Source organism: Lygodium microphyllum, chromosome 3 (assembly GCF_053477565.2).
Source record: "Lygodium microphyllum isolate KBCC chromosome 3, Lygodium_microphyllum_v1.1.10, whole genome shotgun sequence".
NCBI lineage: Eukaryota > Viridiplantae > Streptophyta > Polypodiopsida > Schizaeales > Lygodiaceae > Lygodium > Lygodium microphyllum.
The window spans coordinates 46,626,514-46,770,692 of record NC_141137.1 but is presented as its reverse complement, the minus strand read 5'-3'; the positions used below and the strand labels follow the sequence as shown (position 1 = coordinate 46,770,692).

The following is a 144,179-nucleotide window of genomic DNA, read 5'->3' as shown; positions in this document are numbered from 1 at the left end:
AAATAGAGAAAGGACCTTTCCATAACGGCTGGTCATGTAAAAAAGAGATGGGTGCCCATGGGATTTTAGGGCTTGTATATAAAGTTCAAAAAGTGAATGGAAGCTCATTCTTTGGTGTGTGACTAACAAGAGTTCTCTTCTTCTCTTCTCCTTGCTTGTATGTGCTCTTAAGAGAGAGAGTGTGACAGTGTGAGAGAGTGAGTGTGTGGGAGTGAGGGATCAAGAGGGTGAAGCTCTTCACCATCTCCTCTTTTCTTCTTCTCTTCTCTTCTCTTCTCTTTTCTCGCGTGCGCGGCTATCGTGGATGGAGCTTGGAGAAGGAGGAGGCTTGAGGATGCTTGAGCTAGCATCTAGGATCGTGGAGCTACCGGTGTGTGTGAGAGAGAAGGCAACTCATATCAGCATCAAGGTAAGCTCACTACACTTGTAGGATCAATGGCGCATCGGCTAGGTGAGAGATAGCCATTAGAGCTCGCTTAAAACGCTTGAAACAATAAGCGGTCCATGGGTCTTGGCGGTTAAGCATGAGCTCCCTCTACAGCGACCTAGATAATCAATACAGTGCTTCTAGGAAGATGGTAAAGCATTGGTTTGGTCCATATGTGGTAAAGGTCGTTCATGACAATGCCACATATTCATTGGCTAAATTGGATGGAACAAGCATGAAGATACCCATAGCTGGAAAAAGAATCAAGCTCTTCAAACGAAGAGAAAGTTCAACATATGAGCTAGAAGACTTGAATATAATTCAAGAGCATGAAGACATACAGGAAGAAGAAGAGGCAGAAGATGAAGACATTGACATGGCAGAAGATGGTAAAGCATTCATTTGGCCCATATGTGGTAAAGGTCATTCATCTCACAATGCCACATATTCATTGGCTGAATTGGATGGAACAAGCATGAAGATATCCATAGCTAAAAAAAGAATCAAGCTCTTCAAACGAAGAGAAAGTTCAACATATGAGCTAGAAGACTTGAATATAATTCAAGAGCATGAAGACATAGAGGAAGAAGAAGAGGCAAAAGATGAAGACATTGACATGGCAAAAGATACTTCTTCTAACATGAAAGGGTACTAGAGCCACTACAGTGTCTCTTCATTGTCAAGATTGTGGGAGAGAAGGAAGGAGTCTCACTTGAAGCTTTCTTGCTTGCACAATGGGGGAATACACACAGAGATGGAGGCTGAAAACAATTTTCCTCTTCTTAGTTGTGTAAGCCAAAAGAACTCAAATACAAAGAAATAAAAGAACCCTATATATGGGTCTCAAACCAAACTCAACAAACTAAGGTGGCATACTAACTGAGCCACGAACTAGAGTAGATAACGATAGCTATCATGTAGCTATTATTCATTGGCGGTGTACCAACCGCATCTGCAACTGACACGTCGGTGACATAAATGCACAATGGTCACCCTGGCATATCACGAGTGAAGCTCGATATCTAAACACTCCCCCTCGAGCTCAATCCCAATTCCTGCACACCAAGCAGGTCTCTAAACTTGCGCAGCTTCTCTGCACCCAATGCCTTTCTGAATATATCAGTGACCTGATCCTCTGTGTTGACATAAACTAGATCAATAAGACCTAGTAAAACCCTCTCTCACACATAGTGATAATGCACCTCAATGTGCTTTATTCTAGCATGATAGACTGGGTTATTTGCCAAGTGTATACTACTCATGTTGTCACAATAAATGACAACTAGTCCATCTGTAAGCTGATGCATATCATAAAGTAGCTTATGCAACCAAGCTACCTCACATGCAGCCATTGTTGCGCCCCTGTACTCAGCCTCTGTGCTAGATAAGGCAACTGTAGGCTGTTTCTTGCTGCTCCAAGTGACTGCAGCACTCCCAAAAGAGAACACATATCCACTGGTAGATCGTCTATCAGAAATGCTACCAGCCCAATCAGCATCAGTGTATCCATGCAACTATATTTGAATCCCAGTCTCATAAAATAGTCCATACTGCAATGTGGACTTCACATACCTGAGTATGCGTCTAGCCGCATCCAAATGCAGTTTCCTTGGAGCCTGCATAAACCGACTTACCAATCCAACAACATAACTCAAATCTGGCCTGGTAATAGTCATATAAATCAAGCTTCCTACTATGCATCTATACATAGTAGGGTCTTCCAGAAGCTCACCTGCATCTGCGCTCAGCTTTACATTCTGCTCCAAAGGAACTGAAATAGGCTTACAGCCTGTCATCCCATATTTGGACAACATGTCCAATCCATACTGTCTCTGCAAGACCTGTATCCACTTGAAGATCTAATCACCTCAATGCCCAAGAAATAACGCAGCTCTCCCAAATCCTTCATCTCAAAATTTTACTTCAATAGCATTTTCACATGAAGGATATCTTCATCACTGTCACCTGTCATAATCAAATCATCAACATAAATGACAAGTAGCATAATATCTTTCTCTGTTTTTCTCACATAAAGTGAGAAATCTGCCTTGGAAATCTGAAAGCCAATAGTGACAAGATACTGTCCTATCTTGTTAGACCATGCTCTAGGTGCTTGCTTCAAGCCATACAAGGCTTTCTTCAACCTGCAAACAAACTCAGGATGAACAGCATACACATAACATGGTGGCTGCTCCATATATACCTCTTCTTGCAAATCACCATGCAAGAAGGCATTCTTTACATCCATCTGATGTAAAGACCATTCCTTTGATGTAGCCATAGCAATGACTGCTCTTACGGTTGACATCCTTGCAACCGGACTAAATGTTTCTTCATAGTCAATGCCATATGTTTGTGCATATCCCTTGACTACTAATCTTGCCTTGTATCTGTTCACAGAACCATCTGCATTGTGCTTCACCTTATAAACCCACTTACAGCCAATTGCATTCTTACCTTTAGGCAAAGGTACCAATTCCCATGTATCATTTACTTCCAAGGCATCCATGGCTTTCTCCCATTTTTCTTTTCCCATGGCTTGCTCAAAAGAAGTGGGTTCTGGTTCCTGTATCACTTTGACCATATATGCATAGTGAATGGCTGTAAATCCATCATATTTCAGCCTATCCACAGGATACCTAACTCTGGTAGACCTGCGCAAAGTAGGTTCACTCCCAGGTGCTCTCAAAACATCCCTGGTCTTCCTTACTCCAGGTGTAACAATAGAAGGAATACCCAACTCATCATCAATGCTCTGTTCTGAGCCACTGGATTCACCATCCACATAAGAGTGACCTGCATTCACATCAAACATGGGCTGATCTACCTTCTCTTTTCCTCTTCGTGATACCTGCATACCACTATCTGCATTGCTTTGAGAAGATTCTCCTGATCTCAATCTGCCTGTCCATGGCGAAGAATGTGAACCACTGCTAGAGGACGCTCCAGGTCCACTAATATTTTGTGACTGCTGCTGTGAATTCTGTGCAGCATTACCATTTTATGCATCTACATCATCAATCACATTTACTGATTTATACCAGCTACTCATCTCATTAAAAAAAGCATCTCTGCTCACTATAAACTTACGAGTAGAAGGGTTATAGCATCTATATCCTTTTTGTTGCAGAGAGTAACCAATAAAGATGCACTTCTCAGCTTTTGGATCCAACTTGGATCTCAACTCATCTGGCACATGTACATAGGCAATGCAACCAAAAATTTTCAAATGAGAGATATCTGGTTTCCTACCAGTATACCTCTCCTCTGGAGTCATCCCATGTATTGCTGCAGTGGGAGTCCTATTCATTATATAGACTGCAGTAGCAACTGCTTCAACCCAGTAAAAATTTGGCAAGTCTTTTTCGTTAAGCATGGCACGAGATACCTCTCCAATATGCCTATTTTTTATTTCTGCAATTCCATTTTGCTGTGGGGTATGACTGCATGAATATTGCTGCTTTATGCCATGCTCCTGCAAGAACCTTGCAAACTCATTTGAGAGGTACTCTCCCCCTCCATCTGACCTTAGGTATTTTATTTGCAAGCCTGTTTCTTTTTCAACCATAGCTTTAAGAGTTTTGAAATGCCCAAAAACTTCACTTTTCTTTTTCATAAAATACACCCAAACTTTTCTGCTATAGTCCTCAATAAAAGTGACAAAATAATGACAGCCTCCAAGAGATGCAGCTTTAGTAGTCCACACATCAGAGTGGATTAATTCCAATGGCTTCTCACTCTCTTGAACATGTCTAGGAAATGGTTTCCTTGCCTGTTTTCCAAATTGGCAGGCTTCACATACCTTATGCATTTCTGCAACCTTGAATTTTGGCAATCCTGCAACAATATTTTGGGCATGCATTGATTTAAGTCGTTGTACATTAACATGACCAATGTGTTTATGCCAGATATCAATATCTGCAACTACATCGGTCCCATGTGCAAACATTGCTGCACTCAATTCAGACATGTCTGCATCCAACGTAAACATTCTGCCCTTCTTCTTTCCTTTTGCTATCAAGCGACCTTTATTTTTCATATCCTCAACAAAGCATCCATGAGGATTAAATCTGACCTGCAAGCCCTACTCAACCATTTGATCAACAAAAACCAGATTCTTGGTGATATTCGGGACATGAAATACATCAGACAGGTATTTCTTTTTCCCATCCTACATAGACAAAGGAATTTTTCCAATCTACACAATAGGATGTGCAGTATCATCACCAGTCTCCACAAATCCTGGTTTTTCCATTTTCCTTGCATCCTCCATCCATTCTGCATGACCTGTCATGTGATTTGATGCACGTGAGTCAACATACCATACATCATTGCTTTCTTCTACACTTGTCATAGAATTGTTCATGTGTTGCACCATATATAAATGCTCATTTCTGTCATCACCCTGTCTCCTAGAAGATGCATAATTCCATTGTTGCAGTTTTCCATTCATGATGTCATTCTGCTTTTTATAGCAGTCTTTAGCCATATGACCCATTTTACCACAGTAGTAGCATTCAACATTACTGTTTGCATTTTGGCCTCTTTGCCATCCACAACGACCTCTTTGGCTCCCTCTGCCTCTAGAGTTACCACGTCCTCCTCCATAGTACTGGTCTTCTTGAGTTTACTACATATTCTGATTTCTACCACGGCCTCCAGATCGGCCTCCTCTACCTCTGCCTCTACCTCTTCTAGCATTTGAGTAGAAGACAACTTCTTTTGAAGTTCCTCCTGAAGAAGATGCACCACCATTTCTCTACTCCTTAGAAATTAGAAGAGCAATCAACTCCTCAAAATCAGGAAATCTTTCACGGACGGAAATGGATGTTCGGAACTGTGCATAATCCTTTCCTAGACCATTCAAGGTCACGGAAACTAAATCATCATCTTCCACTGGCGACCCAATGGAAGCAAGTGCATCTGCAATCTTCTTCACCTTCATGTGGTAGTCATTGATGCTCATATTTTCTCTTTGCACATTATGCAACTCTTGCTTGAGCTGCATTTTCCTGGCTTGCGTATTTGTGCTATACATTTTTGACAAAGTGTCCCATGCCTCCTTTGGCGTACTTGCATCTTGAATATGCACAATCATAGAGTCTGAAATGCTGATAGACAGCCAATACATAACTTTCCTGGCTCTCTCATGCCATGCTTTAAATGCCTGCATTTGCTGTTGATTGGGAACATCAGGAAGAACTGGTTCTTCTTCATTTCCTGCAACAAATTTCCAATATCCTTTTCCCATAAGGAAATTCGTCATTCTAAACTTCCATGCTTGGAAGTTGTTCTTGTCAAGCTTTTCAGTGACAATCTGTGAAAGAGAATCAGACGCCATTACAGAACACTGCAAAAAATTCTGTCACTGCAAAAAACACAGCTTCACCCTCACAAGGGCAAATCTGCAAAACTGGCGAAAGTGGTATTTGACCACACAGTCACTTCTTAGTGACGATTTTGCATCAATTGGCAACAGGGATGATTCTGTAACTCCCAATGTCTCTGCGCACAGGCATACGATGCAATTTCTGCAATAACTTTTCATCGACCTGTAGAACAGTGGTCGCACAGCATAAAACTGGGCCTTTTCCTGAGTGCGTGCAGAAAAGTTCCGCCTCCAAAACAAGCCCCGAAATGGCCTCAAATCAAAAAAACAGGGTCACCAAGGGCTAAAGCCTTGTCTTGTAGCATGTACTGCCCTCTTGCTTCATCGCGAAGGGCGTCTGAACCTGAGACAATGCACTCTTGCAATTTCCGGCTGTGCTACCTGCAAAGATCTGCTCCCAAAACAGAAAATGAAAGTAACACTGCTCCTCTTACCAGAACACCGCGAGCTTGGCTGCTTTCTTGAGCTCCTTACCACGAACAAGGCTCTGATACCATGTCAAGATTGTGGGAGAGAAGGAAGGAGTCTCACTTGAAGCTTTCTTGCTTGCACAATGGGGGAATACACACAGAGATGGAGGCTGAAAACAGTTTTCCTCTTCTTAGTTGTGTAAGCCAAAAGAACTCAAATACAAAGAAATAGAAGAACCCTATATATGGGTCTCAAACCAAACTCAACAAACTAAGGTGGCATACTAACTGAGCCACGAACTAGAGTAGATAACGATAGCTATCATGTAGCTATTATTCATTGGCGGTGTACCAACCGCATCTGCAATTGACACGTCAGTGACATAAATGCACAACGGTCACCCTGGCATATCACGAGTGGAGCTCGATATCTCAACATTCATAGCTCACTACATATAGCTTTGTAGAGGAATTTGAGCAAGTCTACAAGGCCAACATCCTCACCGATCTTGCTTTGTGCTCACAAGCTTTCGGTCTGTGCTTAAGAGATAAGGGTAGGACTTGGTACATGAGTCTAGACATTGTTGAGTGAACTGACTTTAACAACCTCAAGAGTCTCTTCATTAAGAGATTCTCAAAGGCTGGGTACTTCGACAACTTGCTAGTGTGGCTGATGAATGTCAAGCAAAGGGATAAGGAAGATATCTAGGATTATGTGACCCGTGTGAGGATTCTCTTCAAGAGAATCCCAACTAGCAAGCGACCAATCGAGAGAGAAATGTCCACAATATTCATCAATGGAATACAAAGTGAAGAGCTCTATAAGGCCTTGGATGGCAACTCGAGCTTGTAATGAGACGTGCTAACAAGGGTCTCTGAAGAGGCCATTAGAGTGGATGACCAGCTCAAGGAGAGAAACTCCAAGAGCTCAAATCAAGAAGAGATTGCCTCTAGGAATTTTGAGAGAGCTTTGATGACAAGCAAAAAATCAGGCCCAAATACTCAAGGTAAAGGCAAGGGCACTGACTCGAGCCATGAGCTAGCAGAGATGAAGATGGAGCTAGCTAGACTACAAGAGTTGATGAGACGACCAATGCGCTCTCACATCCAATGCGTGTATTGTGGTGGGAACCACCCGCCATCTGAGTGTTAGGACCGTTGATCGTGACCTTATGCCAATTGTGGTAGGTTCGGCCACGATGCCATGCATTGCAGACTGTCGAGGAGAACGACTTGCAACCATATAATCCACCATACCTAGAGAGCAAGCCACCAAACTTCTTTGGAAGGGGAGCCCCACTACTCTTTTAGCACCCAATGATGCCAAGCCTGAAATGAAGGTTGCTACTTAAATGAAAATTAACACAAATTTAATAGGAAATGCTAAATTAATAAAAATGCTGGAAACCATAGCTTGCCATTTCTTAATTCAAGATGTCTCACAACCAAGAACTACAAGAAATGTTGAAGCCATGGAAGCTTGAGAATCAATTGATGAAGGCTGCTACAAGGAACTCACCCCTTACAATGGTGGGGAAGGAAATACCTTCAAGCTCCAAGAAGTGGAGATATGTAAAATGATTTAATGATGATTTACATTGGCACCCTCTTGCCTTTTATACTTCAGTCCGGAATAGACTAATTTTCTAATTAAAGCAACATGAAAATGGCTTTATTACAATCCATCCCTGCCCAAAAGTTTTGTCGTCAAAACTTTGAAGATTGAAAGGATATATGAATGATAAGTATAAAGAAATGAGAGGCCAATGCTGAATATCCTTGTTGAAATTGTCCATTGAAGAAGATAATCTTCCATTGAGAAGAATCTCCAAAGTAAGCTCAAAACAGTGGAAATCTGGAATGCTGTCCTGAACAAGGTAGTGATAGTAAATGACCCATAACTTTGGATAGAAATGTCATATTGTCGCATATGAGATATAGAACCAAATTATACTTCAAAAGGTATCCATCTATATCAACAATATCCAATTTTGATGTTGATAGGTCAATTATTTTCATGACAAAAAATGAATACAGCAAGCTGTCCACTGTACAATGAACTAACCATCTTCTTGAAGAAGCCATGGAAACTAATCCAAATAAGTAGCATGTTGCCAAGATGATTCTTCCATAGGCAATCCCTTCCACTTGACAAGGTATTCCATAACAATACGGTTCCTTAGAACCTTCTCTCTCTTGCTAACAATTCTTTCGAGTTCATAGATGATCAAACCATCTTCATCAAGAGGAGGTAATTCTTCAAGAAATTGTATGTTAGGCCCAATGTATTTCTTGAGTTGAGACACATGAAAAAAATTGTGAATGTGTGTGGTAGGAGGTAGATCAAGTTGCTAAGCAAGATCCCCAACTTTCTTTATGATTTGATATGGACCATAATAGCGATGAGCAAGCTTATTATGTCCACCCTTGAGAGAAGCATAACAAGACTTAGGTACTTTCAAAAATACCCATTCTCCTACTTCAAAATCCACATGCCTTCTTTGATCATCCGCACATGATTTCATTGTCTCTTGTGCCTTGCTGATATTTTCTTTGCACTACTTCATTAGGGCTTCCATCTTTTCTAACTCTTCTCGAGCAAGAGGATTCACTTCATCATGAAACAATGTTGAAGGTACTTGGACTTTATATCCATATAATGCCTCAAATGGTGACATACCAATACTCATGTGGTGAGTATTATTATAATAGAACTCTACCAGATGAATCCAATGATCCCATGCATTCTGTGTAGCATGACAAAAGTGTCTGAGGTGGATTTCTAACCATTTATTGACCCTTTCAATTTGGCCATCTGTTTGTGGATGATAGGCAATACTTGGAGTTAGTTTTGTACCCATGGAAGTAAAAAGACTTTTCCAAAAATTCCCCATGAACTTGGAATCCCTATCAGAAACAATCTTCATAGGTAATCCATGAAGTCTAAAAATCCCTTCCATGAATTGATCCGCCATCTATTTGGCTGAATATTGGACTTTGGTAGGTACGAAGTGGGCTGATTTTGTAAGACAATCAACCACAACAAAAATGCTACTCCAGCCTTGCTTAGTGGTAGGAAGTCCTGTAATAAAATCCATGCTGATATCAATCCATTTACCATGTGGAATAGGCAATGGTTGAAGTAAACCACTAGGCAATAGATTTGAATCTTTATTATGTTGGCATGGTAAGCAATGCATCACATATTCCTTGACATCTTTCCAAAGTCCCTTCCAATAGAAACATTTATGGATCTTGTCAAAGGTTTTAAACAATCCAATATGTCCTGCCAAAGGAGAAGAATGCATCTCCTGTAAGATTCAGGATCTAAATGATGACTAAGGGGTCAAATTTACTCTCCCTTTAAACCAAAGAAGTCCATTTTGCCATTTGAAATTGGGAAATTCAGATCCATCATCTTGCTGTAATTTCTTCATAACATTGGCAGTGTGCTCATCTAAAAGATATTCTTCTTGAATGTCCTAGATCCAACCCTTATGTAGGGTAGAAATGCTAGAAATAAAACATGCCCACATCCTGGATAAAGCATCAGCCACTAGATTATCCTTGCCCGCCATATAAGAAATCTCAAAATCGTATCCCTGAAGTGTACCTAACCATGGTCTTTGTTTGGGAGAAAGATTTGGCTGAGAGAGAAAATATTTCAGCAGACGATGGTCGCTCTTCACCTTAAAATGGCTACCATAAATGTAGTGATGCCACTTCTTGATCGCATGAAAAATGGCTAACATTTACTTCTCATAGACATGGAGCTCTCTTTCTTTATCATCCAAATTCTTGCTTTCATAGGCAATAACACCATGGTCTTGGCATAAAACAGCCCCAATACCTTTGCCACTAGCATTAGGAAATATAGTGGACTCCTTGGAAAAGTCTAGACACACTAAAATAGGTGCTAAAATGAGTAGAATTTTTAGCTCATTGAAACTCTTAGTGGTTGTAGCATCCCAAAAGGAAGCTTCTTTTTTTTATCTATCAGTAGTAAGAGGAGCTGCTACATGGGTATAATTCTTGTTGAATCTTCTATAGAAAGAAGATAGTCCAAGAAATCCTCGTAGTGAAGTAGAATTATGTGGTATGGGCCAATCCTTGATGCACTGAATCTTCTTTGGATCAACCATAATTCCTTTCTCACCAACTATATGACCCAAGTATTCTACTTCATTAGCCATAAAAGTACACTTGCTTTCCTTTGCAAAAATCTTATGTCTTCTCAAGGTAACAAGGACTTCTCTGACATGCTTCAGATGTTCATCTCTACTCTTGCTATAGATGAGAATGTCATCAAAGAATACTAAGACTGATTTATACAAGAATGGCTACAAAATCTTATTCATAAGAGCCTGGAAAGTTACAAGTGCATTTGAAAGTTCAAATGGCATAACTAAAAAGTGGTAGAGACCTCTTTCTGTTCTAAAATCTATCTTGTACTCATCCCCTGCTTTCATCCTGATTTGGTGATATCCTGACTTTAAGTCAATCTTTGTGAAAATTCTTGCATCTTTGAGTTCATCCAAAAAATCATCAATGTGGGGAATTGGGTATCTGTTCTTTATTGTGCTCTTGTTTAAGTCTCTATAGTCAACACACATCCTGAATGACCCATCTTTCTTTTTGACAAGTAGTACGGGAGAAGCAAAAGGTGACTGACTAGGCTAAATAAACCCCATTTCTAGAAAGTCTTTAACATGTTTCTCTACTTCTTCTCTCTCATACTTGGATAATCTGTAAGGAGGTTTGTTGATGGGTTTAGTGTCACACATTAAATCAATAGGGTGATCCACTTCACGATGAGGAGGTAATGATGTAGGTGGCTGAAATACATCCTTAAACTCTTCCAACAGTTTACATAGACATGGATCTTGCTCCTTAGGTGAAGTAGATTGCTGATTTTCATTTGCCTTTGATATAAGAAGTGTAAAAATGCAAGATATGGCATTAATTTCCTTCTTCATCTTCTTCTTACTGATTATTTCCACTTGCTTTCTCTCCGTGCCATTTAGTTTTACTTGCTGCCCATTCCAAGTAAACTCTATGAACATCTGATTTAGATCCAAAGAAATTTTTCCAAGCTATTTAAGCAAATCACAACCAATGATGATGTCAATGGGACCCATTTCTAGGACAATCAAGTTTGTCATAATAGTGCAAGTCTGTGATAATTCAATAGGAGTCTACCGGCATATCATCTCTTTACTCAACTCTTGAGCACCATTAGCTACTTGTACCTTCAGTGGAACTTCTATCTCTTGAGGTAATAACTTCAGGTCATATAATGATTTGGCATTGACAAAACTATGTGTGCTGCACGTATCAATGAGAATATGGGCAACCTTTGAATTTATAGTGCCCTTAAGCCGAAGTGTACTTTCACCTTTACAACCCAACCATGCATCCTGAGATATGGAACATGACATGGGCTAACAAGTAACCATAGAAGGATCATCAATCTTTGATCCACCAGGTACAAATGGACCATCTGGATCATAAGGAAAATTACTATTCGGCTCTAATTCCTCCTATGTGTCCTGATCATCATGCTCATGCATCTCATCACAAGTAGGAACTGTCTCTACTTGCAAAAGATGTCCTTCTTGTGTCTCCTCCTCATCACAGTCTTCAATCTTCAACATATTAGACTTTGCTATATATCCCTTGCACTTCTGCTTGTGCTCAGGAGACCATTTCTCCCCACATTTGTAGCATAAACCCCTGGATTAATCATTAGGAAATACCTTGTTACTATTATTATTGGGATATTGCCTATTTTCATGTTCAACCCTTTTGAAATCTCCTTTTGGATCAACATTATATCTGAAAATATCCCCTTCTTTTGAAGCATATGCTGTAGGATAGGTTGGCACCTTGTTGGAACTATTTTGAAACCTGTTTTCAGCTCTAAATCCTTCTTGTTGTTGGCTGAACTGCTGTCCAAATCTCATAGGCTGATTGGATTGATAATTCATTCTTGTTTTGGGCTGAAATGAAGTCAAATCTCTTCTATACTTTTGGCTATACCTCTCAGCATATTGAATGGTTGCATGAACATTTGTAGACTTGCATGCCCCTACTTCAACTGATAGGTTTGGATCAAGACCATGTTCAATTTGGCTATATCGGAAATGCCTTCCGCATACATGGAGAGGTTAAAATTTGACTGGAATAATCCCTCACGATAGAACCCCTTTGCCTAAGATCATACCATTTCCTTTCAAGCCTTTCCTTCTCCATTGATAACACGAATACTTGAGTCATGGCTGATTTGAAGTCCTCCCAAGACTGAAAATTCTCTCCAATCTTGCTCATGTATCTCCACTACGTATGCGCATAACCCTCTAGGTGTAGGGCTGCATAACAAATCTTTGCTTGATCATTGCATGGGTAGAGAGTGAAATACATTTCCAATTTTTTGAGCCATTCTTCAAGTTCGGTCGGTGAAGGGTTATCTCCTTTAAAATTGGATATATTGACCTTGTCCTTGTATTCCTTGTCATAATGATAGTGCTGCCCATTATGGTTGGTATATCCAAAAGATTGTTGTCTATTAGAATGATCACTAATTGCTTGATGTCCATGATTATGTGTAGATGAATGTTATCCATTTCCATTATTTCCAAAAGATTGACGACCAAACAACGAGTTTCCATGCAAATGTTGGTTTCTGAGTGGATATCCCATGTGACAATCTATCTTGTTGATCTTCAGCATGCTAGAAACTGTCTCCTTTCCTTGCTTTATCATGTGCACATTGCCCTTGATCATCTCTTGCATGAGGAACTTGGGTATGTTGAAAACCAAACTCTTTGTAAAAGGGATGACATCCATGTACAAACTCATTTATGTCATCATGCAGGGAACGATCTTGTTGTCCTTTATCTCTTGAACTAGTAAAGTTGAGCATGTTCCTATTCCATGAATTGGTATGAGGCTGAACTGTTTCATTCACCTTAGAAGGTCCTCCATGTTCAAAAGTATATGATATATTCTGTTGGGCTATTGTGAACCTCACATTGCCATGAACAATAGGTACATCTTCAGCATGGGAAGGTGAATTGTTTTGCAATTTGTTACCCAAGTTGCTAAATGTTGTGACTAACTGTTCAAATTTGGCATCAATTCTATGGTTTTGTTGCTCCATATGAGTGATCATCTTACCCAATTTGTCATCCATTGAATGCGTGAGTTGGATTAGACCTTCATTCAAGTTACCAATTTGCTTTGATAATTTTTGGAAGTCATTGGAATCATGGGTAACCTTTGCTTCAGTTCTAGGCTCATTGTCAAAAGGAATCCTTGGCCAATGGGCTTCTTCATTTGTTGTACTATTACCCATAAATTCTAATCCCTGATATGTGGCTCCAATGGTAGGATTAGCTTCAGCATGGTAATCTTCTAATCCTTCATTAATGGGCTCCTATACCTGATCTTTCTTCTTGTTCCTTGCCATCATGCAAACTGTGACAATTTCAAAACTGCTTGATAAAGAATGATCAATATCCAAAGTTATTCTCCTCCAATCTAAGTGCTTTTTGATAGCTCCACACGAAGCTAATAACACGTAGATATACTATATTTACTAAAATAACAACTTTGGAAGAGGTATGTGGTTGCTTTGGATCAAAATAGTGTACCCTGTCGACCAATCCCAGTGCTGTCTACAGTGACCACCTATCACTAAAATGGCCAAAACTTTTGATCCGTTGGTTCAAATGAAGTGTTCTATAGCTAGGGTTGAAGCTAAATTTCTCTTCTATGCATTGAGTATAAGAACAAATATTTCAAAGTGAAATATCCCATTTCTGTAATTGATTTTATATGACTGTCCAGGATTAGAGAGCAACCTATAATAGCCTGTAAATTCATTGTTTGGACCCTGTTTCAAACCCTCTTGTCTTTGATCATCAATAACCCCCTATGGGCACTAAATTATGACGTGGAAGCTCATTCATTCACCTAGATTCAACTTCAAAGTACATGTAGACTTGTATTTCTGATCAAAATGTCATTGACTGCCCTATTTCGCTCTGTTTGGTACCATGAGTCTTCCAATCTTCATCCACTCTTTCCCAAGTGGTCTTCCATGGTCCACCACCTATGGTGAGGGATTAAATGATAGGACGAGCACCTACATGGGCTCTAAAACTCTGGAAGGTGTGCAAAGCTCCTTCTGGGCCAGGTTGTGCACCCCTACGGAGTCTTAAATAGCAAGGGAGGGTCAGCTCTCTTTTGTCTCGCTATCTCGTCCGGCTTCGATCTTTTTCCTCAGTCGGAATATACATGGCAAAGCTAGCGTTCTAACAATCAAGGAATGAAATGCATGGCTAAATCACAATTTTGTCATTTCATGGTATGCAAGAATTGAAGGGTAAAATGTATGAAAACTAAGGATGAGAAAGGCTTACCAATAGTAATCAGTGATTCACTGATTTACTATGCTCACCTTTTACAATTTATTGGATATTCTTAATGGATTGAATCACAAAAATCCCAAAGCTAGAGGTTAAGCAATTCTTAAGCAATAATGAAAGGAAATTGCATGAGTTTGTATTATGGGTTGAAAGCAACAAAGCAAGGAGTAATGAATCAATCTCTGCAACAATTTGGGCATCAATTTATGAATGGACTAAGCTGGAAATCAATAAACAACATCAATCAATCCCTAGGTAAGGTACTATATGATCATGACATCAATTATTTACTCTTAATTTCTTCCCTTTCAACAATTGGAAAGCTTGAACAAGTGGATTAATAGGGAAATTAAGAGTAGAAAACAAGAATTACCTCTTGATCAATGTTGAAGAATGGTAGATGAATCACAATCAGTCAATACTCTATAAAATCCACTATCAAATTGATCCAAGGTGAAGGGTATAAGCTTAGCTTCAAGAGAAGATTAACCCCATGATGCTCGCTCCAACTCCAAGCAATCAAGAAGCTACAATTGATTATGGGAATGCCATCATTGATTGAATGTCTTCAAGAAAGGGTTGTAGATAATCCAAGAATCTTGAAGAAGCCTCAATTCTTGATTAGAATCAAGAATTTATGAGAATTCATGACCTTCTTGCCTTCTTGAAGAGAAAATGCCTTCAATTCTTGATAGATTGCTCCAATGTTGGCCCTCCTTTGATGTAGTAGATTTAATGAAACCTTCTTGAAGTTGAAGAATACAAAAGCCCCATGATTTGAGCCTTGTAAGACCAAAAATTTTGAAGAATTGAGTGGCTACCCTATTTTTCCCCAAATTTGAGAAGAAGAGTTGCTCCAATCTTGACAAAAGCCTTCAATGCCGAGTCCTTGATGTGTAGGGAAGCTTCAAGAAGCAAGAAAGTCAAAAGCCCCATGAATCAAGCTTCATTTGACCAAAAATTTCATGAAATGCATGGTTGCCCTATTTTCCCCTTTATAAAGAGAAGAAGAATGCTTCAAATCTCTTCAAAATGCTTCAATGTCAGTTCTATTTCAAGCATAGAAGCTTGCCTTCATCTCCAAGAATCCATACATCATGAAAGCCCTCTCTCCATACTTCAAGAAATTGCAAGAATCTTTATGTTTTCCAAAACAGTGAAGTGTTTCAAGAGAGAAGAGGAGTCCACAAATGCTTTGAAATCTTGCCAAACTGATGAAGGAGGATCATTGCCAAGCATTGTAGAGACCATAGCTTGCTTACTATGAGCTTCTATGGCTCATTTTTGAACACGTGAGGCAGGAGTATGTTGCTAAGAAAATGGCACAAACAGGCTAAAGACACACTCCTCTATCTCGTGAAGAAATGATAGGCAAACTATGCCATAGGAGTACTCAATAGAGAGCTCATGATCCATAGAAGAGTCCAATGTAAGCCTTTTGTCCATTGGAGTTCGTGGGAAGAAGATCTGAGAAGAAATCTCCATGGCAGTATGTAAGGAAGCTTGAGAGAAAGAGAAAAGAGAAGAAGAAACCCTTGCTTAGCAAAAAGTAACCCTGTTTAGTCTTCCATAATTCCTATTAAACTCCAGTTAGTCCAACCTCCCTCCAAAATGACCTATGGATTGGCCACGAGCTATTATTTTCACCATAGAACCTCAAAAATAGTGACGACTTAGTGCAGATAGCCATGGCTAGTCACATTTTGAACTGTAACTAGTCCTGTGACCAAATTTTGTCCTACCAGTTATCTTGTACCAAGCCTGTGACTAGATCCACCATGAAAATGACCCTCCCCATGGATCAAAGTCCATGCTCTGATACCAATGAAATAAAGGTTGCCACTTAAATGTAAATTAACACAGAACTAATAGAAAATGCTAAATTAACAAGAAATGCTGGAAACCATAGCTTGCCATTTCTTAATTCAAGATGTCTCACAACCAAGAACTACAAGAAATGTTGAAGCCATGGAATCTTGAGAATCAATTGATGAAGGTTGCTGCAAGGAACTCGCCCCTTACAATGGTGGGGAAGGAAATACCTTCAAGCTCCAAGAAGTGGAGATATGTAAAATGATTCAAAGATGATTTACATTGGCACCCTCTTGCCTTTTATACTCCAGTCCAAATAGCCTAATTTCCTAATTAAAGCAACATGAAAATTGCTTTATTACAAAGCCGGCCATTTCTAGGATGGAGATAAACCCCACGGGGATACCTAGACCACCTGAACCCTACATGACCCATCCCCCGAGTGACACTCCAGTCCACCACATGGAGGAGCCGAATGACGAAGAGCCTTATGTGCACCCTTATGTCTTGTATGACAAAGAGAGCAATGCAACCCTTATGGACTACCGACCAGTATCACTGATGGCATTAGGTAGAGGAAGAGGTAGAGGTCTATGAGGGCAAACCCAAGAACCAATCACATGTTGGACTTGTGGTTACCCAAGACATATCTCTTCATGCTACCCTGTACAGAAGCAAGCAAATAGAGACAAGGCTGACCAAAGATGCACTGAATGTGTTATCACACACCTCTTTGTTGATTGCCTTAGACGAAAGCCCTCCTCTAACTCAACAAACGATCCCTCGGTCCCATTGGGGTTATTTGGTGTCGACACACTCAATGGGGAGGCCACGCCTATCCCATTGCATGTCATGACCCACGCACAGACAAAGCAGGCTGGCATATCATTGCCATGGCCTAGCAACTTAGGCGCAGCCTCAATCGAAAAGAGAAGCCACAGGAGAAGGAGGAAGAAATCGAACGCAAGGGTCACACTAAAAATAGAGAGTGCCACAACACTACCTATGAGAAAGAAAGCGATAGACGTAGAAGTAGAACGTCAGCCCCAAGGACAGCTGAGAAGGGAAGTGTGAAGGTCAGGAGTACCCAACCCAAAGCGCCAACTCGAAGCCATCGAAAAGATGAAGGAATGGGTGAAAGAAGCCTAGAACATCTAAAAGACGCCGAGCTCATATTGGAGGACCAGATCGATGATCTCTCAAGCATAAGCACGCTGCTATCACCTCCACGACCAAAATCAAGAGATGTTATTGTACCACAAGCAGTGCTACATAAACAAAGCCTAAACGCTACGGGCCAGTGAATCAGCCAAGGCCATTGGCCAAGAAGCACACGGACAGGAGAGTGGCAACAACCAACAATCTCCTCACCTTGCTGATAACCACCCCTATGACATTAAGCCTAGGAGATCTACTTAGGTAGCGTCTACTACTGTGGCAAGAGCTGAAACAGTGGGTTGAAGGACCAATGGGGCAAGGGGCCACCGACTTGCACAAACACAACATAAAAACGTAGATATCAAGTCTAATGCTGCAATCAGTGCCAAAATCCTTACATGTCAATGCTTTCTGGAAGGGCATTGAAATGCATGATATCTTGTTGGTCTTAGCTCTAGGTGACACCACAAGGAAAGGAATTGTAGACACAGGAGTGGGAGTCAATGTGCTGAGCCATGCAGTGCTCCAAACCTGGGGTAACTCACTAGTCAAAATGGCTAGGTTTAACGTTATTCTAGCTAATGGAACAAAAGTGAAGCCATTCGGTGCGTTAAATAATTGACCACTAAAAATCATAGAATTCCAATTCTCGGTTGATTTTATAGTCATGAAGAGAGTGGACTATGATATCCTACTAGGCCGACCCTAGATGCACGATGCAAGAGTCATAGAAGATTGGGGCAACAGTTTAATCTTCCTAGGCAATTGAATAGAAGCCATAAGAGTAGAGATGGACACTTGGAAGACCACAACAGTCGGCCTAGACACCATCTCCTCTATGGTGAAGGGTGATTGCCAAAATGGAAAATATTACGAGACACTAACTAAGTATATCACTTGCCTTGAGGACGAGCAAGACTAGATGCATGTCCTTGCTACAATCGATCTATCGTTCTTGGACAATAAGGAATACGAGCAAGCTATTAAAGCAATTGACAAGACCCGAGAAGAGTCCTCAATGGCGATTCGCATGATGGCTAGGTGCGCATAGAGAGAACCCAATCTGGTCTTATTCTAAGTACCGAACAACAAGCGAGATCTCCATGAGATCTTAGAGCACCTAACTGACAAGTTAGCTGGTGACCCATCAGCGAACCTTAAAGCACTCGAAGATCTCTTGAACAAGCCTAAGTGGGGATGGACCAAAGTTCATGACTTGAACTTGATGTACAATTGGGCCTTAGTCACCACAACGAGAGGGACGAGGCTTGTCAAGACCTAGGAGATAATGAGTAGTCAGACAAAGATAGCTATGATGAACATGAGAATTGTTGTTCCTTCAGTGTGACGAGAGTGAAGGGAAAATCAACACAATAGAATATGACACTGAGGAATAGGTGATAGAGCAAATACAAGCAGACTCTAAACCACGCAAGGGAAATGCCTTTGGAGAATCGAAAGAGGAATCATGCACATGGATTGCGATCGCACCTGGTTAGAGCGCGTAGGTGCAATAGACTTTGAGCAAGTAGGCCTAGCCCAACCAAGTGCCGCGCCTTTGCTTAGGATGGATTCACCATCGTAGCTACGACAACCGAGAGAGACTCCCCCTTCGAGCAAAGACGGAGATTTTGTTTTTGAATCAAAAGTAATCTCAAATAGTGATCCTGAATTACCATTACCTCCTAAGACTAGACGCACCAAAGGAGACTTACCCATCCACCTCACGCACCGAAGATTAAAGGAGGAAAGAAGGAAACGGCCTAAGGTTGTGCAGGCAGAGGTGCAAAGAACACCACACAACCTACCAAGGAGATTCACCAAGTTCAAGAAAGGTGATAGGGTAGTGATCTTGATGGGAGCCAAACACCTAGGGCAAGCAAGAGAACCAATAGAAGGACCCACCAAGGTCAAGGAGGTCAATTTAGCTAGAGATGGGGAGACACCCCAACTTGTCTTCATAGCTGATGACCTGACCAAGGGAGAGGAAGAAAGTCTCATTGCTCTCTTGTAAGAGTATATAGACATCTTTTCTTGGTCCCTGGAGGAACTCAAGGGGATAGATCTAAGTGTAGTGACTCATAATATACCCATGACACCTGTCACAATGATGGTCAAGCAGTGACCATATCCCATAAATCCAAAGCACGCCCACGCTATCAAGGAAGAAATTGATAAGTTAATGAGAGTAGGATTCATCTACGAGATTGAGCACACAGACTAGGTCTCACCCATAGTCATTGTACTAAAGAAGAACTGGAAGATCAGAGTGTGTGTCAACTACAAGAAGGTAAACGCTGCTACAAAGAGAGATAATTATCCATTGCCATATACCGAGCACATGCTTGAAAGAGTGACTGGTAAAGAGGCCTATAGTTTTCTAAATGGCTTCTTGTGATACAACCAGGTGCAAGTGCACTCTGACGATAGGCACAAGACCGCCTTTGCCACTGAGTGGGGAATATTTGCCTACATAGTCATGCCCTTTGGTTTGACTAATGTGCCTGCTACCTTCCAGAGGCTCATGTGTGCTATATTCAAGGATATGCTTAGAAAGGAGCTAGAGGTCATCATCGACGATCTACGTGTTCACTCCACTTGGAAGGAGCACGTAGACAAACTCCGAGTTGTCTTTGAATAGTGTCAATTATATCATCTCTCATTGAATCCCTTAAAGTGCCAATTCTGGGTGAAGCACGGATGCATCCTAGGGCCCGATGTGTTGAAGAATGGCATTGCCACCAACTTCTCAAAATTCACGGTTATTGTCGATCTTCCACCACTAAACAATTGATTACAAGGGAGTTCAATGCTTCCTAGGTAACACAAGGTATTATCGACGGTTTGTGTTGATGAACTATGTATTGATTGCTTGATCTCTATACAAGCTGTTGATTATATTCGAGTGGACTAAGGAATGCTTAGCAGTTGAAAAAGCCTCTAACCATTGTGCTAATTCTATGAGCCCCAGACTAGACAATCACTTTTCATGTTCACATTAACGCTTCTAAGTTTGTTGTGGGAGTGGTGTTATGCTAGCATGGTGAACACAACTTAGACTATCATGTGAGCTTTGCTAGCATACAACTCTCATACATGGAAATGAATTATTTAACAACGAAGAGAGAAGGTTTAGCCATGGTTTTTGTTTTAAAGAAATTTTAGCATTATCTTTTGGCTATGGCGTTTACCTTTTTTGTTGACCATCAAGCCCTGCTCTACCTTGTTAATAAACCGTGCACTACAAGATGCATAGCTTGATGGTTACTTCTGCTTTTAGAATTCAACTTCTCCATGGTCATGTGTAAAGGAAAGTAGCATTATATTCAGTCTATCCAGCGCAAAAAGGTTTGTTTAGAGCTGATTTGATGCCTTATTGGGTAGATGACATAGTCCAAGTGCTTGAGCACGGACTCCCCGAATGACCAATAGAAAAATCTTGACTTAGGCATCTCATTCTCAAAATCCAACCATATCAATTGGTAGCAGGCCAACTCTATTGGTGGCTAGGGCAAGACGGATTGTTACGTAGTTGTGTGTGTGAGCATGAAATTCACGATGCGCTAGTGGCAAAGTCACATGGCAGAATAACAGGAGGGCATTTTAGGAGAGGCACAACAGCCCACAAGGTGCTACAATCTCAACTATGGTGGCCTACTCTTTTCCAAGATGTAACACAATTCGTAAAGCATTGTGATGAGTGCCAAAGGACCAAGGTACAAGAAAGAATGATGCTAGGATCACTGCCAAGTTCCTTTGGCAATAGGTAATCTCAAGATTTGGCTTTCCCATTGAACTCATTAGCGACTAAGGCACGCACTTCATCAATGAAGTGATCTCCTACCCACCTTTCTAATCATCCATCGGAAATCCTCACCATACTATCCTCAGCCTATTGGCCATGCTAAGTTTATGAATAAGATACTAGTAAATGTCTTGACCAAGGTAGTCTCTACTTTGCGTAGTGATTGGGATAACAAACTCATGGCAGCCTTGTGGGCCTACCGTACAGCCTATAAAATGGCTATGGGATAGACTCCCTTCAGGTTAATCTAAGGGATTGAAGCAATTCTACATGTACAGTTCTTCGTTCCTAGCATGAGAATGGCTCGTCAAGAGAGATGGGATGGAAAGGAGGCATGGATAGAGTGCCTAGTTGGGCTAGAACACCTATCAGAAACTCAACTTCTAGTCACCCATGCGCTAATATGCGAGAATTCAAGACACAAAAGTTGGTTTGACAAGCATGTCAAGTAGTGAGATTTCAAACACGGAGACTTAGGACTCTTGTACTTTGTCAAGGGTCATAAACAAAAGATGAAGTTTAGAGGGCTAGGGCCTTTCAGGGTCCGCGCCATTAGCAAAACCAATAATGTGGAACTCCAAACCCTAGAAGGAGAGGCCATAGGCTTCTTCAATGGCTGTCACATCAAGAAGTACTACCCTCCCATGTACCCACAGCATGAGCCTCCAATGTTGGAGTCCCCTGCCAACGTACAAGTGGCCACTATCACAGAGATTGACAATGCGGATGAGAAAGCAATAAAACCAACCTACCTAAGCATAATGATCACCGCCATGCAAACAAACACCTTAAATGCATTGATTGATGAGGGAACTGACTTTAATGTCTTAGCTCACAATCATTGGACTCACATTGGAAAATCGCAATTGCAACCTACCAATGCCAATCTCAGCCCATAAGGAGGCTGATCATATGCACTCTTGGAAAAGTGCAAGGTTGCAATCTCTTTCAAGTCTAAAGCTATACCAATGATCTTCTATGTGTTGCCAAACACCAAAGATGCACATACAGAATCGTTATTAGGACGCACATTCAAAAAGCAAGCTCATTGCAATGTCGACTATGAGTCGTAGTGTATCCACCTCACCGTGGGCAATGTACATATAGTCATCAGTTTTAGCAAGGGCTACGTGAATCCTTCAAAGTTCGTGAAGCCACTAGTAGAGAAACCCACCAACAAGTCTAAGGAGGGGGGTCGTGACTTGCCACCACCCAGCCAACCTAAAGACTTGCAAACAGCAGAAGCCAAAACTAAGACACCTGAACCAAGGCTTAAATGGATACTTAAACATCAAAGCCCACCCCCTAGGAGCGCACATCCCCATCCCCGCAAGGCTAAGAACCCACACTCAACACCTTGGAGGCCAATACAAAACTATAGAGATCGACGTACGATCAAGCCATGATGGGTTCCCAAAACCTTATTGCAAGTGCAAGGCTATTATGAGGGTAACACTTGGATCTGGGTACCTAAAGCCAAAACAGCCAAAGGACCTACTCAAACATCACCCTCAAGCTTGACCACACAAAATATCAATACAAATCAGGCACTCAGGCCCCAAGAGACTCAGGCTGCTAAATCCCTAGAACCTTTGAAGTCCAACCTCGTAGAATCTAAAACATTTATAGGCCTAAACCGTAGCAGGTAGTCCGATACTAACAAACTATCTCAACCTGGGACTGATGTCTCTACAGGATCCGATACTGATATTTTTAAAGACACTTCTACCACTTCTAAAGATTTTAAGGATGACACTATTCATCTTGAAAAGTTTGAACCAGTGAATGTGCACTCAGTTCATTTCCCTGGCAAAAATGATAAAATGGATAAATTGTTCATGGGTGCAACTACTTGACTCTTAAGATTCTAACACCGCTACAAGCTCTTCCTCCAAGAAACACAAAAACAAGGTAAGACAAGAGCTTTTTACAAATCCATATGATCTTCCCAAACCAGGAACTCTTGGTCCTAAAACTAAATGACAAGCAAACATGTTTGTCCCATACAACCTAGAAAAAGTACATCAACCCCACACTGCTTCACAACTTATGCAGTCATTATCCACAGTGACTACTCGCACTCAACAAGCAGGTGCTAATATGGTACAAGCTTTTCTTCTTATTCAGGGAGAGTTACATTCTCTTTGTAAAATTCACAGAAGAATTCTGACAGGTCAAAAAGAATTGGCCCAAGGAACTACTGCTATTTTACAAGACTTACCTTCTTCTTCTATTGATTTTCCTATTAAGCCAGTAAACCAAATCAAGCTATCTCAACCTCAAGTACATAAAGTCAAATCCTTGAATACTAGAGGCCCCATTCCTATGATTTCTATACAAGTAAATAATATGCCCTAATTCTCTCTATATGTTGATGCCTTATTGGATACAAGTTCTAGCTTAGCCATCGCTCCTTTTGAATTGTTTCCTTCAAAATGTATAAAATCCTCTACTCAATCATAGTTGAGCTTTCTAACAACAAGAAAGTCACACTAATACATGTGACACAAGCATTTCTTCAACTTGGTCACATAAAGATTCCTATTGAAATCCAGTTAATGAAGCAAATGAGATATGACTTGCTTCTTGGGACTGACATTCTACAGCACTTAGTCCCCTACACTTTTTGGTCGAGCACTTTACTATCTCTTACAACTGTAAAATGGCAAACATGCCTTTACTCCCCAAAATTGGCAAAACTATATATTCTATTATGGAATCAACCTCTTACTACTCGAGATCGGTGGATAAAAGGACAATTGGATTTGCATGCCCCAGAAATACAAAAGATAAAAGAACAACTTATGACTTTCATGCATGAAGACCCACTTATGTACAAAGAAAAATGGGTTTCCTATGCTATCTCTTTACCAACTCTTCTTGAAAAAGGGCTTATTGAGCCAGTTACCTCTCCATGGGCTTGTCAGGCTTTTTATGTCAACAAGCATTCAGAGCAGAAACAAGGAAAGAAAATAATGGCCATAAATTATAAACCTCTAAATAAGAATTTAATAGGCCATGGCCATCCCATTCCTCTAAAGGATCTATTACTCAAAAAACTTAAAAAATCTAATATTTTTAGTAAGTTTGATCTGAAGTCAGCTTTTTGGCAACTTCCACTCAAAGCTGAAGATAGATACAAAATTGGTTTCTATGTCGCACAAGGCCACTACCAATGGATAGTACTTGCCTTTGGAATTAAAACAACTCCCACCAAATTTCAAGAATGGACGGACACGATCTTTGCCAACTTTCCTTTTTGTTTGGATTATATAGATGGCATCATTGTCTTTTCAAAGAGTGCTTATACAAGTTCTATCAATCTGGAGTGCTTATACAAATGTTTCCATTTTGAAAACATGAGATGAAGAGAGAGAGAGAGAGAGAGAGAGAGAGAGAGAGAACTATTTGTTGAAACATCTTTCATAATACAATATAATATAGATTCTATCAATCTAGAGTGCTATCATAAATTATTTTTGGGCAAGAGAGAGAGAGACAGAGACAGAGATAGAGACAGAGACGACAAAGACAGAGGTGGTGGTGATGGTGAGATAGATAGCATAATTTTAGAGAGAGAGAGAGAGAGAGAGAGAGAGAGAATATGTAGTGTTTGAGAGGAAAGAGAGAGAGAGAGAATGTATTGTCTGAGAGGAGAGAAAGAGAGATAGAGATAGAGAGAATGAGCTACTTATATGTACAAAGAGAGAGAGAGAGAGAGAGAGAGAGAGAGAGAGAGAGAGAGAGAGAGTGTGTGTGTGTGTGTGTGTGTGTGTGCGTGTGTGTGAGTGAAGGTGGTGGTGAAAGTAATGATGGTGACGATGGTGGTAGAGCTAGCAATGGTGGCAACGGTGGTGGTGGAAGTGGAAGTGGAGGTGGGTACATCTAAGGCTGGAATAAGTGAACTATGTGGAATAAGAATAGAGGGGTTGCCAAAAAAAAACTCACTTAAAAGCTCACTCAAAAAACTTTCTTCTCGCCCTTCCCCATGGCTACCATGAAACCTTAAGTTGAAGCTTTGAATCTATGCTAAAGAAAAAGATAAAGAAGCTCCTCGAATGATTGGCTCTAATACCAGTTAAAAGGTAGATCCCAAATGGAAGCACACAATCAAAAGTAAGAGCAAAGTAAGAGCTATGGTGGATGGAGCAAGAATGTAAGAGAGAGAGGCACCATATGTGGGAACTCCAACAGTCACAATGTGTGACTGGCCTTCCCCTATTCAAATGTCACTAAAAGAATAAATAATGAAGTGGTAGTGATAGGCACCTACCACTTGCAGTGTATAGGTGTGTGAGTACTATCAGTGCAATGAATATATGGGCGGTTAGGTATAGATGCCTTTACCCCCAACACCTCCAGTGGATTTAATTTCTCTCTCTCTCTCTCTCTCTCTCTCTCTCTCTCTCTCTCTCTCTCTCTCTCTCTCTCTCTCTCTCTCTAGTAAGGACACCTCAATGTCATGTAGTTTTGAATCATCCATATTAGATGATGTTTTAACTAAATTCTGATAGCCATCAATATCACAACTTGCTAATAAAATAGCTTTGGCCTCATCTTCATCAAATGTTCTTTTTAGAATTTCCAATTTTTGTTTAATACCCTTATACTTATTTCTAAGATCTTCTTTTGGATTGAACTTCAAATTATAAAGTTGCAATAGAAGTTTCACCTTGGAGTTCTTGGATTCATTGCTAAAAACTTTGTTGAGCTCCTATCATGCTAACTTTGCACTTAGAATACCATAAATGTGGTGTATGCATTTATCACCTAAGCATGTTGCTATGTATCCCAATGCTTTCTTATTACTTTCTTCATATTCCTCTCTCGAGCTTGTTGTGCCTCTCCCAATGATAATGCCCCATAAGCTCTTCAGCATAAGCAAATATATCATTTTGGATTACCAAGTGTGGAATCTAAACCCCATGAATTTATCCATTAGATCTTGACTTGACATTTTTACTTAATGAAAAGGTCTTACCAAGTTATTATCCAAGGCAATGTCTAACTCAAATTTACAATAATGAATATTTTTTGGGATAACAAATACTTTTGAGTAATAAAGAATCCCACATGCAATGGCCTTTTACAAGGTTATGAATTGTTTTATATAAGCAATAATACAAATGACTTCCGAGAAAAAATGGTTCCAACTTCTTCAATGTAAACAAGCTTTTCAATTTTAACTAGTTCCAAGATATGTAATGTGAATCATGGCTTAAGAGAAACTAGTTCATCTACACCAATGTGAATGGGGATGTTAAAAAAGCTAGTTCAAATAGGCAATTCACCTGTTTAATATCATCATTATCGTGAAACATCACTACATCTTCCCCCAATAAGTGTATATGCAAATAAATGACATTAAGTTTTTCATTGTGCAACTAGTTATCATAGATCCTCTCACATGCCTCCAAAGCAGAAACCTATTGAGTATTGTTAACCCTCGGAAGACCAAGATGGGAACATCTAAAAAATCAAAAGTTGAAGACAGTTAAAAGGCAAGAGGAAAATGGAGGACAAAGGTGCACTCGGAAAAATCTAAAGATATGAAGCGTAGGAAAAATTCTAAATGTAAGAGGAAGCGCACACAAGAACAAGCACACCTTAATATTTTATCAAGAATAGCATCATGTGCATTATAATTTATTTTGTAAAAGAGTACCGGGCTCTCTCTCGTGCAAGTTGTAAAGAATAAGAGGCATGGGCTAAGGCCAATGCTAATAGAAAGGAGGAGGCAAAAGAGTGGAGGAATGGACACCAAAAAGGGGATGGCCACCCAAGGAGGAGATAGGGCATGTATAAATGTCAGAAAGTGAATGGAGAAGCTCATTCTTGGTGTGTGGCCAAACTTGCTCTCTTCTTACTTCTTGCTCTTGCTTCCTTCTTGTGTATGAGACAAGGAGAGATGGAGAGAGAGTGTGTGTGAGAGAGAGTGTGTGAGGGACCTTGGAGAAGCTCTTATTCTCCTCTCTTCATCTTCATCTCCTTCTCTTCTCCTTTCTCACACACATGGCTACAGAGGCCGAAGCTTGGAGCTTGGAGATGGAGTTTGCTTGAGAGTGCATCTTTGATCATGGAGCTACCATAAAATTTGGGGAAGGAGGCAACTCAATCAAATTCAAAGGTAAGCTCACTACATTTGTGTGTGGGAGAGTGTGTATGGCTATGTAAGAGGTAGCAATAGCTCTCATCTTGAAATGCTTAAAACAATAAGTGGTCCATGGGCCTTGGCGGTATGCTCGTGAGAGAGATGACATTTTGGTTCCATTGTTGAAACCAATGGATTCAAGCTTAAGTGATTGCGTGCTCCAAATCGAGTGATGAAGCAGGAGTTCCATCTCTGAAATGATGCTTGGTTTTAGGTAGGAAGTGAGGGAGTCAAAGGCCATTCAATCTCTCTTGTGAATTAGTTCAAGTTAAAGAAGCTTTGTTTGCATTGGTTGGAGTAGAAGAAGTGTATTTTGATCAAGTTTGAGATATTAAGGTTTGGGAAATAAGGAAAAAAAGGAAGGAAAAGATAAGTCTTTGTATAACTAGGAAATAGGGAAACAGAGAAAGAAAGAGAAAAAAAATTAATGTCTGGGAAGGAAAATAGACAGTAAAGGAAGAAAGAGAGAACACAGAGGTGAGAAAGGGGGAAGGGAGAGCTCATTTACACGCTAAGAGATTGAGAGAGAGAGATAGAGAGCTACATGTCAAGAGGTAGCAAGAGCAACAATCTATGGTATCCTTGCATTCAGTCATTCCAAGTATCCTTTGAGTCTCCTCTAATGGTTGTTGCATTAAGTCAAAACCCTAGGAGCAGTAATAAGTAGTGCATTGGATTGGTTGTGTCCATTTTGTGCCATTCGCTATTTTTCCTATGCTACTCGGGCAGCGACCACAAGCCTCAAATGGCCAAATTCCCATCACGCTTGGACATTTGAGTCACTTAATTCCACTCGAACATCTGACTTAACACTCAGACTCAGACCAATTTTTGGGCCTTAGACGGCCAACCCTCATGCCTCAAATAGTCGACTTGGACACTCAAACAAGTAGCTCTCATCTGAGTCCAAGTTTGACCACTAGGACGGTTATTTTTTTAAGAGCCCACTCAGATAGTTGAATTTGGGACTTGGATGAGTTATCCAAAACACCAATTTTGACTGTTTTTTATCATTCCAAGACCTGCTAGGGCTAGCAACTAGCTGTCCAACACTCCTAGTTGGAACATAGGTGTGCAGACAAGACCATAGAGCTAATTCTCAACCGAAACCTTAACCTAACAGTCTAAGAGTGACTAAAATAATTGACCATAGACTACTTATCCCCTAATAGAGACTTAATTTGACTGCTTGGGCAGTCGAACACCCAATAGGCTACCTATTGAAACCCATAAGGGACCCAAAACAAATCTTCAAAGTAATCATAATTAGCGCAAAAAAGTTGCAATGGTATGAAATTGATTGGATGTGACTGACTTCATCAAATATTACACTTTGCATTATAGACACTTAAGCACATGTGAAAACTGGAAAGCCTAATTTCACACAATTCATATCAAGTCACATTGCTCAAGCATATAAGTGTGTAGACTAATTGGATTAAGAAACACACTAAAGTGGATTAAGCTAAAGATGAACCCACTAGCAAGAGTGTAACCTCAAGAACCATACAAATGCCCCAAGACACCAGAAACAAAGATCTAGGAAAGACAACCATTAGACCACTAAGGGAAGGAAGGACTAACTAAGACTACAAATATCTTTAGTCTGCCTAGTTGACCTCATAAAAGTACTAGTGGGGCAAGACACAACCACCATGGTAGGTACCAACTCAAACGAGAATGACCTCCACCTTGATCTTGACCTTAACATGCCAGGATACTCCGACAACATTCAGCAACTTATCACTCAGTATAATCAGCAGACAAGGATAGCACATCATGGAAGACCTAGAAAGTTGATATCATAACTGACCTTGAGAAGGAGAGGAGACTAGGAAGGATAACACCGCAATGCATAGCGAGCTATAATGAGGAGCAAAGGGCCCAAAGGTTGTGCTAGGAGAGAGAGCTCAATGAGATTCATAGGATCCTAGCCATCTCAAGAAGAAACAGAACAGGAGGAAATGCCAATAGGGAGAGATCCTAAAAAACAGACGTTATAGTTAGCAAGCTACTCATAAAACAATTGCTAGACAATACCAACACTGAGCAAAGTGGGGCAACCTTGATAGCATCATTGCTAGTGGAATTAGGAGTCACCCCAAATGTCAGGAGCCAAACAAAGATACCCATAATTTCCAAGCAACTCGATAAATATCAAGCAAGCAATGACCCCTATAGCTTCGTCAAGCAGTTTGAGCAAGTATGCAAGGCTAACAACCCCATGGACCCTTTTCAATCTTAGCTTAGTACACAAGGGATGGACTTACTTTACTAGTATAGATAATGTCGAATGCAATAATTTCAACAATCTAAAGGATCTCTTCATCAAGAGATTTTCAAATGCGGGATACTCCGATAGCCTCATTGTCAAGCTGATGAATGTCAGCCAAAGAGACAAAGCAAACATAAGAGACTATGTCACACATGTGAGGAGTCTCTACAAGAGGATGTTGAGAAATGACAAATGATGTATGCTCCACGAAGAGATGTCCTAAATCCCATATGCACAATGGGGAGAGTGGAACAACCCAACTATTATAAAGCATTGTACTTGACTATCACTTTTTAGATTAGTAATACAATATCATGATGCTTTCCTCTTTCAATTAGTGTCATTGTCAGTCCATTACACAAGATTGTGTTTATAAGTCCAAGCTTCCATCTTAGAACCTAATTCACTTGTGTAACAGTTGTCTCTATAGTCTCTATGTCAACATGAATCTAGCCTTCATCTTCCATCCTCCATAGCTCCTTCCATGCTCTAGATATGTGCTTTTCACATGGTATCAGAGCTCAGCTGAGCATGGCTTAGCTCTTCTCTCTGCTCCTCTAGTCCCTCTCCACCTCTAGTCAGTTCATTGTTAGCTCATGGTTCCATTTCTCACCTCCATCTCCACTTGATCTACTTGGCAACCATAGCCAACAGGACTCTACTGTACTTGAAGCTTTCACAACTCTATCTACATGACATATATCAACTAGATTTCTTCTAGAAAGTAGTTATATAGATCAGGGAACTTTAATCCATCATGACAAATCCCAACATTACGCGTATCAGAAGGTAGCATTTTGGAAATTCAAACTTGCTAACAAATTTGTGCATGTCTTTGTTCGTACGCTCTCCTAGTATCTGCCACAGTTTACCCTGTGGCTATAGGGCTTTGGAAGCTCACTATACAAGCTTCATCTTCATCAAATATTTTGTCGTAAGATCATGTGTACGTGCCGCTGTCTACAGACAGAAATTCAGTTGGCCCAAAACCCTAATCTCAGGCCCACCATAGCCAACTCACTTGAAGCTTCATCTTTCCTTCATTTTCTCTCTCCTCCTGACACTCAAACCAAACCACTGTCACTTTGATCTATTTAGTGCTTCATTCAAATCAATAAGGGAAAGGATAAACCAAGCTACTCAAAGTCAAGAGCAAGCTCAACAAGAAGATCAGCATCAGTAAGACTCATCAAGGATAGTATCTCTTAATACTACATAGTGTGTTTTTCACACTACCTTCACTTGTGTCTTTTGACACATTGAAGATCAACTTGGTTGCTGATTATTCTCAGCTATTTGAAGCTGATCAACATGGCAGAACTTAAGCAAATAGCCAAGTTCAATGGAGAAGGTTTTCATGCCTAAAAGGAGAAGACCATGTACCACCTTATGCGGAAGGACTTGTGGGACCTGTTTGAGGATGATGCAGATAGCAAGAAGGAAGATGATGAAGATAGGTTTCATTGAAGAAGACCAAATCAAGACAAAGGAGTAGAAAAAGATGAACAACAAGGCTCTAGGTATCATTGCTTGGGGACTATCTAATGATGTATTCCACCATATCTCTGGCATCAGAGATGCTAAAAAGGCTTGGGATGAGCTTGATAGGATCTTTGGAAGTCAAGCCAAAAACTCTAAGGTCAAGTTGTTAATGCAATTCTATAAGTTTGACATAAGAAACAGCACTTCAATGACTATGCATATTAACAAATTCAGAAGTCTAAAAACTCAACTTGCCACTTTGAAAAAAACAATAGATGAAGATGAAACCATTGCTATACTCCTTACTAGTGTGAACCAGGATCCTTATGAAAATCTAGTATGTACTCTTAGCAATGTACCTAATTTGTCACATAAAGATATTGAGCACTCTCTTCTTGATGAAGAGAATAAAACAAGAATAAGAATGCAAAAGATGGTGTCCCATCATCTAGAGAAAATCTATTATACACCAAAGGAGCTGGTGGACCTAAAGAAAGAGGTCAAGGATTCAACTCTGACAACAAAGATCGGATGACATGTCATTATTGTGGTAAGACTGGCCTTATAGCTAGTGAATGTTTCCACCATAAAAGAGCACAATAGGTGTAGAATGGCAACCATAAAAATCAGTTCATGAATAAAAGAGAAGAAGAAGATACTTCTGTTGGGGGTAAAGGCGCATCTGCCTAGCTGCCCGTGTATTACTACACTGACAATACCTACCACTACACACTGCAAGTGGCAAGCACCCGTCACCATCACTTTATTCTTTATTCTGTTAGTTTTAGTTTGAATAAAGGAAGGCCCGATCACACATGTGACTGTTGGAGTTCCCATTTGATCTCTCTCTCTTTATTGCTCTTGCTTTCCTGCCATGGCACTTCCAAGCAAGCTTCAATCCTTCTCACCTTTCAACTGGTATCAGAGCATGGTTCCTTGACCATTTTGACTTGGTTCATGACTCCTTTAGCTTCCTATCGATTACCTATTCTCATTGAGTCTCCTTCCTAGCAGCCATAGCCAACTCTCCCGAGCTCTTGTCACTCCCCGGCTTCCTGAGCACCTATCAGGCCCATTTGGGCACCCTTAGGGCATTCCTTTAGAGGTATTGGAGCTCTCTTTTGTTATTTTACTTCAATCCACAGGTTTTGTGAAGCAGGGCAGCCATATCCTCTTGCTTCTTGCGATGCCTACTCTCTACCAGTGACTTTTCCCTTCAAGAGGGAGCTTCTACAGGTCCTTGACTACTCCCCCAACCTTGCCTTGACCTTGCCTAGCCCTTCCACAGGACCCAGATCAATTTGGGCTAACTTAAAGACCTGCAAAAAATTCATTTTTTACTTCATCCCTCCCTTGGCACTCATTGGCAGCTTGAAAACATTTCATTTGGCACTTGGGAACACCCACCTGATGCTCGACATTGGTGGTTATCATTGGCATTGATTTGTGGACTGATTAACCTTAGTCCAAGATTGTTTTCCATAGTCCACATATAGTCACAAATAGTATTACATCAGCACTTTATGTTTATGTTTGGTTGGCATTGACATTGGTTGCTCAGTCCCGAATGCACCCCGAATGCTAGGGGAATGTATGCCTATAATATGATATGCTTTTGGGGCTGAATTTACTCAGTCATTGATTGATTTACACAATCCACATGCAGCCCAAAATAGGGTAGCCCTCTGTCATTACACTTTATGCTCATGCTACATAGTCATTTGACGCCCAATTGTGCTTGGTTGGTGCCTATACATATGGGAAAGTGTGCCTATGGTTTGTCTATGGTTTTGAGCTTGGATTGAGCCACTGTTTGCTCAGTTTTAGACAATTTATTTGCTGCTGGAATATTCAGGGGCTGAAGCTCTTTTGCTTATGTTTAGATATGTCTATTGCATTCGGGCTATGTCTTGGACGTATACATTGATGTAGTGACTCTCGGGGATCAACATAGAGCTTGGATTTGCTCTCAAATCATTAGTTGAGCTTGAGCTCACTTTGCATAGCATTTGGAATTTCATCTTTGATGGACTTATGGCATGTACTTTACTTATGTCTGACTGATCTTGACATGCTTGGTCTATGCCACTACTACATGCCCGTTACATTGTTTGGAGTTGGATGCTACTGAGCCTTGCTTTGGCTTGACATTTGATTGCCCGAAGCTTACTTTGGCTATTTCTCAGCTTGTTAGAGTTACAATTTGGATGTACTTTATGTCCATGGATGCTATGTACAGATGCTACATGACCTATATGCTTATGAGGTCTTATTGATACTTGATCTTGGATCTTCTGGCACTAGTGCTATCATATGTCCTTGTTGAGCTTCTTTACTTGATATTTATGGCTTTTGTGCCAGTTGTTGGGGTAAAAGGCCCTTGGCCTTGCCCATGTACAAAGACCGACATATTCTTATATATATATATATATATATATATATATATATATATATATATATATATATATATATATATATATATATATATATATATATATGAAAGTGCAATAAGGCTGTCATAACATTGTTGACAACACCTACGTTGTGTGTGCTCTTCTCTCCCGCGTCTCCTGCATCCCTTTCAACTGGTATCAGAGCAGGTCCTTCGCGAGTGCTTCCCGGCCTTCCCCGGCATCTACACGATGTATGAGAGCTTGCTTCTCACTTAGTTCTCAGTCATTCTTTGACATGAACAACAGGGTTTCATAAAGAGGCAGCCATAGCTTCCATCATTGAAGCTTGTTCTCTTCACCTCTTGCTTGGACTTGTCCTAGGCTTGTGTAGGCCTATTGTAGGCCTTCATTGGGCTCTTGCTTATCCCCTACCCACCCTGATTTGGCCCCTCAAGTATAGCAGCATGCTCACGTTTTATTTGCGCATGTTTGCAAAAATGGCTCAAAAATCACTCTTTTTGTCATATCTTGGGCATTCGAAACCCGATTCAGGCAAGGTAAGAGTCTAAGTTGGGGTTTTGGCACGCTTCGAACATGATGGTGATGTCGGATTTGACAAATTTTGATGACAAAATACTCTGCAACAGATCTCAGGTCTGAGACAGCATGTATTTGTATGCCTATGGCTTATGTGATGCTTCTACTAATATCTATTGATACCGGATCACTTGTGGACGTTATGCCTCTTATGTGAGAAACATTTGGAGTTGATTTAGCTCAGATATTGACTATTTTGAACAGTCCCAGATCTGTCCAAAATAAGGTAGCCACCTGTTACTTCAATTTTATGCTTACATGTCTTGGCATTTGTTGTCCGATTATGCCCGGTTATTGGTGCATATACATACGGGAATGTATACCTATGGTTTGCCTATGGATTTGAGCTTAGATTGAGCACGGATTTGCTCAGTTTATAGAGGTTATATGCTGCTGGAAACTTCAAGGCTGAAGCTATTTAATGATATGCCAGGTTATGCCTATTACATACGGGGTGCTTCCAGCTACTTGGGTTGATGTATTCGCGCATTTGGATGATGCCACATGGTTTTTATATGCTCTAAAATTGTTTTGAGATGAGATTAGAGCTCGATTTTATGGTTCACTGTCACTTTCTTGCAACAAGCATTTCATTGTCATGACATGGTTTATGTCTAGGCTACGTACTGCGGGTTATGATGTCTTGGTGAATGCTTTTAGTTGGTTGTGGATGGCAGCTGTTTGAGCCTCATCTCGACACTCATTTGAGTATCCCCTTGAGCAGTTGGACATTGAATCATCTTTTTTCATTACAACCTTGGATGTTATATGGGATTTGATGCTCTGATTATGGATATTGGCTATTACTTGGATGCACTTACAGGTATTGAGCAGTGAACTACTCCCTTGTTTTGGCAGTTGCCTATTGAGTTGTGATTGCTCGTTTGCATTTGATATGCGGGATATTTACTAATCAATGGACTTGGATAGTGCTTGGGATTTATAGTTAGGGCCGTCCTGCTTCTTTGTTGTATGACATCTATGCTATTTGGGCTGCTATTGCCCATGTATCTCAAGGAGCAGTTGATCTTTATGGCCACCCGTGTATACACATGGTCTGCTGCTATGTATTTTACAAAGCCTCTTACCTGGATGCTTTTACACAGATATTTGGACTTTTATTGGAGCTTGATTCTTGTAGATTTATTTGCAAACTGATATTCTTGGCTGGACATGTATTTCAGTACATGGTATGAGACACTGCAAAGTTATATATACTCCTATGTTTCGAGGATGCTTATGCATTTATGGCTCCGAGGCATGCTTATGCTTTTATGGCTGTAAGCTACAGTGGTTGGATATGTCATGCTTTTGTCTGCTAGGCTTGTCCGTGTGGGAGCTTTTGGATCTGTGGTTGATGCCTTTGTGTTCTCCCCTTCTGGTTTGGATGAGTCCCCTTTACAGTATGCTATGACGACTTCCAACTCTTCTAGTCATGCAGATAGTCCTCTTGATGAGCATGTTCTCTCTGATGAGAGTTTCCTTAATTCTTTTGGCTCCTTGGATGTATTGGACAGCCCTACTCATGCTATTATAGAGCAGTTGTCCTCTTCTACAGGTTTTACAGGTTCTCTTTGCTTTCATTGGGGAAAGACGGGCATGTGAAGCATAAATGCTTCAAGTGGATTAGAGAGCAGAAAAGATTGCGCCGCACTAGACATGAGAGCAAAGTCAGTGATACATTAGGTGAGACCAATGTTAATAGTGGTATGGTTCATGCAGTTACCCATGATGATGCAGCTGAGCCTACCAAGCCCTCGCAAGGCAATGAAAAACTGCTCAAAGACTTTTTCTTTCTTTTCCATTTCTATTTTTATAAGGGTTAGAACCCCTTTTTGCACACCTCCGTATATTCATATATTGTCTTTCAGATATTTAGGATTTTGTCTCTTTCCATCATTATTTTAGTAGGCTTCTCTAACTGCCTCACAACTAACAGGAACTCCTAGAACGGCCGCCTAGCAAGTCAGCAGAACAGGGTCACTAGAACTCCCATCTAAAACAGGTCTTACAATGCCTAACAATCCCTTGCAGGAGGCAATGACTACTGAGACCTCCCCCAGACCTACAGAGCCTAATCCTGGGACTTCATGCCTTGATTCCTGGTCCCCAACAAACAAAAGGAAGTAACCCTTACACACACATATATCATTAATTGCTTAAGGGAAAAGACTCGGAAAGGGGACGAAACCACCTGGAATGGCCACAAGAAGCTCCTTTGCAGCAAAGGCTCCCTCCAGTGACTTCATCAACTTGTATGATGTAATCACTATAACAAAAACCATTAACCGTATCCACACCAAACAAACGAATGGCCCTCTTGGCCTAAAGAAATAGCACATTGCACTGCAAACTAGCTGGCCCTCCTGGCCTAAGGAAATCAAGCAAACCTGCTCATATAGATCCCTCCTTGGAAAAGGGCAGATACACAAACACACGCTCCACTCCAAGGGGAAAAACAGGGCGCTCAGCCCTAAACTAAATGCATCAAGTTATGACCCATACCTCCTGCCATATAACGCGTGGTCTAATAACATTTCCCACAAGCGATTAGGTCCCGTCTCATTATCAATAACAACATCGGGACTAGGATCACAGTTGAAAAAGAGGTCCTCCTCATAAACAAATTTGGCTAATGAATCTGCAAACTGATTCCAATAACACAAAATGAGCTGAAGAGATATGCTCTCAAACTCATCAAGTAGAGTTATAACAGTTCGATGATACATAAGAAGGATAGGATTCTGGACTGTATATGTCCCATTAAGTTAATTTAAGATTAGCTGGGAATCCCCTTTTACTAACAATAGCCTAATGCCACCTTTCTTGGCAATATTCAATTCCATAATCAGGGCTTTATACTCCGCCATATTTTTAGTGAATCCCACCCCGAGATAAGCAGCTAATTTCATTGTAACTCTACGTCGAGAATCTCGGATAACAACTCCAACACTCCCTTTTCTATGAGGCCCCCTGGATGCTCCATCAAAGTATAACGTGTACGTCCACAAGGGGTTTACACAGCTAGCCATCAAGAACTCCTCTATTTATAAGTATGATAATCAAAATTCAACATATTTAGAGGATGAACTGACGGCTCCATCCCACCTTCTTCATTAAACTCAACAGGGATGCTTGTCAAGATTTGTAAACAGTGATGGTAAAAAACTTTAATCTCCCACACAAAGGTACCATCTTCTTGGTCAAACACTTTGTATCCTTTGCTCCTCCAGATATACCTCCCCTGATGATATATTTTCTCTAGATATGGGTGCTCCAAATAAGGGATTAACCGCCCCATTGACTAGTTTAAGCACTCCTGCAAGTCTCAAATCAGCCCCAGTATGGACTTGCAATGCATTTAGCACATTAGCATATTTAGAAATAATAAAGTTTAATCTTATTAAGATTAACCTTATTCTTAAATTCCACTCCTTGTAGATCAGCTAATAAAACCGTGGACTTATTTTTACCTATCCAAACTATCTTGTAAGGGCCATCCCAGCGAAGTTCTAGCTTTCTTGGAATACGCGCATCGTAATACAGAACTAATTGCCCTTTTTTAAAGGTATACTTCTTCGCCTTTAGATCATACAATTGCTTCATCGAACGTTTAGCTACCTCCTGGTGCAACAAACTTTGCAATTTGAGCTCGTCCAAGTGGGCTATAGTCGTAAACCGCTCAAATAAGGCATCTTCATCACCCAAAGAATGATTGATTGTGAATCTTATGGTCGGTAACTCAATTTCTAAGGCTAATACACATTCCTCCCCGTAAACTAATTTGAATGGGGCATGGCCAGTGGCTCGTTTAAATGTCGTATTATGTGCCCAAACTGCCACATATAATTTTGTATCCCAATCGCATTTCTTTTCAGAGACTATCTTGGATAGGATACCCACAAGCTGCTTATTGATACTTTCAACCTATCCATTGGCTTGCGGATTATAGGGGGTTGTCTTGTTATGCTTAATGCTCCATGCTTTAGTTAGGCTTCTAATTACCTTATTCAAAAAGTGAGTTCCACGGTCTGATACTATTTCCTTTGGGGGACCAAAAGGACAGATGATCTGCTCAAGTAGGAAACTAGCAGTCTCTTTTGCATTGTCCTGCCTCATCGCCCGTGCTTCTGACCACTTTGTAAAGTAATCAGTTGCTACTATAATGTATCTTTTTTGAGTAGTAGACGACGGGGTAATAGGTCCCACAAAATCGATACCCCACTTCTCAAATGGAAGGATAGCCATAATAGTGTAAGTGGACGCTTCCTATTCTCTCAATTGTCATGTCTTTGACATGTATCACACCTCTTAACATAGACAAATGAATCTTGGAAGATGGACGACCATCAATAACCAGCTCGTAAAGCCTTCTGTGCCATCAACCGCCCAGCAAAGTGCCCTCCACAAGCAAAATCATGGCACTCTTCCAAAATGAAGGGAACCTCGTCAGGCATCACACATCAGCGATAGATATCATCAACACCTTGCCAATATAATGTCCCTGCAATCAAGGAAATTTTCAATGCCTGTTGTTTAATCTTCCTCTTCTCAAGTTTTGATAGAGTAGCTCCAGTCTCTCCCGTAGAAAGATAGTGCATTATAGTAGCATACTAGGAGGGAATAGACATCATATCAATCTTAAACAATGTTTCCATGTCACTTCCTTCAGCCACGACCTCTTTTGGCTCTTCGAAATCCACAAGACACTCGACAATGCCCTGAAGCTTCGGCGATTTGCTCTTAATCTCGTAATCAAACTCCTGTAAAGTGATTTACCACTTTGCTAAACGATCAGGCGGTTGTAACTTATTCAACAACAATTGAAGCCCTTCCACCTTTGTATAAAAAACCACCCTCTCATAAAGAATGTAGTGCCTGAACTTCTTGGTCGCAAATACCATCACAAGGCACAACTTCTCCATATAGGTGTAGTTAATTTCTGATATGCCCAACTTCCAACTAGCAAAAGCTATCGGATGGTATCACTTTTCCTCCCAAATTTGGGCCAAACAGTTAGCTGATACTATACATATAGGTGCTTTTAAAACATGTGCTTTGGCAAGCTCCTACTTTACATCGTCAAAAGATACTTTGCAAGCATCACTCCATGAAAACTGACACTCCATGAAAACTGACAATTAAAGGACAATAGGTTCGTCAATGGCAACGTTCTTTCTACCAAGGCATTAATAAACCTCTGATGATACACTACTGATGACAGAAAGCTATGCACTTTCTTTGGAGTATGCGGTGGGCTCATGGCGACTATGGCCTTGATCTTTTCAGGATCAGTCGCAATCCCTTCGGAATTGACCACATGGCCTAACAAGAGCCCATAAGGAACTCCGAAGACGCACTTCCATGGGTTGAGAGCTATGAAGAATTGTCTGCAACGCTCAAAACACTTCTGTAAGATAATCAATTGTCTATCCCTTACGGTGGCTGCCTCTAGATTGTCAATGAATACTTTCAATTCATCGAGGGAAATGTCACCAAAGGTTTTGTCGGCTGTTCTCTGCCACGAACCTAGTGCATTACATAACCCAAATGCCATCACATGGTACGCGAAGGTATCGAAGACAGTAATAAACGTCGTTTTTAGCTTGTCTTGCTCAACAATCGCCATTTGGTTATACCCTGCAAAGCAGTCCATAAACGAGTAGATTTCCCTACTTGCTAGTTGATCCAAAATTTGGTCAATAAACGGCAACGGGTAGTAATCTTTAACAGTTTGCTTGTTCAACTCTCTAAAATCTACGCAAAGCCGCATCTAATTATTATTCTTCTTCCTAATCACAACTGGTGAACACCATTCAGTATGCTGAACAAGGAAGATCAAACCCACTTTCTGCAACTTCTGTAGTTTCTCGAACAACCCATCCCTTAATTCAAAAGGCATACGTCTTACTTTCTGACATACAGGGTGGGTACCTTCCTTTATAGGAATAGTATGCACAGCTAGACTAGGAGGAATACCCCTAAGTTTGTCATAGCTCCAAGCAAAGATGTCACAGAACTCCTAAATCAGGGACACATAGTCCTCTCTCTCTTCCGAAATGAGCATAGAACCCAATTTGATTGGCTGCGAATCATTAGGCGTACCAAGGTCTAGCTCAATAACATCCGTGTCTCTTATTCGATCATGAGGCTCTATCGGCTCATTCAAGGTTATCTTATAAATATCCTCTGTAGTGGACCCTTCCTTAGATCCATCACTCAATGACATCTCACTATTAGATGGATCATCTATTGTTTCTAGTTCAGTGGAGGATAAAGGGACTCTCTCATTCTGAGGGGACTCAGGGTAAGCATCCACTATTACACGATGGGCACCTCGACCTAGAATCACTCGACCAGTGGGTATATTGACTTGACAGTCTGTTCTTAAAATCCAGGGCCTTCCTAGCAAAACTCAATAGCTAGGACGTCCTGCAAACCTTATCACCCTAAAGTCCAGATAGCATTCCACGCTTGCAACAGTAACGTGGACTTTAGTGATGCAACCTTCCGGTTGTCTTAGACTATCATCCACCATCCTAAGAAGTGTGGAGTCATCTTTTTGAATTTCGAGACCTAGCCACTCCATCAAGTCTGAACTTATGATATTGACGGAGGATCCAGTGTCCACGATAGCATGCTCCACTAATATTCCATCCACATACACTGGAACCCTAGGGCAATGCTTTTCAGCATGATCAAACCAATCTTCTTCCACTCTAGCTATGCCCAAAGGTTCTACTATATACCCGATATGCAAGATTTTCTTGAATTCCTTACATACTCCTGGAGAAAGTTTAATCAATTGCAGGAGATTCGCATCTGGTTTGCCTTCGCAAAGAGAACTTGCTAGGTCAAAGTCATGGTAGTTAACCAAAGTTCTCTTCTCGCACCAAACCATTCTTTCCTTTAGTCGTTAGACCGCTGGCTTTAGTGCCTCTTTTTTGACTTTTGTCTTCTTTCTTGGCACCTCTCTATCCTTCTCGGGATCCACTTTATCATCAGCAGGCCTTAGAGGTCCACCTTCCATATCCGGATTCAAGGCTCGCTTTTCCCTAGTATCCTGCTTAGGGTTTCCCTGGACGGGTTTTACAGTTCCTTTATCACCCTCTTTAATCTTTCGCCCTCTTGTTACGACTCGTAGATTAGAAGTTTCTGCATCATTGACACGTATAGCCTCAATAAGGCTGACTCCACTGCCATGAGGCAACTCCTCTACAATAGCCTTTCCTCGTTGCAGTATTTGCCTTGGTCCCTCATCTTGCTGGAGATTATTCCCTTATGAATCATCGCTATCAGAGGGTTCAACTGTGGTGTTGCAATTGTGCACCTTCATGTCTACTAGAAAAATATTCAAATCAAACACTTGAATAATAAACATTACAAGCAAATAAAAAAGTTAGAGTGCATAACACTTGTATCCATGCATGCTAAGCTAAACTTATGCAAAAGACATGCAAGACTAGTTTCAAGGTTCCACAAAGTGCACTCATTGCTCTCAACCAAGCAATTGATCTAACACAACTAATAAAAATGCTATTTTCCTAGTCAACAAAATAGAAAATTGAACCAATAGTTGGGGTTGATGATACGTAGCCATCTCACTCACAAAACACAAGAAACAATTATTCTATTTGTGTCATTGTCATTGCATAAAAAGAAATTAATTTTGTAGTAGGTGAGTTTATGATACACTTCCACTTACAAACCCTAAGATAGGCATCCCATAGGACCTAGCAAGGGTAAGTAAAGAAACTTGGGTTTGTGTGTGTGCACGCGTTGTCGTGCCGCTATGCGCACACCGTGTGAAAAACTCTAGAGTGCGGCTTTCTTATTGATCTAGAGAGCCAATGCCATTTTAGACATTAGTGTTAGTGTCTGTAGTATGGATGGTTTACAAATATTAGATTTTTGGACAAGTTTAGCCAATTTTTGATATTTTAGGTATTATCTCTGGTAAAAATCCATAAAACTGTAGACAACTTCTAGATTAGGATGACATGTAAAAGAAAGTAGGTAACTTTCAGTCATTTTGAGAGGATTTTATGTAAAAAGAGGGATTGGCAAAACCATGTGACGCACGATCACTATTTTCAGACAATGAACAACACTCCAAACTGGGAGATGAAGAAGGAGTGATCTGGCAAAATTCTAGTCAGGTGGATTGGTATTTTACCCCCCTTTTGGAGCCAATGGAAGCATTAGATCGGTGATCTGAGCAACATAGAGGAAAGTATTATTTTATGCACGTTTTTGTCTACAATAGATTTATCTTCTCATAATGCAAAGAGGGCAAATAAAACTATGAGACACACAAATATAGCTTGCTCTCTCTCTCTCTCTCTCTCTCTCTCTCTCTCTCTCTCTCTCTCTCTCTCTCTCTCTCTCTCTCTCTCTCTCTCTCTCATAGCTTTTGCCCAGCAATTGTGCCCTCTATCTTATCTGTTATTTGAAATATGACAATGCTATGGACTGTGGGAAAATCTGAGATGTGTAGGGCAAATCCGAGAACTACACCTCTGTTGTGCACAAAGGGGGCAGTACTGGTGTGGTGGGAGTTGGTGTTGAAAGAGGCCATGGCAATGGTTGCAATATTGATTATGTCTACACCATCTTCAATGAATCAAACCTGGTTGTCAACTATTGTACACTTGAGAACTTTGTTTATGATCTATTGAAGAGAGTAAAAGGTAAGGTAGACCTCAATATATCCAGTATGTTTTCTTCTTACCTATATGTTTTAAAACCTTTGTATCTTACCTTAGGTATGTGATTCTTGCATTCCAGAATTATCTATATTTAAAGAGATACAATAGTAGTGATATTATTCAAGAATTTGTTATATTAGGTCCAAAGGTAAAATCCCACATTTGATTCGCTTGGATATGGCATGCATTGGTATTGAGAATTTGTATGTTTTTTTTTTTTTTTGCTTTGATGTGAAAATCAATGATATTGCTTGAGATCTACTCTGACATGCAAGTGTCTCAAAAAATGCAGCATCAGCACCACCAACGGTGATAGTAGTCATGGTAAGATCTCTCTTTACCCCTCTCTCTCTCACTCTTCCCCCTTGCCCTATTTCAAATAAGGCTTTTGCCCAAAAGTAACAAAAACCCATTTTTGGACACAAAAAAATATAAATAATATTTAGGAAAATGTTGGGCACACAACTTACCCTATCATTTTCCATCACCTCCTTCCATGATGCTCCTTTATTGGCTATGCCCAATACGAGGCCATGGGTTTTCCATCTTCTTTTGTTTGTAAGCTCTCTCTCTCTCTCTCTCTCTCTCTCTCTCTCTCTCTCTCTCTCTCTCTCTCTCTCTCTCTCTCTCTCTCTCTCTCTCTCTCTCTCTCTCTCTCTCTCTCTCTCTCTCTCTCTCTCTCTCTCTCTCTCTCTCTCTCTCTCTCTCTCTCTCTCATTGACTATTATGTGATGCAAATTACTCTACGCATGCAAGTAATATCCTTAAGATCGAGTAAAATTGAGTCAATCAATGAGAGAGAGAGAGAGGTATACCTAGAATTAATTGGATTAGAGGCGATATTCCTCTTACAGTGATTGAACACATGCTCACTCCACACACTTGTATTGAACCTAGATGCAACTGAGACACTTGTATTGAACCTGAACACAATTATAAAGAGGCTATTGTGAGCAATAGAATTAACAATGAGAAGATAATGCTTACACATTGAGTTCAGAAGCATACATGATGGCAAATAATGAGTTCTTAAAGAAAGAACCTCCCATGTAATCTTCGTTTTGTAGGTATACTACTGCTAGCTTCACGTGTTAAGGAACTATCGTGTGCAAGGGTATTAAGAATCACCCACGGTGCTACTAGATATAATAGGTGGGTCAAAAATAATCATCTCATTTTTAGATTTTACAAAGAAACCCCTCAAAGATATAAAAAATGGCATTTGACATTATTTTTCCTTGTTTGACATCTTCTTACAAGAAAGATTAACTTGCCTCTTATTTTTGTGGTGGTTTTATGTACAATTTTTTTGTTAAGAAGAAATGCCCATATGTAAATTTACTTTTCGTTAGCACTTGAATTCTTGCCATGCAATCTAACATATTATAACTTTCATTTTTTGGAAAGCAATTGACTTTCTTCCTATTTTCAAGATCTTTTAAAGAGGAAATATGTATGTACGATATTGAACAAAAATACAATTTTACGTTATTGATCGAAAATGCAATTTCTAGCTTAGGGGCCTTTTTCCCTTGATCAATTACATGCCTTGAACTATTTTTTGTGAACATAAAATCATGTATGTATGATATTTAACAAAAATACAATTTTTGGTTAACTGAACAAAAATGTGGTTTTGGGCCTACATGCCTTTTTTACTTGATGGGTTACATGGTTTGAACTATTTTTGCTCAATATCTCATTACTTTGAGATTTTTGGTTTGGGATCTTCATCCATTTGCCACGTAGGATTGGTTTTATGTTTCGAATATCCGTGGATTATAATAGAGTATAGATTAGTCATTGTGCATATGCTAATTAAGGTTGCCCATATATTCTCAATAAAGAACACCTTTAAAGCTATAGCCATGCCATTTATCAAGGAATATTTCCAAGTTCATGGGCTACTTGAGAGGATAGCAATCTTCACCTTGAAGTTTTAGAGTTGTCTCTTCGTAGCTATTGGGACACAATTGTATTTCAACATAGGTAACCATCCTCAAACTAATGGCCAAACGAAAAGAGTAAATCAAGAAATAGGGGATATTCTCATTGCTTATTGTAGTTGTAAATCCAAGAGGTGGATCGAGTATCTTCATAGTTGGACTTTGCCTACACACTATCAAAGCATTGGAATGACTCCTTTCTAGGCTTTATATGGGCAAGATTGCATGTGTCCACTCAATTTCTTAGGCCCTACTCTTAAGGTGGAAGCATCCAAGAGAATGCTTAAGGAGATGGATGGATGAGTAGGCTAAGGCAATTCCACATGATATTAAGGCCACCTAGATCATCAAGACAAATCGAGCAAAGTTTCAAGGAGGACAACATGGTCTTCTTGCGAGCTGCCGTAAGAAGAGCTCAATATCATCAAGCAAGTTCAAGAAACTAAACCCAAGGTACTACTAACCCTATCAAATCATCAAAAGTTTGGGCAAGCATATATACAAATTAGAGCTTCCATCCCACCTAAAGTTTCATGACATATTCCATGTTAGCCTACTCAAATCGTGTGTACCAAACCTTGAATATATACTTGATGACAATCAATTTGTATTGACTACCCAGGATATTCTAGAAATGTAGCTTGAGGATCCTTGATACCAAAGAGAGAGATCTCTTAGGAGTAGATCACTTCGAGAGTAACTTATTCAATGAAAGGACTTTTCCAAAGAAGATGCATCTGGCATCGATGAGTATGTACCTCTTAAATATCACCCAAAATTTCTCTCATAGTGAGGATATTTTAAATCCTCTAAGAGTGAGAGGATGTAATGTACCCAATTTTCAATAATAAGATTAATATCAAATAGCACATGTATAAGCTCATAAATATGATGCTCAATCCTTTAAGTTGATCCATGGAGTTATGTTTTCAAAGGCTCCCGCTTTAACCTTATCTAATGACTCTTTGGTCTAAGGATCAAGCAATTGAAACACTTGAATATTTTAAGTTTGAACACGAGTTTTATGCATTCTTTGGGATACTATGTAGAAACGTTATCTTAGGAAGAGGGATGACTATGAAAGCCTTGTAATAATGCATACAGCCTTACTAGTGATTGCCTAATTGGTGACATCTATTGACTAGATGAAAGGGCCACCGAGCTAGCTAGTAGCTTTAGAGATGGCCTCCAAAGAGCCAACCACATTGTACTTTGTGCTAATACACTAGGGGGGAAGGGGGGTTCAACATAATCACACATCATGCTCACTCTCTCTCACCATCCACAATTTCATCATCATATGGCACCAAAATGTTGCCTACATAGAATAATACGTAAGAGAAAAAACATCTAGTGATTCAAAAAATAAGAGGCTATTTAAAGCCTTAAGCAAAAGAAGGCCTCCTTAAATACAACCCCTTCCTCAAAGGCCTCAACTCCTTGGGTCATGCAAAACCACACATTAACCAAAGAGGCCCCTTTTCCTTCAAACATATATTTCTATCTCCTCATCGACAAAAAAAAGTATACTATTTAATATTAGGAATTGTGAAAATTAGTGTTCTACTCATACCTTGTGATCGTGAAAAATCCTCTCTCTCTTTTCCACAAACTCAAATGAAACGATAAGTAGAATGCACCCTTTTTGTCTTGAAATCAATAAAGTCAAAATAAGAGCTCACTTATGAGGAAGGAACTTTTGTGGCACATAAAAGTGTCTAAGCAAAGAGGAGCATTGGAGACCTAATCAAATCTTCAACATACAAGCGGCTTTACAATGTTCCATCAATACCACAACCTTGCCCTCTACCATGAATTTCACTTCTATGAGTCCTCGTGTAAGGAAGGACACGAGGTGACAATATTATCTTCCTTAATATAAATTATTCATGAAATTGCTATGCAAGGTATAACAAGGTTGACCCATGATGGGCTAAAGTAAAGTGGCATGCAAATATACTTACCAAGCTAGGAGGTTTGTTCAGGTTGGACTAATTAGAATCAATGTTGCCAAGATCTAATACATTAAATGTGACTTAAAGAAATCAATTAGGAAGCACAAAAAAACACTCTTGAAGAATCTTATCGATCGTGAAATATAAAGGTTTTAGAAAACTTGAACCAAAATTGCAATTTCATTAGGGAGTAATTTTAAGGAATAAACTAATCTAAACGAGATAGCTTAAAGTGAGTAACATGCATCTACAAATTCAGGAAATTACTATATGTTAATGGTTAATATGCCTAAGAACATTTGAATTGGGGCTAAAAACTTAGAATCTTTAACTACAAAAAATAAGATCATACTTACATAAGAACTCTTAGGATGCTTATCTAAGCAAGGTGTTCTACAAAGGGTTGTCAAAACTCTACAAATGTCTCATGGTAATAGAGCTAATAGGACCTTCATAAATACTCGACTATGGAATAATAAAACTTTATCAAATACAATAAATTCCAGCTAATAGGTTGACATTGTATACCAAATTTGAAATGTTGTGGACTTAAGTAGTGGATAGAAATTAAGGCCAAGAATAACGAACTAAAAAGTACCTAACCAAACCCTTGTAAATGATAGTATTTATTGACTAAATAGACTTTTAGCAAACAAGAACCAATGCTTCATAGAAACCTACTTTAAGTAGAAGAGTTATTGAAAATTACTAGACCAAGAAACTTTCTTTATGCCTAGAAGAGAACCCACAAAGACAAGATCTTAGCTTTAATTTCTAACAAGTAAATTGTTGACAAATTCATGTTTGAAATTTTTGCCTTATAGGGCATGAATTATTGATAAACACCTTTCTTGAAAGAACTTTCACTTACGATTAAGTTAGGCTAGTTGCCTTGATTTTATTATGAACATACATTGATTAAATGTATGTACAGTGGGATATGAAGCTAAAAGAAAAAGACAAAGAGAACACTACTCTATACTATCACACCCATGAGAACCTCAATCCATTGCAAAACACCCAACACATCACAATGAAAGAAACATAGAACAAGGCCAATGTATAGATATCAATATACATATAACAAAGTATTACACCCTTTGTAGCTAGTAGTAGGGTATATGGCCAACTCTTTATAGAACTTGGTGTATATAGGCATATCTACTTAAAACTATTCCTTGATAAACTTGACTCTACTAACACACCATAAGGATACATCAAAGGTATAAAAAACACATCAAGTACTGGAATTACAAAGACACTCTCCACATTGGACATAATTGCTGCTTCATATTTGTATTCCTCATCGAGAAAATAAGCAATTTAAGGTTCACAAATGAGAAGAGTCGGCATACCTTGCTCTCCAAAAATATCATGGAGCATAGGCATATACATTGCCAAAATGCACCCTCATCGAGATCTTTGGCTCCAACCCACATGTTCAACTCTACATACTGCCACAAGCATTGCCTTAGTCTTTGAACACCGTAAACCTAGCCACAACTCCAAACTCTAAAGCTCTCATAGTAAGGAGTCAACTCCTAACTTCAACTTGCACACATGAGCTTCAAGCACAACACTACCTACTCTACAAGCAAAGTGGTCTTTTGGACACAATCTTAGCCTTATCAATGGCAAACAATTGATGGGCAGCAACTACACCTCCTCTAGTATTCCATGAGCTCTCTTTAATAGCAGGGTGATGACTCTCCTCTTGTTTGCACCTTCTTCTTTGTGGCCACCCCCTTATATAGGAATGTAATATGTACTTTACCATACTCTCTCCCAAATTACAAGATCATTATCCAAGTTACTCATTTCCATGAATAGTGGCAATTATGGCGGTATACTACTTTCACTTTTGATAGTGTTGGTACAACAAAAGCACACACAATGTCGCATTTGATGTCATCTCCACAAATGTTATCATGGTGGCCTCTAGAATCCTTGGGGTGGCAGTCACATAATCATATTTATAGTTACAAACTCGATGAGAAGACCCTTTCTTTTTATTAGACAAAGTCTCACATTAAGATTTTTACATCCACAATCAGGGCATCCATAATCCTACTTAGGACTTCTAAAAACTCCTCATTTTGCAATTGAATATGGAATTGGTAACTTTGCAAGTTCCTTGTTGGGTCTCCCTCACTAGGAGCCACATTTGCCTCGTGCATTGACCAATGTCTAGTGTGAGAGGTCATCCATAAGGAGAACTAGTGGGGCTTTAATTAGGCTAGTAATTCCCATCACTACTCCTAGGATGGAGTAGAAGACCCTATGAGTCCAATGTGTGCACTCATGGAGGGTGTTTGATGCCTTGAAGAAGGCATATCTAATTATAATAACTTGACTTCAATAAAAGATAATTGCTTTCAAAGGACTATTTGACATTGTTTTCATGTCTGTGGCCTAAAATTACGTGAATGAACCTTGTGTAAAATGATTAATTTAAGAAGATGTTCGAGTATATCAACACAATGTATGAGGACTTAATTAGAAAACTCAAGTATATTGTGGATGTGCATGTGGAGAGAAAGAGAATGCTACCCCCAATGAGTGCTTTCTATAAAAGGGTGGACCCAATTAGTTGGATGGCTTTTTGATAGGATATTGTGAAAAGGACAAACACATTGACCACTTAGGGACAATCATAAAACCCTAAGTTTAGGGGGATGGTATGTGACTATGCTACAATAGAGGGATTGATGCTAAAATTCCCCTTGTTTTACACTCTCCTCGAAACGCGTGTATTGTTAGTTTGCTCTTATTTTTTATTGGTAGCAAAGTGACCTTTCTTAGATCGGTACTAGATGTTGTTAGTAAACCAAGAATTTTAGGAACATCAAGGTGATTCTATTTGGATTACGGCCTTATGCGCTATTGCAAGGTAGACTTGAAATTTACTCAACGAGCTAAGTCCATGCATTCCATGGGATTTGGATGGTGCTACTTGTGGAGCAACTACTAAATGTTACCTTCTCTAGCCTAGCTATGGTAGGTATGTCTCAAAGAGAAAGTAGAAGACAACACTTGACATAGTATGGTTACATATCATAGTTTGGGGAGAGAGAGAGAGAGAGAGAGAGAGAGAGAGAGAGAGAGAGAGAGAGAGAGAGAGAGAGAGAGAGAGAGAGAGAGAGAGAGAGAGAGAGAGAGAGAGAGAGAGAGAGAGAGAGAGAGAGAGAGAGAGAGAGAGAGAGAGAACACTATCGATGCTCTATACACCACACTTTGAATATTAAGATATTTAGCATTGGCCTTCTCACTAAATACCCTAAATTTGATTGCATTGTCTTCTCCATTTCCAACATATTGTGTTGCTCATTCCACACAACAATATTATACTCCAAGTCCATCCCATCAACCTTTTAAGCTTTGGAATCACCATTAAAAGGATGGATAAGATCTGAATATCTTTTCTGTTGCATGCCTAATTAGAGATGGACACATATTGCATCACTTTAGAATTTTTTTGTGTTGGTCACAACTCTTGTGCTATGTTGCGCTAAGTCTCCTATAGTTTTTTTTCTCATTTTTCCTTGAGAAATACCATCTAAGTTATGAGAGTTTAAGAAGTAAGAAGCAATTGCTATTTAATTTATGGGAGTTTAAGAAGTAAGAAGCAGTTGCTATTTAATTTATGCCATCTCCTTGAAGTGGACAAGTAGGCTACCATTACAATGGATGAGGATCAAGCTTCATATATTAGGCAAATATTAAAAATGATATTGTTAACTCCATTTGAAAATATGATCATAGACTCCCTTAGTGCATTGTTATCGAAGTCCTCATCTATGTTCTAAAATATGATCATAGATTCCCTTAATAGGCTATTATTGTTGTTCTCATTTAGATCATGAATGATATACCAAAGGATAGGTCAAACCACATAATAAAGTTATGTATATGCATGCTTGTAGATTTTAATTATGTATGTTTTTGTATATGCATGCATGTATGCATGTTAATTTATGAAATGCACATGTAAATGTGTGCAATTGTACTTAGATGCAAAATTTGAACATTTCTTTTTAGGCAATATCAGTAAATGCAATCACAACACACTCAACAACAAATAATATTTCTATTGTAAGCATGCTTTTTTATAATGCATTGGAGAAAAATATTAATAATGGAAGAAAATATTTACAAAAGGGGGGGGGGCCAAAGGCCAGTGACCCATGGTAAGGTCCAAACTAATAAGATTGATACAAAATTGGGGGGGGGCGCATATTTGCTTACATAGCAAGCTTCTTATAGGCCACTTTAAAGACATGGAATTGATTTCTATCCGTTCTAAAAGTAGCAAGCGCATCACTTCTAATTTGCTTGAAGACATTGTCAGCTAAGTCTTTATTCTCCTTCCTAAATAGCACCTTGTTCCTATTGGTCCATAGAGGCTTAATTTGTAAAGGCTCTCACCACATTCAATAGCTTGAGTGTCTCTTCATCTAGCCTTCCTTTATCTCAAAATATTTTTTTCCTCATGTTGATTAACTTGTTAAGGCAAGCTACCTTAAACCATCCTTACCCTACGCAAGACCTTTGAGGCTTCTCTACAAGTCCAAAAAAGATGCTCGATAGTCTTCCTTTGAGTTGGCAGAACACATAGTTTTCCCCTACTTTGGCCCACTTAGCCAGATAGGAAGCTTTCTTGCCACTACCCTCCATAAGAGCAGATTCAATTGTTTGCAAATAATCAAACATAAATATGTTGATTTTGTTGTTTGTGGCTTATGTCTATATTTTATGTGGCATTTGCCTAGTGAAGAAGGGTTTCCCAAATGGTTCATGCAAACCCATCATGGAAGGGCCATGCTCTAACCAATAAAAGTTTGCTAGGAGGGGCTTCTATTTTGTATTGTTAGCAAAAGAGAGATTGGATCCTTGCATCCGTAATTGGATTTAGGGGAAATCTTGTCTATGCCCTTCTCCATGGATGGCACATTTCAATTTAGAAGAGTCTCTTTAGCGGGAATGCCATGTTTAGGTCACCTTCCCAGGCCTTCTAGATTGGCTCAATGATGAGATTAGTGGCTTGTTAGAAGCATTGGGGAGGGTGCTATATATACCAATAATACTTTGCTCTCTCTCTCTCTCTCTCTCTCTCTCCTGGCCAGGAGGAGGAGGAGGAGGAGGAGGAGGAGGAGGATTTAGTTAATTCCCTAATGCATGCTACTCGTGCCATCAAACAAGCCACTATGCCAAAGACTGCAAGTAAAAGAATGATGCAAGAGTGGAGGAGGCTCCCAAATATCCTGAGAAGAATCATCATGCTAGCTCCAACAACATGAAGGAGGGAGAGAAGTGAAGGCTAATAAGAAGGGGGAATCACTCAAGAAACAGGCTAGGAAACCTTTGGCACTCACTTAGCACTTTACTAGCAATCAAGGAGAAGAGGGGGGATTAGAACATGATGGCTTCACAGGATACATAGCCCACACAATAGACACATGGCATAGCACGCATAAGGATCAATCTTGGAGAGCAGGGAGACTTGATACAACATACCTAAATCAAGGACCCATTTATGTGCGACAATAGCTTTCTCAAAGATAACGAATTTTCCATGAAGCTTAGAGAAGTGTGGAAGGATGCAATGAGCGAGAAAAGAGCCTTTAGGAAAGGTTGAGAAGGCCATCAATGCCATAGTTGAAGTAGCCAAGCGTTATGACAGAGTTAGAGCTAGAGATATGAGTAAATATGTTAGTGCAACTGCAAGATGTAGGAGGTTTGGGTTTGGTTGAGAATTGAGGATTTCCTTAAGATAGAATAGGAGAGGAAGATCATTGTGGTCAAAATGCAATTGAAGGGCAATTATATTGTTGAGTACAATGCCCCTACCACGGCCTTCTTCAGAGCCCTCTAACTGAAGAACATAAGGGAGACCATAGCCCATATGGAAGATGGCGAGGGGAGACACCACACGCATGATGCATCTATAGCCAAAGTGTTAGTCAACCTTCTACAAGAGATGAATACGAAAGGAGATTGTAGTGCATGCTAGATCCAATGGAAAAGGTGGCTAAAATAGCCCTAATGATTGCAACGCTACTCTTTGAGGAAGAATTGATGTTTATACTAAAGAAAATGAAGAAGGCCAAATCTATTGGCCCATACAAATTAACAATAGAGCTATTCAAAGCCTTGTGGGAAAGACATTGCTAGATTTGCCAATGAATGCATGATGAGGAAAAGGATCCCAACTTCTATTAATCAGGGCACGATTAAGTTGCTCCCAAAGGGGATTATGAGAAATAAGGCATCCTAAAGGAGACCTCTAACCATGTTGAATATAACCTACAAGTTGTTCTAGCCATCAAGCATGTCATGCACATAAGGGGCCACTGGGGAGGGTGGGGGACTTCCTCCTATTCAATATGGACTTAGATAAGGCCTATGATAAGGTTTGTGACCAAGCTAGGCCTAGGCTTCTATAGCATGGTCAATACTTGATTCTCCAATGCTGCACTTCACATGCCTTCTAACTTCATCGGTCAGTAAGGCATGGTTGTTGCAAGAAGGAACAATGTAGAGGAATTGATGTAGGTTTATAGTTTGTACATGGAGGTGTTAGGGGCCCTAATAAGCAAACCCAAGATTTATACATAAGATGCGATGATCCCCTAGATTGGATTTTGTTAGAAGATAGGCATAGGAACCCATTGTAAGCAAGGGTGTATGAGGGTAGATGGGTGTGAATAGCCTGAAGGGCAGGGGAAACCCTAACCCTAGCTAGGCAGAGGCTATATAAATAGCCTATGGGTCACTATCAAGGTTGAGATAGAGTGTACCCAAGTTGTACATTGAGCAACTTAGTAAACAAGATTTTGTTCTTGTACTTTGAGCTCTTATCTCCCTCTTGCACACACTTTTTCTTGTTGCAACTCTGATATTTCTCATGGTATCAGAGCCTCCTCTGATCCTTTTAGCTTCCTCAAACCTCAGCCTCACTAAGTGCACAATAAAATCTTCATTTCTCTCATCTTGGACCTTCAAACTCCATAGCCAGCTTGACCCCCTGACCTTGGAGGACCTGGGGAAGCCAAAGGAGAGCATTTCAGCTCGTGGCTTCAACTAAGAACTTCTTCCCTGACACAAGGCGACCAGTCTTGGCACATCAAAGGGGAACATTGGGCAGCATGGGAGACGACATTGAAGAAATCATCAAAATGGTGCAAATCTGCAGACGTTGACTTTCAAAAATCAGCGCAGCCTGAAGATGCAGCAATCCCTCCAACAATCATAGGGCTTAAAAAACCCCCTTGGTGGGGTATCTCCCTCTAAGAGGGTTTGCTGAAATTCTTCTTGTATTGGCTGCAATTAACCAAACCCTAACAGTCAATTTCCTGGCAGCCATGGCCAAGAAGCTTCAAGCTTTTTCATCCTTCAAAAATTTCAATGTTTGAGCACTAACAATGATTCTAATCACTGAATAATCCTCTCCAAAGTTAATTGAAGGTCTAAACGCTTCATTTCAATGCTCTTACACTTGGTGGGTCCTTTTAATCCAGCAAACATTTCACATCTTACATCTCAAGTGGCATAAAACTTGAGATGAGTGCTTGTAAACACTAAAGCACATTGCTCAATCATTTTGTTGCTAGTATTTACTCAATCTGAGTTTTTCATCAGAAAATTAAAACCATTAAGTGCTCTACTTCATTTTGTAAGGCTATGTGTACAACTATAAACACATAGACCATCCTATCCTAAACTTGTGTTGCTTACTATCATGTGTGGTTTCTTTCAAATATATTGGTTAATGAAATCAGAGAGATGAGTGTCATTGTACTCTCCTCGGAGTCATTAGCAACAAGCGTTGAAACCATAGACTGTTCTTATCCAACACAAGGTTCATCTACCAAACCATACCACAAGGAGGAGCCAGAAGTCCAGTCTAGGTTTACATAGTTGAAGCCTAAAAAGACCATTAAACCTCGGAAGAAGATTGCACATAAGAAAGGACCACCAAAGTCATATTTTGAAGTACTACATATGTATGATTTTCAGCCTTTCTCTTCATTGCAATTTTGAATACCAATTGTTTGAAAGGGTATCCTTGATTTGCTTCCGCATTCATTGGCAAGTTTGTAAGGGACTAGACATTGCCCTTGTCTTAGCGAGTGGTAAGACCTTCCTAATGCCCACAACATATGCTAATGTCTGCCCTCAAATTCATAAATTTGATGGCAAAGATTTCTACCCATGGCAAGTACTTATCAAGTACAAGATGATGGAGAGGGGGTATTGGCCTCTCATTTAAGGCACTAGTAGAGCTATAAACTCTGCAAATCTGGTTGATGTAGAGGATGACCAACGTACCCAAGCAATCGTCATGTCCTTGATTCATCATGTTGATCAACTAAATACTGCTAAAGAAAAATTGGACGAGCTTGAAAAACTCTATGGAGCCATTGGTAAAAATACTAAAATCTTCCTTAAAATTAAAGTCTTTAGCTTGGAATATAAATCAGGAGAAGACTTGGGAAAATTCATTTCTCACATGAAGGGTCTCACGACACAACTTGCCTCAGTACAAGCTCCAATCCATGAAGAGGATGCTATTGCTATTCTCCTAAAAGCTATGAAGAAGGTTTTTCCAACCCTTGTAACCACTCTTACCAACATTCCAAATCCTACATTGGCAAGTACCATCCAATCCTATTTGGATGAAGAAAAGAGGAACCACAAAGAAGGTAGTAGGCATCTTCAACTTCCCGTGATCAAGTATTAGTACATATAGTTCTCACTAAATGTTCTTTTTGTAAGAAAAAATGACATATTGTAAACAACTATTGGAAGAAGTATCCCGAAAAAATGAAATGTAACAAATGCAAGAAGATAGGGCATATCACTAGTAAATGCCTCAACATTCCTGAAGTACCCAAAGAACTGGTGGCCAACTATGCCTCCAATCCATTTGATGATCGACTTTTTTGAGCCTCTAAACCTTCTACCTATAAACACTCTTGGAGCCTAATCTATCAAGGCATCCCATTTTGTTTTTGGGAAGGGGGGGGGGGGGGGATATCTTACATGCTTTGTATTTCAATGCCACCCTGGAATTGAGGGGGGGGGTGTTAGAAGATAGGCATAGGAACCCACCGTAAGCAAAGGTGTATGAGGGCAGATGGGTGTGAATAGCTTGAAGGGCAAGGGAAACCCTAACCCTAGCTAGGTAGAGGCTATATAAATAGCCTATGGGTCACTATCAAGGTCGAGATAGAGTGTACCCAAGTTGTACCTTGAGCAACTTAGTAAACAAGATTTTGTTCTTGTACTTTGAGCTCCTAGCTCCCTCTTGTGCACACTTTTTCTTGCTGCAACTTTGATCTTTCACAAATTTCGGATTTGGGGTTCAAGGTGATCAAAGTTGGTCAAACATTCAGATACTTGGGGGCACTCGTGGATTGGGTGTCACACTGAAGCAAAAGATGGACTGGCTAGTAGAGGGAATATAGCTTAGTTGTTGGATAAAATCATAATGCTAGTGGTGGAATCCTACTTGTGGACATTTTGTGACAAGGAAAGGTGGCATGCAATTCCATGGAACATGGTTACTGAGGCTACTTGGAACAGGGGAATTGGGCTAGAAAAAGTCTAAGATATGGCAAGATATTGTTGAGGATGGAGGCACATGAGCAATGGATTTCCAAGGTTGCAATACTTAATGCACCACTCTCTGATGGCAAGTGGGGGTTGCTCACTTGGATAGATAAGATCTAGGTGGTCCATACAAAACTAGCAATTAAAGACTATGTCATTGTAGTGAGGCTAGTAAAGGTGAGGAAAGGAGTGGTGGGGCGGCTTGATTGGTCTAAGGAGGGCAAGAGGGGAGGAGACTCTTCCCCACTCCAATGCATTTGGACCTTCCCATAGGCAACGAGTGGTTGGTTACTAAGATGGTTTGATGCACGGAACCATAGGGACACAAAACTATACCCTGTCGAGGCACTCTCTTAGATGTTTGGAATGAATAGGGAGGAAGTAGAATGGCCTGTTTAGCAAGAAGAAGGACTCTTGGCATAGGCAGATAGGCCCTATGGCTATATGGAGTACTCTAATAAACCATAAGGGCAAGTAGGCAATAAAAATGAAAGGTTGGCGAGACTTTCAAGTAGACAAAGTAATCAAGACTCTCAACAAGTGGAAGGATTGATATCGTAGCTCAACGATTAGGTCTTGGAAGCATAGGATGTCCCTAATTGTAAGCATGCTTGTCTTTGTAATCTTATTTGGTATAATCATATGCATCCACTTTCTTAAGAAATAACATATGCTTTTTTCTTCCTTAGGATGTACTTATTCCATGAATCTTACTTAAAAGCTTCATACAATCATTGCCCTAATTTACATAATTTCTGAAGCATCGTGTTGCATAATCAGTTGTTGAGTGCATTTCTACTACAAGCGACCTTAAGCCATGAACTTAATACACTTCTCTAGAGTCTTCATGATGGAGCTTGAATTACTCGTATAAGAAACTTAACTTGAACATAAGTAATGTGCAACATATGAGAGAGAGAGAGAGAGAGAGAGAGAGAGAGAGAGAGAGAGAGAGAGAGAGAGAGAGAGAGAGAGAGAGAGAGAGAGAGAGAGAGAGAGAGAGAGAGAGAGAGAGAGAGAGAGAGAGAGAGAGAGAGAGAGAGAGAGAGAGAGAGAGAGAGAGAGGTGTTCGAAAGTATGTATTTTTGAATGGAAGATACTAAAAGCAAGCACTTCCTAGTAACATGAGCCTTTCTAACATTATCTATTATAATATGATGAACTTGTGAATGAAGGTTGGTTTGGCAAACAATCTTTGGTTTATCTAGTTTTGCATTATTGGATGCTATTGAAAAACAATTTACCTAAATATAATGCTTCGTAAGGATAATGCCACACAAAGGCTAACTTAACTTCCTTAAAGGTGTCGCAAGTGAAGTCAACCTCATGTGGCACATTCTTCAACTTTCACCGGTTTGAAAATCCCAGGCTCATGTTACTTGCTAGACTTTATGAAAACCAACATGGCACTACCGCTAAATGTTCTTTTAATAACAATGCATGCACACTACATTGTATGAATACACATCTCTCTATAGTGAAATTGCTTACTTCACAAAAAGGAACAACCTAAGGTAATCTACCCAAAACATCATCATGAATGTGTTGTCTAGCCATTGCTCCCAATTGGACGTTCATGGGTGTAAGCCTACATTTGAAGTTTTTTCATATTTCTCTTCATGTGTAATGTGCTACATTAATTTTGTCTTTGGATGGCTAGATGATGGACCATTTGCTGCATTGATTTTGTCTTTTTGGTTGCTAGACCATACCGTTTAATGCTTATGTCTAGAGCTAGAAGCTTCAGGAAAGGTGTGGCATCCTATAGGATATCTCTTGTTCCTTATAATTATCATCATCATCATTATTATTAATTGAAGAGCCAGTCTCTTCCCAAAGCCGTGGGAGGAATATATGGAATATTAATGAAATGTAAAACTGAAAAAATAAAAATATAAATACATACGTATATGCAATGGAGGCGTTTTTTGGAAGGAAAAGCGCTTTTGGACATTGATCAGCATCATTTGTTTTGTCACCAGCACAGAGAGAGAGAGAGAGAGAGAGAGAGAGAGAGAGAGAGAGAAGAGGGGAATTGAGATACTAATTGTTGATTGTTGCAAGCGTGTTCTCTGCGCTTCCGTTCTCGCCCGATTCCTCCTCTTCCCTACGGCTCAGGATCTCCTCCATTAGCTTGCACCTTGCCGCCCCCAAACACCTCGCCTTCCCAGCGAGAATTCATCGAAGGACCGCCACAGCTTTCGTCTCTCGGGTACTTGATCGATCGGCCTTGCGAATCCTGTCTCGTAGGGTTTTCGTTTTGTGGCGTCCCTCTTCCTAACATATGCGAACTTTTCAATTGCAGATTTCCTCATCTCTGACTGGCCATGGATCAAGAGCAAGTCCAAATGTTTATAAATGTCACAGGCGCATCAAAAGCGGTGGCGCGCGAGAAGCTTCAGGTTCTAGCTGTGCCCGAATTAAGAAAATCTGATTGATAAGTTGCCAGGCTATATCCGTTCAATGTGCCTGTACCGTGTGGCTGTATGTACTTTCTCGGCATGTATGCTCCTGGTATTCACGAGCATATGTTTCAATTCAACTAAAAGGTTTGGAAAACGGACCCGTGCTCCAAGTACGTCTGAATGCTTCAGCAATGTGCCATGACATTTTTGCTTGAGAAACAAGGAAAGGAGCAGCTTTTTATAATTATGTGGAGGGCTAACGGAGAACCATTGCCTGTATGACCATAGCTAGTCACCTTACTAGATCGTGTACTGAGCTTGGCTTCAGTTCTCAATAGACGACACAATTTCTAAAGACTTGCAATTGGTAAAACAAGGTGTCATCTGTTCCTATATTTGAACTCTGTACTGTGCAAGGACTGACATACCATTCCTGAAGGTGCTTACATGTGTCGTTGAAGTCTGGAGTGACAAAGCTGTCTGATGATCAAGTGTCACATATGTGCAGCTCTTATCTGTGCAGCCCCTTCCATGTTAGGGAAATTATGGAACTTGCATTTGAATTCATTTGTTTTCAGCTTTGTGTTGGCGAAGGATTCTCTTCAGGGTAACATTCTATTGATATCTGCAAGTCTATATGTGTGTCTCATTTTTTATGGCATGACGTTTTCAGTTCAGCAATTCCCTGGAGTTTGTGCAGGTCAAGTTAATTCTCCACTCCATCCCTTTTCTATGGTATACATTTGCTAGGTGTGCAGCGTGCTCAGTCTGCAGCCTGCTCATGCTCAAGACCTGCAGTTCAAGCCTTTATCAAGAGGCTCAATCAATTTCTTTTTGAACAAGGGATGCTCTAAAACAGCACTGTACTGAGGCTTGATAAATTACCAAGCACCAATGGTTACTGGGATGCCTGCTTATTTTGGCATACACAAATTATGAAAAAGCTACTTTTTCTCACCACAGTTTGCATCATCAGTTGATTTGACTAATTAAACGAGTGATAGACCATAGTGAATAGTGGCCACACATATGTGCTAAAATGCACAAAATGGGTTGTATAGAAAACCCTAGCCCTAAATGTCTTAACCATCATAAGAAACCCTAATCCTAAACAAATTAGAGTCCTGAGTGTCCTTATTGTCATAAGTGATAGTTTATGCTAGCTAGGATGCTCAAACTATTGAACACTAGTCTACAAACCCTCCTCCATGTATGGGCAGATTGATCTAGGAGAACATGACATGGTCTTAGAATAATAAATGTAGATGAGGTCATGGTGGCACAAATTCATCCAAAGGGATATAGCAACCTATGAGAGTATAGAGGATAATAGATCATGGAACAAAGGGTCTCAAGTTCAAGGCTTGCCAAAAAGCTTGGAATGTTGGTCAAGGAAGAGTCTTTGTGGATAGATTTGGCAAGTTGTCTTAAGTGGATACATAACATATTTGCATGTCTCTTGTTGACATCCTATCTTAAACATGAATATGATGGACTTCAATATGCTTTGTGAGGGCATGGGCTACTGGGTAGGGTTTTGTGCAATGGCTAAAGCACTCTTGGCTGTGAGTGTGGAGAATAGTTGGAGCTCTCTAGTATACTTAGAGATCTGCAACATGTAGCTTGTGGATCCAAACACACCCCATAGTGGTTGCGAATGTTGCTTTATGCCTTTTTTGTTCAAGCAAGAAAAAAGATGTACCCAAGATGAAGTAGTTGCCGTTGTGAGAAACACAAATATTTGAATATCAAACCCAATCACCATTTGTGTATCCATGTGAGGTGAATGAAGAATCAACCTTGTGAAAAAGGCCTAAATCTTGGGTGCCTTTGTGATATCTGAAGACACATTTCATTGTCTACCAATGAAGAATGAAATGGTTGTGCATGAATCTACTCAATTGGACATTTAAACTTCAGCAAGGGCAGCCTTGGAAGCGATTTAGGTGATAGGAGCTAGTGCAAAAGGCTTGGGTGATGTGTTGGTGAGATAGTCGGACATGGTCAGCATTTTATCAAGAATGGGGCTCTAGCTAGCGTGGAAAGGTAGCAAATGAAAGACGACAAGATTGATTGGTGCCTAACAATTGAAATGTTGGTGGAGGTGATGAATCTACCCTTGTTGAGAAGGGAGGCTGGTTTCATGGTTTCATTGTCGAGGTGCCATCAGCTCCCTTGAATTGGTGGGTTTGTGGCACTTGATTGGAAGTCAAAAGCAATGCTTTAGTGCTGTAATTGTAATCAGCTGAGTATTGTAGCAAGAGTGTCTTCATATAGTGAGATGGGATTAGGCAGTGAAGATGCCTCTCATTCTGAAAATGGGGGAAATGCAATTCCTAATCTTGGACAAGGCACTTAGCATGGGCAGTAAGCTGAAATTTGGCCTCTTGAAGCTGATGACTAGCAAGAGGAAGGGGAATTTGATAACCAATATGAGGATCAGCTGAGGATAGCAGTTGAAAGGTGTGTAGAATTGGCGAATGATCCTTGTTTTATGTGCTTTTTGAACCCCTTGAAAGAGGATAGCAAAGGCAAAAGATGAAATCATCATCAAGAGCTTTGGACTAGTAAGATACACTAAAGGAAGAGCCGATGCAGCAACACGATGTTCCAAATGTGGGTAATAAGCATAAGCAAATGATATGGCCAACCTAGAAGTGCTAATCCAATGCTTTTTGGATAGTAAGGCATGCATGCTAATGTGGGTCCCTTGGCATGTTATGGACAATTTCATGTGCCTAGTCTCATTATTGCAAACTTTTCAGATAATGAATTGGTATAAAGGGGCTAGACACTTGTCTAGTGGAGTATGAACTTCCCTCTGACATTTCAAAATTTAGTTGAGATTAGATACTGCCTGATAGGTTAAAAGGCTCGACAATAAATGTGTTTGGGTCTCCATGGATCCACCCGCTACTGCCCACTGCTGATAGAGCCTGCCAAACCACCACCCATCCGCCGCTCCTCTGCCAGACTCCGTGACCAAACCTGCACCATTTGATATTCTCTCTGTTCTGCACATTTTCTACCACAGCCTTGCTACATTTCTTCAACCAAACCGGCAAGAAAGGCCTGTTAATCAGCCCTGCAAGTCTCCCTGATCAGAAACTGCCCTCCTGCCCAATGCCAGAGGCAAGCAAGAAAGTGGCATCCCCTCTAAACAGCCACCTCCGATGCACTTGATGCTGTCCCAAAGCATATAAGGTGGCGATGTGAGGTCTTTCTACCCACTTGGGATTCAAGAAGCTTCTTCCATCTAGGGGTTGCACGCATGGTTTGGTATTTGTAAATTGCCAAATTGGCTATTTTTACATTCTCATAGAATTTTCTTTTCTTGGAGAAAAAGAAGTGTCCAAACAATATACATGCCAACCAATTTGATCCAATATTTATGGAGAAATGTGTCCCAACCATGCTGACCTGATGTTTGAAAGCAAGAATGCGAGGAATAGCTATGTAGATGAATGTAATAGTGCCAAGCTGGCAACCCCTAGGGATGTGTGACAATGTGCTGGTTGACCAATGGTAATGTTTCTCTCATGACCTCTATGTGCAATGGAATATGCGCCCTCATTTTTGTTTTACTTTCAGGACATTGTTTTGGAACTGTATATTCATCTAGTTGTTGGATGACTTTGCACTAGAGACCAAGTAGTTCATTTATGATCAATTTATAGAAAGTTAATACTTGTGCTAGTATTGTGCGCTTTTTCTTTGGTAGTATATAGCCGTGTACATGCAAACTTACTTGTCTTTGTGCACTTTTAGGCACATGGAGGAGATTTGAATGCTGCTATCAACAGTTTTTTCAGCGAGGTAGAAAATCCAAGGTACTGTTACAGTGCTCTAAAATGTTACCTCTTGCACTACTTTGCTTCTTGGTTTTACCTCACTGTTGGATGTCAACTATAAGATCATGATTGCTATTTCGTCAGTCAACATGTAAGTTATTAATGTGTTGAGTAACTATCTTGCATGAGCTCAGTAAATTTTTACCAACTAACAAGTAGAAATATTCAATGTTTAGATTTTAGAAGCTTATATTTAAGGAACATAGAATCCCACATTCTTGGCATAGGTTTGAGGATCCTGCACTCCTCAGATGCTGCTATATGTGCTGCTGTGCCTTTCTTATTGATATCAACTATAAGATCATGATTGCTATTTCATCAGTCAACATGTAAGTTATTAATGTGTTGAGTAACTATCTTGCATGAGCTCAGTAAATTTTTACCAACTAACAAGTAGAAATATTCAATATTTAGATTTTAGAAGCTTATATTTAAGGAACATAGAATCCCACATTCTTGGCATAAGTTTGAGGATCCTGCACTCCTCTGATGCTGCTATATGTGCTGCTGTGCTGCCCAAACCCAAACAGCTGTGCGCTGTGCCTTTCTTATTGATGCCAGAACATGTAACCTGTGTGTGTGTCTGCCATGTCCAGTTCCGCAGTCCAGGTGGTCACTCTCCCTCCCACTACTTGGAAAACTGCTATTAAACCATGCAGTTTTCCTTCTATTTACAACTGTGCTTGATCTGAATTCTCCCAAGTTACCCAATTTTTCCAAACTCATCACATGTATGGTTTCAACTTTCAATCCACAATACAAGTTGAAAACATCCAAGCAAAACATAAGACCAAGTGGGTGGGTGCTGGAATGTGTGCCAACAGTTTATATGTGAGTCCACTTCTCCAAATGGGTTCCTCTCCAGGCAGCTAAGAAACATTTACTTTGCTGCAGAGAAGCTTGGCACATTATTTTGTTATGAGGTGCTCCCATGATTATTGGTAAAAATGGGATCAAGAGAATACTAAGTCATGTTGTCGCTTAGCAGCCAGTCTAGTCAGTAGAGTCTTGCCTTCTTGTTAACAGATGAGTCCCTTGTTCCAACCTATGCTTTGGTGGTTAGTGGCACTGCCATCTTGCTGTCATGCAATATGTGAATCACTTCTTTTATGGTTGTTTTCTCGCGCCACCATTTTGTTTAGTTGTTCCATGGCTTGCAGCTGTACATTAGGCATGTTTTGACCAGTCAATGTGAAACCAGCCTTCCTCGTCGGGTAGGGTGGTAATTAACTTGTTTTAGCACTAATTACAACAAGCATAAAATTCACTTAAATTGAAAATGCAGACTTTAACACTTTAATTTTGGACATTGGACACTCGATTGGTTCCAAAACTGGAGCCTCTTGTGGTATTTCTTTATCTTATATTGCAAATGGAAGGAATACAACCAAGATCCTTTGATCTCCTTTGTTAATCCAAGTGCCTTCTGTTGTCAAAACTGACCAGTAAGCCTCCAAACCAATTTACCCCTTGGTTTACTTGGGGAGTGGCCTTCACCCTACTCCTTGAAAGACAAATTTAACCCCAAATTTGATATTGGCTGGTTGGCCTCTTGAATCTCCTTGAAATTTCCGAATTTCAGCTATTGAATTTCAAGTCCTAGGTTCTCAATTTTGAGCACGTATCCTGAGGCGGTTGTTAAAACCCTAATTTTTGTTGTAAATTAGGGTTTATAGCAGAGATTGATTGAAATCTCTTGCTTTGATGGCTTAAACTATTGGAAAATATTGAGATTACTTGAGAGATGGTTGGGGGATGAGAGAGAATGTTATAGAGAGAGAAATTTCAGAATTTTATCGTAAGAAATGCCACAAAAAAGTTGCTATCCTACTCAAATAGCCATGGAAGTTGTCACCTATATCTTAGGATCACCAGAAATATTGGTGCCCCCTCCTGTATGTTGTCACTTGCACCAGAAAGACCTTGGGCTGCTGTCACCTGCTCCTGGAGAGCTCCAAATTGCTGTTACTTGCTGTAGGACTGGTCCATGGTGGCTGCAAATCACATGAGCAGTATCTCTTTGCTCTCTAATAGTTTCCTTCTCTCTCCCAATAGTTGGGATAGATTTCCACTAGCCCCTAAAAACATTTTTTCCACTTGCATGGGCAAGTTTTGCCAAGTGGCGCCCTTCTAATTCCATTTTTCAACATTTTGAGTTTATTAAATTAATTTTTAGAATATTAATTTTGAAAGTTAATTTAATAAATATTGTAGTGCTCAAAAAATTGATTTCACAAGCCAATAATTAAATTGGCTAAGCTAATTTATTTTCCAAGTATCCATGAGCGGTTATTGACTCTTAGAGTAGTATCAATTAATTAATTAATGCCTAGTTTCTAATATCACCATTGATATGTTAAAGTTACAACAACTGAGGATGGTCTACCAAGTTTGTCAAAGTGAAGCAATGCAGAAGTGAATGACCAAGACAAAGAGTGAAGAGAGAGAGAGAGAAAGAGACAGTGAAACACAGAAAATCTGCAGTGAAGAATATTGTATGAGGATGTAAAAATATACACAGGTGCAGAGAGAATGTCTGCGTATGTCTCCACCTTGAAGATCTCAGTCTCCGTTAACCTCGAGGGTAGTCTACATGATCTGTAGACTGAAATCTGTGTGAGCAACTGTGCAAGTCTGCTAAAATTAGGGCCAATAAATAGGCCAAGAAATAATGCCATAAATAATGCAGGTCGACTGTATTAAACGCAACAAATTGGATAGCAGCCGTCCTGCATTGATCAACTGCAACAAAACTGGCCGATTGTGTCATGTGGCACCTGTGCTCCGTGCCGTGTGTTGTACGAACTGATTGCCACATGGATTGCCTAGTACAATTGCAAAGAAACTGCTCAGATCTGAAACTACTTGTCTAGGGAATGCTAATGTCTAACACTCCCTCTCAAATCTTGGACACGGCAGAAGGCTAAGGAATTTGGAGTGTTGTCAAAGTAAAGCCTGAGGAAGGACCTTTGTAAACAAATCGGCAAGATTGTCCTTCGTCTTGCAATAAACCAGGGAAATGGTGACATCTAGAATCTTCTCTCGAATAAAATGGTATTGGATCTCAATATACTTCGTCCAAGTATGAAACACAGGATTCTTGGCCAAGGCAATGAAACTCTCATTATTGCACTGAAGAATAGTAGGGCTTGTTTGCGGGCAGCCAAGCTCTGTCAAGAGCCTGCGAAGCCACATCGTCTCACATGTAGTAGAAGATGCCGCTTGCTACTCTACCTCAGTCGAAGAGAGGGCAATGATGGGTTGCTTCTTGGTGCTCCATGAAACAGCACCAGTACCCAAGGTAAAGTAATAACCTGTCGTGGACCTCATGATCCACATTACTAGCCCAATTTGAATCACTCCATCTTGTAAATATCAAGTCCGAAGCACCTGTACCAGCAGGATAATAGATTCCAAGATCAAGAGTCCACCGTAGGAACCGCAAAATCCTGTGAGTACCCTACCAATGCACCATCTTGGGTTCACTCATGAACCCAGCCAACACACCTATAACATAACATAAGTCAAGATGAGTATTAAGAAGCCAGATTAAGGAGCCAACCAACTGTGCACATTGGGTAGCATCCGCCAAAGGAGAATCGGAATGAGCTGTAGCCTTTCAATTCAAGTCCATAGGAGTTGTAAGAGACTTGCATACTCCATCTCACACGTAGCCAAGAGCTCTTGTATATTCCGCTGTTGGGAAAGAAAGATCTCCCTTGGAGTTTGATAGATCTCATGACCTAGAAAGAAGTGAAGAAGTTCCATATCCGTCATCTCAAACTTTGCATGAAGTGTTGCCTTCGTTTGCTCGACCATCCGAGTATGGTCACTTATCACAATCAAGTTGTCCGCATAAAGAACAAATAATACACGACCTCCAGGTGTGTACATATAACTGGGGGTTGGCCTTGGAATGCTGATACTCCAATTTCTCTGGAGGAACGAGTCAATCTTCTCATTCCAAGCACGGGGAGCCTGCTTAAGGGCATAGAGAGCCTTCCACAACTTGTACACCTTACCATCAGAAGAACCAAAGCTTGGAGGTTGCTCAACATAGATCTCCTCCTTCAACTCCCCATTCAAGAAAGCAGACTTCACATCCAGCTGATAGACCGGCCATCTTCTATGGCTAGCCACAGCAGGAACTATGCAAATAGTAGCCATTTAAGCTGTAGGGGCAAAAGTACTATGGAAATTAATGCTTGGGCACTGTGCAAAACTTGTAGCAACAAGGTGGGGATTGTACTTGTCCAATGTGCCATCATTGCGGTATTTGGTCTTGAAGATCCATTTGACTCCAATGATCTTGTTATGAGGAGGTTTCGCCATAAGATACCAAGTGCCATTCCTCTCAATCGACTCCAGTGAACATAAGCATCATACCCAAAAACCTTGAAATAAGAAACATCTGGCTTAGACCCAAAGTACGCCTCACATGGAGTCATACCAACAACAGTGGATGTCATGAGGACATGTATTTTTGAAACCTCACTTAACATGTGGATTAATTTTTAATCACATGATTAAGTAAATGTTGCATATGTGAGGTTAAACTGGGGTTAGAGTAAATTTAAGAGCTTCGGACTCAAGAAAATCACAGGATGTCAAAGGCAAAAGTTGCTATACATTATGTTGCACAGGTACTCGGTGGTATCTGGTCTCAATTGTTGGCCTAGGTCATTCATTTGGCTATAAGTGTTAGTTGGTGACACTAGAGATGTGGCGTTTAATGGTACCTAACGTCAATCTAATGGTCAAAGATGGCACAGAGAGACTTGGGAGTGGAAGATGTCTAGCCAATTTAATTATTGGCCATTTGGATTATTTTTTCTGGGCATTAGAAATAATTATCAGATTAATTTTCAGTAATTAAAGACTGAAAATTAATATTTAATCATGGATAATGTTGGAAAAACCATTTGGGAAGGCTGCCACTTGGCAAACTTGCCCATACAGGCTGTTAAAAGGCTGATGAAGAGAAAAAACGAGATCATTCTTGCTGTAGCAAATGTGGAGAGTTGTGAGCAGCCATGGCCAGCTTATTTTCAGCCATTGCAGCCAACGACGAGTGAGTTTTGAGGAGGCGATTGCAAATTTGGACCCTCCACAATTGGGCGATTGCATCTAGGTACAAGGTGACAACTGATTTAGATATGTCAGCTGTAAACGACATCATTTAATGCTGTTGTGGCAAGGCAGCAACTGCATTTGACTGATTTTCAGTCATTCTTCGAGACAAAACTTTGAATTTTCTCTCTCATCTCCCAGCCATTTCACAGCCTTGCTTCGAAGATCTCAGCATTTGGATCCTTGGAGGCTGAGAAATTGCAAATTTCTCTGTTGTAAACCCTAATTTACAGCACAAATTAGGGTTTAGCAGCGGCCTTGGGAAGCATGCTAGAAATTGGAAGCTCCAAGACTTGGATTTTTCAGGGCTGAAGGTGAATTTTAACTAAATTCAGGTGGAGGACTAGCCAACCATTGAAATTGGGTCATTTTCATCATCTATAAAGTGGGTGAAGGCCAAATAATTACTTGAATCAAGGGGCAAATCAGATTGAAGACTTGTTGCACTTTGGACATCAAGGGGAGTTTGAATTACGAAGGGGATTAGGAGAATCCCATTGTAAATCAACTTCTTCTTCAATAAAGCTAAAGAAATACCAAAAGGGGTGTCAATTTTGGGGCCAATTGAGTGTGCATTGTCCAAGATCAGTAGGTAAATTTGTATTTTCAGATTTGCATTTATTATTTGCTGCTGTAATTAAGTTGTAATTAGGGATTTACCACCCATCCATGGAAGGAAGGTTGGTTCAACGGAAGTAGGGGAATGATTAAGGATGTGAACTGCGATAGCCATAGCCTTAGCCTAGAGACACTGAGGTATCTGATGGTGATTGATGATGGTACGGGCCATCTCGATCACACTACGATTCTTGTGCTCCAAGATGCCATTCTCCTTAGGGGTGTTTGTATTTGCAAACTCTTGGTGAATACCATGATCTGCACAAAAACGAGCAAGCTCATTAGAAACAAATTCTTTGCCCTTATCCGATTGTAAAGTCTTAAGCTTCTAGCCTGATCGGTCAAGAGCAACCAATCCTTAAAGTTGGAGAAAGCCTCCGACTTCAGCTTCATGAAGTAAGCCCATGTCATCCTGCTATAACCATCCACAATTGGCATGAAATACAAGCTTCCTCGAAGGGACTCTGTTCTCATCGGTCCATAAAGATTGGTAGAAACAAGCCCCAAGGGTGTTGAAGACCACCTCGAAGCCTTGCTGGGAACATCACGAGTTTGCTTTCCACGGATGCAAGATACACAAGGCTGCTGGCTCACCACAATATCCCGCAAATCTTGAATGAGCTATCCCTTTGACGCCTTCCAAAGGTAATCATAATTGAGGTGGCCAAACCGAGCATGCCAAAGCTGGTATTGAGTTTGTGAGGTAAGAAGAAGAGAAGTCATGGTAGAATAAGACTGCAACTTGTAGACTCCATTCTCCTTGTAACCTGAAGAAAGAACCTATCTCGATTCACGATCAAGAATCCGAAAAGAATCCACATTAAATTTGACCAAGAGGTCGAGGGCATAAATCTTGTGCACCGAAAATAGATGGTACCCCAGGGCTGGTACGTAAAGCACCTCGGATGTATGAGCACCACCTCGTCCATCTGGAATAAGATGCATTTCACTCCTCCCTGTATAGGAATAGATGAATTGTCACCGATGAGAATTTGGCCATGCGAAGGTTATTAGCCAGTCATTTCCTGGACAGTGAGTATGGCAGTGCTACGTCAGCACCTGCAGTCAAACAGTTTACTGCAGTCGGACAGTTTTTTATTGTGCTGCAGTTATTTCCTATTTTTCGGCTATTTATAGCCGGTTTGTGGCACACTCCAGCATTCATTATTTTAGATTTTGATCGAGATTTGTTAGCTGAGATAGACTGTGCTTGAGCTGACGAAGATTGAGGTCATCAAGTCGGAGACATACGCAGATATTTCCGCTGTCCCCTTGTGTATTTCTGTACTCTTATACAGCATACTACACCGTAGATTTTGTGCGTTTACAGTCTTCTTTTCTCTCTCTCCTCTCTGTGCTCACTCTCTCTCAGTCTTTGTCCTAAGCTTTTGCATTGCTGCACTCTGACATGGTATCAGAGTGGTGAAGATGGACTGACTGAGGGCTGAACCTATTTGAAGAGGAGATTTTAGCGCGACACAAGGCTGCGAGGGCGAGCGGGAGGGCTGCGCATCGGATCAAGGCTGAAGCGAGTGTGGGCGTGCGGGAAAGGAGTCTAATCGGTGAATTTGCTGCAGGTTATTGCTGTTCGAAGGGGAGGAAGGTTGCATTTGAGGCCTTCCATTGCAGATTTTACCTTTTCATCGCCTCCGGCGGGTGAAGAAGGTTTGGGTAGCAGAGGAACTAGCTCTAGAAGGCTGCGTTTTCACAGTCAAAGGGGGTTGATTTTGCGTTTGTGCAGGTATTTCAGGTTAACATGTCTATAGACATTGATTTGGAGTTCCATGCGATCATGGACAAGAAGGTGCCTATCCTACCAGCTCTTCCATCGGATCAAAAGCTTGATGGTGACAATTGCCGCATCTGGTGGGTGATGATGTTGGCCATTTTGGAGTCTTGTGATTTGGCAGAACTGGTAATGGAGGAGATTAACAGGCCCCTCGGTGAGGGACGAGTCCAAATTCTCTTTCAATGCTCGTGCGGAGTTAACCAAGGCCTAGTCTCATTGGGACAAATTGAATGCCAGGATTCGATCTTTTTTGTTTCTGTCTTGCATCACAGCCGTGATAGCTCACATCAAGCACTTGATGGTGGCTTGAGAGATATGACTGGAGCTCGATCAGATATACAATTGGATGACCTTGATGAAGAGGGTTTCTTTGGAGGTGCAGATGCGGACTTTGTCTGTGAATAAGTCTTCTTTACTTCGGGAACACATCAACAAGCTTTGGTAGCTTCAGATGCAGGTTCAAAATGCGGGGAAGCCTATTTCCTCCAAAGACATGGCGATCACTTTATTGTCCTAGTTGTTGCCATGATTCGGTACCTTTTATTCCGCTCTTATTGCATCAGGGTGGGAGTCGACTCTTCGGTGGGAAGAGTTAGTTCTTATGGTCTTGGCCCAGGAGGAACAATTGAAGGGACAGAATGCTTCCAAATTGGAGGCATTGTTTGGTCAAGTCTCTTAGAAGAAGGGGAAGGACCAAAAGAAGAAGGAGGAGGACAACAAATCCAAGAAGAACAAGGAGAAGGAATCGACTCGCCATATTTGTGGAAAGACCGGTCATCGGAAGAAGGATTGCCCCGACAAAGACAAGAAGAATACCAAGAAGAAGGACATGAAGGATTCTGGAGCGGTGGCTGCACCCTCATCAGCTGCTTTTCTACACTTAGCAGTCATTGAGGACTCTACATTGAAGACTTCTGATGCTGCGATGATAGCTCCCTAGACTCGAGAGTGGATTGTGGACAGTGGTGCCTCACGGCACATGACTTCTTCTTCCGTTGGTGTTACCCATTTGTGACCTTTGCGTGGGCAGATTCTCATTGGAGACAGCTCTTCTATGCCTATTGCTGCGCGGGGTGAGATGCAGCTTATTCCAGATGGACGTGGTGGTACCCACACTTCTGAGGTGTTGCATGTGCCAGGTTTGGGATATTATTTACTTTCGGTCCATAAGATTTGTGCTCTTGGTCTCTTGGTGGAGTTTGACAGTGATACTGTTGGAGTCCTTGATCGTGGATTGAGGGGTATGAGAAGAATGACGTCTATAAATTGAAGTCTTCTTCAACTCTTACTTCTCTTCTTTTTACTTCTCAGACATAGTCCGAGCTATGGCATGCTCGGTTTGGCCACCTGAACTATGAGTACCTTCGGAAGGCGTTGCGAGGGTCGTTTGTTCGAGGATTGCCGGACATAGTGGTGAGCCATCAGCCATGCGTCTCCTGCATTCGTGGGAAACTGCATCGGGATGCGATTCCCAACAAAGCTTCTAGGCGGTCTACTTCACCCATGGAGCTTGCATCTATGGATCTTTGTGGCCCAATGAGAACCGAGTCCCTGAAAGGGAGTTTGTACTTCATGTTGATCGTAGATGACTGCAACAGGATGACTTGGGCCCATTTCTTGACTTTGAAGTCGGAGGCTTTCTCTCAATTCAAGGATTGACTTCTCTTTGAGGAGAACTGTTCTGGCTGGCGATTGAAGACCTTGCGTTCAGACAAGGGAGGTGAATTTATGTCTAATGAGTTTGCTCGTTTTTGTGCAGATAGGGGCATTCACCAGGAGTTTGCTAACACCAACACTCCCCAAGAGAATGACATTTTGGAGTGGAAGAACCGAAGTGTGATTGAGATGGCACGTACCATGATGGAGCTTCGACAGACACCTCAGTTTCTGTGGGTCGAGGCAGTGGCTACTGCAGTTCACATCCTCAATCGATCTCCCACTTCGGCCGTTGACACGATGACACCTTTTGAGGCTTGCTTCGGGACGAAGCCTGATGTCTCTTATTTCAGGATCTTTGGGTGTGACGCTTATCTTTAATAGAATATGTGATTTCTTGCTATGGGCCCTGCAAGGGAGTCGTGGATACTGCAGTACGAACATCTGATGGTGGGTACCTGACGCGTAGGCTCGTCGAAGTGGTTCAATACATTGTTGTGCGTAAAAAGAATTACCTTGAGAATTGTCGATAGAGCTTTTTCAAGCATTTGTAATTTGTAAATTGATTGGATGGTGCATCGCCCGTAATCTTAGAGCCGCTAAGTATATGATTTGAAAGAGAGAACCCATTATATGGAAGGTTCCTAAAGAAGTTATGCGGGGTCACCCTATATTACTAAATCGAGGACCTACGTTACACAGGTTAGGCATACAAGCGTATCAGTCTATTCTGATAGAAGGATGTGCTATTCGTTTGCATCTTATGTGCACATTCCGAAGCTGCAGCGGGATAAGTTCGAGGCGGCTTCCCGACGACAGGTTTTTGTTGGCTATAGCTCCCAGTCCCAATGTTATCGTTTGTTTGATCTCATTAAGCGGGATGTCTACACGGACCGAGATGTGCCGTTCGTGGAAGTTCCGGCCACAGAGGGGGGTAAGGAGCACCCCATCCTTGGAGATCCAAGGGAGAGTTGGGCTCCTAAGACAATTCCTTTGGAGCCAGAGCCTCTTGATGGAGATTCTTCTTTTGATTTAGAGTCTTCTCTACCACCGGCCACCTTCGAGAAGTTTCCATCGGTGGATGTTCCGGAGTCTTCAACAGCTGGAGAGCGACGGGAGAGGTTCGTCCTCCTCCTCGTTGGGCCCATGACACCCTCCGAGATTCAGGGATCGAGAGGGTCCCTGAGGAGTGGGAACCGTAGGATGGACCGCGGAGGTCACGGAGGACCTAGGCACATTCTTCGGAGCTTGTTTGCTCCAACTATTGTTTGTTGATCCGTGTTATGCAGGATCGTGAGCCCACTTCAGTGAAGGAGGCTTTGCAGTACGATCATTGGTGGAAGGCCATGGAAGCCGAGTTGAAGGCTATTGAGAGGAATGGCGCTTCGTCTCGTGTCTCGTTCCTCTCACAAGAAGGTGATGGGTGTCAAGTGGGTCTTCAAGACCAAAGTACCTTAGCGATGGTTCTTTGGACAAGCACAAGGCTCGTCTTGCTGCTAAAGATTTTACTTAGCGCCTAGGCATTGATTTCCATGATACTTTTGCCCCCACTGCTCGTATGGCGACTATTCGAGCTATTCTTGCCTTGTTTGGCCATAGGAGATGGCCTGTTTATTGGTTGGATCCTTGGATGGGAAAGTTTACAGGTTGAAGAAGGCCTTGTATGGCCTCAAGTAGGCTCCGTGCGCATGGAACAAGAAGATTGACTCGTTTCTTCAGTCGAAGTTGGGATATCGGCACTCTAAGGCCGATCCGCAGCTTTATGTGCACGCTTCTGAGGTTGGTCATGTGTTGTTTGTGTTATATGTTGATGATTTGATTTTGACAGGGGATCATGCACAGAAGGTCCGAGAGACCAAGACAGCTTTACATCAGGCATTCGAGATGGCGGATTTGGGGCTTCTTCATTTCTTCTTGGGTCACGAGATTTATCAGTCTTAGAGGGGGGTTTTCATCTCTCAGCAGAGGTACATTCAGGAGCTCTTGGTAACTTTTGAGATGGAGACTTGTTGGCCCATTACTATTCCTATGGATCTGAATTGGAAGGCCACTTCACACTCCGATTCTCCCGTGATGGATGCTTCACGCTACCGTCAGTTGATTGGATCCTTGATTTGGCTTCTCAACACTCGTGTTGATCTTTGTTTTGGTGTGGGTCTTTTGGCAGGGTTCATGATTGAACCCAAACAGGTGCATTGGCAGGCTGCCCTGAGGATTCTTTGGTATTTGAGGGGGACCTCTGACTTAGGGATTTCTTATCCTACAGGTTCAAATGCTTCAGATCTGGTTCTTGTAGGTTGGAGTGACTCGGATTGGGCTGGCGATGTGGACCACTGACGGTCTACTACAGGCTACTGTTTTACCTTGGGTACAGGTGTTATCTCTTGGAGTAGCAAGAAGCAGCCCACGGTAGCCCTTTCTTCTATTGAGGCAGAGTATCGGGCTGCATCTTCCACCACATGTGAGGTTGTGTGGCTTCGGAGATTGTTGGAGGAGCTTAGCTGCCCCCAGACTTGTCCTAATCTTCTGCGGTGCGACAATGAGAGTTGCATTGCCTTGGTACAAAATCTTGTATTCCATGCCCAAACGAAGCACATTGAGATCCAATAGCACTTCATTTGGGAGAAGCTTCTGGATGGGACCATTGATGTGGAGTCTTGCAAGACGGAGGATAATCTTGCAGATTTGTTCTTGAAGGTGCTTTCCCAGGCTCTTCTTCGGCAGCATTCCTGATCCCTCAGTCTTTTGGCTTGTCCAAGATCTGAGAGGAGGTGTTAGCCAGTCATTTCCTGGAGAGTGAGTACGGCGGTGCCATGTTAGCAGGTGCCACGTCAGCACTTGCAGTCAGACAATTTTTCAATGCAGTCGGCACCTGTTGTAGTTATTTCCTATTTTTTAGCTATTTATAGCCGGTTTGTGGCACACTCCAGCATTCATTCTTTCAGATTCTGATCTTGAGATCTGTTGGCTGAGATAGACTGTGCTCGGGCTGACGGAGATCGAGGTCATCAAGTCGGAGATATACACAGATATTTCCTCTGCCCCCTTGTGTATTTCTGCACTCTTATACAGGATACTACATCACAGATTTTCTGCGTTTACACTATCTCCTTTTCTCTCTCTCTCTTCTCTCTGTATTCACTCTCTCTCAATCTTTGTCCTATGCTTCCGCATTGCTGCACTCTGACAAAGGTCGCAAATAAGTAACACCTGTTGAAGGAGTCATGTGCCATGAGGCACCACTGCTAGCAATCTACTCCCGAGCATATGGGGCCGTCAACGCAACATCAGAAGTCAACAAGGTCAAATCCTCAACCGCCTCCAAATGGACAAAAGTAGTTGATCAGGGAGTAGCCACTGCTCCGAAATCCTTTGAAGATTTCTCCTTCTTCTCCTTGTCGGGGCAATCCTTCTTCCAGTGACCTATTTTGCCACAGGTGTGACAAGTAGACCGCTTTTCTTTGTTTTTCTTGGATTTGTCTTCCTTATTCTTTTGGTTGTTTCCCTTCTTCTGAGAGGACTGACCAACCAAGGCCTCAGATTTAGAAGCATTGGTCCCTTTAATTGCTCCTCTTGGTCCAAAACCATAGGAACTAACCCTTCCCACCGAAAAGTCTCTGATCACCTTGAACCAATCAAGCCGGAATAAAGACCACTGAAAAAGGGTGGTAACTGTGAAAGAAGCGTTATTGCCATGTCTTCAGAAGTGATCACCTTCCCTGTGTTTTGAACCTGCATTTGAAGCTGCCTTAGCTTGTTGATATGCTCTTGCATAGAAGATGACTTGTTGAAACTCATGGTCCGCATCTACACTTCCAAAGAAACTCGCTTCATGATGGTCATCCGATTGTACATCTGATTAAGCTCCAAGCATATCTCCCGGGCCACCGTCAAATGCTCAATATGAGAGATAACAGTTGTAGTACATGAGAGATAAAAATGAGTGAATGCGAGCATTGAGTTTATCTCAATGTGCTTGAGCCTTTACTAACTCCACCTTATCACTGGAAGTGAGTTTGGACTTGTCTCACAAAGAAGGACGATGAATAGCTTCTGTAACAAGCTTTGCCAAATCATCGGACTCTTGAATGGCAAGCATCATGACTCGCCAGATGTGGTAATTCTTGCCATCGAGCTTTTGATCTGATGGAAGAGCCGGTAAGACAAGGCACCTTCTGGTCCATGATCGCGTGAAACTTTGTCTCGGCCTTTGAAGACATCTTCACCTACAATGCTTGCACAAAACACAAAAAACAGCCCCCTCTGACTGTGAAAATACAGCTTGCTATGGCACCGGTCTGCTCATCTTGCTCCTTTTTCACCCATCAGAAGCGATGAAAAGGTAAAATCTGCACTTGAAGGCCCAAAATGCAGCCTTCTTCCTTCTCTAACAGTAATAACTAGCAGCAGCTTCAGCAAATCTTCTCCTTTCTCGCACACCCATACTCACCTCAGCCTTGTTTCTAATGTGCAGCCCTTTTGCTCGCACTTGAATGCTGAAAACGCAGTCTTGTGTCATAATGAAATCTCCTCTTCAGATGGGTCTACCCTAGATCAGTCTTTCAATGCTTTGATACCATGTCAAAGCGAAGCAATGCGGAAGTGAATGACCAAGACAAAGAGTGAACACACACACAGAGAGAGAGAGAGAGAGAGAGAGAGAGAGAGAGAGAGAGAGAGAGTAAAACACAGAAAATTTGCAGTGAAGAATGCTGTATAAGGATGCAAGAATATACATAGGTGCAAAGAGAATGTTTGCATATGTCTCCACCTCGAAGATCTCATTCTCTATTAGCCCCCAGGCAGTCTCCACTGTCTGTAGCTTGAAGCAAGACTGCTAAAACTAGGGCCAATAAATAGGCGAAGAAATAATGCCATAAATAATGCAGGTCGGTTGCATTAAATGTAGCTGACTAGACAGCTGTCCAACCTGCGCTGACCGATTGTAGCAAAACTGGCCAATTGTGCCGCATGGCACCTGCACTCCCTACCACCTGTTGCATGGACTGATTGCCACATGGGCTACTTGGTACAACTGCAGAGAAACTGCTCAGATCTGAAACTGCTCGTCCAAGGAATGCCAATCTCTAACAAAGTCATCCTCTTCTAGTCACTTTGCATTTATTGTTGAAACAATGCTGAAGCTTCACCATGAAGCATATGGAAACTTTACCTCTAACTTTACTTGTCTCAAGCCTCCACTAGGTTGTAGGCCTTTCTTCTCCTTAAGCATTGTGATGCTTTATACTTTCACATTGCTGCAATTCCAACTTGACTAATATGTAACATTGCATCCAGTTGACGAGCCCCTTATGTGTACTTGACATGCTAGGAGCACCAGATGCAATAGGAAATATTCTTGTTTGCATACTTTGAACCACTGCAATGTGACTGTGCATAGGAATTTGTATACTACTAGGCATACCAAGATACATTTTCCCATACATTGCATGCATTACTAGCATAATTTTTCCTCATGACCAACACTATACAGAGCATTTGCATGAGCAACATTAATAGTACGAGTCCCAAACACAGTGGGTTGCATATATGCATTGCCAAACTTGCCACTTTGTGTCCGAGCATCATGTCAACATTGCTCTTCATGGGGTTATATATATTACTAGCCATACCCGAATACACTGGGCTTTGCACACCATGCATTGGTTGTTGCATATGATAACGAGTTGTGTTATACATTCTTGTATGCGGTCCTTGTGAAACCAGCCTTCCTCCTCGGATAGGGTGGTAAGTCCCTGATTACAACTTAATCACAGTAGCAAATAATAAATGCAAATCTGAAAATACAAATTTACCTACTGATCTTGTACAATGTAGACCCGATTGGCCCCAAAATTGGCGCCCCTTCTGGTATTTCTTTAGCTTTATTGAAGAAACAGTTGATTTACAATGGGATTGTCCCCATCCCTTTTGGTATTTCAACTCCCCTTGCTGTCCAAAGTGACCAGCAAGTCTTCAATCTATTTTGCCCCTTGATTCCGGCACTCAATTTGGCCTTCATCCACTTCATAGACGATGAAAATGCCCCAAATTCAATGGCCGGCTAGTCCTCCACTTGAATTCAGCTGAAATTCACCTTTAGTCTTGTTGAATCCAAGTCTTGGAGTTTCCAATTTCTGGCGCGCTTCCCAAGGCTGCTGCTAAACCCTAAATTTTGCTGTAAATTAGGGTTTATAGCAAAGAAATCTGAAATTTCTTAGCCTTCAAGGGTCCAAATGCTGAGATCTTTTGAGCAAGGCTGTGGAATGGCTGGGAGATGAGAGGGAAAGTTGTAGAGAGAGGAAATCTAGAGTTTTGTCACGAAGAATAACTAAAAATCAGTCAAGTGCAGCTGTTGCCCTGCCACAACAGGATGTAAATGCAAAGAACTGAAGAAAATCAGTCATTTACTGTTGTTGCCCTGCCTCAACAGCTTGTAGATGTTGTCTCCTGCTGTTGATTGGTATTCTTTTGCCTCTGGCTACCTTAGAAGGTCCTCCAATGGGTGCAAATCAGACTAGCAGCCTCCCCTCCCTCTCCCTTGCAGGTTGCATTTATAGAAATGCTTCTCTTCAGCCTCTAAAGACGTTTTTCAGTCTTGCATGGGCATTTTGGACAAGTGGCAACCTTCCCAAAGTGCTTTTCCAGCATTTTTCATAATCAAATATTAATTTTCAATCTTTAAATACTGAAAATTAATCTAATAATTATTTCGATGCCTTGAAAAATAATTTAATTGGCCAATAATTAAATTGGCTAGGCAACTTCCATTCTTGAGTGTCACTGCACCATCTTTGACTATTAGATTGGCATTAGGTACCATTAAACCTCACTTCTCTAGTGTCACCAAATTGACACTTATGGCCAAATGGATGACCTAGGCCAACAATTGGCACCTGATACCACCAAGTACCTGTGCGACATAACTTATAGCAACTTTTGCCTTTGACATTCTGTGATTTCTTGGAGTCCCGGGCTCGTAAATTTACTTTAACCCCAGTTGTATCTCACATGTGCAACATTTACTTAATCATGTGATTAGAAATTAATCCACATGTTAAGTGAGGTTTCAAAAATACATGTCCTCATGACACCCTGGCCCACCATAGTATGGAAACTAGTGCCACCACAAAAGTATCTTGACTGCCCCATGATTGCATGCATGCCCTGCTGTCCAAAAAACATTGGATTGACACTTCCAAGTTGGCCTTGCATATGGATCAATTGCCCCATTGGCATCATTTGCTTGTGCTCACTATCCACATTTGGAACATCACGCTGTTGTATCGGCTCTTTCTTTGATGCATCTTGCTGTCCCAAACCTCTTGAAGATGATTTCCTCTTCTTGCCTTTGGTACCCTTCTTTCAAGGGGTTTAAAAAGCGTATGAATGGAGGATCATTTGCCAATTGCATTAACATTTTAGCTACTGTTCTCAGCTGATCTTTATACTGGTCATCAAATTCCTCTTGCTCTTGCTGGTCATCAGCCTTTAAAGGCCTAGAAGGACACATTTTGGTCTATACCAACATTATCAGCTTGCTGTCCATGCTGCGTGCCTTGTCCAAGATCAAACATTGCATTTTTTCCAACAGTGTGAATTTTCAGATTGAGAGGCATCGATCTTACTATTTGAAGACATTCTTGCTATAATGCTTAGTTGAATATAATTTCAGCACTAGGGCAAAGCTTTTGATATTCAAACAGATACCTCGAGCTGACTAATTTGAGAAAATTGATGTAATCCTGGCGATGGAACCATGAAATCAGCCTTTCTCCTTGGATAGGGTGGTGCTAAATTACAACAAGTATAAAATTTACATAAATTGAAAATACACACTTTACCACTTTAATCTTGGACATTGGACACTCGGTTGGCCCCAAAACTGGCACTCCTTGCGGTATTTGCTTTATCTTATATTGCAAATGAAAGGAGTACAACTAAAATCCTTTGACCTCCTCTGCTAATCCAAGTGCCTCCTATTGTTATAACTGATCAATAAGTCTCCAAACCAATTTGCCCCTTGGTTTGCTTGGGGATTGGCCTTCACCTTGCTCTTTGAAAGACAAATTTAGTCCCAAATTTGATATTGGCTGGTTGGCCTCTTGAATCTTCTTGAAATTTTCTAATTTTAGCTATTAAAATTTAAGTCCTAGGCTCTTAAATTTGAGCATGCATCCCCAGATGATTGTCAAAACCTTGGTTTCTGTTGTAAATTAGGTTTTAAAGCAGAGATTAATTGAAATCTTTTCCTCTGATGGCTTAAATCGTTGAAAAATGTTGAGATAACTTGAGAAATGGTTGGGGGATGAGAGAGAATGCTGTGGAGAGAGAAATTCCAGAGTTTATCGCAAGAAATGCTACAAAAACTGCTATTGCCTTGCTCAAATAGCCACTAAAGCTGTCACCTATAGCTTTAGATCACTAGAAAGCTGCTGTCCCCTCCTGTATGGTGTCACTTGCACATGACCTTGGGCTGCTGTCACTTGCTCTTGGAGGGCTCCAAATTGTTGTCACTTGCTATAGGATTGGTCCATGGTGGCTGCAAAGCTCATCAATAGCATCTCCTTGCTCTCCAACAGCCTACTTCTCTCTCACAATGGTTCGAATAGGCTTTCGCCAGCCCCTAAAAACGTTGTTTCCACTTGCATGACAAGTTTTGCCAAGTGGCAGCCTTCATTGTATGTTGGATGTTGGAGACGATACTACTCCACATAGTGCTTGTACTGATTTTGAGTCTTTTGGATCTGTTGCTTGTGTTCTTAGTGTATATTTGCTAGGTGTTGAGTTTTATCTCGGGCAGCAAGGTTCTTTACTTGATTAGAGAGATAAACATCCGTCCTTGGATGTTGGCAATAGTTTGCAAAGAAAGGAGTTTGCTTGGTAGATGCACAGATACTATTATTGTAAGCAAACTCTAAAAAGGGCAAAAGCTCAAATCAATCATATTGATGGTAGTTGATGGTGCAGTGGAGATATTGTTCCAAGACTTGATTTATCCGTTCTGTTTGACCGTCAGTCTATGTATGATTTGGTTGTGGATAACTTAACTTGGATTCCAAGAAGATTGCAAAGGCTCTTCCAAAAACTAGATATAAATTGGGGACCTTGATTGTGGATGATGGCGTTTGGGAGTCCATGTAATTTGAAAATGTATGTGAGGGAGAGTCTAGCGGTAGTTGTGCACTTGTGATGGTCTTGGTGGTAGGGATGAAATGCACAACAAGAATAGAGTCATATTTGTTTGATTTAGGAAGATCTGTTATGAAATCCATGGACAGAGAAGACCAAGGTCGCGTTGGAATAGGTAAGGGTTGTAGGAGGCCATGTGGTTTGTGACGAGGTACTTTGGCCTTGTTGTTGCAGGTATCACATGATTTTATATATTCCTTAACTTCTTTCCATATCCAATGTAGGTCGGTTCTTGCATTGCTGTGTGCATAAAGGCTTTGGCTTCTAGATATACCGACTTTCCTTGATTTTCACGATGTGTAATCCGTTGCTTAACCCAATCAATTTTTGGGTTGTGTTTCTTTAGCCAAGGCATCCCAAGGATGATTGGATTTGTGGGATTGGATATGACATTAAAGCATACACAAGATTTGTGATCGCCAAGAGTGAGCATGAGTGGTTGAGTTTCCTTGGTGATATCTCCAGATGCTAGAGGTCTTTTACCCATGACTTCAGTTGTTGCAGGATTGGTCGTTTGGAGTACTGAAATGTGGTATCTATTCACAAAGCCATCATCAATGAAACATGCGGAGGCCGTGGAGGCGACTAGGGATTTGAGGGAAAGGTCTTTCTCGGCAAGATCATCTGGACTATGACAAGGAAAGTTTCCATTGGTGTGGTTGGGATCAAGAGTCCCTTTCTTATATTAAGATCCAGTTGTGTAGTCTCATTTACAATCGGACATCCTTGTTTTCTTGCTCGAGGATAGTTGCAGTAACTCTTGGGGTTCTTGCCCTCTTATTTGGCAATTTAGGGTGATGTGTCCAGGGTTTTCATAATATAGACATAGATTATTTTCTCTTCGTCTTGGCTTTTCTTGTGGGGTCAAGGGTTGAAATTTGGTATTATGTATTTGCATCGGTTCGGGCTTGGTTTCTTCTTTGATTGGGGTTGGGTTCTATTTGTGAGGCCTTAATTCTTCTTGCTTTTCTTTCTTTCTTTTAAACAATCTATCATCATAGTGGATGGCTTGCATGACATAATCGTTGAGTGTTTTTGCCTTAGATGTAGTAAGCACAAGATCCTTGATCTCATCTTGAAGACCCCATCTGAATTGGCTGATAAAATATTCCTCATGCCAAGTGAGGTCATAGATTAATTGCCTACATTCAAATGCATAAGCCAAGATAGGGCGGTTACCTTTTCGTAGCTTATGAAGTTTTGTTTCTGCTACTTGACCAGTGTCTGTATCTCTAAATGTGGAAGTGAGCTCACAAAGAAATGCCTCATAGTTATGAAGTATTGGCATATTCTTTTCCAAGATTGGGACGAACCATGATAAAGCTTGATCGCAAAGCAAGGTCCTAGTGAATTCCACCTTGGTAGCATTATGTGGATACCTATTCGATTGCATGCAGATATAGAGCTTTGCTTGTTGCAGGAATCCCCTGAACTTCGAATGGTCACCATTAAACTTCTCTGGCATATTCATCTTGGGTTTTCTTTTTGAAGGTTGATAAACACATGGAATCATCTGATCACTTCCTTTGTTGTTCTGCAAGTCTTGGATCTAGTCTTCATCTCTTGAAGCGCAGGGCCTAGATGTATAGGGTTCTCTATTTGAAGTTGCGCTTGGTCGTTCATTCAGGTCTTCAATTTGTTGTTGGAGGTTTTGAAGTGAAGCCACAATTCTTTCAAGGGTCGCCTCCATGGTGCTTAGTAGGGCTAGAAAGTAACACTAGACTGTGCTCGAGAGACTAGACTAGATGCAAGATTTGTTACAAGATAATTCCATGTAGGGGCATAAGGTACAATGATAACAAGATACGGAAAATCCCACAACTTGGGACCGTAGGTATAGACAACAAGACTCGATAGGATATGAAGGATCCCACAATTCAGGACCGTAGGTATGGATACGAGATATTAGAATTACAAGATCTCTCTCAATGGGGATGAAGAAGATACAAGATAGTACTAGACAAGGTCTCGTACTATGAGATTACAAGGTGACAAGACAACAGAGTATAATGAAAGATAAAACAAGACTCTATAGATACCATGACTAGACAAGAACTAGATCTGGAACTCAAAGTTTCTTACTTGGAGATCTTGTGAGATGGAAGGATCGAGGTGCAGCTTAGATTCAGTAGACAGTGTGAGAGTGAGAGACAGAGTTGAAGCACGACACCCAAGAGAATAGACTGAATGAGTGTAACCAGAAAGTACAAAGTACAACCCTTAAACCTTAGGGTTGTAGGGGGTGTTCACACCCGACACACACTTAAGTGCCCAAATGTGTGTAACATAAGCACATAAGTACATACGACAATAATACTATAAGTCTGGGGGGAAAAACGTCTCCTAACGAGAGTAAAAAGTGCCCCAGTGTCCTGATCACCGACACTCCCATATGAGCGTAGGCACAAGTGAGGCGTGCGTGAGTCAAATACCCAACAAACCCCCCTGGAGTGAAGAGTGATCAAGAGTACAAGGATCATCCGCCACCAAAGGATATCAAATTTAAAGCATCACGAAATGCTTCAAATTTGTCACGAGGAAGAGCTTTGGTGAAGATGTCTGCCACATTACTGGTGGTAGGACAATAGACAAGGCTGATATCACTTGCATGTAGCCTCTCTCTGACAAAGTGATAATGGATCTCAATGTGTTTCGTGCGAGCATGAGACACCGGGTTCCGTGCCACTGCAATGGCACTCTGACTGTCAGTGAACAAAGGAGTAGGCTCCGTAATAGATACATCCAAATCAGCTAGCAAGCGTCTAAGCCATACGCATTCAACTGTGGTAGTGAAAGCTGCCTTGTATTCAGCTTCACATGACGATGTGGCAACAGTGGATTGTTTCTTGCTAAGCCAAGAAATGCAAGAAGAGCCAAGAAAGAAACGATTGCCACTAGTGGAGTGACGTGTATCATAATCACCAGCCCAATTAGAATCACTGTAAGCATGTAACTGCAGTGGTCCCCCCATGGCATAAAGCAACCCAAGAGAATGAGTACCCTGCAAGTAGCGAAAAACACGCTTGACAGCTTGCCAATGTGACATACGTGGCTGATGCATATACCTGCTCAAAGCTGAAACTGCAAACTGTATGTCCGGCCTAGTATTGCATAGATATATAAGACATCCAACTGCAGGAGCATATGTATGTATATCAAACAAATCACTGTCATCATGTAATGATAGTTTCAGTCGAGGTTCCATGGGAGTACAAACTGGCTTGCAATCCTGTAAGCCAAACTTCTCAAGAAGCTGCCCAATATACCTTGATTGTGATAGCCCAATACCTCGAGCATTATGTATGAACTGGATGCCCAAGTAGTAATGCAAAACTCCCAAGTCAGACATGTCAAAAGTTTGCTGCAAATTTTGTTTGAATGCTGAAATCTGATCAGCATGTGTTCCAGTGAGCAAAAGGTCATCAACATAAAGACATATAATTAGCATAGATTCCCCATCTTTACATACGTAAAGGGTAGACTCAGATGAGTTGTTTAGAAACCCCTGACTAAGCAAGAAAGCATCTATTTTTGTATACCAAGCTCTAGGAGCTTGTTTCAAACCATATAGTCCCTTTTTGAGCTTGCATACCAAATGTTTTGAGCCTTCAACTGCAAAACCAATGGGCTGCTGTACATAAACTTCCTCCTGAAGTTCCCCATGTAAAAATGCAGCCTTGATATCTAGCTGATGCACTGTCCGACCATAATGTGCAGCCAAAGCAATCATAGACCTGATGGTCGTCATACGGGAAGTAGGAGCAAATGTCTCCTCATAATCAATGCCCTTTTTCTGTGCGTAGCCTTTAGCTACAAGCCGTGCCTTGTATTTATCAATGGATCCATCTGCTTTCCTTTTCAGTTTGTAGACCCATTTCGTTCCAATGGCTTTCTTCCCAAATGGCAAGGACACCAAATCCCAAGTTTGATTCTTAGTAATAGAATCTAATTCAGCTTGCATAGCTGCCATCCAATGCACATTGTGTTGTGCATCCTCATAACATTCAGGCTCTTCATTATCAAAAGTACATGCTGCCATAATAAACTCCATGGTGTGTGCTGAATCATGCAAACGAGTTTGCCTTCTAGTACGACCAGCCATGGGTGCATCCAAAGGACTATCTTGCATAGTCTGCAAATACCATCTAGGTAACTGTCTAGCATCCTGACTGTGTGCAAGCTCTTGCTGAATTTCAGTTTCAGCATGATGCTGAATATTTCGATCAGCCAATGGCTGAATTTCTGCACTTTCCATAGGAGCAGCTGGCTGAATATTAGGTTCATTTTTTGAAGCTCCAAAGAGAGGTAAGCCATTCAGCATCTGAGCACGCTGCAAAAGCATCAAGCTGCCAAAGTTTACATGCCCCAAACGAGCATGCCATAACTCCGCCTGTATCATAGCAGGAGTAAGAGTGGATGTCAAGTATGCCGATTGATCTACTGAAAGAGCATCCAACTCATATAAACCATGACACAAAGATCCTGTCAAGACCAAAGTCATGCGTTCTTTATCTCTCACCATGCAACGGTCATCATCAAATGTGACCTGCAAACCACAACGTGCCAAAGAAGAAAGAGAAAGCAAATTCTTCTTGATTCCAGCACAAACAAAGCATCCTGCAGGCGGAGAATAGAGCCATCAGTGGCTGTGAGCTGAATCTCCCCAATACCACGAACAGGGTATGATGCATTATTGGCACACTGTACCGATTTTCCAACGGGAGGTGCACTAACTGAAGCAAACAAATCTCTGCGAGATGTAATATGTCTAGAAGCACCATTGTCAAAGAACCAAGTGTCAGCATCCTTTGTAGAGCTAAGTGCTCTATCGGCCCAAGAGATGTCATAACTGCAAGTGTAAAAACAATAGTCCCTATCCACAACAAAGGACGCGGACTCACTAGCAGTGGAAGGAGTAGTAGAAACAGACATTCCTGACTCCTTCTTCTTCTCTTTGACAATGCGCTTCTTGCACTCAGTGATATAGTGGCCAGGCTTCTTACAATAATGACATTTTCCTTTTTTAGCTTGCGTCCCCCCTTGTGTTTGATTCTGCGATGTGTCTGAAGTGCGAGAACTCTGTGGAGCATTTTTCACCTTGCTGTTTTTGCCTTTCTGTCTTGCCACAAAAGCCTGTTCAGAGACTATAGCATCCACACCACTATGTTTCCGTGTTTGCTCCTCCTCTAGAAGCAAACTAACCAGCTGAATAAAAGTGAGTGGGTGCTCAGCAATCCTCATGGTGAGGTTCAATGCAGTATGAAAAGACAAGTACGAAGGAGGTAAGGAATTCAAGGTGGTGGATATCAACTGTGCATCCGAAAAATACTCATCTACATTCATGAGCTGCTCTCTCAAGTCCTGAATCTTATTTAAGTAATCCTGCATAGAATCACCCTCATGCATCTTCAAAGTTTCCAACTCTTTCTTCAAGAAAGAGATCCGAGTCTTGTTTTTTCCTGCAAACATATGCTTCAAAGTCAACCATGCATCTCGTGAAGAAGATGCCGAACGGATATGAGGTATGATGGACCGTTGAACTGCTAGAGCAATGAGCGACAAGGCCTGTGCATCACGTGTATCCCAAGCTTTTTGAGCTGCAGTTCTTGGAGGAAGTGGCTGAGGTGGAGCGGGCTGAGGTCCCCGTTGTCCACATGCGCCATGGGGAGGAGGAGTAACGGGAGCTACAACTCCCGGTCGAGTTTCCTCTCCATTGACATAATCCCATAAATTCTTGACCACTAATACATTCTTCATCATGAATGACCAAAGCGAATAGTTGTTTCCGTCCAATCTGTCTTCCTTGGATACATACGTAAAGACATCACCTCCTTGATTTGCCATGATGACAAATTTCCAAAGACAAAATGAGCAATGCCAAAGCAGTATGGATTGGAAATCTACAAATTTCTAGAAATTGCAGCAAACACGCTTCTGCAATTAATGTGCAAGGGCGTACTCTATCAAAAAATTGTCTTTTAATGACGCTTTCCAAGGTGCAAATAGTGCACTGCAACACTGTTATATCAAAATCCCCAAAATTTTTGCCAAAATTTCTGTCAAAACAGTCTTTTTGTGACTGTACCAGCAGTTCATATGCAACTCTCCTCAAAATACACAAAAGCCCCAAAATTTCTGATGATCCAGTCCAGAAATTTGCATCAAATTTATCCCACACTTGTGTTGTGCCTGCGGTCCCTGCTGCGTATGAACCTCCTCTGCCAGAAATTGATTCTGGACTAAAATAAATTTTTAAAAACATTTTCTAAATTACCTGACATGGATTGCAGGCGAACGGGGCAGTGTGGCAGGTCGCTGGTCAGACGAGGCAGTCAGGCGGGCTGTATGGAGCGGACGAACAGGCAAACGTCAGTGTTGACGTGGACTGCAGGCGGTGGACAGAACGTGTTTCGTGGCGTCTGCAACTGGCGGAATTTGACGACTTGGCGCCTGACTGTTGACTACGCTGGCGTCTGACGAATGAACGGGATGACAGTCAACTTAGGCAACGTCGTGGCTGACGTGGACTGCGGGGGAGATGGGCGGCCGTTTGGATGTTGACGAACAGCACGTTGGCAGACGTTAGCGCCTGTAGCTGACGTGACGCTTGACGAGACTGACGTGGCTGGGCAGACGTTGCACTGGAGACAGGTTGCGTGCCCCAAGTTAGCTAGAGACGTCTGCTCTGTAAGCTGGAGGCAGGAAGCGACGTCTGACAAACAGCAGTGGCGTGCTGAAGACTGATGACTTGGAGCAGATGCAAAGCAGAGGTGGCTTGGGTGCGGTCAGGACTGCACGCTGCAGGAGCTGAGCTTAGAGCTGTGCTCTGATACCAAATGTGAGATGGAAGGATCGAGGTGCAGCTTAGATTCAGTATACAGTGTGAGAGTGAGAGACAGAGTTGAAGCACGACACCCAAGAGAATAGACTGAATGAGTGTAACCAGAAAGTACAAAGTACAACCCTTAAACCTTAGGGTTGTAGGGGGTGTTCACACCCGACACACACTGAGTGCCCAAATGTGTGTAACATAAGCACATAAGTACATACGACAATAAGACCATAAGTCTGGGGGAAAAAACCTCTTCTACCGAGTGTAAAAAGTGCCCCAGTGTCCTACTGATCACCGACACTCCCATATGAGCATAGGTGCAAGTGAGGCGTGCGTGAGTCAAATACCCAACAGATCTGGACTCCTTGAGCTCTTAAGACTGGCATTGGCAAGACTGAGGAGCCATATGGTGAGCCCCTCCTTTTATAGGTGTTGGAGGGCGGCTAAAGATCTTTTAGAATGTTCCATAATGACATCATCGATGATGCAGGATAACATGGCATATCTTCTAGAAGGTTCTATGATGACATGGCAAGGGTGGGTTCACATGGTTGGCTCGAGGATGTCTTGTTAAGGGTGCATTTGCATGGGGTGTGGATTCATATGGCATGAGCAAGAATTAATCCGTACACTTGATTATGGCATGTCCATGACATCAACAATTAAATTCGCTAGGCTAATTTAGCACCCAAGTGCTCTTGAGCATTCATTTGTCCCTACATTGCATTAATTAATTAAGTAATGCGAAATCCTTAGTATCACACATTGGCAGTTATGGCTAATAGAGTGATCTAGGCTAATTTTTGACACCAGGTACCACCTAGTACTTGTCAAGTACAACTTCTTGGAACTTTTATCTTTGGCACCAACCGATAACTTGGGATCCTAGGTTCCACATTGTGAAATAATTGGCTTGCACCTCACATATGCAAGTCACATTTACACATTTGATTAACTTTTAATCAAATGCTAAGCAAAGCATTAAAATTTCACGTTCTTGTGAGATGGAGAGAATTTGCAAAACAAGATGGCAAAGTGGCTGGGGAGCCTCCTATTCGTAGATGCGGATCCAACCAAAGTTTGGGTGTTTGCTTATGGAACATGAACTTTGTAGCATTTTGAATTTTGGGGCTGTTTATTATGAGCTAATTAAGGTTTAAAGTTGAAACTGAAATGCACCTTTTTAGCTTAACACCCTATCTCCCAACTTGGGTTTTGGATTGTCATCATGCCCAAAATTATAAATAACTTGCACCTCACATGTGCACAACTTAATCATGCCAAATAATTGAGATAAAAGTATATGTCCTTGTCAGATACTTTCCCGTTATGAACATGCTCTCTTATCACACCATTTTATGTGGGCATGACTTGATGTCTACATTGAAATGCTTTGTAATTGATTAAGCTTAAATTCCTCTCCTCAGACAGATGGGGGTCTGCACTATCTTGGCAACAACTACGTGGACTTCTTTAAACTTTAAAGACAATTGATTTTACTTCTAGTGGGAGTGCTCATGTATGGCTGCTTACAATTTCTACCTATAGATGTTGCTTTGAAGTTCATATGCTACCAGCTCTAACCGAGCACATCTATTTGTAATGAAAGCTTGTGCTTGTGTATGGCATGGGAGTGCTTATCCTTCATTGCAGTGGTTACAAAGATCTCTCAAGTCCAATCCAAGGCTGATTGTAGAAATGGTTGCAAATTTTAGAAATTTTTTCCTAATATCAAGTAAATAAAACATCAATTTGAGTAGGAAGGAAATATTGTTGAGATGGCAAGCTCAACACGTGCTGACATTGATGATGGAACGCTTGGTTAGATGGGTCCACACGTATACACTTAGCACGTTAGTAGTCATTATGATCCTCACACCATTGGCTTATCACTTATTATATTTGGTTAGTTATACCCACCTATAGTTGGCACAGTTATAGCACGAGTCGATTGGTATAGTTGGTTATGCACTATTTGACTTAGTAGGCCACTTTCATTTATGTTAGTATCTTATCTATACTTTGTGTACATTGTATTGTGAATGAACAAGGAAGAAAAACCAGCAAGAAATGTTTTGGCATCTATCTCTCTGCTTGTGTTCTTGAGTGAGATTCCTCTTGTATGTATTGTGTATGCTTGGTGTAATAGCTCAAACTAGTCCCCCCACCATGCAATTCGTGACAAATATGGCAAATTCCTGGTCATGGTCGAATCTGCCACAGTTATGTGGGGCCATTTTTCCTATGTAGGTAGATAGAAAGAAATGAAGTTATGTTATTTCTAGTTTTTTTTCAAGTCTTGTGAGTGCCATCAAGGAGAAGGCTAGTTGAATATGAGTGTAGTCAGATAGTTTTTAGCGGGTTGTGCTCTATTTGTTGTAATTTAGAAGCTAATTTATGTTCAACTATATTCTAGTTGTGAAAGTTAGAAGTGTACACTAAAGATGGCTCCAATGATCTGCCCTGAAGACATATATCTGCATTTCTCATTTGTACCAGCGGTTGGTTAGTCTCTTTGTTGGGTCTCTAACATGAAAGTTGCTATTTTCTTTGCAGTCCGGTGCAGGTTCAAGATGCAAGTAGAGGAAACTTGATGGAAGAAGATGAGCCTGCACCTGGACATCCTGTCCGTCCTCTGGCTGGCACACCATATCCTGTGCCCTCTGCTCCTGCTTGGGCACCTGGTTTGCGATCTGCTACAGGCCTTGGGATTGACAACTTTAGGCCCCCATTTTCTCCCTTTCGGCGCACAACACCAATTGTATCAGCGCCAAGAGATGTAAGAGAAATCCCCATTGACTGGAAAGATGAGGAGCCAATAGTTAGATCATATGGAGGTCCAGTGATAGAGGATATTACAGAATCAGAGGAATCCCATCTTCCATCACAAAGTCATAATAACATCGTAGTCGATGATGATGAAGTTCCAAGCACGGCATCCTCAATGTTTAGGGCAGGTGGTGAGGCAATAGGAAGGTCCGGGCGGGGAAGTACTTACTTTCCAGGAGTTCACCCTGCAGGGAATACTAATTTGAATGCTCCTTTAATTAATGAGATTCCAGCTGTTGGAAACAATGATGGTGATGACATAGAAGAAGAAATGCTGAGAGCAGCTATTGAAGCTTCCCGTAAAGAAGCTGAAGAGGCCACAAGAAGGACAAGGCCTGATTATTCAGAGGTAAGCTTAGTGTACTGCACAAGACACATTTTTAGGGTTCGTGGCTTTGTTCCACATTCACATGTTTGACTGGAGATGTCTGTTCTTTAGAGCCTGGGAGAAGCTGAAAGCGATACACCTGCGATGCACACTGAAGATGCTGATTACGCCCGAGCACTTTCACTTTCCTTGAAGGTCAGCATTTTACAGAATTCATAAAACTGTTCTGAAGTGTCTAAAGTTTAATCACTGTAATCATGATAGCTAGTCTGTAACACAAGTTTTTTGCGGATCTTAATACATGAGTACTTAAAAAAACGTTTACCATGGTTAAAATGTTGGATAGATTTTTAGGCATCTACAGGGGAGAATGCTTGGTTTTGAAGGCATTCTAACTATTATATAAATTATTTGGTAGGCTGTTTGACTATATATTAACTGCCCGAACGATAAGCTGATGCCCTTAGAGTGAAGTGGATTAGAATAAAACACTATGGTTGGAACTGTTTTTGTGCCACAGATTGTATGTAATTTGAGTTATCTAACTTCTTGGTTGGAAGGTCTCAAAGTTTTGGTTTTTGAAAACACAAAAGCAGATTGCATTACTTGAAGTTATGGATATGGTCTTTGCATACTTTTCAAGCAGATTGGAACACTTGAAGCTATCTACATGGCCTTTGCATATAAGACTATGAATAGTGCAATCAATTTTCATGGCTCCGTTTTGCTTGCTGCTTCTAGTCCGGCCATGACAGTAGACACATTGCTTCAGGTCATATCCTATGAAGCTGCTATGGGGCCTAAGTTAACTGACAGTGCTTGTCAGAAGCTTCTACCTGGACCTGTTGCTGTATGGAGTGAGCATTGCCTCCTAAGTCCTCTTTAAAATAAGCGAAGAGATCGCCTTCACTATGGTTTGATAGGTGGTAAGATCCCAGTGGCAAGTGAAAATGTCGGTGGACAGAAAGATAAGTAAAGTTCTTTTTTTAAATAAGCGAATAGACAGTTTTCGCTATGGTTTCTTTCACTATGGTTTCAATAGGAGGTGGTAAGATCCTAGTGGCAAGTGAAGATGCTGGTGGACAGGAGGATGAGTTAAGTTGACTGCAATAATGTGAACATATGTCTGCAAAATATGGCCTTACATTAGAAACAACCCAGATGAAAATAAACAGAGAAGATTATAAAGACAAAAGGCATTTAAGTAGAGCAATTTTCTAGAATTTTCCTTTTTTGGAGGAAGATCAGTCCTCAGCTATTAGGATTCTACCTTGTGGTACTGATTTTCAAGTTGATGGAAATGGAAGCTTACAGTTGGGAAGTACTCGTTGTGGCACTGTCTAAAATAGCCCATGACTCCCTATACACATCTGGTCTTGTTGCTGGTTGGATGGTATTTGCATTGTTCTGGCAGCCAGCTAGAAGTAGGCAAGGGCTGTTCAAGAACCTGACAGGCTTAACTTTCTGTTGGTCATGGGCATCCAGCTGGTACAGGATATCCTCTCGTCAGAAAGGATGTAATAGCATTTTCACAGGCAGGCTATGCATTACTATCCAACTTGATGTAGAATTGGAGCTCAGCCTCACCCTTGAGCCCATCAATTGGGTCCTGCATGATAATAAATTGCTGGACTGGACATTGCAAAATGATGCACATGACATCCAGTGAGTAAAATACATCAGCTCTATGTGGCTTGGCTGATTACATCTGGGCCATGGATTATATATCATGGAAATAATCTTTGGCCATGGTAGCACAGGAACTTGCAGAAATCATGGAAGAACAGAGTCTTCCTTGGCGATGTATGATAGGTGCTCTACTGATGGGAAGAGATTTAGCCCAAAAGAAGAGATTATGTGCCCCTTCCCCTAGTGAGCACACTCCCTTGCTTTGGTGCTGCTCTGAAACAAAGGGTTTCTTGCACTGCTAGTTGGCACAGACCTTGACCAATTCTGCAGGGCCTTGTTTCTCCAAGAAATTTGGGCATATTTGGCTGATATGATATGCATTTATCCCTGCAGTCTCTCTGTAGTGGACACTATTTGGGCATTATGGATCATCTGTGTTTACTGTAATTATGTGATTTTCATGCTACAAGTTTCGACGCATACTCTTGCTCAGATTGCAGCAACTGGAACATAAAGAATTATCTTTCCTTTTCCACTATTATGAAGGTCCACTCACAATGAGTTTTGTACTTCAGAAGTGTATGCTGATGTGATGCAGAGCAGTGTCCTCACAAAAAAAGCACTTTGTGCGTGTGTGAAGACCCACCAGAAATTAAACTATGTCTAATGCTATTGTATGTAGTAACAACTTGAAATTCTAAGCATGCCTAATGATTCCATCTCTCGCCAGACTGCAGAGCAAGAGAAAGCATTGCGTGAAAGGCAAGGTCATATAGGAAATTCTGCAGAACGTGCTCCATTTAGTGAAGACTATGCGAGCCCTTCAGAAAATGGAGAAAATAATAACTTATGGAAAAGGTGGTTTATGTTTTTTGGTTAGTGACATTATAGTAGTGGCAATGGATAGCTGTTTGGACACATTTGATGAAAATAAATTTCATGATTAAAATTGTCTTTCAGAAGGGGTTCTTCCTCTATACGAAGTGATTTCAACAATGCTTCAACAAACATATCATTGGCAGACGGTTCTGATGGGAAGGGAGCAGGCTCGAACTCTCTTTTAAGCGGTCCAACAGAAGAAGTGGATAAACTTGATGATGAACAGCCATTACTCAGGAGAAAATCTGGGCGTCGTCTTAGTTTAGGTGTAACTCCAGAAACAGAACCAAGGGTGCCTACAGTGCATGAGGATTTAAGTCATGCAGCTAGCATGGACATTGATGATTTGCCACCAAATGCAGCTAGTGAGTGGAATGGTGATACTTTACATCGTGATGAGGTATATTTGTTGTGGTAATAAATGCCTTTTATGTGCTTGTGTTGGTTCCCATTTCCTTTGCACATGGACCTTCCTTTGTTTTAATTTCTTTTCTTTGCAGTGGGGAGGACTATCAACTGAGGAGCAAGAGGAAGCAGTGATGCTTGAAGCAGCCATGTTTGGTTCACTTCCAGAAAATAGTGCTTTGAGGTTTCGCTATCCATCTGTACATGGGGGCTCAGAGGCACTTCCAGCAGAAGATTTAGGAGGTCGCAACTACAGCAGGCCCAACCCCCAGCCACCATCTCCCAGTGTTATAGCTCAACGTCGACTTCGTGAGCAGCAGGTAAGTGAGGATGCTATGGGCTGCATATTGGTTTCTGAGTTCAGGGACAATGAACTTTGTGCAGTTGCCATGAAACTGGAGCATTCACCAATATTAATTTGCCAGTGTTTTTTACTCTTTGAGAATGAACTTATATTTGCAGTGAAATGAACCTATGGTACAGGTGTTGTAGATTCTAGTACTTTAGATTGACCTATAAAACAGTGACTTTTCTATGGCCAAGTTCTGAATTGGAAGTGTATTTGGCCATCAAATATCAATACAGTGCTGCCTTTATGACAACTAGGGGAGCCTGTATTTGTCTTGTTTCTTCACTAGCAATACACGTTAAAGGCTCTCAATAGTTTTTTCTTTTCCTTGTCATCGACTAGTGTTTCTGAAATCCCTCAGTGGATAGATTAGTCATCTGTTTTTCTCACTGTCTTTCAGTCTTTTTTCGACTTAAGTTATGTCTTGATTGCTTGTAGGATGATGAGTATCTGGCATCTTTGGAAGCTGATAGAGAGAAAGAGTTAAGAGCACAGCTTGAAGAAGAAGCCAGGCGTTCAAGAGAAGAGGAGGCTAAAGCTGCTGCACATGCCGAAGAAAAGCGCAGGGAAGAGGAGCAGATACGCAAACAGCTTGCAGAAGAGGTTTGAGCTATGCATGTTGTCTTTCTTGTCTCATATTATGAGGTAGTGCACTAGGATGGCTTGAAAAAATGCTTGAAATAATCACATGTACTTCTTGTCTGCATTCTCTCAATTCATGCATCTCTTCCATTTCTTGGAGCTTTATTGTCTACTTCTGGTTAGGGTTTACACCTTTTGTAGTTATATGAAGCCACTTGAAAGAAAGGTTCTATTCCTTTACCTTTGAGTTTTCTTTTTTTCAAGCAGGTGAATCTGTTTTTGTCTGTTTGGTTTTCTGTTATAAATGAAAAATAAAGCTTTCTTTACTTAAGAGAGGTAAGTTACATTCCTGCGCACTGAATTTAGTGAGATATTTTTCAAGGCCTTTGGCATTCAGACAAAGAAAGGTCATTGGACATAATTTTACAAATTTCAACTTGATACTCCAGGTTTGAAGACATTCATGCCTCAACTTGAGTAGAAGATGCTTTATTGAGGCATCTGCTTATACAATCTTACAAATATCCCATATTGGTCAAAATCCCCAGTATACTGCTCCATTTTGGCCAAAATTCCCAAATGCCTGAATATCCCCAAATTTCCTGATATATCCCTTTTATTTTTCCGGAAATTCATCATAACATTATATGGTGCAAGTTGTGGCGAGTTCCATTAGCCAGGAATGACGGAATGATCATATTTAATGGCATTATACACTTAGGAGAGGAAAAAGCTGATGATTCATGGAGTGAGCTTATTTGTGGCGATTTTGTTTAAGGCAATCAAGGGTAGATCCTACCAAAATGCCACTAAAAAGTAGGAATTTCCAAAATCCCCTCACACTTGGGAATTTACCAAAATACCCTTGAATCAACCACTCTTAAATTCTCTTAGCTCATTTCCACTTATAACTATCTAGGCATTGAAAGCATTCATCTCTTCCAACTTGAGAGAATACTACCTTATTCATGCATTGACTGAATCAATTGTTAATAAAACTTTACCTTCTAGCTTTCAAATGGAAAAGCCTCTTCAAGCTTCTTGTATGTGTGTGGAGTTTGTTTGCTTTCTGTTATGCTCATCCTCCTCTCTTAAGTAATGGGAACTTCTTTTAGCTTCTTCCAAGGGCTGGGAGGTGGATAATTTTCTCTTGGTATCTTCTTTGACCCTGTAGGCCTTATTGCTCAATGAGTGCTTGGGAAGGAGCAGAATTGTATAATCTCTTAGCTTATTCTGTACAGATTCTTATTCTTCTTTCTTGAGCCATATCCTTAGGTATGAATTATGCTACGGAGCAGTGAATAGACAGGCGGAAAAATATACAAGCTAATTAACTCTCTCATTGTTTGACTGGATGTCATCAAAGTGGCTGCAATGTTAAACTAGAAAGTAATTATCTTTATGGTAATCAAGAAAGTAGTTATTTTTATATAAGGGGCTAAGTGTAGGGCAGTGACTGGGAACTGCCGTTACAGGCTTTACTTCAGATTTGCTTACAGTGAATGTGTTGAGAGATGACTGAAGTCTTAAGTTGCATAGTAAAGTTGATTTCTAGTACTTGATTGTTATCAGGAGCTGAAGAGACAGACTGAAGCCAAAAAGGCAGCTCTTCCAGGGGAGCCATCAATAGATGATGAAACTGCTGTGACACTTATGGTACGCATGCCAGATGGAAGTCGGTTAGGTAGAAGGTTTCGTAAGTCAGATCCCCTTCAGGTTAGCTATCACTTAAACTTATTTTTATGTTCATTATGAAGCTTGTTAGGAGGCCATGTTGTTACCGGTTTTAAGAAGTTGTCATTTACATTTGCAGTGTTTATTTGATTTTATTGATGTAAGTGGTGGAGTCCAGCCAGGCTCTTACAGATTGGTCAGTTCTCTTGTTCTGAGTATCCTCTCCTTTCAAAAGAGTTTTACAGACTGTTTTTTAAAAGAGTAACATTTTAGTGTCAGTGAGATTACAGAGCAGTAAACATATTATTACATCCTAGTTTTGGAAGTAAAGCCTAGGAACCACATAGTCTCTTTCTCCTGTTTGTTGCACCTAAATTTGGCACATGCTATTTATTATGACCTTGGTTTTTTTCTCGCACACTCCCATACTAAATGAAAGAAGTATCAAATCTCAATGGACTGTAAAGAAAATTTTCCATCGTTCCAGTCAGCTGGACTGACAAGCTGAATGTTGTCATCACCTGATGCCTGCCAGCCAGTGTGCAGCAGCCACCCTCCCTTGAGTTAGTCCTGTCCCCTCCCTACCATCATGCATCTTCCCCTGCCTGTGTGTCTTCTTCTCCAGCTCATTCTTCATCCTGCCCCTGCTACCCTCCTCCCCATTGCAGTGTTAAACAGGCAGCACACTGGCTGTTCCACTGCCTGTGCGCTTCCTTTTCTGTCTCTTCCCCCTCCATTGACCTCATCATCTGCTGCACCACTCTCGCCACTGCTGTTCCCATTAGCGGAACTGCTACCACCTAATACACCCACACACCCCCACACACAAAACCCCCCCACAAACCCAACCCTGCCCCCGTTGCTACCCTTCTTCCTGGGCGGCCGTGCCGAGTCTTCTTCAGAATCATCTGCCATTTCAGACTTGACTCCACCATGGAGACTCCCTCAATGACACCCCCATGTACCATTGTACTGGAGAGGCTGCATTTGCTTATTCCCGTCACTTGTATTATGCTTTGGAGAACATGGATCCATACATACCCTTGGAGGAGCTCACAACACAATTTGTCTCCACACTCCATGCCTCAGCTTTCATGTGCTTTTCTTACACCTAACCTCCTTTGAAAACACTCCTCAATCCCCAAATCCCCTTGTAGTGGGGCTGCCGGGGTTGAGAGCAAGAATGTCACATGGAAGGGATGATACAATGTCTTCCCTCCAATGTGAGGAAGCATTAGGGTCATTTACACATCGCCAAGCATATGTGATCTTTTGTTTCCTAGTGTGGAGGAAGAAGTAGGCATAGTTAGCCAAGTTGTAGCATGAGTTTTACTGGCTTTTTTTGGATACAACAGCAAGGTGGCATGGAAGGTGTTCTAGTAGCTTTGAGCCTCCTATCACCACCCTAGAGATGTGGCACGCTTATGCTACCTTGATCTACTAAGTAGCTTGACAAACCCCCTCTTCCTTGCTACTAGAGAGCATACTCCTCATCCACCTTCTTCACCATGGGCATGCTCCAAGACATGATACACCATGGATAGACTACATAATGGTGGGTTAGAAGCCATAGAGGACCTCACATATGCTAGGAATGTACCATCCCACTACTCCTAGTCTACTTGTTTAATAGATCCTTTTTTGAAGGCTTCATGCAATTGGATAGCTAGTACAATAGTACCAATCTTGAAGTCGAAGATCCTATGGCTCCCAGTAACTATAGGATCATCGTGGTTGGCCATGTGCTAGCCACGCTTTATGGATCCCCACTATGGCATAAGTTGGGAAAATGGGAAAAGATGTGCAAACATTGGGCATGTGGCCTAGTAGGATTCAAGAGAGGGTATTCTTCTCTCAACCATGTCCTTACGCTCTAAGCTATCATTGAGGAGGGTAGAGCATATGGGGAGGAGGATCTATTGTTGTTTTGTGGATTTTTGTAAAGCCTTTGATATGATGTCACGAGCTAGACTAATGAAGAGACTACAAGATTCAGGGAATCAGGATGCATTTAGATGTAGTGGGGCATGCTGGCATTGTATGAGTTGGGTGCTGGGTGTTGGAGCCCCAATAGGGAAATTAGAAGTCACTATTACCATTGGGGTGAAGTTGGGTTCTCATTCTCACTCACTCTATTCAGGTTGTAATGATGAAGTATTAGACAATGTTGATAGGATGGGAGGAGATGGAGCTAGCTTTGGGGGTGTATTGATACTTTTACTACCATTTGCTGATGACAGTGTACTCATCTTAGATACTCCTTAGGGGTTGTCACAAGGACATGAAAATTTGATGCTTTTCTTAGCATTTATTAAGTTGCTATCAAAAGTGCAAATGTGAGGTGCACATGTGATGTGCAAGTTAGTCATTTTATGATCAACATCCCAAGTAGGAAAACACTTTCTGTGAGCATAACTCAATAATTCAAGTGCAGAATTGCAATCTGCAGAACTCTGTATTTAGTATTTTTACATGTTTCTTGACCTGTTCTTAGCCTTATTCCATTCCAGATCTGTTCCATACTAGTTGGACTACAAACCCTTTGACCCTGGCATCATTCCAGCAGTAAAACAGTCCCACAAACAGCATTAAATCAAAGCTGAAAACCCTGCTCGTGTGTGGTGTGATCAACACTTTCTTTAGTTTGTGCATTGGAGAAGCAATTTGAACCTGAACAGTGAGGCTCTTGCCTCAGCAGAAGTGCAAATAAAACACAGAATTGTACATTTGATGGAATCAGCCCATCATGCCGAGCATTTACTCTGAGAATAGAGAGAGAGTTGACCAGAGGGAGCAAGCTCTACCTCCGTACATGAGTTAGAGACAAAAAAGTACTCTCCATAGTTGATGTACTTGCAGCAATTTGCCCTCAGCCCGTGAAAACTTCATGCTCAGATCTGCCTCTCTTGCCTATTATGTTTTTAAAAAAATGCTCTCTCTCTCTTTTAGGAATTTATGCCTAATTTGTGACAGATGGCATACATGTAACAATTTTTCCGTTTAAACCTTCCGGTCTAAAATTCTCCATGATCGGTGCAAAATTTGACCTCGGCACAAACTAGAGAATTAATCCTCATGCAAAAACGAAGATAATGATGCGAATAAATTTTGGGGTCCAAAAATAGTAACTCCCTAAATTTTAGGGATGGTGACCCCTGCATTCCTCAAGTTGTTATGAGCAACTTTTATCATTACAACCACATCAAAAAGTTTAATGTGGCTCAATTACGGTGACTTTTATTCTGTGAGCATTCTCATATGTGCATATTTTGTCTTGGCTAGGCTCATTGTCTTGCACCATCTCCAGTGGCTAAGCACACAGTCCCAAACCACTGGCATTCTATTCTTCAGTGCTCATTCAATCTGGTCCTAAGGCTCAGACAAACCATTAGTCCAATTTGTCCGAATGGCTGCCTCTTCTGGCCATGCAAAGATCTCGGCTTAATCCAAGAGAACTCTGGGGGTAAAAAGCAATAGCAACTAAAGAAAAGAAAAATAAAATATTTATATAAGTAAATAAGGAAAGCAACTACGAAAAGTATCACCACCTGGTGACATACCCCCCTCTTGAAAGAAGCAAGCGACCTCGATTGCATGTCACACATGCTAATGGATGACACATGACAATAACAAGATTCTCTATGTTATTAGTGCCATCGCATGTATCACTTGCTAACAGATGACACGGGGCGATGGTAGGAGTTTCCCCACTACCATTTGTGCCATTGCAAGTTCAAGTCTCACATAGGTGGAGAATCACATCCTGTATCTAACTATGGTTACTAGGAGCCTTTCTAATATACATGTTTCCAGATGCAACACATGGCGATAGCAAGTATCCCCGAACTATTACTATCATAACATGTATAATCATTCAACTGAAGTGTAACAAATACAACTTCAAAGCACTAGGATTTCATTCAATGATACACATTTTAATGCTAAGTGTAAACCATACATTGTGCATCATTCAATGAGATGCAATATTCAACTATACAATAGAGAATGCACATTACTTCAAAAAGCATTCTAAGTCATTGTAGGTTTTAGCAAGAAAGCTTCTCGGTAAAGTTGCAATAATTGAGGCGAATTTGCCAATTCAGCCTCTTCCATCCATTTGGCATCCATTGGTGAATAGTTCGTTAACTTCGTCAAAAATCTTCTTATAACTCTACCTTTCACTTTCGTATCCTTATGTGCTAGGATCTGCTCAAGAACTAGAATCTCATCTAATTCCTCTACGTCAACCTCTTGAACCATATCTTTTGGCACTTCACCAATAAAAGGCCTCAATAGGCTCACATGGAATGCATTATGAATTTTCCAATTCTTTGGCAATTTCAGTCTATATGCCACGTCATTGATCTTGTTTGAGACTTGAAAAGAGCCATAGTAATGCATACTCAGCTTTGGAAACAAATGTTTCTTGCCCTTTTGTTTTCTCAAATGTGCCTTTTCAAAACGCAATAAGACCCAATCATTCTTTTTGAACAAGAGTTTCTGTCGATGATTATCAGCAACTCTTTTTTGTTTAGCTTGTGACTTGTCTAAGGTATACTTGACCTTTTTATATGCTTCTTCCCAATCTTTTACATAACGATCTACTTCAAAAATGTTATCTTTTGTCTGTAAAATGGGAGGTGGTTTCTTTTCACCTTCCACAATCTCAAAAGATGCTTTGCTAGTAGATGAGTGCACTGTATTATTGTATGCATACTCAACTAATGGCAAGTAGTGTTCCCAAGAAGTCTTATGGTTTGAAACATAACACTTCAGTAGGTCTAAAACAATCGAATTCGCTTCTTCAGACTGTCCATGAGTTTGTGGATGGAAAGAAGATGCAAATTTCAGCGTAGTGCCCATGTTTTCAAACAATGCTTTCCAAAACAAGCTAGTCATTCTTGGGTCTCTATCATTGACAATTGAGCGTGGCATTCCATGGTACTTGAAGATATTATGCATAAATATATTTACCATGTGTTCTGACTTAACCTTTTTCCTTACAAGAATGAAATGTGCATGTTTGCTGAATCTGCAAATGATAGTCGAGATTCCATCATTCCCTGAAGAAGTTCTTGGAAGATAAAAAATGAAATCTATGGCAATACTTTCCCATGGCCTTTCTGGAATAGGTAGTGGTTGCAATAACCCTGGTGCCTTCTATCTATCAAATTTGACCTTTTGGCATACAAGGCAAGATCTGACATATACATCAACATTAGATCTCAAGGCTGGCCAATGGAAGAAAGTCTCTACTGCTTTGACTGTAACATCTATACCATGATATCCTGCATACGGTGGAGCATGACTTTCTAATAAAACTTTTGGCCTTAGCTGTTTTGTAACGCATAGTTTTCCATGCATCATGATAATGCCTTCTTTGAACACATAATGATCATGATGTTGGCCATTGATCAATTGTTTATAGATTTCAGAGAAATCTTTGTCATCGGCATACTACTCCTTCATATCATCCAATTCATGGTGTCCCCAAAATGTCGATGTTGATGGGGAAAAGGAGTAGCACCCAAAGAAGAAGAGGGAGATACATATCCAACTGAAAACGTGTGAAATGAATAGTCTCCAAGGTGGCCTCCCAAGAGGCAATGATGAATCTTGGGTCAAACGTGCCATAAAAAAAATGCAACCATGGGAAGAAGTGCTGAATGATCCAAGGCTTCGCTCTGAGCTAGGCCGTAGATCTTGTAGAAGCAAATGTCAACCTGTAAAAAGAAGCAAAAATAACTACATAAGATCATAAAACATGCAAACCTGGACTTCAATGTTAAGTGCAAGTGAGTGGTATGGACAAATGTGAATGGGACTTCCTCTACCAAAAGGTAGACACGCTAAGAATGTAAGAAAGTAAAAGGGTAAATGTACAACATAAAAGAGAAGACAAACTAGAGGGTGCCCTACAACGATCAAGTGATGTGTAGGTGGGGGGTGGTTAGTAGCATGGAGATCTAAACCGGAGGAAGGCTATACAATCTGCTAGGCTGAATGGTCTCTAGAGAAAGTGGGCTTAAGTGCTTTTGGCTGCGAACTCGAAGGAGAGGGCGACTCAGAGCGGGAAGAAGACTCATCAAGTCGCTCTTCAAGAGAGACAACACATGCCCAAGGATAAATGAAGCCCACAACAGTAGGATGGGCAAACATTTCTGACAACTCGAGGTGAAGAGGGAGCAGAAGAACCAACGGCCATGTGAGCAGTAGGTCTACCTTGTTGTCTCGACTGTTTGGGGGGGGGGGGGGGGAGTGCCCACACCAGATGGGCTCGAGATGCAAGTCTTGGGATGGATTGTCCTTAGCCGTTAAACGACACTCGTCGTCAAAGTGACCAGCCTTTTGACAATGTTGCTAATACCAATTTCGCTTTGGTACATTTTGCTTCGTGAGTTTGAGTTTTGACTGGGAAATTCCTTGTGACTCACTAGCTTGGTTTGGATTTGCATGTTGATTGGAAGGTTGAGTTTGCTTGCCCTTCCCTTGCTCCCCTTTTGAGAAGATGCGACAAAGGTCCCCTCTATGGAGGATATCCCATGAAACTAATTAAATAATCGAGCGTAATGCAGTAGCTGACACTCAAATTCATTTGAGCGTGGGCATTTGAGGTTGTGAGATCACTTGGTGTACAAAATGGAAATAATCTCTGGCAGCTTATTAAGGAATAATGTAACCTGATTGTCAGGGGATTTAGGGACCGCAGTGGTTGAAAACTCAAGTGTGTAGTTCAGCCGTGACTCAATGATGAGGTAAGCACTAGGAAAGACCAAATTCTTACATACTAATGCTTCATATTGTGATGCTTTGGTACTAAGCAAAGAAAAATAATGCAAAGCTAATGTAAGAATAAGATACAACAAAAAATTAAAAATGAATGAGTTGATTGAGTAAATGAATGTATGTAATAAAGGATAGGTTAGCCTATGAGCTTGACTTGATAACCCAATGAGCTAAGAGTAGAAGCAATTCTAGACAAGCCTAAGGATGTACTAGCTGAATGTATCCCAAGGGACCTAGAAGGTCCTAGCCTAAGGGCATGACCACCATTGTTTATGTGTCTTAGTAAGCCTCAACTAAGATAAATTATGGCCACCCTAGACAACTTATGCCTATAGATAGACAATCACCTCATTCATTCTATACTACCTTAGTCATTCTTCACCCCTCTTCCTCTGCCACTCCCACACTCTTCCCTCTTCACTCCATTGCTTCCCATAACCCATACCCTTATCGGAGGACATCGCTGTTTGTGTTCACCCTTCTTATTCTCCTTCAGGCACCTTGTCCCATCACTTAGGTCTTGCGTTTACATGCTTCACCTTGCTGGCGTCATGATCAGCCTATTGATGATAGCACTCCTACCTTGGCATCAGTTCTCCATAGCTGGTGACCTCTTTCACTCCCTTCAAGCTTCGCTAGATTTGCGTTTGGCTACTTCGAGACCTCCTCCATGTTTGGCGTCACCTTCCCTAGCCTAGCATCAGCATCTTCCGGCCTAGTGTCACCCCACATGTAGAGTAGGTTTTTGTAGTTCTAGATACCTACGTTTTTGGGTTGATAGGCCTTCACAGGCTGCATTTACCCTTTTGGTGGCTGTTCCTTCATCTGGTGTTATCATCCATCCACTAGAGTTAACCCTTGGGCTGCTCTGCCTACGCTTGATAACTTCAATACACTTTGGTATTTGCGTTTTGCTGCCCAAGCCATCTCCTCGACATCTGAGGATTGCGATTTACTCCCTCGACAGCTGGTGATTGTCTTCCACATCTTCGACGGCATTAGAGGACTGCGGTTCGCTCCTGCGATAGCTGGCCGCTTGATTTAGACAAGACAGTGCAACTATCTTTTGAGCTTCGGCTCCACTGTATCAACTTTTCTTCTCATAGCATGATTCACTGTATTATCACCGTGTTCTTCTTGTGTTTTTGAGTTTCTCTTCTCTCTCAGTGTTTTCCGTACACACTTTGTGTTTCTCCCCGCAAACCCTATTGCGTCTTTGGTCTCTGTCATTTTTTTTGACATGGTATCAGAGCCAGATTTACTTAGTGAGCCATGAAGATCCTTTGCATTTGAGAACATATAAACAGGTTGCGTATTTGGCATCATTTATTGATTTCCCCCTTCATTTTCACTACATCACCAAGAGGTAGAGATACCCTTCTCTTCCTCTCCCATTCTCCCTCCCTTTTATAGATTGACACTTTTTATAGATTGACACTTTGGTGCTATGACTTCTTCATAGTTGGTGCTATGACTTCTCCACAGGTAAATGGATAGACCACTGGGTGCTCCTCTTTATGCATCACTGGAAACCCCTTGGATGCTTGCCGACATGGATCTTTACTTCCTACACCCTTGGAGTATATGCATCTACCCCCAAGTAGTCGTGCTGCTGCCTCTCCCTTTTGGGCCATAGAGTTTATTCTGCATTGGCTTTCAGATTTTTATACTCAAGGCAATAAGCCGCATTTGATGCGCACTAAAAGCCCTTTTGAGCCACAGGGGGGTTGACCGGTACCATGGTCTCCTTGTGACCACTCCAATGCACTGTGGAGGTTGCTTCTACATCTTCTAGGGTTTCAAGAATGCCACCTTGACAACCTGCAGTTCTATAGTCTGCTCCATCGAGAGAGCCAATTTCATTTTCAAGTCATCCTAGTCAATGATTTTGAAGTTTTGAAGCGCATGATTCAAAATGATGTGAAGGGTTCTATTCCGAGCCGTAGTGGTCAACCAAGTGTGCCCAATGGTTGGATGGTAAGTTAAAATGTTGAAATTGTGAATGAAATTCAGGTAATAGACCTTGTATCATCTTGACAATAGCGGAGGTATTCCTAGCCTTCAATGAGAACACAACCTCATACGGAACAAGTGGGGAATCAGGTTGGGGTTTCAACCCTTGCACAAGATGCCATAGGTTTTGGGAGTCAAGGACATGTCTCATTAGGTTTGATGAAGTAATGAAGTTCAACTTGTTAGAACGGGTCTTACCATTAAAGTCATGTTTGGTTGATGAGGAAGAAGAACCATGCTAATAAGTGGAATAGGAAGGAGGTGGTGGAGGGGTATAAGTAGAAGGGAGAGCTGGTAGATAGAAATAGACTGATAATGTCCAATGGGTGCCAATTGATGTAGAGGCTTTGGAACATGAATGTTTCCATAAAGTGTCGGTGGAGGTGGAGGCACCAGGACATGTAAGCCTTGTCCAATGGTTTGCTGGGGCACAACAAAATGACCAAAAGGCACACTACTAGGTAATGTCATGGAGACAAACTGTGGTCCACCTAGAGTGATGTGTGAAGACATGTATGGTGCACTTTATGGAGGCTGAAAGGAAGGTGCAACGGAACTAGTGGGTGGGATGGGTGGCAGGTTTAATGGATTTGTCATTTGAGTAGTTGTGGGAAATGGGCTGGGTTCCTTTTGTCCATTAAATGCAAATGAAGGAACAGATGAACCACCAAAATCATATTGACCATGAGATGTAAAAGTGGAAGGAAAGGATGGAGGAGGAGCACTCACCATAGCAGTGTTGGATTTAGACGCATATGAACCATCATACCGGACGTCTGAAAACGTCTGGTATGAAAACGTATGGTATGCCATTTCATACTTGACATTTTTTTCAGATTAAAAAAAATTGCCACAAATGCCCCAATTTGACGAGTTCTTCTTGGTGCCCTTTTTGCGGCAGTTTTCGCCTAAGTTCCCTGCGTTTTTTCTGCATGTGCAGCCTGCATGGTCACTGGCTAGTTCTCTCCTTGCACATGTGCAACCAGCAGAATGCAGACTTTAGTGATCAGTGTGTACAGAAATTCAGCTTCATGAGAGGGCAGTGTGTGCAAACTGCAGTGTGCTCAGTGCTGAGTACTCAGCCCCATGCTATCTCGCTCTGATCTCAGCTTTCCAGGTCAGCATGGTTTGAAAGCAAGGAAAAGGGTGGCAATTTGTGACTGAATTGCAGAAATTGAAAAATGGACAGCATATCATGCAGTGCAAATATTGTTCCTACACATGGAAAGGTGGCCCCGCTCGTATTCGTGCCCATATCTTGGGGCTGAAGGGATTTGGGGTTGATAAATGCTCTAGTGCACCTCAAGATGTAAGAGATGCAATTCGTAGATTGCATGTAAGTGCTCCCATGAGTTCATAGGATGCGTTGATGCAAAGGTTTCTGATTTGGGAGATGCATTAGGAAGTGCTAGTACCGATGTGGCTGCTTGTTCCTCTCAAGCTAGTGATGCTCATCGAATGATGTATAAAAAGCACAAAGCTAATGCTAGGGAAGGCCCCTTGTTTCAAAGTTGGGACATACAAGCAAGGAAAGAGGCATCAGTTGCCCTTCGTTAGTTCTTTTATGTAGAGGACATTCCTCATTGGAAGGTGGGGAGTCCTTACTTTCTTGACATGGTGAAGGCAATTGGAAATGTTGGCCCAAGCTTTAAGGTCCCTTCATGCTATCACTTGCACACTAAAGAATTGGATGATGAGGTTAAATGTGTGCAAAGAGATTTGCTTGATCTTAGAGAGAAATGGAAAAGATATGGCTGTAGTTTGTTGGTGATGGGATGGTCTGATGCATGTCGTTGACCCATTTTCAATGTAATGGTTTCATGCATGTTTGGTTCCGCATTCTTGCGATCAGTTGATACAAGTGGTGAGTATAAGTCAGAAGAGTATATCTTTGAAACTCTTAAGAGTGCCATTCTTGAAGTGGGGCCTCAAAATGTAGTCCAAGTGTGCATGGATAATGCATCCAATTGTGTTCATGCTGGTCACTTGGTTGAGCAAGAGTGGCCAACCATTTTTTACACTCGTTGCACATGCCATTGCCTTGATTTGCTGTTTGAGGATGTTGGAGAACTTTCTTGGGTGAAGCTTGTTTTGGGAATAGCTGTCGGTTTGCATATATGTTTATCATTTTGGCAAACATGTTGGATGAGAGAGTCTTCAGTGGATTGCACCATATGGTTATTAGTGATGAGTATTGCATAAAGAAAGTGAGTAGAAGTGCCAAGGCTTTGCAGGTTTCATCTATTGTCTTGGGTTCTTCATTTTGGACCAATGCCAAGATGATTGTAAGCTATGTGGTCCAATTTTAAAAATTTTGCGTCTTGCTGATAGAGAGGGTGCCACCATGGGGTTGGTGTATGAGCTCACTGACCGTATGATAGAAAATATTTAAAGTCTTGAGGTTTTTGATGCTTCCAAGCTACAACAAGTCAATACACTTTGTGTAGACTGATGAAACATGATGCACTCTCCATTGCATGCTGCCACTTTTGTGCTCCATCCTATTTGGAGAGCAAAGAATCTTGATAGTGACAGGGAGGTGAGTAAGGGTTGGATGGATGTAGTTGAATGTGTTTCAAACAATGATGTAAGTGCTCAAGGGGAGTTATATGATGAACTTGATAAGTATAAGTTTGAGTCTGGTGCACTTGCGTGTCCTATTGCAAAGGATGAGAAGAGGATGCATCAAGGTGTGAAGTGGTGGGAAACTTTTGGGCCAGACACACCAAGTTTACTGTACTTGGCACTTAGGATATTGTCTCAAGGCACTTGTGCTTCACCATGTGAGAGAAATTGGAGCACTTTCTTGTTTTTATACACACCAATTTGCGTCTCATAAGCAAGTTGAAAGAAAGAGGATTTCAGAAGATAGAAGTGACCTTGAAATGCTAAACAAGGAAAAGGATGATGAAATGTTGCTTGCTTTGCAAGAAATGAGAGAGGAAGATGATGAGAATTCAGCTCCTATGACAGTAGGTGCATCAAGTGCTGGTACCTCTAGTGTGCCATAGGATGAGGACGATGGAGATGAAAATGATTCACGAGTCAACTTGAGTAGCACATGTAATTCAAGCTTATTAAATTAATTTTCAGAATATTAATTTGATAATTAATATAGTGCTTAAAAATTAATTTTATCAGCCAATAATCAAATTGGCTAGGCCAATTTTTCTTCTAAGTATCCCTTAGCAATTATTAGCCCTTAAATTGACACTAATTAATTATTTAATGCCTAGTCTCTAATGTCATCACTGACATTAGTATCGAATAAATTGGTCCAAGCCAAAATTTGACACCGGGTACCACCTAGTACGTTTCAGGCATAACTTATTACAACTTTTGCCTTTGACACCCACTGCATCCTTGGGGTCCTTGGCTTGTTACCATGAAATAACTACGGTGTGCATCACATGTGAAACACATTTGATTAAGAACTTAATCAAATGCTATCGACAAGATTAAAGCATCTCAAAATTTTGCATCCCTGTGACAACAGGATCATCAAGATGGGCATCATTCAATTACACACTATTAGGACATCCTATTGAGCCACTATGGATGGAGATGACTTTCTATTCAAAGCATCTTCTCCATTTGTCCCTCCATGGTTTTGAGATCTGCCCAATGTACATGAATATACAATGTATACTTCTCATGGAGTATGGTGTGGCATTGGTCAGCTTTGTATATGCTTACCTTAGTTTTTGATAGAGACCAGTCACTATGGGGTGCTTTGTACATCCTTACCCTAGTTTTTAATAGAGACCAGTCACTATGGAGCATATATTTCCCCCCCGCCACCCAAAAAAAAAAAAGAAAGAAGGAAGAAGAAAATAGTTAAAAAAAAAAAACTTGGATTAAATGGTTCTTCCCGCTATAGATGGAGATTGAGGAGCATGACATGTATAGATGCCCAATGTGTTATGAGATCAAAGGATGCTTATATTGCCTATTTTGAGAGTTATTTGGACAACTATCTAGGTGATGGAGCTTTCAATCCATTGTTTTGCCAATGGCCATACCATTAGATGCATCAGATTCCTAGTTTTCATTTCTACAATTATTTGTTGTTTCCTAGGTGGATGTTTCTTTTCAATTAATTTTCTTACTCCACTTGGGCAACATGATAGTAGTGACTACCATGATCTTCTGATCCACAACTTTTTGATCAATGCAATGACTATGTTTTAGAAAAAACATTTTAGAGCTGAATTAGGGTTTCGGCAAAATAGGGCTGATTCGGAGAGATCAGGGCTGATTCGACCTGTGTTGATCATTGCATGTTGTGGTATGGCGGTGAAAGGCATTTGTGGTACAACAGTGAAAAGCAATACGTGCTGTGTTATTAACACATGCAATTACCATTGAGACCAAGGTCAATAGGGATTTGCATGTATTGATAGCACGTGTTAATAACATGGCAATACGTACCAACAATCACCAGAGGCTGAGGTCAGTAGAGATTTGCATGGATATACATGTTAGAATGCTTATCATGAGGACATGTATTTTTGAAACCTCTCTTAACATGTGGATTAACTTTTATTCACATGATTAAGTAAATGTTGCACATGTGAGGTGTAACTGGGCTTAGAGTAAATTTACGAGCTTGGGACCCGAGAAAATCATGGGATGTCAAAGGCAAAAGTTGCTGTAAGTTATGCCGCACAGATACTTGGCGGTATTTGGTGCCCGTTGTTGGCCTAGGTCATTCATTTGGCCATAAGTGTCAGTTGGTGACACTAGAGAAGTGACGTTTAATGGTACCTCAAAACAATTTGATGGTCAAAGATGGCACAAAGACACTTGGGGATGGAAGGTGCCTAGCTAATTTAATTATTTCCCAGTCACATTATTTTTAAAGGCATTGAAATAATTATTAGATTAATTTTCAGTATTTTAAGACTGAAAATTAATATTTAATTATGGCCAATGCTGAAAAAACCATTTGGGAAGGTTGCCACTTGTCAAAAATGCCTGTGCAAGACTGAAAAACGTATTTAGAGATTGGAGAGAGGCATTTTTAGTGTTTTTAGCCTGCAAGAGAGAGGGAGGAGATGCTGTTGATCTGATTTGCAGCCATTGGAGGACCTTCTGAGGTAGCGAGGGGCAGGAGAAGACCAATCAATAGTAGGTGACATCATCTACAAGCTGTTGAGACAGGGCAGCAGCAGTAAATGACCGATTTTCTTCAGTTCTTTGCATCTACAAGCTGTTGTGGCAGGACAGCAGCTGCATTTGACCGATTTTCAGTCATTCTTCATGGCAAAACTCTGAATTTTCTCTCTCTACAGTTCTCCCTCTCATCTCCCAGCCATTTCACAGCCTTGCTCCGAAGATCTCAGCATTTGGACCCTTGGAGGCCGAGGAATTGTAAATTTCTCTGCTGTAAATCCTAATTTACAGCAGAAATTAGGGTTTAGCAGCAGCCTTGGGAAGCGTGCCAGAAATTGGAAGCTCCAAGACTTGGATTCAACAGGGCTGGAGCTGTTTTTAGCCTATTCAAGTAGAGCGACCAGCAAATAATTGAATTTGGGGCATTTTCCATGTCCATCAAAGCGGGTGAATTGATTGCTTGAATCAAGGGGCAAATCAGATTAAAGACCTGTTGGTGATTTTGAATAGCAAGGGGAGTTGGAATACCGAAAGGGATTGGGAGAATCCCATTGTAAATCAACTTCTTCTTCAATAAAGCTAAAGAAATACAAAAAGGGGCGCTAATTTTGGGGCCAATCGGGTTTGCATTGTCCAAGATCAATAGGTAAATTTGTATTTTCAGATTTGCGTTAACTGTTTGTTGCTGTAATTAAGTTGTAATCAGGGATTTACCACCCATCCACGGAAGGAGGCTGGTTTCAGTGCTTGTGAAACAAGCTTTTCATGCACGTTTGCCAGGTTGGTGACTTAGGGCAAAGCATAGACAAGCAAAGTTGAACTGTTTCAAGAGCTGACATTGAGCATTGATAATTGACCTTGTAATGCCTAATCTATTCGTGAACAATAGGACATTTTGATCTATGTCCAATCTTAAAAAGGATAAACAAAAACCGCGAGGGGCACCAACCTTTGGGGCCAATTTGTGTCTTGGTGTTGGAGTAGGAGCATTCTACTTGCCCGTTACTGCAAGCTTTTTGTCAATTTGCCGATTGGTTTACACATGTATGCTAGAGTAATGTTTATTGCCCTGCTACAAATACATGGATGCACATTAGAAGGACCAAAAACCCTCTTGGAACCCCACACATACCCATGTACATGCATGTGTACTTATGTACCACCACCTCCTTCTGATCTTTTTCCCTCTCAATTTTTGTTCTTTCCAAGTTTGCATATTGATATGGTTTCTGTCTCCTCTGTGACTTTATAACTAGTACTTAACATTAAATGAAGCAACAGAGAAGAGTTTTTACTCATACAAGCCATAAGGAAAATAGAAATCTACCATTGGGTCTTGCAGTGTGAATGCAATGGAACTCTAGTTATCCCAACAATTACTTTTCTTTCTCACATAGTTGCCTTCGTACATTGTACGGATAGGTTCGTACGGTACCGCATGGTACGTATCTGTATGTTATTTTGGGCCTATTTCGACCACGTCGCTTGTGCGTTTTGCGTCATGCGTCACGTGTTTCCTACGCCTCCGCTTTTACTCCTCTTGCCTGCATGGCACTTTTTGGGGGGTGGGAAGCCTTGGATACCTCACCCCACCCCCTTTTCCAGCCATGCACTCCCCTCCCCAGTCCTCTTTGGATTCCTTTTAGCTGGTAGCTCTCTCTTTGACCGTTGACCCCTCTTTGACTCTTTGAACTTTGATCATTCTCTCATCTACACAAGGTGCTCCTCTCCTCCATACTTCCACACCAATTCAGCAAACACTTGTGACTTACCATTCTCATCTTTGTCTCTTGGATCTTGATTCTTGAATGGACTTGTGATTTGTCATTCTCCAATCTCACCTTCCATCCCCTCTTTTCCACACCAAGGCACCCTATCGAAGCATTTGCTATTCTCAAATCTCATCTCCCATCCCCTCTTATCGCGCACCCTATCAAAGCATTTGCCGATCTTATCTTCATCCCCTCTCTCTCACTCCTGCTCTTTCAACTTTACCCCAATCCTCAAGCCTCTCAAGTCTCCCTCTCAACTTTCAAGAGTTGAGACTTAAGTATCTCTCTCTCTCTCTCTCTCTCTCTCTCTTTCTCGGGCCTCTTTATTCGTCATTAGAACCACGACTCGTGAGAAGCACAAGGCCTTCAATTTGCATGCGATCCATGTGGAGAGGGACACAAAGAAGTCCAACTCCCACCTTTGGACATGCAAGTATTGCGGGAAAGTGGTTTAATTCGGCTTCTCCAAAAACTTTCCAAGATTGGGGGGGGGGGGGTTAAGTTGCTCCATGCAAGGAGATTGTCAAAACATTGCTGAGGAGATTCTTGCCAAGATGAGAGGGGGATCCACAAGAGGAGGAGAAAGTGGCTTATCGGCACCAACTCCTAGGCCTACTAATGAGGAAGCATTCAATGTGGGCATATCTTCAACTGATGTGGGAGAGGCCTCTACCATTGGTGGTGGGGGCTCCATATCCGCATCCGGCTCCGATAAAAGACAAAGAGTGGAGGCTCATGCGGTGCCGGAGAGACAATCGTCTCTCTCTCAAGCTCCCAGTTATGTGCGTGGATCGGTTGCCTTTATTAGAGAAAGGCAAACGACTTGCGGACATTGAAATTGCACGCACGGTGATTGAGTGCAATCTTGCATTCAATGTCCTAAAGCAAGAGCAATGGAAGAAGATGTTAAAAGCCATTGCCAATGTGGGTCCATGTGAAGGATGGACCGGTGTCACATATAACGACACGAGGACGAGAAAGATTGATGAAGAGAAGGAGATGATTGATAGAGCCCTTGATTCAATTCTGGCAGCATGGATAAAATATGGTTGCTCCATTCTCACCGACGGATGGAGTGATCGTAAGAAACGGCGCATCATCAATATACTCGTCTCATATCCACTCGGCACTTATTTTTTGTGGGCCGTAGATACCGGCAAGAGGGGAAGAAAAACGATGAGTGCATTCATCTACCGCCACATTCGATAAGCTATCATCGAGGTATACATTGCAATTTTCGTTTTTCATTTGTTTCACTTTCTTTCATTATTGTTTGGACTTACTCATGGAGGACATTGGGAAGCTCAAGTGGGTGAAGAGGGTGGTTCGCAAAGCTGCATCAATTGTCACATTCTTCACGGTAAAGGTAAAGGTGCTTGCAATGTATCGTGAGCATAGCACACTTGAGTTGATGAAGCCTTCTTCAACTCACTTTGCTTACATGTGGTTATTTCTGGAGTGCCTTTACGAGGTGCGGTCTGCCTTGCGCCAAATAGTGGTGTCCACTCAATGGAATGAGTGGGATGAGCATGAGACAGAGAAGGCCAAAGCCATGCAGCGCTTGTGTCTTAATGAGCAGTTTTGGCAAAAAGTTCTTGCCATTGTCATTGTCGTGACTCCCTTTTATAGGGTGTTACATATGAGTGATTGCGAGGGTCCACCATGGGCCTTCTCGTTCACTTTTTTAGAGCGGCATTGGCGGAGACACGTGCTTGTACAGTGATCACAGAGACATAGCGTGCACATATTTTAGAGATAGTAGAGAGGAGATGGGCGTGGATACATAAGCCCATCCATGGTTTTGCCGCATTGGTATATCCAGTCTACAAGTCATCGGCGGTCATGGATGATAGAGAGTTCTGTTTAGACCAGCTTGCTTATTTGACTCGTGTGGTCCCTGTTGATGACCACAATGCAATGCTAGAGGAGCTAGGATGCTATGCAGATCAGAGAGGGGATGTGGCTTTTGCTTCTCCCACTTGTTGGAGGAGAGAGTCACTTGTGAAGCCTTTATTTTGGTGGCAAAACTTTGGATACGCATTGGAGACCCTTCAACCCTTAGCCATGAGGGTGCTTGCCCAAGATTGCTCTTTGGGTGTATGTGAGAGAAATTGGAGTGCCTATTTTCTCATTCACACAAAGATTCATAATTGGTTTAGCACACGAAAGTTAGAGCGGCTAGTCTATTGGCGCACTAATTTACGCATGATAAGGGCTATGATGAGCATGGGTAGTTCGAAGCAGGTAAAGTTTAAACACTTAACCATAACATTTAAAATTTGTTGTTTTAACTTTTAACCTTTGAACTTAAAAATTTAAACTTTATACTTTACAATTTAGACTTTAGCATTTACCATGATCAATCTTATGTGCATCATTGCATTGATAATTGTGTAGGTGAATGTTGATACATTCAAGTTGACGGGCGACACTCTTTCGAGTGTACATAAGGAGGTGGACGAGGAGGAGGAGATGATTTTTGCAAAGCTTTGTAGAGAGCTTATAGCAGTAGATACTCGTGACACTCGAGTCAGCGTGCTCGTGGGTGAGGAGTTCGAGTAGGTGGTAGTAGGGGCATGGTCATTCGACGCTCTCCATCATCGAGTAGGAGTGGTTGGAGTGGCTTGCAGACATATGTAAGGTGGGGCTCTAGTAGCTCACATCCTATGTCTCAAGATGACATCCTTCCCTTGCCTACACAGCCGCCACCTAGGGAGCCGTAATTTGATGATGATGGTAACCTCATCAGTGAGGATGAGTATGAGTGTGTCTCATCATTGGATGCTGAGGAGTCATCTTTAGACTCTCTTGATGAGCACTCAGACGGTTTTGATGATGATGATAGTGGTGTCTCATTACAGACTCATATAACATAGGTCTCTTTTTTTTTGGTATGAGATATACTAGACTGTAGTTGTACCGTATGTTTTACGTAGCCCATGTGACCGCGATGGTCACCCTTATGTATTCATCTTATTCTGTAATGAAATGGCTGTTTCCACTTTAAACATGTATTCTATGATCTATCATTTAACGATTTATGATTTTTGTTGTTTAAAAAATCATCTTAAATTTTTTTCGTACTAATTTCGTTCCGTACCTTATAAAATTATAAGGTACCAATTAGTACCGTATTTTATCGTACCGTACCGCATCATACCTAACAACTATGCTTTCCCAGTTGGGAGGAGGATATATTAAGGCTAGCTGAGAGTGTATAAACAAACATCTAACAATTGGATACCTAGAGATAAAAATGAAATGATAGTTGGATGAAAAGAGTGAGCCCTGAAGTGGAAGCATGGAGCAAAAGTAAGAGCTATGGTGGAAGGAGAAAGAGAGAGAGAAGATGTGGGAACTCCAACAGTCACAAAGTGTGTCTGGTCTTTTTTTTATTCAAATATCATTGAAAGAATAAAGAATGAAGTAATAGTGATGGATGCCCGCCACTTGCAATGTATAGGTGTGCAGGTATGTGGATACTGCTAGTGTAACTAATACAGGGGTAGCTAGATACAGGTGCCTTTACCCCTAACAATCTTTCACTTAAAGGCAAATGTGTTCTTAGTGAGGAGAGAACAAAAAAAAAAACTGGCAAAGTACAAATGTACATAAGTATAATAAGACGAGGAAATATGTCATCTCATCCAATGTCGATCAACTTCCTAAAAAAGGCAAAATGCTCCGATGAGAGACTTTTAGTGAGTAGATTTGTAAGATTTTGGTCAATTGAGATCTTGACAAGCTTAATAGACATGTCCTCAAGGATCTCTCGAATAAAGTGGTAATGCATCTCAATGTGCTTCGCCTTCGTATGGAAGATTGGGTTTTTGGCCAATTGAACAACACTCAAAGAATCTGAATGCAGTGTAGGGACCACATCAGTGATAGCAAGGTTTGCTACTAGACGGCTTAACCAGAGAACCTCCTTGCAAGCCTTTGTGGCTGTACTATACTCTACCTTTGTAGTAGATAGCTCCATGTATTTCTACAGCATAGACATTCAAGAAATAGCACCTCCAACAAAGATGAAGACATAGCTATAGGTGGACTTCCTACTGTATGTATGTCTTGCATAATCAAGATCAGTGTATCCCACGACTCTTGCATCCTGACCACCATAACAGATGCACATAGTTGCTCTGTCCTTAAGGTATCTCGTGATACCCTTGATACCATGCCAATGTCGTAAGCCAGGTGTAGCCATATAGCGTGCCGCAACTTCCACTACAAATGCTATGTCAGGACAAGTGGCTATTATAGCATATATCAAATTGTTGAGAGAGTGCAGTAGTTGGAGAAGTAAGTAGGTGAGTGAGAGTGATATAGAAAGAGGGAGAGTATGATACGATTTGGGTGTACCAACAATGTGTTGGTACAAAAAAAAAGAAGTATTTATATTTAGGGCACGTAAGGGTGCATTCACATGTACAACAAAATAATACATGACGGAGGTGAATAAAAGGGTCTTTATACCCAACAACCAAGAGTGCAGCTGTTGGAGGAGTGAGCAGGTGAGTGAGAGTGATAGAGAAAGAGGGAGAGTATGATACAATTCGGGTGTACCAACAATGTGTTGATACACAAAGAATAAAATGTATTTATATCTAGGGCACGTAAGGGTGCATTCACATGTATAACTAAATAATACATGACGGAGGTGAATAAAAGGGCCTTTATATCCCAGCAATCTTTCACTTAAAGGTCCGAAATGAACCTCTAACCAACCCCTACTAGTCGTATGCAATGCTCATGCTGAGCCTTGCTTAGACTTTTAGTGAGAACATCTGCAAGGTTGTCCTGTGTTTTAATCTTGGTCAATGTGATTAGACCATCTTCCAGAATCTGTCAGATAAAGTGATATCACACATCTATATGCTTTGTACATGAATGATATATGGCATTCTTAGCCAGATACAGAGCACTTTGGCTATCACATCCCAAATCATATAGCTTCCTTAGAAGCTTCAGTAGTAGCTGATATGTATTCAGCTTCAGTAGTACTCAGTGGTACGATGTTTTGTAGCTTGGAGCACTAAGAAACTGCCTCACCAGCAACTGTAAAGATGCCACAACTCTATAGAAACAAAATTTGTATCCTTTTTCATTAATTTGTCTATATAATGATTTATTAAATTTATTTCCTTTGCACTAATTCGATATAAAGAAAAGTGCATTGGAGCTGGCCACTGATGAGTGGTCATAGGTTATGGTGGACCCACGCGGTGGGTTAGAGAAAAGATAGTTCACACTTCCACCTATATGGCCGATTGGGTGCCTGTGACTAGAACTCACGCATATAAGGGTTAGACTCGCACACAAAAGATTGATGCCTTGAAGTGTGGGCTAGATCCACCAGAACAGATAGTTACAATCAACAAGATGGCATGATCATGAAATGCTTGTATAATGTGCATGTGTGGGTTGAAAGCTTGAAATGCACATTTCTTTGCATAGGAAAGTCACATGAAGATTCTAATACCGTTTTTGCGATGTACACGGAAAAAGCTTTCATATGATACTCATATTGGGGGGTTTCCTAAATTTTAGGAGATCCCTAAATTTTAGGAGCCTCGAATTAGCTTAAAAATGCTAGTCCTAAAAAAATAGGGATGTCATTCTAAAAATAGTAAGTTCTGTACTCTGACTGTGTTTACTAAATTTGGTTGTTTCTATTCTTGACAGTATTCAGCCTAAAAAGGAAGGCCATAGAGAAGAGACAAGTGTCAAGACACTTGTCACACAAGTTTCCAAGTGTCCCACCACTTGTCACATCTCGTGACATGTGGCTGGACACTTGTCTTGTGCTACTCCACTTTCCCCTTTTGTACTAGCTCTTCCCTTTCCTATAAATAAGAGCTCGTTTTTCTTCATTCAGCATCATTTTTCTTTGCTGTAAACTCATGTACAACACCCTCAGATAGCCAGAAACTGGCCCCATCCATCCCCATCATCATTCCCCACTTCTCCATTATCAAATTCCTCCATATTCCCTCTTCTATCACTGCTGTTTTACAGGACAACAAGCTTGTAAATTCATTACAGCGCCTCCTTCTCAAGCTCTTTCTTCCATTTTAGCAACAAGAAGCAAGCCCTATCCATGTACTACTATTCAACGATGGAGAAAGGCTGATTTCCCCTCTTTCTTCTCTCATACTGTAAAGAAATCAGTTCTTATCAGTAATTTTGTGAGTAATTTTTATTTTCAGCTTTAAGTGTTCATTCTCTTTTATATTAAATCTCGAAAATAAGCGAATATCATAATTGTTAAGCATACTACGTTGTTCGGGGCGTTTACAAAAGACATACCCACTAGTGGACCTGCGAGTGTCCAAGTCACTTGCCATATGTGCATCACAATAACCCTGCAAACTAAGTGCACCCTGCCCATAGCAAATACACTTTCTTTGTGTACCCTTTAGGTATCGAAGAATACACTTGACAACTTCCCAATGTGGTTTGCCAAGATTTGACGTAAACTTGCTGACAACTCCCACTGCATGAGCAATGTCTGGATGAGTAGCAACCATAGCATACATAAGAGAGCCACAAGCTGATGCATAAGGGGCTCCCTTCATAGCATTGGCTTCCATGTCATCTTTTGGGCTGTTGGCTTTACTAAGCTTAAGGTATGGAGGTAAGGGCACCCCAAAAGGCTTAGTTTCAGCCATGTTAAATCTGTCCAGTACCTTTTCAATGTACTTTTCTTGAGATAAGGACAATAATTTCTGCGCTCTATCCCTGCGAATCCTCATGCCCAATGTATGCTTTGCATTCCCTAAATCTTTCTTGGAGAAAGCTAATTTTAGCTGATCTTTGAGAGTCTCCAAGCTAGTCTTTCTTTTCCTAGCTAGCAACATATCATCCACACACAAAACAAGTATGATGGGGCTGCCATTTGTATCCTTTTTCATGTACAAACAATGATCTACATGGCTGTGTGTAAACCCATGAGAGAGCATAAAAGTGCCAAACTTTTTGTACTACTGTCGTGGTGCTTGCTTCAGCCCATACAAGGTGCGTTTTAGTTTACACACCAACTGCTCTTTTCCAGGAACTACAAAGCCCTTGGGCTGTTTCGTGTAGATTTCCTCATCAATGTCACCATGCAAAAAAGATGTTTTTGCACCCATTTGGTACAGCTCTAAGTCCAATACAACAGTGAGAGCAAAAAGCACACATAGAGTAGTCATCTTCACAACAGGTGAGAAGACCTCTTGGAAGTCAATCCCTTCCTTTTGTGCATACCCTTTGGCAATCAGTCTTGTCTTGTACTTGGGTTTCCCATCAACTGTCTTTACTTTGTAAACCCATTTGTTTGGAAGAGGTTTCCTTCCTTTGGGCAATGACACAAGGTCCCAAGTATCATTAGCATACAGAGATTTAATCTCTTTCTGCATAGCTAGCTCCCACTTACTGCTGAATTTACATGACTCAGCCTCTTTATATGTAAGAGGCTCACCCTCATCTGTAAGTATCACATAATGCAAAGAGGGGTCATACCTATGTAAACTATATCCCACCCCATAAGTACTAATAGTAAACTATATCCCACCCTCTCCTTCCCTTGCTAAACCCCCCCTCCCTCGATGCCAAAAGTCCTCCTACCCCCTCTCTCATTTTTAAGCTTGGAAAGGAAAATTAATGGGGCCTACCCCTAATGAATATGCTTATGTGCTTTTCAAATAAAACCCCCTCCCTTACACTTACATGATTCCATAAGTTGTCCATGGTAAACTCCCCAGGCATTGGTCTTTTGATGAACCTTGATCTAAGTAGGGCGAGCGCATGTGAAGCGTTGGAAGAATCTAAGTGTGGAGCACCTAGTTTCTTATTTTTAGTAAAACTCTCTCTTTTCTACTCTTGATCATTTGATTGCCTATTAAGTTGTATAAAACTATCAACATTTTTCCTCATGATAGACTGATAACTTATTAAGCCACATTATAGACTTATAATAGCCTTGATATTATGTATTTTTATGACCAACATTATGATTAATTCTCTCTTAAGTGTTACTTTACTTGAAACAGTCCGGTGGCTAATCTAGGACATTCATAATGGCCTTTATCTAATCAATTTATTAATTAACTTTTACTAATTAATATTATTATATCTCTTATCTCTTTTAAAAAGATATACTTTTTCTATGTATTAATTGAAGCTTTTGACACATGCCACATGATGGCAGTCCTAAGGAGTACCCTAGAAAGCTTTCGACCATATGCCATATGTCATTCAAAGAAACCCTCTTTTGGCACAATTCAAGAAACCTCTCTCTCTCTCTCTCTCTCTCTCTCTCTAAGGAAAATAAAAACTCTCATGCATGCTTACAGTTTTGCCTGTGATTACTCCTTAATTACATAAACTTTGTAGCACACTGCACGATACTTAGTTTTGCAATTGGAAGCATGGTGTACTGGAAAACCGACAGATTGCGAGATTTTCTTAAAATTTTATGGTCCTATAGATATTGCTACAAAAAAGGTAGTCTTGATTCTGCTGCAATGTAGGATGACAAGCTTAACAAGATGTTGACTTGTGCAGGTAAGACAATACCCAAGAAAAGCATTTACTGATGGAGATCATCAGTATTCTTTATCTGATCTAGGGCTGACCAGCAAGCAGGAGGCATTGTTTATAGAACAAATCTGAAAATTTGAAGCCTGATTGGATTTCTAACATGTTTTTTTTTGTATATGAGTTTAAGTTATCCTGTTGAGTCCGTATATATTTGTATATTTGATGTTAGGTTGTATTGCTCTGGTTCCTATTTGTGAGGTGCCGAATGCAATAAATTGAAATTCATTGGCTGGCATTTGGGCTGTTAATTGGTGCCATAGTAGCATTATAGCAGTCACTGCATAATGCAGACACATAGACTGAGTAGTTCAATCTATTGAATTTGAAGTCGCATCCATCAAATTTCTAGTCAGAGCTTTGTAAGGATTGCCAAAAGCTCCTGGATCCTGGGGACATCTGTTTCTTGGTTATAGTCTGAAAGCATGAATGTCCGTTCTTTGCATTCTTAGACAAAAGTATACCCACACCAACAGGAAGAATTTGCATTGGAATATGAAAGTAACTGATCGTTTGGCAAAACCTTTCTAGCCCTGTGTGGATATTCATATTTAGGCTTTCTTGAGAAGAGTTTTTCATCAGCCGACCAGCAGAATATATTTGTGCATTTGAACAGTATTTTCAGCAGCGAGTTATCATCACTCTTGAGAGATCATCACCACCTCCTTTATGCCTAGTTTTCCCTTCCCTTCAGAAGCAGGATGTGCATGTGTGTGAAAAGGGAATGAGCATAGGTTGGCAGTGGTGGCGGTGTTTGTTTTCTTGGGAAATTTGTGCGTGTGTGCTTTAGAAGCCAAATTGGTTGAGGGATTGGTTCTTTTGGGTGCGTGGCAAAATTTATGTTAGGCTCATTCTGTTCTAAAACCTAGCACAAAATCAATCAAGCTTTTTCTTGCACAATGAAGGCTAGGTGGCTTGACCTTGTTGGTAAACAGTACAAGCAAGAGCATGCTGCATGTCTAGTTCACCTAGTGCCATCGTCTGTTGGCTACAAAATTTTGTTTGATTAGGGGCATTAATGGACACTTTTGTGGGTGCACCCTTAGTATTTCTTCAACATTTGATTAGAGGTATCAATGAAAATTTTTGTGGGTGCACCCTTTCCATAGCATTTCTTCAACCATTTAAAAGGTCAATAACAGATGTAGCCTACAAATTATGATTTAACTTCATTAGAATATGGAATGTTAGACTGGATGATTAGTTTGATTAAGAACTAATAAATCTTCAGCCAAGCAACTGAAATATTGTTATAAGCATAAGGATTCTATGATATGCTTGATACATGCATCTATTCACATGTTGCTATTTAGATGGGTAGTGTGTTAAATCCTGTATATTGCAAGAATCATTCGAGCTCCATTTCTCCATTTTTGAAGACCTACCATAAAAGTAGACATTCAAGATGGGGGAAACTCTAATGCATGCTTTACTCTTGTATATTTGGAAATGATAATGGAGGTTAACCTTGAGTTATGGTTAGAGTCTAGTGGCCTAAGAAAAAAAACCATTCTTAAGTTTGCTGCATGCTTGTTTTACTCTCTCGCTTTCTTTGTTAGTGTGCAAAAGTTGTGTAGTTCATGGTTACATTGCATCTCTTTTTGTGTAGTTGTGTTGCTTTGAGAAATGTAATCATTTATTTATTAGGGTGCTTGCTACTAATTTATTGTTGTGATCCAACATTGCTAGAAGAGTACATAGGTGGTTTGTATTTGAGGAATTGAGTTTATTGAGTTATGATTCAAAGAGCAGTACTTAAAAATGATCTAGATATCTAGTTTATTAAGTATCCACGTCTTAATATATAAGTATTTAATTATCACTACATATCTATTGAGAACTTCATAGATCTATTGCAAAAGTCCATGGCAAGAAATTTCCTAGCCATCATTACCCCAATAATTGATGCCCCAGCCACTATCCCTATAAAAATTCTATAAAATATCAAGAAATAGTTCGAGATTATAGTCCCCTTATAGTAGTATGATGAAAGTAGTTGCATTATGATTGAAAAGAGGAGATTGCAAAACATTGAGAATCTGTAGCCCCTTTTAGCTTAAAATTTACATTCAAACTAAGCATTTTTTTCTCATTGGTAAATACATAAATCTTTTCACATTACTTTGTTGACACCAATCAAGGGAGTATCTTCATTTACTCTTGTAATCCATGAGCCACCTTTGTAAGAGGTTGATATTGAAATTTTAGTTTCTTAAAGTAATCCTTGACCATGATCGCATTACTATTTGAATAAGAGACCAATGCCATAGGTACTTAGTTAAGTATACAAGTCATTTTGTGGAAAAAGTAATCTTTGACCATGATCGCACTACTACTAGAATAAGAGACCAATGCCATTTTGTGGAAAAATCACAATGGATAGAGAAATCAATGTTAACTCTGTAATATGACAATCTAATTAATGCCTATGTGGAGTTTTGCCATAATATGTATTAGTGTATATGTTGCAGATTCATTGTAGTAGACATCACTTGCATATGGTTGGTCACCCTTGCATTTTTATTTGAGTTATCAATTGAGGAGAGTTGTTTTTTAATCCCCAAGAAATGTTATGGAGTTATATTTATTAATTATGGATTTTAACTATTTGCTACATAATCCATGACTTATTGTGCAAATCTAATCTTACAATACTAGTGGAATTATGCTTGGTAGATGGAAATGTAATTGTGCAAATCTAATCTTACAATACTAGTGGAATTATGCTTGGTAGATGGAAATGTAATGAGGTATTTCAAACTTATCATCCAATGGCTCATCTCTTGAATTTTTATCAATTTGGCTTTTTTCTTTACAAATTTAGTCCTATTTTCTCTTCAACTTGTCACTCCATGGGCTAACACTTTCACTACTCTCTGCATTATCTTGTGGATAAGATATATCCTAAATGTGCTATTTTTTTCGAGTATTGTTTGTTGCTTTTTTTTTTTTTTACATAACCATGATCACCACTACTCTCATGGGTATTCATGTCAATTGCAACCTTAGGTCTATACCAAGACTCATACTTAGTGAATCTAACATTCACGTTTGTGTAGACCTCTTTAGTAGGGTCATAGTGTTTTTATCACTTTTTTTAATCCTAACAATCAAGATGTATTTGATAGCCTTCAGTTTTATTTAAAAAAAAAAACCATCAGGAACATGAACATAGCATACACTATAAAACACCTTGAAGTATACAATTGTAGGTCTTCTACCATATATATTTTCATAAGGTGACACATAATGCATTAGTATTGTAGATGTCTTGATCATAATATGAATTGCATTATGCACTCTCATCCTAATAAGTATGACATATGTATTTGATTCATCATGGCTCGTGTAACTTCAGCAATAATTCGACTCTTCCTTTCTATTACACCATTCTACTGTGGCACATAATGGCATGCAACTTGTCTTTTGATCCCATAATCTCTTAAGTTGTTAGAAAACCCGTTAGTGTTCACTCCAATTATGTGATCTTAAGCATCCTTTCTATTACACCATTCTACTGTGGCACATAATGGCATGTAACTTGTCTTTTGATCCCATAATCTCTTAAGTTGTTAGAAAACCCATTAGTGTTCGCTCGAATTATGTGATCTTAAGCATTGTGTGTAAAGAACAAACTACTTTTTAGCCATTGCTTTGAAATCCAAAAACTTATAATATGCCTCACTTTTATGTTATAGGAAGTAAATCCATCATTCGGCTAAAGTCATCAATGAAAGTAATATAGAACTTATATTTCCTACCCAATGACATGGATCCTAGATATCTCAATGTAACATATTCAAAGGATATGTACGGATTCTCCTTCCCTTTGGAAATGGGAGTTGACCATTTTCTAAACTAGCATGCATCACGGTCATAATTTACAAAGCTGAAGTACAAAGCCCATGTACTATCTATCTAGACTACATTTGTTTCAATCTTTACATGCCTAGCTTTTTTATGCCATACTACATCTCACACATATATATTATGCACCAAACTTGCATTAACCTACCTTTATGCAAATGCATGTATGCATATATCTTCATACACATATCCTTATGCACATGGAGGGATGTACACTTGTGCACTCCTCGTGTCTCCTTGCTCTTTCTCTCAACCAACACTCACCCTATTCACAAGGGGATTAAACAAGTAGGAGAAAGGAGAAATGAGGATGTACACTTGTGCACGTTTTGTCTCTCTGCTCTTTCTCTCAACCAACTCTCACCCTGTTCATATGGGGATTCAATAAGTAGGAGAAAGGAGGAATGGGGCACCTTAAAAGCGCCCATCGTAGTGCACATATTTTGTGCATTGATGCAATTGTAGGAGAAAGGAGGAATGGGACACCTCATAATCCCCTATGTACCATCTTACCATTCATAGTAGACCCATATCTAAAGCCTTCCACTTAGTGCTCATCACAAAAAGAGCCCATCGTAGTGCACATATTTTGTGCACTAATGCAATTGTAGCATACTATACGTGGTTACATTACATCTAGCACACCACCTTGCACGTTAACCTAGCACATAAGCCCACTATGGTCATACACACTATCTTGTTAATAATTGCATGGCGGGGGGACTTGCTTGAGTTGGTGCATCGAACATACACCATACACATAAAAGGAAGCTCTCACTCAAGAACACATTTCACAATATAATGTACACAAAGGATAAAAATACATTATATACAAAGTATAGATAATATACGACATAAAGGGAAGTAGTGTACTAAGTTAAATATTGTACAATTGACCCTACTAATTGACTGGTACTATAACCGTGCTAGCTATATGTAGGTGCAACAAACCAAATATAATAAGTGATAAGTCAGTGGCCATGTAAGGATCATAATAACCACCGTGCTAAGTGTAGACATGCGATAGATGGCTTCATGATGATTTGGAAGTTAGTACACTTTCAATTGCAATGCAAAATGCAGTGCTATGACATGCCCACTATGGGCATATGAGTTTTGGTACTTTGATGATCCTTATACAGTGCTAGATGGTAGATGCATTGCCTCTAGTGGAGACCCTACCTCCCCATGTACGCGAGGGATGTATTTTGGGAGAAATATACAGGTTTGCTTTCAAAAAGGATGGTGTAGTATGTGTTGTTTGGAAAATGCAGCTTATATACTCAGATGTTTGGGGTCATCTAGCTAGGTGGTCCATCATCTATGTTCGCACGTATTGATCTTGCCATATCAATACTCCCCCTCAAGCTCAAATGTATCTCTATAACTCCAAGCAAGCTTCAGAATTTTCGAAGCTTCTTTGCACCCAATGCCTTTGTAAAAATGTTAGCTATTTAATCTTGTGTGTGGACATATACTAAGTCAATGTCTCATGCAAATACCTTCTCTCTCACAAAGTAGTAATGCATCTCAATGTATTTTGTCCTAGCATGGAACAATGGTTTCCTAGCTAACTATATGTTGTCATAGTAAATAATAACTGGACCGTCTCCTTGCACATCTAAATCACCCAATAACTTTTGCAGCCATATCACCTTATATGTTGTCGGCGTAGCACCTCTGTACTCAGTCTCTATATTCAATAAAGCAAATGTGAATTGCTTTTTGTTGCTCCATGTAACTACTACACTACCAATGAAAAACATGAATCCGTTGGTAAATCTTGTGACATGCTACAAGCCCAAATTGCATTTGTGTATCCAAACACCTCTATATCCTTACCTGCCTCATAAAAAATCCACAATGCAAAGTGAACTTCACATACCTCAATATGCATCTAATTCCATCCAAGTAAGACTTTCTAGGCATATGCATAAATTGATGTGGAAGGATGGGAGAGCTTTTCATATGTTGCTTGCTTGAATCTTGCTTCTTTTCCTCCACTTTGGCCTTCAAAACCAACCTCTCTTAGTGGTCCCACTTTGATACCTTGTCAAGAATTGTGTGGTGGGGGGACTTGGTTGAGTTGCTACGCCAAACACACACAATACACATAAGAGGAAGCTTATTCAAGGACACAAGAATAGAGATAGAGGCCAAAACATTTTCTTGCTAGTTTTTTTTCCTTCTTCTTCCTTCTCACACAATACAATGCATACAAAGTATAGATAATATACTACATAAAAGAAAGTAGATTACTAAGTCAAATAATACATAATTGACTATACTAATTGGTTTGGTACTATAATTATGCTAGTTGTAGGTAGGTGCAATAAACTAAATATAATAAGTGATAAGTCAATAGCCATGTGAGGATCATAATGAGATGACTGATATGTTAAGCATAGACATGAAAACTTATCTAGCCATGGGTTCCATCATCAATATTCACATATGTTGAGCATGCCATCTCAACATCTTTTTCTAATGATCAAAATAGGCTACTTGCTATCTACAGGGTGCTATCTACACAATCGTGGATATTACATGTTGTGTTTGCTTGTTGCTTTCATGTATAGCATGTTCATCATTATTATCTCCTCCTTGTTGCACCTATTACTACTTGTAATCAATATCTTCTTCACATCTTCCTTTGCTACTAATCATGATCAAATGAGGTGTTTGCTATTCTCGAAGGTGCTATTAGTATAATCGTGGGTGTCACATAGACAACATTTGCATTAACATCAATGCTATCTCCTACTTGCTTAAATCAGTGCTTGCTATGCCTGAAGGCATCATCAGTGACTTGAGCATCAACATTGTTTTTATCATTTATGATCGTCTTCTGTTTGCTCATTGTTGCCTATAATCAACCATCATCATCATCATCATCAACACAACTATCAGTATCATCTTTATCTTCATCATTCACATCATGTTCAAGGCTTGCAACAAGCATCACTATCAACATCAACAACATCATATTCTTCCTTCCTCTTCTTCATCCTTCTAGTTTCTTTCTTCTTTTACCTTGTTGTCTTCACCTTGTGTTGGTTCTTCTTCACCACTGCCATCAATTATCATCATCACCATCCCTGTCTTCTTGAGTGTAATTATTTAGTGATCCTTTCATTTGGAGTTTTTATAACTATCATTGGAGTTTTTTGAAAGCATTGTGGGTACATTAGAGATTTGCATGATAGTTTAGAGTTTTTATGAGTGTCATCAATGGTACATCCTTTTATAATTCATTCAATTACATTACATTTTTCTTGATTTAATAAAGCTAGATATATGTATATGGATTAGTTAAATCCTTGATTTAGTCAAATTAGTACATAAACTAGTTAAATTCTCAAGACCCTTCTCATACTAGTATGTTGATGGTGGTTTTTCAAATACAAAGCAATTTATATTACCAATAACACATTGATTCATAGTATACTTATCATCACTATGATTTGAAGGTGGCTAACATGCCACATGTACAAGGAATTGATTGTACACAGTGAAGTCTCTCTCTGAGCATATGCAACAATTTATCACATACTTTTCGTAGTCCTTCACATCCTATAAAAATGTCTAAGATATAATCTATTTTCATGGTGAAGATTGCTAGCAAATGTCTATAAGACAATACAAGGTATTAGCACCCTTGAACTACTAACACATTCACATATTAAAATAAAGGCAAGATAAAGAAATCAAATTTCTATTCCGCTGCACCCTTGCAAAGGGCTCCATCCATCTTTGTGCCCTCAAATGTATTAGACTCTAGGAGGAAGCTTGGTATTGTGGGGTACTTGTATGGTCTCACTTTCTCTCCCTCCTCTCACGATCATACATGGGAGTAGGGACCCCTACATGATAGAACAATCCAATAGTCAAATTGATGATCTACAAAAAAGTGCCCATTGCTAATTTACCCAAATGTAGTACTTTAAATTGACAACAAGATATGCTATTAAGCTTATCTCCTCCCTAGTGGGTGGATGCTTGTAGTCTCCATTGCACCATTTAACACTTTCCCAAAGTATTGTGCCAACCATAATGTAACTAAGAAACCATCATTTGCGAGGAACTTGTGGCTAGATTCATAGTTCCCTTCACCAACGTCATGGAAAACTTGTTCTACTTAGGGACATCTTCATCAAATTTAAATGTAACAAATGTTACCTTTAGTAAATATGCATACTTACTTTTAATGACATAAAATGAAGTAGTAATTGAAAGTCTAAGAAACATGTCAATGTCGTTCCTCCATGCCAGCAACAAACAAGGATGTAGGGAAATCCATGAAAAGGGGGTGTACCACCCCAAATGAGGGAACCTTCTCATGGTAGCACATGTCATATATATTTGTCTTCATATAGTGCAAATGCTACATGGACAAGACATCTGTAAATAAGTATCATATATACAAAGTGTCGATACTAGTAAGACATAATGTAAATGGAAAGGAGAAACCATCTATCCCATGCAAATGTGTCTAATGCACATACATCTACCACCAATGCATCAACAACAGTCTTGTATTGGAAGCCTTTCAAAACATAACATTTGTGTTAGAATACTTTCCATGGTAAGAAAGACATCATGCTTTGTGTGGATTCATTATCCGCAACAAGTAATAGCAATATCTATTTTTTGCTTGTGGGCTGGGTGTCTCTTGAGGACTAATCAAATGGCATGGAAATGAGGGATAACAAGGAGCAATCTACTAATGAAGTTTTCAATGCTAGCTTGTTGTGCACACCATGTCTATCCTTCTTTTGGAAATTTCTTTTGCCTAAAATGAAAAATAAAATTCAATTGTGACTTAACAAGGTAAATGTGAGTTTAGTTGCTAGAGATTCCTTTGCTTCCTCATTTCTCACTCTCTAGATCATGTGCTTGGTTAGAGTTCATAATTGGAATTGTTGTAGCTCCCCTTGTTGCCTTCACAATTTCTTTGTCTATGCTCATGATATCAGTACTATTATTTGTCACACATCATATTAAGACTTCTAAATAATTTAAACAAAAAATGCAAATGGCCTAAACGCATATATGACAATCTTTGATAGTCTTTATTTCTAAAGTAATGTTGCACAATGACATTTCTCTTGCTCTTTTAATATTAGATGAATCCCCTTCTATTAGAGATTTTTTTCATTTTTTAAAAAGACCACATTTGAAAAAAGTTTTTAAAGACAAAAATGTGGTAAATGGGCACCTTTTTCATAACCTTTCTTGGCACTATGGACCTCTAGTGCATTTGCACCCTTATCCACATCTATTGACCTTGCAGCTTCATGAGGTGGGATGTGGTGGCTCATCTCCAATTGGAATCTTGCAATCATACATTAATATAGTTACCAATGAATGGTCACATCACCATCATGAAGAAAAAATGTAAACCTTGATATGATATCACACTTACTCTCTCAAAAGTTAATTTATTGTCTTGGCATATCACCAAATGGGTACTCTAACCACCATAGGCATTGGTAACACTTTCATACAACCTATACATCACATGTTTGATAGATTGTGTTAACTTTGGCATCTTGTTAGACTGCAAAAATCTTTACGTTCACAAGAAAATGGGAAAACACTTTCAAAACATGGTGCCATATTTGTACCTTGATTAAGAAAAATAAAACATTTGACTAAGAAAGATTGATATTATTTAACACATCACAACATATCCAAGATTTCAAAACAATCATAAATTTCTACCTTTTTGATGAAACATTTGTACTACAAATGGCATTCAACTTGTCTCTTGTGATTGCCATCATGTTTTTTGACTCCCATCTAATCTCATAAAGCCCAAAGAAGAAAGCCTCCTCACTAGTCAAGTTGACTACTTTAACTGTGACTCCTCCTTTGAAATAACAGCATTGTACTCATCCTACATATTTTATGAAGGCCATTTCTCAACAAGCATACATTTAAAATGTATGAAAAATTTAACTACCACTTTTTCTTAGATTTATACCTTCCAAAGAAGCAATGCTGTCAATAGATATGGTGACCTATATACCATGGTGAATTCCCATGGTAGTTTTGTCTTATTTCAACCTCATATTCTATCCCCACCTATCTTCTTTGTTTAAGGCTCAACTTATCAAGAATACTTTCCTTGTTGGCCATCCCAAACTTATAAAATAAGAATATATTGTGGCCTAGATTAGGCTTCATATAAGCATGTACAACTTTACAAAAAAGAAGAAGAAGCAAAAAAACCAATCAATGAGGGCAGTCTTGGAAGACCTTGCATAAGAGAAGGGGAATGGAGCTTGTAAAGCCCACTCTCCTAGTAGCTTGTCGCGATAATAGCCCTTGTAAAAGAATCCTCAATACAAACAACCTGCTCGGTGAAGAAAATCGAGGTACCAAGACTAGTAAGACCATAAATTGAGAGGAGTGGAAAGCCCAAGGCCAAAACATAAAGGGCCTATGAAAGGGAGTTCAACACATGCTTGGGAAACAAAGACAAAGTGCTAATAGCACTAATAGTCATTGATACAATGTCATCAACAGTGATTGAACCCTAAAAAAAGCATAGATCTTGCAACAAATCACCTCATGAAGTCATATGAGTAGAAGCTCCACTATCAACCAGCCAAGGCCTTTTAGAAGATGAGGAAACCGCTGAAGGGATCCTCCAACTCAACAATATGAAGTAACACTAAATCATGGGTAACTCTTGGAGAAGAGGTAGAAGGATTGGATGTTTTAGCTCCATCGTTCACTCTTGGCAAAAGGTGAGGGTACTTCTTCATCCATTGGCTACCCCTTTGGCACACTCATCATGCTCCAAAACAAGTAGGGAAAGCTTCTCCCATAGAAGCTTTGCATAGTTCCTTGATATAAGAAGGTTGGTGTAGAAGACATCAAATCGAGGAGAGGGTAGCTGAGTCAAAATAATCATAGCCATATCCTCTAAAGAGTTCATCCTTCCAAGGGATGCAAGCTCATTCTTCATGTTCTCCAACCTATTGATATGATCCTTAATGGAAGGAGAATCATCAATAGCGAGCTTTTCTAATTTCTTCTCGAGAGTAATTTGGTGGAAAAATGTCTTGTGATGGTACAAAGAAGCAAGCTTTATACACACTTCCACTACTTTCCACAACTTGCGCACATGCACTAGGATAGCATCCTATAAGCTTATTAAGAGGAAAGATCGAGCTCTAGAATTGAGCTGATCCCATAAGGCCGCATGATCCATCGATGATCCAATGGTGGGATCCTCCATTGGATAAGGAATAGGGTGGGAAACAAACTCCCAAAGATCAAAGGTATCAAAGATACACTCCACTTTACACGACCAAAACAAGTAGTTGGAATAATCAAGCCGGCCCTCTTTGGGCAAAGAAGGGAGTACAAGCACCTGTATAAATGACAAATAAGCTTGGTAACATCCGTTTGTCGTGTGAACTAGCATGAAATTCTCTTCGTCTCTTAGAGGAAGGAATAGAGACCTCAACCTTTGAGTCAACTAAGAATTGGTGACAAGACATCTTTGTATATACTTGCAAACTCCACAAAACAGTTTGCGTTTGGGTATGGACAGCAGCCCAGGAATAGGAGGAATCAGCTATAGAATGTAGAGGGTCTGCCTAGGGGAGAACTATTATCGACATCTCACGAAGGATGTAGAAACACAAAAAACGCAGATGTGAATGTTTTTGCTTGCTCCAACAAGGTTGTGTTTGATTGTAGAAGGTTGTTGCTTGACCAACAAATAGTTGCCACCACCTAGTAGGCTATGTTTTGTGCAAACCCTGATGACTTGATGTCACTAACTAGAGAACAACTTTCATTTTCAACAAATGCAGATGTAGATGGCCTTCTTTGCAATGTCCACAAAATCTGTGTCAATCTTAGATACCATGCTCTAATTCCATGTGAGTGTGCAATGGAAGAAGAAACTTGAACTTAGAGAAAGAGAGAGAGACAATCTCTGAGAGAAGAAGAAAAGAAACATGCACTAAACAAGGAACAAATGTTGAACACAAAAGGAGGATTGATTAGTCCCTACATGTAACCCATAGTGTCAATGATCAGATCAGGTTGATGATAATGACAACACTAGAGCCGAAGGAAGATGACAGAGTTAGAGTGCACCTACCAGAAGGAAGATAAATAAATGATTGCCAAGATGGAGAAAGATGACAGAGTTAGAGTATGCACTTGTTGCTAGGGAAGAAGGAAGACAGATAAATGACTGCTAAGTGGGGCATGGCTATAAATAGCCACAAAACCTTGAAATAGTCGACTGAAATCTAAAAATGCCATAAATGCTAGTTGACCATCATTTAATGTTGATCATGGCACAATAAATGCCTTAAAAATTATAGATAACCACAAAAAAATCCAATTAGTAAGGTCAATGTCCACCGGAAGGTATGGACAGCCTAGGAAATGCAAAAATTGACCATGAAAAACACATTGGAACTCGAAAAAAAAAAGAGCAACCTAGATAGCCACTCTAGAATGAGTAGCTTCTCCCATCAAAACATGACAGAGTTGTTAGAGCTCCAAAAGTCATTATCTCTAACTTAGATTGAGGTTCATAGGCAGGAAATGATAAGGCATGACAAACATGACTACTAACATCAACTTCATGCAAGGAGGGAAGGAGAGAAGAGAAAAGTAAAATTGAACTAATTAGGGGGCGGCCAATGCTAGAGAGAGACATGCTGAGTGAGGATGCTAATGATCACAATGGCAAGCCAAGAAGAAGACAAAAATCCAAGCAATGTAATAGGATTGATGTAGTATGAGGAAGAGATAGGTGAGTTGACTAATTTGGGGCCAGCTACTAGTACTAAAGAGAGACATGTAGATTGAGGAGAGAAGTGGTGTTTATCAAAGGGGAAACCTAGCGACGTAATGAAGGGAGGGTATGTTGCAATGCTGATGATCACAAGGTCAAGTTGAGAGGAAGACAATATTGTGTCCATCCAAGTAGTGTAATAAGACTGAAGTAGTATGAGGAAAAGATAGCATGAAGTTTGGAGGTAGGTGGCTATTGACTTTCGAACTAGCAACTTGTGAAGAAGAGAAGAGAAAAACTACTATTGCAAGAAGCGAGATCTAGAAGAGCTTATGGTGAAGAATAGATTTAGCAAACTGGCCATGATTTTGGGGTGTATTTCTATTGACCATGATTATAATCTACTCAAAGTCTTTGGGCTACCGATTGCATCCTCATCATGGAGAGTTGATGGTGGTCTCCAAGAAGGTGATGATTGTAGTTAGCTTTGCCCCCATGACCATGGGTGGAAATGAAGGCAATATTGAACATGTTGCTAGCAAAGCTTGGGAGGAAAATTGCAACGAGAAGACAGATTGACTAAATGTATTATGAGTTGACACTACTTATGTGGCCATTTATAGAAGAGCTATTTTAGGTTGTGCTACTACAACAAAAGATATATTCGTTAGATACAAAAAATGAGACAATGAGAATTTCTTTTGTCTTCAGGGTGAATTCTGCATTCCAAATTGATCCAAAAAGTTTGACTTAGAGGAGCAAATAAAAATTATCATTTGATTGTGTTGCATGCTTGGTCCAACACCATAAAGAAGCTTGCTTGCACTCTTCTAAATAGAGACTCCATACATAGGACTCCTCCATCTTAATTGAGGTAGTAGTAATGCCATTCTCAAAGGTGTTTTGGTATGTAGAAATCTTGGGTTTATTATATTTGACTTTCAATGTAATGCTATTGTAGCTGAGCAAAAAATCCATGAAACTTGACTTAAAAAACTCATAATTCTATGACGGGCCTATCAAAATTAGATTCATTAAAATAAAATACTATTATCTTGAAGATTGAATGGTATGAAGTTCAATTTCATGTTTCTATGAGTTTCTTCATAAGCCATAAAGTAGAGTCATTTGAGCCATCTGAGTTGTTTAAGGGTATGTGTTACAACACATAATGAAGATCAGAGGAAGTAACAAGCTTCGAAGGTAAAAGAGTTCCATATAATTAAACTTGATGATGGGACCTAAAATGGGCTGACGCTGGCTATGGCACTAGCCGGACCTCATGCACATAACAGATAACCCCACCACACGGCCTCACGGCCAGGAGTGGCCAGGAGCATGTAAGACTCACTCTACACTAAACGCTAATGTTGATTCTGCATTTGTATTAGATCATAGTCCAATGTTTACTATCCCTTCTCCTAAGAGGGAGATCCCATAACACATAGGTATAATATCTCCTAGCACAAACATAGAGAAGCATCTCTCGGTTGACTATTGCAACTCCATTGTGACTCTCCTACACTTGAGGGATTGGCCCCAAGATGCATCGCTTCAACATAAAATACACACAATATAAGCTCCACTCTTTCATTTTTAACGTATTGCAGGAGATACCATGCACCCTTACTAAACAATTCCCAAAAAAACAATCAACTAGCCTACAGATTAGGTTGTCTCACACACTCAAGCATAGGTCATCATAATGGAAAACATGTGCTATGCATCCAATTCTTCATATTTCGATACCATGGTTGATATGCACATGAAAAAGTGGATGATCCTAATGTGCTCAAACATAATTTTCTATCAGAAATGTGTCGTGCATAACTAGGCTTTCCAATGCTCATTTACTAACTCATTGCGGTGATGTAAGGATAGCACCGAGACAATGCTCATGCTATTATCCTCTTAATTAAAATACAACGAACTCTATATCATGATATGCATAAGCAAAATCAGCAATAAACATCACCCAAATTGCAATATTCAAACATCTCACCCCCTAATTTTAGATAGTACTTCCATTGCATAGGTGTAGGGATTCATTTTGTTATGTTTTGATGTATGAAAAGTGATAAATCACGAACTTTGACAAAGAGATAGGGAAATTTGATGCTAAACCTCATGCTTTGCAACTACCATACATTCACAAATAGTCATTATATATTTTTTAGTTTTTATGAATCATATTTCTAATTTTCCATATTTTTTCTTATTTTTATGCATTTATTTGTCAATAATCACTATTATTTTTTGATTTTCCTTATATCAATCATATTAGCATACTAAAATTTAATTTAATTTTTCATTTTTCCCCATAAGAACACATTTCACCCACCTGAAACGACAAAACCCTCATTTTACTCTTGAAAACCGCATTTTGGGTTTTGCGAGATTTAAATAGCACATGTAAATCATTATGAAATCAGAATCTTTTGATAGAAATCAATTAAACACGATGCAACCAGTACTCAAACAAATTTTCATCACATAAGAACACCATTTCCATCATGAAATATAAAAAACCCTTCATTTTCTTTATTAAAAATAGTCCTACCGTGTTTCTACGAAACCCGAGACGCATTAAATGACTGCATGACCAGCGGATGGAGCTTCCATTGCTCTCAATTCCATGCTTCACATCAAGCTTGAGCATCTTCATTAATCTCCGTCATCATTTGCTTCAATCTCCTTCTCGATTCCTCCTTCAAAGTGGTGCGCATGAACAACCCATAGAGGGGAGAGAGAGGGAGGAGAGAGAAAGACTAGAACATGATCTCTTCATCCGAGCACCCATTGGAGAAGTGAAGAGTGGCGATGGAGGGAAAATAACAACATAAGATCATTGATGTAATCACTTTGGGGGGTTGCTTTCAGCCACCATAGCTCCCCCTCTCAAAAATCGACGCCATCTGCAACCATCACCATTTCTCCACGGTATCGCCAAAATAAATGGTCCCCCCCCCCCAACCAATTTGTCAAATTTTGGGGGTGGAGACTCCAAGCGTCACACCCCCTTGGCCTTACAAGTCTTTTTACACTCAAGTTTCTTTTGGGCCTTGGTCTCCGGGCACTCCCTGGCCTCCGAATCAGCTTCTAAAATATTCTAGGCGTCCATCTCGAGGTCTCACACTGCTCTTTTCGAGGTCCATTCCAAGATCTTGAGAAATTATGGAAAATTTTCAATTGGTTTTTGATGGGTCTTTAAAGCATTTGCCGCTTAAAATCATACTGATTACGGGTGCCACATTCGACGAAGTCTATTTTTCCCTTGAAATATGGATTTTTTGGCTAGTTTTAAGCATGTTTCCTAGGCAAAATCCACCGCTTATTGGCGACCACGGGATAGGGCAATTGAGCCCGTTGAATCCCACGAGTAGATTTGTACATAAAAAAACCACAAAGAGCGTTAAACTCATACAAGATATACTCAACAAAACACATCACAGCTCTCACCCTACCCCCTGTCAAAGCCAAGGCATGAAATCCACGAGGAGTAGGCTTAGCATAATCTATCAGAAAGCCGAGAGCTAGCAACTAACCAACTATTTCAATACGGCTAAGCTAAAAAGAACTACCAAAGAGGCCGTCCCAAGTGGTGGTCTGAACTACCTACCTAACTGAGGACAACTTAGCTACGAGCTCTGACTAGATGAGGACTCTTATAGCCTGATTAAGAATTATTGTCTTTTAGCACATTGTCCTTTTAGGCCATTATTTTCCATACTTAGGCATGTAAAAAGGAGGGGGCTGAGCGTAGTGACCCAAGGAGAACAGGGCATCGGCCTCAAGTCTTGTCTCGGTACCCAAGAACCTACCAAGCCCTCGAAAGGCGAGACTTAATCATTTTCTAATACTCACTTTTATTTTCACTCCAACCTTCCTTATTTTTATTTGCTTTTCAGCTTTCACCCCTAGGAAGACAAGGCATCGGCCCCGGGTCTAACTCATCCCCATGAATCTGCCAGGCCCTCGCAAGGCGATAAACAACTACTCAAGGATTTGCCCTTCTTTCCTTTTCTATTTTTAAAGGGGTTAGAACCCCTTTTTACACACCTTTGTATAGTCATATATATTCTTTTAGATATTAAGGGTTTTCTTCTTTGAATCATCATTTTGTTTAGCAGACTTTTCTAACTGCCTCACACTAACACAAACTCTTAGAACGGCTGCCTAGCAGGTTAGTAGAACAGGGTTACTAGAACTCCATTCGAAAACAGGTCTTTTAGTGCTTGACAATGCCTTTGTAGGAGTTAATGACTACTTAGACCTCCCACAGATATACCTAACCTAACCCTGGGACTTCATGCCTTGATTGTCGGTCCCTAATAAACAAAAAGAAAATACCCCTTACATACACATATATCATTAATTGCTTAATGGAAAATACTTGGTAAGGGGACGAAACCACCTGGAATGGCCATAAGAAGCTCCTCCGCAGCAAAGACTCCCTCTAGTGACTTCGTCATCCTGTATGATGCAACCACTAAACAAAAAGCCATTAAATATACCTAGACATATGGCCCTCTTGGTCTAAAGAAATAAATCATGTCATTGCAAAACTGACTGGCCCTCTTGGCCTAATAAAATCAAACATTAAAACCTTAAAGCAATTGGCCCTCTTGGTCTAACCAACCTATGGGTCCAAGATATTAATGGTAGATGGGTCTCAGCCACTCTTTGCATTACCCATACCAACCATCGCCTGCCATATAACACGTGGTCTAATAAAATTCCCCACCAACAACCAGGTCTTGTCTCATTATCAATAGCAACATCCAGACTAGGACCACAATTGAAGAAGAGGTCCTCTTTATAAGCAAAATTGGCTAATGAATCCGCAAACTAATTCTAAGAACATGGAATCAGCTGAAGAGAGACGCTCTCAAATTCATCAAGTAGGGTCATAGCAGCTCGATAATACATGCAAAGGGTAGGATTCTGGACTGTGTATGTCTCATTGAGTTGATTTAAGATCAGCTAGGAATCCCCTTTTACTAACAGCCATCGAATACCACCTTTCTTGAAAATATTTAGATCCATAACTAGGGCTTTATACTTCGCCATGTTGTTAGTGAATCTTGCCCCAAGATAAACAACTAATTTCATTATAACTCTACATTGGGGATCTCGTATAACTACTTCTACACTCCCTTTTTTATTAGGGCCGGTGGATGCTCCATCAAAGTATAATGTATATGTCCATAATGGGTTTACACAGCAAGCCATCAAGAACTCCCCTATTCATAATTATGATAATCAAAATTCAACATGCTTAGAGGATGAACTGATAGCTCCATCCCACCTTCTTCATTAAATTCAACAGGGATGCGTGTCAAAATTTGTAAGCAATGATGGCAAAAAACTTTGATTTCCCACACAAAGATATCGTCTGCTTGCTTCACTTTGTATCCTTTGGTCCACCAGATAAGCTTCCCTTGATGATATCTTTGCTTTGGATATGGAACACAATATTAGTGAGTTTGGGAATCTCCCAATTCTCATTTTTTGAATACTAAAAAGGTGGCATCCGGATAACATGCTCATAAGTTATGATGTGACCTATCATTGGAAAGCACTTGAAAAATGGAATCTATTGAGCTTTAGAGTGCTCCATTTGGAGTTATAGTGTTCAAGTTATGACAAATCCAAAGATTTGACCACGTGTCCCAAACTTATGGGAAATTCCCATATTCCCCAATATGGTGTTATGGGTGCTCCAAATAAGGGATTAACTGCCCCATTAACCAACTTAAGCTCTCCTGTAGGTCTCAAATCAACTCCAACATGGACCTATAATGCATTTAGCGTGTTAGCATAGTAAAAAATAATAAGGTTTAATCTTATTAAGATTAACCTTATTTTTAAATTCCACTCCCTGTAGATCAGCCAGTAAAGCCGTGGACTTATTTTTACCTATCCTAACTACCTTGTAAGGGCCATCCCATCTAGGTTCGAGCTTTCCTGGAAATAGCTCCTTATGCGCATCGTAATATAGAACTAACTATCCTTTTTTAAATGTATATTTCTTTACTTTTAGATCATGCAACCGCTTCATCTGACATTTAGCTACTTCCTGGTGCAAGAAACTCTGCAATTTGAGCTCATCCAAGTGGGCTATGGTCATAAAACGCTCGAATAGGGCATCTTCCTCACCCAAAGAATGATTGAGTGCGAATCTTATGGTCGGAAACTCAATTTCTAAGGGCAAGACACACTCCTCCCCATAAACTAATTTAAATGGGGTGTGGCCAGTGGCTTGTTTAAACGTCGTATTATACGCCCACACCACCACGTATAATTTTGTATCCTAGCCCTATTTCTTTTCAGAGACTATCTTGGACAGGATACCCATAAGCTACTTATTAGTACTTTCAACTTGCCCATTGGCTTGCGGATTATAGGGGGTCGTCTTGTTATGCTTAATTTTCTAGGCTTTAGTCAAGCTTTTAATCACCTTATTTAAAAAGTGAGTTCTATAGTCCGATACTATTTCCTTTGGCAGATCGAAACGGGAAATAATCTGCTCAAGTAGGAAACTGGCAGTCTCTTTTACATTGTCCTACCTTGTTGCCCGTGCTTTTGATCACTTTGTGAAGTAATTAGTGGCTACTATAATGTATCTCTTCTGAGTAGTAGATGACGGGGTAATAGGACCCACAAAGTTGATGCCCTACTTCTCAAATGGAAGGGTAGCCATAATCAGAGCAAGTGGGCGCTTCTATTCTCTCTACTGTCATGTCTTTGACATGTATCACATCTCTTAATATACTCAAATGAATCCTAGAAGATGGACGACCACCAATATCTAGCTTTTAAAGCCTTTTGTGCTGTCAAACGCCCAACAAAGTGTCCCCCACAAGCAGAGTCATGGCACTCCTCCAGGATAAATGATGGAACCTCTTCAGGCATCACACATTGGCAACAGATACCATCAACACCTTGTTGATATAGTGTTCTTACAATCAAGGAAAATTTCAATGCTTGCTGTTTAATTTTTCTCTTTTCGGATTTGGATAGAGTAGCTCTAGCCTCTCCTGTAGATAGATAATGTATTATAACAGCATACCAAGAGGGAATAGACACCGTATCAATCTTAAACAATATTTCCATATCACTTCCTTTAGCTAAGACCTCTTTTGACTCTTCGAAATCCACAAGACACTCTACAATGCCCTGTAGCTTTGGTGGCTTACTCTTAATCTCATAATCAAACTCTTGTAAAGTGATTAACCACTTTTCTAAACGATCAGGTGGCTGTAACTTATTCAGCAACAATCGAAGCCCTGCTACCTTCCTATAAAATACCACCTTCTCATAAAGAATGTAATGACTAAACTTTTTTTTCGCAAATACCATTGCAAGGTACAACTTCTCCATATAGGTGTAGTTAATTTTCGATATGCCCAACTTCCAACTAGCAAAGGCTATCTGATGGTACCACTTTTTCTCCCAAATTTGGGCCAAACAACAGCTGATACTATACATTGTTGCTGCTTGAAATATATAGAACATTTCGCCCCTTTTAGGTGCTTTTAAAACATGTGCTTTGGTAAGCTCCTACTTCACATAGTCAAAAGATACTTTGCAAGCATCACTCCATGCAAACTGACAATTAAAAGACAATAGGTTTGTCAATGGAAACATTCTTTCTGCCAAGGCATTGATAAACCTCCGATAATACCCTACCGAGACAGAAAGCTATGCACCTCCTTTGGAATACGTGGTGGACTCATGGCAACTATGACCTTGATCTTTTCAGGGTTAGTCGTCGCGATCCCTACTGCACTGACCACATGACCTAACAATAGCCCATAAGGCACTCCAAAGATGCACTTCCGTGGATTGAGAGCTATGCAAAATTTTTAGTAATGCTTAAAACACTTTCACAAAATAATCAACTACCTTTCTCTTATGGTGGCTGCCCCTAGATCACCAATAAATACTTTCAATTCCTTTGGGGAGATGCCACCAAAGGTCTTATTGGCTATTCTTTGCCATGAACTAGGTGCATTACATAAACCAAATGGTACGCAAAGGTACCAAAGATAGTAATAAATGTCATTTTTAGCTTGTCTTACTCAGCAATGGCCATTTGGTTGTGCCCTACAAAACAATCCATAAACGAATATATTTCCCTACCCACTAGTTGATCCAAAATTTGGTCAATAAACTCTACACAAAGCCGAATTTGATTATTTTTCTTCATCCTGATCACAACTAGTGAACACCATTTATGCTGAATAAGGAAGATCAAACCCGCTTTTCACAATTTCTGAAGCTCCTCAAACAACCCATCCCTTAGTTCAAAAGGCATATGCCTTACTTTTTGACATACAGGACGGGTACCTTCCTTTACAGGAATAGTATGCACAGTAAAGCTGGGAGGAATGCCTCTAAGTTCATCATAGCTCTCCAAGAGAAGATGTCATGGAACTCCTGAATCAGGGACACATAGTCCTCTCTCTCTTCTAAACTGAGCATGGAACCTAATTTGATTGGCAATGAATCATTAGGCGTACCAAGGTCCAACTCAATAATGTCCGCGTCTCTTATTCGATCTTGAGGCTCTATTGGCTCATTCAATGTTATCTGATAGATGCCTTCTATAGTGAACCCTTGTTTAGATCCATTTCTCGATGATGTCTCACTACGAGATGGATCATCTACTGTTTCTAGTTCAGTAGAGGATAAAGGACTTCTCTCACTCTTGAAAGGTGAGAAGGATCAAAGCTTTCTTGGAAGTGAGCTATAGCGGAGAGTAAGAGCAAGAAGAGAGAGAGACACAAATGGGAACTCCAACAGTCATAATGTGTGACTGGGTCTTGCTTTATTCAAACTATTACTAAAAGAATAAAGTGACGATGAAGGGCGCCCACCACCTGCAGTGTGCAGTGGCAGGTACTATCAGTGTAGTAATACACAAGTGGCTAGGAAAGGTGAGAAGGATCGAAGCTTACGTGGAAGTGAGCTATGGCGGAGAGAAAGAGCAAGAAGAGAGAAAGACACAAATGGGAACTCCAACAATCACAATGTGTGAACGAGCCTTCATTTATTCAATCTGTCAGTAAAATAATAAAGAATAAAGTGATGGTGATGGGCGCTCGCCACCTGTAGTGTGCAGTGGCAGGTACTATTAGTGTAGTAATATACAAGTGGCTAGGCAGAGGCGCCTTTACCCCCAACAACCTCCCACTTAAAGGCGAATCTACCACCCCTGTGAGGAGTGAAAAGAAAAAGAAAAGACAGTATAATGTACACATGTACAACAGGATGAGAAAAAATGTCATCTCATCCAATGCCCATCAATCTCCCGAGGAAGGCAAAGCGCTCAGTAATGAGGCTTTTCGTGAGTAGATCTGCATGATTTTGTTAGTGGGGATCTTGACAAGGTCAATAGACATGTCCTCCATGAACCCACGTATGAAGTGATATCTCACCTCAATGTGTTTCGTCTTTGCATGGAAGACATGATTCTTGGCTAGCTAAATAGCACTCATAGAATCTAAATGCAGCGTAGGTATAGTATCAATCCCAAGGTCATGAACCAAACGGCCCAACCATATGGCCTCCTTGAAGGCCTCAATGGCTGCAACATACTCGACCTCAGTGGTAGAGAGAGCTGTGCACTTCTGAACCACAGACATCCAAGAAACAACACCTCTAGCATAGGTAAAGACATAACCGAAAGTGGACTTCCGACTATCTGCATGTCCTACATAATCGGAGTCTGTGTGGCCCACAGCTCCTGTATCCTGGATGCCATAGCAAATACACATATCTACTGTGCCCTTCAAGTATCTCATGATACCCTTTACGGCATTCCAATGCTTTTTGCCACGTGTAGCCATATAGTATGCCACAACACCAACTGCAAAGGCAATATCTAGATGAGTGGCTATCATGGCATACATCAAACTGCCCACGGCTGATGCATAAGGGATCTTGGCCATCTTGGTCCTCTGCTTATCTGTTTGTGGATAATCAACCTATGAAATCTTCACATAAGAAGGTAATGGACAGCCAATAGGCTTTACGTCTTGCATGCGGAAACACTCAAGGACTTTATGAATGTACACCCTCTATGAGAGGTAGAGTAGTCCCTAATACCTATCACGTTTAATGAGCATACCAAGAATATGAGAGGCATGTCCCAAATCCTTCATCTCAAAGCTCTTATTTAACTAAGATTTAAGAGCATCCAACTCATCATGAGCTTTCCCTGCTATCAACATATCATCCACATAAAGTACCAAAATAAGCAAGGAGCCATCACGGGCTTTCTTCGTGTAAAGACATTGATCCATAGCACTCCTACTGTAGTCCTGTGATGATTGCATAAAGGCATCAAACTTATGATACCACTCCCTAGGTGCGTGCTTCAAGCTATAAAGACTTTTCTCAACTTGCACACTAGGTGCTCCTTACCAGGTTCTGCAAAGTCCTTAGGCTGGCTGCTCCATGTATATCTCATCATGCAAATCCCCATGCAAGAATACTATCTTGACATCCATATGATATATGTCCAAGTCAAGCTGCGTGGCTAAGGCAAAAAACAAGTGTAGGGTAGTCA

The 144,179-nt window shown here is 40.6% G+C and overlaps 1 protein-coding gene and 1 pseudogene across 2 annotated transcripts; both read left to right on the top strand.

Moving 5' to 3' along the window:
- Positions 1–58,509: 58,509 nt before the first annotated feature.
- Positions 58,510–121,308, top strand: SAY1 (Ubiquitin-like superfamily protein). Of its 2 annotated transcripts, none has more exons than XM_087670370.1 (12): positions 58,510–58,761; positions 58,855–58,951; positions 62,723–62,784; positions 90,579–91,200; positions 91,291–91,374; positions 93,539–93,666; positions 93,772–94,087; positions 94,188–94,412; positions 94,880–95,044; positions 96,596–96,739; positions 96,837–96,893; positions 120,931–121,308. In XM_087670370.1, the coding sequence occupies exons 2-12, from the start codon at positions 58,877–58,879 to the stop codon at positions 121,036–121,038; spliced, it is 1,986 nt and encodes a 661-aa protein (XP_087526496.1). In that variant the 5' UTR covers positions 58,510–58,761; positions 58,855–58,876; the 3' UTR covers positions 121,039–121,308. The 2 variants fall into 2 exon arrangements, with proteins under 2 accessions (XP_087526496.1, XP_087526489.1); XM_087670363.1 differs by having other exon boundaries at positions 58,511–58,761; positions 93,769–94,087.
- LOC148038289 (uncharacterized) lies at positions 106,178–108,582 on the top strand (annotated as a pseudogene).
- Positions 121,309–144,179: the final 22,871 nt, after the last annotated feature.

Coding starts and splice junctions, on each gene's coding strand:
- SAY1 (XM_087670363.1), top strand. CDS start 58,877: ATGGATCAAGAGCAAGTCCAAATGTTTATAAATGTCACAGGCGCATCA. Junction 58,952..62,722: donor TGGCGCGCGAGAAGCTTCAG/GTTCTAGCTGTG, acceptor GTGCACTTTTAG/GCACATGGAGGAGATTTGAA. Junction 62,785..90,578: donor AGCGAGGTAGAAAATCCAAG/GTACTGTTACAG, acceptor TTTTCTTTGCAG/TCCGGTGCAGGTTCAAGATG.